Below are 121,896 nucleotides of genomic sequence, written 5' to 3' on the forward strand. Positions count from 1 at the left end.
TCTTCCAGACAAAAAACGGAATAACACATACCGTGGGTTGATGCAACAGGTGTGGTGGGTGGGGTGCCTGACGGCCGTTTCGCGCAGTATGCGCTTCTACGGAGGCTATACGGGGTGGTCTCATCACAGGCTGGCTTATAAGCCCATCCTAGGCCTGTGCGCGGCGATCCGCCGCCGAATATGCCACCTCCCCCAAGTCGTGACGTCACGCCTCCCCATTGGCCGCTCACCAAACAGGGGCGGCTGGAGGCAAGTGACGTCATACACATCCTGACTACGGTGGCTCGACGGGAACACTGTATTAGGTTTCCCAGGCAACCAGTGCAAGTCGAGCCAACAGCGTAAGTCAGGAAGTGCTGCTGCCATCTTGTGGCCAAAATGGAAATTGCAGCCCCATAGCTACAAAGTGCGTAGATAGTGCAGAATCAATGCTTTTTATATGTAATAAGAGGAAAATATAGTAGATGGAATATCACTCATCTTCACAATTTTTAAAAAATTTTTAAAATAGTGTTTTTAGTGTCCCTAGGCTCACTGAGCCGGCTAAAGTGAAAATTATGCAAAACTCATGTGATGCTCAAATTATTAACAGTGGTATTGTTCCATAATAAAAGGGTGGCTGGTTATATAAACCAGAACAAACGTGAGCACCACAAAAACTTGGTGCATCATATTGTGATCTACTGTGAAAAACAAATATGTAGTTGTTCGTGAACAAGCAGGGTCAGTGGTTCCAGGACCATAATTGTTGCAGAAACGCTTAAAACCATTTGTGCTCATAGATGTGGTGGGGGACATATTGGAAACTTAAAAACAATGCGTGAGGGAGGGTATAGATGTTGATTCCTCTCCCTCACTGGAAAGGTATAGTGAGCTGCGAGGCAAAGAGCATTGGTACATTTAATATTAAAACTGCTAAGGAGACATAAATACAGGCCTATGTGTGTGGAATAGATCACACCTGTATGGCAGGAGCCATCCCTACACAATTTAGACACACTAAGGAGAAAGATCAAAACATAAGGCCATAAACCAACCATCACAGCATACATAGGTCTAAGGGGAAGGAAAGGGTAAGACAGGGGACAGGGAAACAGGGGAAGGAATGGGGTGCGGGAAAATAGAGGGCAAGGAGACCGGGAAGGGACTGGGAAGAACACGGTAGGAGGAGTCTTGGGATGGGAAAAGTAGGGAAGGGAAAGGGAACACAGGGGAAAGTCCTCGTGTGCTGAGTCCCAGAGGACCAAGCGTCATGTCCGTTCATCATAGATGGGTAAAGAGGTGTTACTCCTTCATCATGGATCCAAGAAGCAGGAGAGATCAGTGTGGTCATTCATTCCGAGTGGTCCCATGGCATCAGTTCTCAAAATCATACGGGCCTCTTCCCTCTAAGTTCCTTTCTCTGTTACCCCCACGTCTTGGGGGTGGAACCTGCAGTAGTCCTGCAAAGGTTAGTTTTGTGGGGTCTCCTTGGTGGGCCTCCCTCATGTGCATGATTACCCTAGTGGAGCCTCTGCCCGACTCAATCGAGTGAAAGTGCTCACGGAACCTCCTATTCAATGACCTAGTGGTTTCCCCTATGTAAAACCTACCGCAGGGGCACCACAGCGCGTAAACGGAAAAAACTGTTTGACACGTAAAAAAGTCCCGTACGTAACGACGCATCGGGCCCACCTGGTAATAAGAACCAATGGCCATGTTGGTGCACGACACACACCGACCGCACCTGTGGTTCCCCTGCGGCAGATGGTCCCTCAACCAGTTGCCACTACCATTTCTTGACAGAAATTCACTTCTGCTTATTTTTGAGCCAATGGTAGGGGCCCTCTTAAAGGAGAACAAGGGTCCATCTTCTACTAATGGCTTCAAGATAGGGTCCCTTAAAAGGATGTCCCAATTCTTCTTGATCATCTTTTGAATCCTGTCTGCCATAGGAGTATAATCAAAAGTAAACGGGACCTGCCCTCTGCTTGGGGCGTTTTTCTTTTTCCGATTCTGTCTCCCCAAGAGTTGCTTCCTATTTATTCCGCTCGCTTTTTTGAAAGCTTTCTGGATCATCTCTTGCTCATATCCTCTACCAAGAAGTCTCTTCCCCAGGGCCTCTGATTGCGATACGAAACTCGCATCATCTGCATTGTTCCTCCGCAACCTAAGGAACTGGCTATAGGGTATCGATTGGGTCACATGGTTAGGGTGGAAGCTTGATCTATGCAAGAGGGCATTAGAGGCTGTCGGCTTCCGAAAGCCCCTGGGAATTAGGGTATCTCCTTGTACCTCCAGCTCTAGGTCCAGGAAGGCAACCTTGTCGTGACTCATCGTGGCAGTGAAAGCCATATTCATAGTGTTGTTGTTCAAATACATTAAGAACTCATCAAAGGCTGCACAAGTCCCAGACCAAAAGATAAGGACGTCGTCCACGTACCTGGACCACATCCTGAGGTAACCCCGGAATGGATTCTCATGGGCATGTACGTATTGTTCCTCAAACCAAGCGAGAAATATATTGGCATATGTGCAGGAGACCGCCGTTCCCATGGCGGTCCCCGACACCTGCCAATACCACTTACCGTCGAATAGAAAGGCATTATGGGACAGGACAAACATAAGGCACTCGCAAATAAAGTCCTTAAAATCGTTATCACTGTTTGTCCTGTCAAGGAAGAGCCTCACAGCCTGCACCCCCAATTGGTGGGGGATGCGGCTGTAGAGGCTCTCCACATCCACAGTTGCAAGCAGGTCCCCCTGGACCCACGTGAGATCATCAAGGCCCCTAAGGACATAGCAAATTCCTTCTTAGCGAACTGCCATTGTATGTTCAATCTCCTCACGTTTTTATATAGATCTATTCTATACTGGGCGTAATCAAACTCGGTAGTGATGCTAAAATTAAGTCCCTTCTGCAATAACGTCACAGTGCCCTCAGGGAGTTGATACTCCGATAGATTCAACACTTGCAACTGTTCCTGGTGGTCGTCTTGCAACCCCAGTTCCTTCAATTCCTCCTCCGCTTCGGCTGCGCCGGATCCTTCCTGTCCTCCCAGGACCTGCTTGCAACTGTGGATGTGGAGAGCCTCTACAGCCGCATCCCCCACCAATTGGGGGTGCAGGCTGTGAGGCTCTTCCTTGACAGGACAAACAGTGATAACGATTTTAAGGACTTTATTTGCGAGTGCCTTATGTTTGTCCTGTCCCATAATGCCTTTCTATTCGACGGTAAGTGGTATTGGCAGGTGTCGTGGACCGCCATGGGAACGGCGGTCTCCTGCACATATGCCAATATATTTCTCGCTTGGTTTGAGGAACAATACGTACATGCCCATGAGAATCCATTCCGGGGTTACCTCAGGATGTGGTCCAGGTACGTGGACGACGTCCTTATCTTTTGGTCTGGGACTTGTGCAGCCTTTGATGAGTTCTTAATGTATTTGAACAACAACACTATGAATATGGCTTTCACTGCCACGATGAGTCACGACAAGGTTGCCTTCCTGGACCTAGAGCTGGAGGTACAAGGAGATACCCTAATTCCCAGGGGCTTTCGGAAGCCGACAGCCTCTAATGCCCTCTTGCATAGATCAAGCTTCCACCCTAACCATGTGACCCAATCGATACCCTATAGCCAGTTCCTTAGGTTGCGGAGGAACAATGCAGATGATGCGAGTTTCGTATCGCAATCAGAGGCCCTGGGGAAGAGACTTCTTGGTAGAGGATATGAGCAAGAGATGATCCAGAAAGCTTTCAAAAAAGCGAGCGGAATAAATAGGAAGCAACTCTTGGGGAGACAGAATCGGAAAAAGAAAAACGCCCCAAGCAGAGGGCAGGTCCCGTTTACTTTTGATTATACTCCTATGGCAGACAGGATTCAAAAGATGATCAAGAAGAATTGGGACATCCTTTTAAGGGACCCTATCTTGAAGCCATTAGTAGAAGATGGACCCTTGTTCTCCTTTAAGAGGGCCCCTACCATTGGCTCAAAAATAAGCAGAAGTGAATTTCTGTCAAGAAATGGTAGTGGCAACTGGTTGAGGGACCATCTGCCGCAGGGGAACCACAGGTGCGGTCGGTGTGTGTCGTGCACCAACATGGCCATTGGTTCTTATTACCAGGTGGGCCCGATGCGTCGTTACGTACGGGACTTTTTTACGTGTCAAACAGTTTTTTCCGTTTACGCGCTGTGGTGCCCCTGCGGTAGGTTTTACATAGGGGAAACCACTAGGTCATTGAATAGGAGGTTCCGTGAGCACTTTCACTCGATTGAGTCGGGCAGAGGCTCCACTAGGGTAATCATGCACATGAGGGAGGCCCACCAAGGAGACCCCACAAAACTAACCTTTGCAGGACTACTGCAGGTTCCACCCCCAAGACGTGGGGGTAACAGAGAAAGGAACTTAAAGAGGGAAGAGGCCCGTATGATTTTGAGAACTGATGCCATGGGACCACTCGGAATAAATGACCACACTGATCTCTCCTGCTTCTTGGATCCATGATGAAGGAGTAACACCTCTTTACCTCTTTACCCATCTATGATGAACGGACATGACGCTTGGTCCTCTGGGACTCAGCACACGAGGACTTTCCCCTGTGTTCCCTTTCCCTTCCCTACTTTTCCCATCCCAAGACTCCTCCTACCGTGTTCTTCCCAGTCCCTTCCCGGTCTCCTTGCCCTCTATTTTCCCGCACCCCATTCCTTCCCCTGTTTCCCTGTCCCCTGTCTTACCCTTTCCTTCCCCTTAGACCTATGTATGCTGTGATGGTTGGTTTATGGCCTTATGTTTTGATCTTTCTCCTTAGTGTGTCTAAATTGTGTAGGGATGGCTCCTGCCATACAGGTGTGATCTATTCCACACACATAGGCCCGTATTTATGTCTCCTTAGCAGTTTTAATATTAAATGTACCAATGCTCTTTGCCTCGCAGCTCACTATACCTTTCCAGTAAGGGAGAGGAATCAACATCTATACCCTCCCTCACGCATTGTTTTTAAGTTTCCAATATGTCCCCCACCACATCTATGAGCACAAATTGTTTTAAGCGTTTCTGCAACAATTATGGTCCTGGAACCACTGACCCTGCTTGTTCACGAACAACTACATATTTGTTTTTCACAGTAGATCACAATATGATGCACCAAGTTTTTGTGGTGCTCACGTTTGTTCTGGTTTATATAACCAGCCACCCTTTTATTATGGAACAATACCACTGTTAATAATTTGAGCATCACATGAGTTTTGCATAATTTTCACTTTAGCCGGCTCAGTGAGCCTAGGGACACTAAAAACACTATTTTAAAAATGTTTTAAAAATTGTGAAGATGAGTGATATTCCATCTACTATATTTTCCTCTTATTACATATAAAAAGCATTGATTCTGCACTATCTACGCACTTTGTAGCTATGGGGCTGCAATTTCCATTTTGGCCACAAGATGGCAGCAGCACTTCCTGACTTACGCTGTTGGCTCGACTTGCACTGGTTGCCTGGGAAACCTAATACAGTGTTCCCCTGTCGAGCCACCGTAGTCAGGATGTGTATGACGTCACTTGCCTCCAGCCGCCCCTGTTTGGTGAGCGGCCAATGGGGAGGCGTGACGTCACGACTTGGGGGAGGTGGCATATTCGGCGGCGGATCGCCGCGCACAGGCCTAGGATGGGCTTATAAGCCAGCCTGTGATGAGACCACCCCGTATAGCCTCCGTAGAAGCGCATATTGCGCGAAACGGCCGTCAGGCACCCCACCCACCGCACCCACCACACCTGTTGCATCAACCCACGGTATGTGTTATTCCGTTTTTTGTCTGGAAGAATTTCCTGCATGAATTTTATCATTGTCTCAATAAAGTGTGTGACAGCAAGTGCCGGCGCTTTCCTCTCCTCCTTCCAACCATATAATAGTATGCACAACAAGTTGTGATGTGGATTTTTATTTTTTTTTTTTGAAAATTTGAGCACATTACCTATTTACTTACATAGTTGCATAGTGTAGTTGAAAAAAAAATACATAGTCTTCCATCTGAGTTCAACCAGGAAAAAAGAAATGTAAAAAAGTAAATAAAAATTGGTTTATCACTGTGCTGTAGCCACTCAGTTGATCCAGAGAGAGGAGAAAGACCCTGCAAAGCTTTGGCCAATTAGCCTTGAAAGGGAAAAATTGCTTTCTGAATCCAGATGACCGATACAAATAACTGTACCAACACCACTGGGAATTATCGAGTAATTATAGCCGTGGATGTCCTTCAATGCAAGGAAAGCATTCAAGCTTTCTTTAAAAGCAGCTATAGAATTCGCCATAACTACTTCCTGTAGTTCATGTGTAATATTCCACGGTTTAACCACTCTAACAGTATAGAACCCCTTCCTAAATGGCAAAAGCTCTTTTCCTCCATAGGATCATATCCCCTTGTCATTTGCCACGCTTTTGTATCAACCTTATATGTTTTTATACATAATTAGGTCACTTCTCGGTCATCTAATTTTTTTATTTTATTTTTTTCCCAAGCTTAAAGCGGACCCAAACCAAACATTTTTAAAAAATCAAAATATTTAGTTGCACCACTCTGACACATACAACAATAAATAAACACTCCTTCAAGCCTATGAGAATTTCAGTGCATGCTTTTCACCCTTCTCTTTGCATAACTAGGGTTATACAGGTGGCAGCCATTAGCAATTCCTCCTTTGCTGGACACCATCTACTCCACCAGTTTGCCGGATTATTTCCCGGCAATATGAAAGGAAGGGAGGGGTTTCTCTAATAAATGTAACATATTTTATATTTGTCATCATGCAGCTGAAAAAGGCTGCTATTTATCATTATAATTTAGAAAATAGATTTTATTTCTGAAATCTGGTATTTTTAATTTGGGTCCACTTTAATAAGCCCAGTTTGTCCAACCTTTCTTGGTAAGTGAGACCTTCTATCCCCTGATTAATGTAGTTGCCCATCGTTGTACCTGTTCTAGAATGTCAATGTACCGTACTTCCTAAAGTTGCGGTGCCCAGAATTGCATCCCATACTCAAGATCTGGCCTCACAAGTGAATTTTAAAAGCAGTAGAGTATTGTACCGTGTTAGCCATCAGTAAAAGCAAGGAGTTTGAATTAGGATGATACCATTTATTGGCTAACTTAGAGATTAATAAACAGTAATATTTTGGCTAATAATAAGCCTTCGTCTGACTTAATTGTATAAAGGGAAAAGTATATACTAGCATATCATGATTTTTTATTTCCCGTTTTATGCATCTTGGACTTTTATTTACTTTAGCTGCTGCTGCTTGACAGTATCAACCAATATAACCAAGTTCTTCGCCAACTCTGATGTTCCCAGCTGTATGCCAATTTTATATGTCACTCTGCTGTTGGGATGTCCAAGGTACATGACTTTACTTTTATCAACATTAAATTTCATCTGCCATATGCCTCCCCATATGGCCATGTTGTTGATATCCTGTCATAATATGTCACTATCCTGCTTAGAGTTGATAATTGTGTTTAATATTGTATCATACTTTATTTGCTTGAATTTCCCCTCATCTGCAGTATACTTCTATTTGTGGGTGACCTCCTGGTGCACTGCAGGGCGATGGAGACTACTAGTGCCCCATTGTAGACAAACCTGTATGGGAATGGTAAAAATACCTCTTAGTGGATGAAAGTCTTGCTGTGTATACAATATGTTCCACATTTTAAGCTGTTTAGCTTATTCTGGCAGTTTTCCTCAGAAAAGATAAAAAATAAAATATTGTACCAAAATAAAACACAAACCTACTCATAATGGGGAGAAGGCATTATACCTGAAGGTTGTTTCATAAATATCAACATTTTTAAAGAGAAATCTAGCAAGGGTTTTTTGTTAGCATGCCTTTTACATTCCTGAAAAAAAAAAAAAAAACTCTCTTCAGCTATTTAATTTTTAGGTGGCCTAAAAATACCCCACCCTGTAAAAGCCTGGCCGTCAAGGCAGATTGTGACATTAAAAAGAACCTGACTTTCGGAATCCGCTCTGCTGGCCTTGATTCTCTGGACAGTTTGTTGGTTTCCTATGCAGGCTGCATAGTTCAGTCCAAGGAAAAGAGGCCTTTTTGTCAGCTTGCAAGATTCGGGAGGCTTGCTGCTGTGGTGACTGATTCGCATTCACTTATCTTGCAATTTGCATTTCTGCTTCCCTTGAAGGTTTTCAGTATTAATGTCACTTCCTCCCAGAATTCCTTGCTCGTCATAGGTTCTGTTTTGTGAGACTAACCTTAGAGCCTCAGCCTCTTTGTATCTTGTTATTAAAATATCCTAGTGTAGTTAATTCTTGGGGAGTGCATTTTGGCACTCCTATTAGTGCCGTTAGTTTTGTGTATTATTTGTACTGCCTAGTCTTGTCTTGTCCCGTCCTTGCGATTGCACTATCTCCAGCGGTGGCTGATAGTGAATCGTTCAGTTCTGTTCCTTGATCGCATTCGCCCTAGCTCTAGAGGTGGTGGATCTCCCTTGTCTGTGTCTTGGAGTATAACCTTGGTAGTGGTTGCTACTGGTTACTCCATCAGTCTGTTTTGTCTGGAACGAACGCTTGCTGTTGTCTGGTGTTAGGCAACCGATTAGCAAGCGTTCTCGCTATCGGTTTCTCTTTGTTTTCCGTATTCATTTGTTAGTCAGAGTTGGTACGTTTGTCACTGTTGCACTTCTCGTGCGGTGACCGTGCTATTAACGCGCTTGTCACTGTTGCGCATAACGTGCGGTGACCGCGTTTAGTTAATTCATTTGTTATTTTCCTTGGCATTCGGATTGTAGTTATTTTCTGTGTCTTCCTTTACTCAATTCATGCTCTGTCTTTACTCAGTCTTGTGTTTCTGATAGCAATCGCCTCTCTTGTAATTGGCTTTCTCACTCTGGTCTGTCTGGTTGTTATAGGTCTACCGTCGCCGGGTGGTGACTAGATTGGTAGACATTCATATAGTCTGTATCTGTTCTTTCTCTCTATTGAGTTGCTACCTTGTTTATATTGCCCAGTGCTGCATCACGTCGTGCAATTTCAATCTGGCATCTGTGGTTGTACAGAGGTCTTGTTCCTCTGTACTCCACAGCTCCACCTGCTGGTTGGAATTCCCCTCTACAATTGTATTTGTATATACTGGGTACTCTGCTTCTGTGATTTTGGGTATTCCCATCTGCTTCAGCGCACTTGGTGTGCGCTGGCTGTGGAAATCGACCCCAGATCATTACACTGACTCTTACCTGGGGTGAGGGAAGCGTTTGGATCAACCAGGGGCTCCCTGTGTCTCTTTCCAGACCACTACCGCTTCCCTTAAAGTTCACGTCCGCCTTTCTCTTCCTCCACAAGCTAAGCTGTGCTGCACCCACACTCTGCACCAGTAGGGTGGAAGAAGACACAGGAGGCCTCTTGAGGTTCCAGAGGCTTTTATCTTCGTAGGTGAGTATCTGTTTTTTGGGCCCCAGTCTTTTTCGGGTACACCTTAATAGTGTTGGTGTTCAAATTTGAACTCACGAGCAGCACAGATAAGTGAACTTCCCCGTGACCCTGTCCATGTTTTTGGGGGCTGAAGTGTGGTGACGGGTGAATTCTGGTTTCCAAATTTCAATAACCTGAATTCAGGGGGAGTTCCCTTTATTTGCCCTTCACGTGAATTACAAACAAGTGAACGTCCCCATGATCCTGTCCAGATTTCTAGGTGCTGAAGTGTGGTGACAAGTGGGTTTCCAAATTTCGATAGCCCAAATTCAAACACCAAAACTACGCTTTAAAGGGAACCTAAACTGAGAAGGATATGGATTTTTTTTCTTTTAAAATAATACCAGTTGCCTGACTCTCCTGCTGATCCTGTGTCTCTAATACTTTTAGCCACAGCCCCTGAACAAGCATGTAGATCAGGTGCTCTGACTGAAGTCAGACTGGATTAGCTGCATGCTTGTTTCAAGTGTGTGATTCAGCCACTTCTGCAGCCAAAGGGTTCAGCAGGACTGCCAGGCAACTGTTATTGTTTAAAAGGAAACATCCATATCCCTCTCAGTTTAGGTTCCCTTGATGGCTTGTACACACCTACAAAAAATGTTGCCCAATGGGGATTGGTATCTGATCTCTCGGGCGATATTGCAGGGTTAACACTATACAGAAGCATTGCCAGGCTGCAGGCTAGTGACTGGTTCTGATCCTTTTCAGGGGGGCAGAGAGCAGGGTAATTGGGAAGAATAATGCTCTTGATTGCTGGCTAAAGAGGGTTGGAGCCTGCTGTAAACGTGCTGTATTCCCGGGAGAGAAGGCCAAGTTTTATCTAACATGTCTACAGGGCTTTAGTCTGTCGCTGCTGCTATCGTCCTTGCTATTTGTTGCAATTGCTGGAGTTTCATGGACTAAAACGATTGTTTTGTGCCAAAAACCTTCAGGTATATTGTGTAAGTGCGACTGAGTGCACTGCCGCAGCGGAAGTTCTGAAGGTTTTTATGAAGAACTAATACTATTATATAATATAACAATGGTCTCCTCATGAATAAAACACTCACTGTCGTCATCACAACTCTTGAATGTGTGTTTTGTGGTGCGTGGGGGGAAATGGGAATATTTTCATCAATGAAGGGATTTAATCATTAAGCCAGCCTTACTGCATAAGATGTTGGTAAACTTTGTACAGTTCAAGGTGAGCGGGAAATTCTGAGGATAGAGTAACGTTCTCGGGGAGGAGTAGTTCTAAATCACCCTGTGTTTTATCGGTGCCACAGTTTAATGTGCACTATGCTGGTCTTTTGCTAAATGGGCTGCATAATATTCATAGTGGAACAAAACAATTGTTTAGCTTCCCAAGTAGTCTCAATAGTATTTACGGACAAAAAAAAATAAGATCGATTGTTTTAACTGGACATCTTTTTGCATTCTTGAATTTTGTTGCTCTTACAAGCACCTTGACTGATGGCATTTTGACTGATGGCATCCGTTTTGACTGATCCACTCGGCGGATCCGTAAACTGTAGTTCAAGCGACAGTTAGGTCCATACATGTGTACAAACTACTTGTTGCTTTAAAGTCTATTAGTTTGACACTAAAGCCAGGTACACACGTTGGGGCGGATCATTCAGAAAAAGTCTACCGACAGCGAGTACACACGTGCTACTGTCGGCAGAACGTCCGCCCAGTGGGAGGGTCTGGTGGACCAGATTCTTGCGGAAGTATGGCGTGTTTACGCACCTTAAAAGACATTCAAACAACAAGGCGTTTTATCAGTCACTTAATCTAGTCCATTGCGAGGAGAGGGCCAGTGCATACCACAACAGGCTGCAACTGAAATGACCAACAGCTCACATGTGCAGCACCTCTAATAAGCTATCTGCACAAATTGCATTCAAATCAGATGCAAAACTACTATTACTTACCATGCAAACAGGAAACTCAGGAGTACAGGCTGTGAGCAGCTAACCTGGTAGTTACATACTAGCAATATTAGGGGGAAAAAAGGGGGGGGGGGGGTTGCGCATCCCTAAAAACATGCTGCAAATTACTGGTTAATCGCTCAGGCATGCACCACCTTTATTAGGCTGAAAATGCATGCCCTGTGTCGAAAACAAATGCTACATTTATTATGCTATGGAGGAACTTTGGCTTCCACTATAGTTTGCATGCAAAGTTTAATATACTGGACACTTGCACGACGATGAGGTAAACCTCCGGGCAAGTGGCCTAACTTAAGTTAAAAACAACATATGTATAACCCCGGGAGCAGCTAAGCTGCACTGCTACTCATGCGAGTGGCTGCTCGCTTGAGGATACCAGTGAATGAAAAACATTTAGAAAGGTGTGGGTGACGGATTTCAATTGGGACCTGCAGCATTTAGTATGTAATTTTATTTCCCCATTGTATTTCTCTGCAGCACCTGTGATTGAAAGTACGGTACTGTGTGACAGCTTTGCCAGTTTTGAAAGCACAGCCCTGCCAATGCCAGTATATGTATCAAGTGCAGAGGGTGGATACAGGGGTGGGCCAGATGGATGGGGGAGGCATATTTTCTGTGTTTACCAATGTCAGAGAAGGAGGTGTTGGGATGCGGAGAGGCGGGACAGGGAGACCTGCAATGCACTTGGAGACAGGGAGAGCTGACCAATCCGAAAGAGAGAGGGAAAGCAGATTCAATCCAAACAGCCAGTAAGTTACATCACTGTGATTGACTGTATTCAGTTATACCACATTCAGTACACCAGTATCTGTAGCTGTTTATACAGTACAGTATAGAAATGTCCAGCAGTGAACACCCCATCATGGCTCCAGCAAGGAGAAATAAATATGAAGCCAGTTTCAAACTTAAAGTTGTAAACTTTGCCTTGGAACATAACTGCGCTGCTGCAAGACACTATGGAGTAGCAGAAAAGATGCTTCGGGACTGGAAAGGAAAAAGCATTACAAAGTATGCCAAGGGGTAAGTGTGCATTAAGAAGAGGCACCCCACATTGGCCAGAACTTGAAAAACATGTAGCAGACATGGTGAATGAACATCGCCAAAATGGCTATGTAGTGACACAAAATCAAATGCGTTTGTTTGCACTTCAATGTGCAAAACCTAACCCAGATCACAGGTTTTAACCACTTGCCGACCAAGTGATTTCCCATTGCTGGGGGGGTTTGATCGCGCCGCTCTGCTGTGCCTTGCGGGGCTCCACAAAGCTCCCCTCCGCAGCGATATTCCCCCCTCCCTCTCCTTCCCTCCCTATCCCTGGCTCTGTGGGCAGTACAGGACGGCGATACGTCCTGTACCGCCTCTGATAGGCTTCAGCCTATCAGACGGCGGTGATCCCCGGCCAATCAGAGGCCGGGGATCGCCGATCTGCCTTACGGCGCTGCTGCTGTAAACAGCAGGGCTTTCTTCCCCGCGTGTTTACATTTCGCCTGCGAGCCGCGATCGGAGGCTCGCAGGCAGTTCACGGAGACACCCTCCGTGAACTGACATGGAACGGTTTCCATGGAAACCGCAGACAACCAGTTTACGCAGATCGGCGTTAACTGGTCGTCAAGAGGTTAAAGCGGTATTGTCACCATAAAAATCAAATTTCAACAGCAACTGGTCTGAGTGTAATAAGTGATAAAGATGCTAAGCCTACATTCAAAACTAGTCGTGCCAAAGAATTGCATGGTGGGGGTTCTTTTTATCTATAATCTATTCCTCCTCTTCCCTTTATTTCCCTGCCAGCTGCTTATCTGAAACCTAATCCCCTACTCACTTGTGTTTACAAGCAAGGCTGAGGCGACTCAGCGATTGGAGGAGACAAGAAAAAAAGTAAAGGGCAGAAATGACATCACGAGTTAGCCTTAACTGTGGGCAAAAGACATGGCCCCCACCAGGAACAGAATTCTCGTCATTTACTATATAACATTCACTGAAACCAAAACGTGGACAGTGTAATACATGTGTTATGTAAGTAGATCAAGTATTTATCTACTTATATATGTGTTTTTTTCCCTGGCATAGTATGGCTGATCCTACTGCTTTAAGGCCACTGCAGTGGTGTACTAGATTCATGGGAAGGAATAATCTGGTACTAAGGCAAAAGACAAAACTTGCCAAGAAATTACCTGCAGATCTTGATAGCAAAGTATCTCTGGCAATCCTCCTCCAGCCCTTCCTACAGTTCCTCTAGCAAGATGCATACGCATACGTCACCGCGCTCCATTCTCGTCATCGGTCAGGTGATTGCTGATACAGGAAGCTGCCCTGTTCCCCGTTCGGCGCGCGAGCAGCCACTCATATGATTCTAACGGTTGACCGCTCGCATGATTCTAATGCCTGACCACCGGACCTTCCAATCGGAACCTTCCCCCAACACTGCAGCATTCGATAAGGTTCTTTAATGTAATGAAGGTAACACCCGGCGACCTGACACCCGGCGTATTAGACGACCCCCGCCTTTTCACAACATTTTAAAGGAGTCATCAGGGGAAAAAGGCTAAAATAAGTGGTACTCACCGGGTGCTTCTTCCTGCTCCAAGTTCCCAGGACGTCCCTCGCCGCAGCTCTGCCCGCAGCCGTGGCGGTGATTGACAGTGCCGCTCGCGCAGACGCAGTACAGAGCGACCTGGAGGTCGCTCTGACGTCATCGCCGGGGACCGGGATGGACAAACGGCTGCGGGCAGAGCTGCGGCGAGGGACGTCCTGGGAGCTTGGAGCTGGAGGAAACCCCCGGTAAGTACCACTTATTTTAGCCTTTTCCCCCTGATGACTACTTTAAGGGGTCATATACGCCGGAATATACGGTATGTTGTTTTTAACTTCAGTTTGGCCACTTGCCCGGAGGTTTACCTCACCGTGGTGCAAGTGTCCAGTATATTATACTTTGCATGCAAACTATAGTGGAAGCCAAAGTTCCTCCATAGCATAATAAATGTAGCATTTGTTTTGGACGCAGGGCATGCATTTTCAGCCTAATAGAGGTGGTGCATGCCTGAGCGATTAACCAGACAATTGCAGCATGTTTTTAGGGTGCAAAACCCACCCCCGCTCCCTCCTTTTTCCTAATCTAGTCCATTGTTCTATCCAGTCCGTTATCCATTATCAAGTTGGTTAACCAACATGTAAATTAGCATATCAAACGACTTCAGTGTGGACATGATGTCTGAATGACTTGTTTGAACTACAAGTAGTTCAAACGACAAGTCGTTCAGAAATATCAGACGTGTGAACGCACCTTTACTCCTGTCTACCAAAGCCTATTAATGCTAATTAAGCAAATGTTAATTATCTTGGTTTAAGCATCAGAAGCACTTTCTACATCCTATACATTGGTATGCAATTCTTCCCTCCCAGTGATGCTTAGCCTAGGATATGAGGTCACAAAGCATCCTCTTGCCCCAAAGAACTCTGGGAAATGGGGTGTTCCTGCTTACTTGCAGAGGGGCAGGGTTAACATTCCACAGTGATGCACCTTACCAGCTGTAAACATGTTGCCATCTGTCATAAATTGATAAAAATGTAAATCGGAGAGAGGAAAAATTTTACAATGGGAAAACTAACTAAATAATGTGTAGATGCATATTTTTTTTTACTAAATAATTTTTTCCAGTAAAGTGTAAGGGAAAGAAAAGATACTTCTGTAAGAAGAGGGAAGCCTCTAGATACAGCAGAGGTTTCCCATATCCTACTGGCAGCCACCATTGCCACATGTAGACCCCTGGAACATATCGGACAAGAGCTTGTCTGCTATGTTATGTGCCGCTCTTCTGGTCATGTACGGTACAAGCATTGATGCTTCTGCCCAGGAGGCTGGAGCAAGGGGGCTTCTGTATGGGGCCTGGTGAACAGTGTCAAATGGGCCCCAGCTTCAGACTGTGTCAATCCTTCTGGCTGCCCATTAATGTGGTGAGAAGTGCCAGGAGATTCATCCAGGAGTTCCTGTATTCAGTGAATAAAGTAAACCTGAGACAAAGAGGAGAAAAGGATTTTTACTTACCTGGTGCTCCTTCTTGGCCCCTGTAGTCCCTCAGCTCCCTCGATACCCTTCCTGTCCCATCCATTGTTCTCCTATGAAGTCTGCACAATCCTGCTGGGTTCTGGGGCACTGCACATGCCTTGTTAGGAGCCAAATGCCTCCTCCATCGCACTCCCATGGCTGGAAGCTTTCTGTGCAAACGCAGTTACAGTCATAAACTGAGCATACGCAGAATGCTCCCAGCCATAGGAGCGTGTGAAAAGCAGACACACGGATGTTAGTGTGTTCAGGCCTTCAAAGATTGTGATTTGCCATGTGGGGGCAGAGAGGGGGCCCAGTAGGTTTGCTCAGTATGGGGCCCAAAAATTTCTGATGGCAGCCGTGGGCTGGAGATGCTTGTGCACGAGCTTGTGAAGGCGCAGCATGGCTGCAATTTACAAGGGTATCCTGGGCAGCGGTGGTGGTCTTCAGGGGGAAAAGAAACCTCTGAAGGATCCAGAGGCTTCCTTTTCCCTAGGTAAGTATCTGTTGCCCTTTTTCCCCAGCTCAAGTTTGCTTTACGTTATATTCCATGAAGTTTAAAGGATAATTGTACTTGGTCCATGCAAGATGTCCAGATGCAAAGATTTTTCTACTACAGCCTTGTGTTCCTCCAATCCACACTGGCCTCTTATAATTGTGGTCTCTTCGCTACCCAAAAAAATGGTAGACTTCTGTTAGCTGGTGGGAAGGTATAATACTATTTAGCAATGGTATTCCAGCATCAAAAGCATAGGCTTCTATATTTTAATGCACTTTGTAGACTGGTAAATGTATATTTGTGTATAGCTACACATTTCCTGGCTGAAAGTGTGTATGGTTTTTAAAGTGTGAAAAGAGATAAGACAGGATTGCCAGACAGTATTCCTGCTGCAATCTATTTACTGTTGATGTGCTGCGTGTGGTATAAATCAATCACAGACTGATTAGAGAGTGATCAATCACTTTGCCACATCAATGAGTAGTTTTTGAAAGATTGGCCTCCGGGAATAATCTAACCTAAAGCAGGGCTGCCATCAGGGCATCAGAACCCTTACAGGTGTACGGGGCCCGGGCAAAGGTGACCCCCAAGTTGCACAGCGTTGTGGTGCAGTGCGCCCCCTCCATTATGACATTATGTTTGTAAATTTATCAGGGTACTCTCCCTAATTATCTTTTGTGTTCTGTTGTTTTTTTTTAAGGGGGAGGGGGTGACTCTTCCTACTTATGTTTGGTGTTTTGAGATGGGGAACTTTGCAGAAATCCCTACCCATTGATGTGAAATGCTGCCTAAATATGATTGGGCAACATGATTTCTTTAACAGGGAAATGCAACCTTTTTTTTAGGGAGGGGGTAGGTGGGGTGAGAGTTAAAAGGCTTTTTCTTCAGCAGACTGAGGTGTGGGAGCAGAGGAGAATTGAAGGGGCCCAGTAGGTTTGGGACCAGAAATGTATAATGTGGGCCCTGACCGAAAGCAATAAACGTTTGTCACCTGACCATATGATTCATTATTAATTTGCCTAGGAAAATGTAGCGTTTGTACGTAACTCTGGGGAACTGTCACACTTCTGTTATTCTGTATTGAAATAGCACCATTGAAAATACAAAAAAAATAAAAAAAGACTTAATATGTGCCAACATAAGGCCTGTTATAAATAGCATGTGTCAGTCAGGATCCATTTGTCATTCATCCTAATAAGACTCTCAGTGAGCGGAAGCTGGCAGATGGTACGCTATTATTCTTTATTATTTCCATGCTTGCACAATGGCGAGAACGTTCACCCCTCTTCCTCTCATCCGTGTTAGTTGCCAGGCTGGCATTTAGCTTCCGGTGAAGGTTAAATACAACTAATCAGCCTTGTAAAGGAGAAGCAATTTATGATTTTATGCATCTATTATTCCAACTGTGAAATGTACCTGTCTGCATCGACAACAAACGATGATAATCCAATTTTCCATCTTCATAATGCAGGGTCAGTGTAAATCCTTGCAGGCACTTTGTCTGCAAAACTTTCAGCGGCAGGTAAATTTCCTAAAACAGTTTTGTTACACCTGTTGACCCCCCCGCCCCCCAAAAAAAGAAAACCCGTAAAACTGTGTATGTACCATGTTAACCTAGCTCATTTAAAGTGTGACTCCAGTCGTGAAACTTAGACCAAACTATTTTTAACGGGCCAGGGCGATGTTTTAGTAGCCTATCATATTGTTTTGCTGAAAATTATAGCTAACAAAGTGATGTAACTCTGTTTTGTCCTGTGCTGTGTTACCCTCATTACTGTATAAATCCATTTGAAGAGGAATTTCCCATATGCAATTAACTTTTTCTCATAAGTTTTTTTTCATAGGAAATCATTTTTTAACCTCTCAACCCTTTGCAATCGAAAAGGTAGCAAAAAGTAGGGGGAAAAGTACTGTCAAAAACATTGAGATTTTTCGTGGTTGGTGGCGGATTAAAAGGCGTTTTATTGACAAGTTGTTAAAATATAACCTTGGAGATAACGGGGGGGGGGGGGGGGGGTAGTTAATTGCATATGGGCCATATTCTCCCAAATGTGGAACTGAAGAGCATGGGAATTATTTCTGTTTTTACAGTAGCTACGATAAGAGTTAGATGATCAGCCCTAAATGCTTGGCTGACAGAGGATGTGCTCACATAGACAAGCAACATACAGTAGTAGATCGATGACGGAGCACCAATCCTTGCTGTTAGGGTTTATTAGTGGTAAATCAGTACAGGCATACCAGATCAAACAAATTCAATTCACTTTATTGTCATTGTGTAACACAACGAAATTACTTTTCATGACAACCCCACGGTGCATATAGGGAACATAGTGATAGTAACAAGGAAGAGAAGACATTATACACATATGCCAGGTATTACAGATGTTTAAACAAATTGTACACAGTGTTAATTATTTCAGAGAGGATTCAGAGTTCATCAAGTTTATGGCGGATGGGAAAAAGCTGTCTTTCAGTCTGTTTGTGTGTGTGCGGATTGATCTAAAACGTTTACCTGATGGAAGGAGCTCAAACAAGGCATTTCCAGGGTGAGTGTTGTCCTTGATAAAGTTTTTGGCCCTTCTCACGCTGCGAGTATTATACAAAAGTTCCAATGATGGTAGTTCAGTGCCAATAATGGCTTCTGCTGTTTTAACAACTCGCTGCAGGGCTTCTCTAGTAGCCTTCGTGCAGCTGTTGTACCAGGCCGTCATGCAATTGGTCAGAACGCTTTCTATAGTGCATCTATAGAAATTAACCAGCAGCTTCTGTGTGGAGGTTAGCGCTCCTTAGTTTTCTCAGAAAGTAGTGGCGTTGTTGTGCTTTGCCAGTTAGAGCGAAAGCATTGTCAGCCCAGGACAGGTTCTCTGCGATGGTGACTCCCAAAAATTTGAAGCTGGAAACTCTCTCCACAGCCTCTGCATTGATCATTAGCGGTAGGTGAGTGGTCTTTTTGGTGGTCCTAAAGTCCAGAATAATTTATTTGGTCTTCTTTGTATTTAATAACAGGTTATTAAACAAAGGCTAAGATAACTGCCTTACAGCCGTTTTGCAGTGTCACCGCTTCCTCAGAGACCAATAGGGTATCCGATCTGATACCCTATTGGTGTCTGAGAAAGCGGTAATACCGCAAAATGACTGTAAGGCCGTTATCTTAGCCTTTGTCTTGTCTGGTAGGCCTGTACTGATTTACCACTAATAAACCCTAACAACAAGGATTGGTGCTCCGTCTTCTATCTACTGCCGTATGTCTTTACAGTAGAAGGCAATAATATACTTCGTAGTGCCTTTTCAGTAGGGGATGTTGCCTTTTCAATAGGAGATGTTGGCTTTTCAGTAGGGGATGTTTAGGTTCCTTTAGGGCTCTCACATTTGAGCTAGTTTTCTGCGGTTTAATGCAAATTCAATATTTTACGTTAACCAAGGTAAAATGAAAGTCCATAGACTTTCATTTTACCTTTCACATTTTGGTGCGTTGCAATTCAACGCACCCGGGAGCTTTTAATCATCGGGAGCCGGTGTTTTCCTGTCAGGTAAATTAATAACTCAAATAGTGCAATTTGTCATCTTCTGTTTAACCACTTAAGTACCAGCGGTCTCTGCCCACTTAAGGACCAGAGGCCGCTGGTACAGAAACAGCGGAATCCCGACGAATCGACACACATACCCGCCATCGCAGGAAACCTGGGCCACCTACTCTGCAGTCTCTATGACGGCAGAGTTCCTGTGAGCCGGTCAGGAGCCGCTTTCATTGGCTCCTGACCGTGTTTTTCAATGTAAGCCAATGGGAGTTGCTTCCATTGAAAAACAGGGTCAGGAGCCAATGAAATCGGCTTCTGACCCGGTCACAGGACTCTGCCTGTCAGGCTCGGCCATACTCGGTGCAGTTGGTAACTCCCAAATATATGCAGACGTCCAGGGTTTGATGCAAGTGATGTTTATTTACAGTGAAAGGTACATGCAATGTTCAAGGCTTTCCAAAAAATAATGCAGGAACAGGTTGCAACACAAGTTCATATATGCAGGAATATTACCCAGTGACTGGCAAACGGATAAAAGTCCAGGAGCAGATATGAAGGTTGAATCAGGAACAGACATGCAGGTTATCCAGGAACAGGTTTAACCAGGAACATGCATACAGGCAAGGAAATCCAGGTACTCCAGACATGAACAGGTATTCAGGCGTGAAGTCCAGATACTCAGAGCAGGAACAGGCATACAGGCATGAACTCCAAGAGCTCATGACATCAACAGGAACACAGGCTTGGAATCCACATACTCAGAACAGGAATTCAGGACCTGAACACCAAATACAAGAGTCAGCGAACAAGGAGGCTGAAGGTCCAGCCGCACTAAGCTAGGCGAGACAATGCAATGCAACAGCAAAGCCTGCTGGGAACTCAGGATGCTAAATGCTTCCACTAATGGAGCAATTACCCTGCAGGTGATGGAACGCTCTCATGCATATGCAAATTGGATCACATTCACTGCCAGCTCATTACTGCAGTAACAGAGAGTCCTGACGCATGCATATGCAAATTGGATCGCCTCCATTGCTTGCTGATCACTGCAGTGGCAGGGAATCCTGACACTGCCGTCATAGAGACTGGCAGAGCGCGTGAGCTGTGGCAGGAGATGGCAGGGATTCAGCGGCAGAAGCGACGAAAACTGCAGATGCGCGCAGCGGCGGTGAGTTGAAATCTACGCCCTGGCAGCCAGATAGCCAGCAAAGCAGGGCGTAGAGTTCAATTATCATGGTCCTTAAGTAGTTAAAATAACTTCAGCACCCTGCAGTTGAAAAAGTACCAAAAACTAGGTGAAAAGGCACTGTCACAATTCTTCTGAGTATTTTCTTGCATGCTGGGAAATTAAAAAGCATTTTATTTATAATGTGAAAAGATCACCTGGGAGAAAAAGTGAATTGGATCGGGCCCCTTGTGGCTTATACCACTTTCATGTATCTACAAATCGGTTCTTTACATTGGAACAAACTTTGCTGCAATGCCATACTTGTTGGGTCCTGGATTTTATCAGGAACTGCTCTAGAATAACTTTCTGTCAGGGAGTGGTTTTAAGAACCCTCACCAATGTGTTCTTGGCATTTCCAAAGACCTGCACTCTCCCTGCCTGTGTAATGAATAGGTGAGTTGAGAAGGTCTAGCACACTGAGATACTGGAAACTTTCCTTCTGGATATGTGAAAACGTCTGGCTAAACCCAGAGCCAATGGCACTGCTGCTATGGATTCAAGCAACCTTGTACTTGTTTGTTATTAGGGGCAGCACGGTGGCGTAGTGGTTAGCGCGCTAGCCTTGCAGCGCTGTGTCCCTGTTTCGAATCCCAGCCAGGTCAACATCTGCAAGGAGTTAGGCCTCTTGCACACTGCAAGTGATTCCGATTCAGATTCCGCTTTTTAATCAGTTTTTACATCCGATTCAGATTCTGATTTCCAGTTTGCTCCTTGCACAATGCAAATCGGAATCTGAATCGGATGTAAAAACTGATTAAAAAGCGGAATCTGAATCGGAATCACTTGCAGTGTGCAAGAGGCCTTAGTATGTTTTCCCCGTGTCTGTGTGGGTTTCCTCGTGGCACACCGGTTTCCTCCCACATCCCAAAAACATGCCGATAGGTTAATTGGCTCCCCCCTAAATTGGCCCTAGACTGCAACAAATACACTAAACAATACATACATAGAGGGAATTAGATTGTGAGCTCCTCTGAGGGACAGTTAGTGACAAGACAATATACTGTGTACAGCGCTGCGGAAGATATTGGCGCTATATAAATACTAAATAATAATAATATTACTGGGCCAGCCAAGATGTTTCCTGGTACACCCACTTCATGTTGGAGATGCAGACAGGATAGAGGGACTATGCTCCATATATTTTGGGACTGCTCAGGGTTAGCGACCTTTTGGTCTAAAATCAAAAGGTGCATGTTCATTTTGACAGACATCCACCCACAAGATGACCCTTCTTTATTTCTGGTTGTACCACAATAATTGGTCACTATGTAAATACTAAAAATCTCTTACCAGGCTCCTAAACACAATGTTCTCTAATTGCCAGGCATTGGAAGTGCCTTGCTCCTCCAGGTGTCCCAGAATGGCTATCTGAGGTGGACTTTTTCCAGAATATGGAGAAGCTCGCAGCCATTATTCGTAACAGAAAAGAGCAACATTTTTTCTAACAGGAGGCGTTTGCTTGAATTCACCTGCATATAGAAATCTAGCTCCCAATTTTTGTTTTTGCGGAGGTGTAAGGGCGTTATTTCTTACCTTTGACTCGGGCTTCTTCTCCTAACATCTTCTACCATGGTTTCTGATCATCAGGGACGAGCCGTTGGTCTTTATCCTAGTCGCATTATGCACCACAGGTCCTCCCCTTTGCCATTTTCTTTCCTCTTACTTATTTTCTTTCTCTCATTCATTTTAACTCCCTTTTTCTCTCAACACTTGGTTATAATGTACCCAAGGCCATATCCAGTTTGATCTAATTGTATTCTTAATCCGTTGATTGATACCGTTGCCTAGACATTTTGTGCCAAATGTGATATGATCCCAGTAGCTATGACTGCATGTTTATAATACCTATTGGGACGAGACAAACAATTTTGGCGTGCGCTTTTCCCTGCGCTATACCTGACCTGGTACAGCGTAGTTGTAGCTTTTCTGTATGTTTGACGTCAGTAGGGGGGATGGTAGACCAATTGTAAATCCAGGGTTTTCAATTTCGCAGCCATAACATTGTGTGCGCAGTGCAATGTCTGGCAAAAAAAAAAAAAAAAAGAATACCTTTGGTCAACTTTTCACCTTGCTTTGTCTTAATTGCCTCCTTCAGCTGGTCCATGGGGTTAGCGTCATACTGTCCAGCGATGCTAGAGCTCGGAGTTACGTAGTCCACCAACAGAATACCACCTTTGCTCTAGAATACGGATAGCCTGACGTTTTTGGCTGGATAGTGTACTGGTTAAGGGCTACGCCTCTGACACAGGAGAACTGGGTTCGAATCGCGACTCTTCCTGTTCAGTAAGCCAGAAGCTATTCAGTGAGGAGACCTTGGGCAAGACTCCAGAACACTGCTACTGCCTATAGAACGCGTCCTAGTGGCTGCATCTCTGGTGTTTTGAGTCCACCAGGAGAAGAGCACAATATAAATGTTCTGTGTCTTGTCATATCTTGGTGCAGAACTTATTTGACCACGGGGACCAGCTGTGGCGCCTTTCCTTTTGACAGTTCTTTGGTTGTAGGATCATAGATGCAGAGCCAGGTTTTATGCTTAGTCACTAACCTAGCAAACAAAATCCTGTTTAGCTTCAAAATGGGCCAAAACTGCTTTGGATACTTCAACTTGTTGCTTTCTCTGATCAGTTTAAACATTTCGGCACTCACTTTGCTGAAAGCTTGCACAGGTCTAGGATGGAGGAGATAAAAAAAAAAAAATTAACAGTTTTAAGAATAGTATATAACTGTGCAAATATCAGGCATTTGCTAAAATATTAAGTTAGTCATATGCCCCCGCACTTGTTTTTCTGTTTTATCTTTGAAGGGGCAAATCCAGGAACTTACCAGCACCCTCTCGTAATCTATTAATATAAACCTAATGTTGTATCTTACAAAAAGCGGCGTGTTCCTTTAAGCTGCCTGTGCCGAGATTTGTTTGTTGTTGAGTTTCGTTGGCTGAGCATCGCTGGTGCCGCCACAGGCTGGGAGAATTCAGGTGTTTTGGAAATGTACATTGTGTACCTCTCCTCTGCGCCATTGCTGCAGGCTTGTAATTTACATCTCTCGCCAACTGCTGTCAGGTGGAAAATCCCAATTGGCCCGATCAGTCCTCGCCACTATCAAAACAGCAAATCTGGAGTACCAGGAGACGTGTTTTTACAGCTTGTTAATGTGTTACAATATCCAAAGTCACTGGCTTAGCCGCTCATGCTTCTGCTTACGGTCAGTGCATTGAATCACAAATGCATGGAGAAGATTTAAAGGATATGTGTACTTATAAATACATGTTTTTGTGAAAATTGCTCCCTATCAGTTATAAAAAGCATTGTTATTAATTATAAAATGTCAACCTCTTGAAGTGAACCCGAGATGAAAATAAACTGATGAGATAAATAATTGAATTTATCGTCCTACTCCTAAACATGCCTTTTTTTTTTTTTTTGGTATCCCAGGTTTTTATTTTATGTTCAAACATATTTATAAAGTAGAATGAATGTTTTGTCTCTCCTCAGTGGCAGTCTATTAAGTGTTCCGGAGTTAAAATACATGAGGTATTGACCTTTTTCTAGCTCTCCCCTGCCCTCAGAAGTTCTATTTTGCCAAGACAAACTTTATGGGCGTGTTTTTTTGTTTGTTTTTTTTACAAGAAACTAATGTCTGTAATTTGCTTATCAGGTTTATTATATTCAGAACAAGGTACCAACAAGACAGAGGCTTTCATTTGCATGCCTTAAAGTAACCCTTTCAGGCAGCAAAAAAAAAAAAAACAAGAGAAACTGCCTGCTTATTAATATGCTTTGCACTGTACATTCACATGTTTGTCACATGTCGCCTTAAGTACAATTTTTTTAAAGGGTTCTGTACAAATAATTATTTTGAAGTGACATACAGCATGTTGTGATCAACGTGCCTGCACAGCTCCAGTTTCACTAAAGCTATGTACACATGCTGGATTAAACTCTGCCAATAAGGACCACCTTCGTTGAGACTAAACCGTGTGTGCAACAGTCCCCCGATTTTGCCTAAAGAGCTAGCATTCTGGATCTTCAACAGCTTAATGCCAACTGACCCCTGAGTGCATTGTTTTCTTTCTCAATCAGCCTGCCAGAAGCCACTTTGTCGCCCCTCCTTCCTGCTTCATAGTAACACACATCACTAGCTTCTGTGTCCAGCCCCCCACAGGCAACAGTCCTCGTACATGTGTATTAATGGCCCATACTCACGGGCAACTTTTTGGCCTGTCGCCAGCACACGTGAGCGTGTGCGCGACAGGCCGGCGACAGCTCATCGCCAGGTCCCTCCGCATACACACGGCGGAGGGACCTGGCAACAGATGCGGCGGAAGCTGTCGCTGTTGCTCCTCCCCCCGCCGGAAGCCCAATGCATTTCTTATCTTGTTGCTGTCGCTAGTCTGCGTACTCACGCGGACTAGCGACAGTTCCGGCGGAGTTGCGGCGGCGACTGTCGCCAGGCGATTGAGCGGTTCAATCGCTCAGCGACGAGCGACGGTTCGGGGTGCGTGCCCGTGCAACGCTGCATACTCACGGGCGACCTGTTTGTAACCCGTGAGTATGGGCCATTAGGCTTTAGAACTAGGCTGTGCCCCTCCCCCCCCCCCCACACACACTCCCCCCCCCCCCCTCCCTTCTGTAAGGATTAATAATCCAAGCGTATAAATTAGTTTCTCTGCAGTCGGAAGTTGACTGCAATAACTCTCACTGATCATTAGAGTTCATAAGACTCATGTGGCAAAGAAGAACACTTCTGAGTGCTGTGAACAGGTTAAAAGTTTATTAGGTCACAATTTATCTGCATGGGAGTTGAATAAACATAAACTAACCTCATGCACCTGAAGCAGTAAAAACTTAAAATGCGAGCAAAAATAAAATGCTTTATTTTCTCTCTGTTTACTTTGGCTTTGCTTTAAGCGCAGAAAGAGAAACTCCTGGTCTACCCAACCAAATGTTTCATGAATATAATAAATAAATGTTTCATAATATAATATGTATCATAGATGAGTTACGGAGTCTGGTTTGTATATATGTTAAGGCCAGTTCTCAAAGTTGACCACTTTGGGATCTGGACAACCAATACGCAAAATGACTCTCTACTTTCAGACTTTGGCTGGCCAGAACATGACCTGACCAGAGCTGGCCAGCCAAGTCCTGAAGAAAGACGCACAGTTCAGCTACGGCGGTATCTGCAATTTCCAGAGTCCCGATGTCCTCTCTCTAACCTCTCCATATTTCACCCTCCGTCCTTCCACTACCCGTGTGTCTCAGAAAAATAAACTGATCAGTCCTCACAGCAGTGCGCATGTGTTTGGCCTGTCTGACTTGTTAAAGAGGAACTCCAGTTAAAATAATTTAATAAAAGAAGTGCTTCATTTTTACAATAATTATTCAGTCAGTTATTCAGTCAGTCAGTGTTGCCCATTGTAAAATCTTTCCTCTCCCTGATATACATTCTGACATTTATCACATGATGACATTTTTACTGCTGGCAGGTGATGTCAGTGGAAGGAGATGCTGCTTGCTTGTTTGGCAGTTGGAAATAGCTGTTATTTCCCACAATGCAACAAGGTTCCCACAGTGTGATGTCAGAACCATGGTCCGGACATCACACTGTGGGAGGGGTTTCACCACAATATCAGCCATACAGAGCCCGCTGATGATTTGTTTGTGAAAAGGAAAATATTTGTTATGGGAAAGGGGGGGGGGGAGAGGTGTATCCGCTACTGATTAGGATGAAGTTCCATTCTTGTTTGCGGTTTCTCTTTAAAGCAACACAGGGGCTGCTTAAACAAATATTGTGTCATTGGTGGATGTTTGCCCTCTTGGATGGCCTGGAGTACTGTAAACATGGTAGTAGCTGCACCCTGCGTGTTTCATGAAAACGCATCTGTACCTGGGGCTTCAACAGGTTACCGTCACACAATTACTAATGGAGTCTGTGGAGACTATTGTGAGTCTGGAGAGAAGTGGTAAGCTTCCTTCTTATAGGAAAGTCAGGTTTTCAGAGTCTTCTCCTTTTGTATCATTTCCTGCTGAATTGCCTTCTAGAATTCTTCTGTAGTTCCTGACTGGTGTAATATTGCTGGCATTGCCTGTCTCATCCTCAACACAAGTTATATTGTTGTAATAATTCATCTCTCTTAATTTCTTCAGCTGGTGGAGATTCTGATGTATTACTTTTCATATGAAATAAGTGCTTTGTTGTATGCTGGCTCTGGGCTGCTTCTACGGCTAGCGAGTGCATCGTTCAGCCTGCCTCTTTTATGTCTGTTAACTTTGTATTTTCTGAGATATCACACCTTGACATTTTTTACTTGTGGCCTTGTTTTCTTTTTCCTTGCTTTTTAGAACTCTTCAATGCATGCTTTAAAAGCGCACCATAACAAATAAATGTAAATATGTTCTATTTTGAAGTATGCCGGTAACAATTCAGTTCAGTTTTTTCAATATAAGAAATGCATTCATCTGTGTTGCATTGAAACACTGTACTCATCTCCTTTACCACCGAGAGCATTGTGTCTCCCATCGCGGGTATTTTCGTCCTAGCCTCTCCCAGCAGTAACCACAGTGATGTGGTTTACTTAAAAGGTGGTTGGTGTGATTGTGATTCCCCTGCAGTCAGGCTGCTCTCATGGCTGACAGGCGTTGCATAGATTGTGCCGACAGTAACATGCTGTTGGTTTTGTGGTGGGTGAGCGGCCAATCAGGCACTTCCGGCGTGACATGGTAAATGTGCTAGGCCCTATTGCTTTGCATTGTCATTGTGCTAACCTGGGGCAAATCAGGGTAACACAAAGCAGGATTTCATTGTATGTGTAATAGGGGTTTCGGGGTCTATTGCTAAAAGTATTAAAAGGCAGAGGATCAGCAGGACATCCAGGCAACAGCCATTGTTTAGGATAATAAAAATGGTAGCCTCCTTAGCCCTCTCACTTCAGGTGTGCTTTAACATTGTCTGGAGTTGGGAGGCAAAACTCCACAATGCTCACCCGAATCCTACCAGAACACTGTGGTGTTTGCTCAAAAGTTAGTGAACTACCCTGTTTGCCCAAAAGTAAGCCTTAGCATGATTTTTGGGATTTTTGATGTTCCTCAAAATAACCTTTATTAGAAAAATAAGCCTTAGTTACAGTTCACGTAAAGCGGTTTAACACCCAGCATTACAACTTTGTTTTAAAAGATTGCTTACAGCTTAGAAATTATTATGCCAGATTTTTTTTTAAGCAGAAATTCACTGAATGGGTTAAACATGACATTTTAGTGTTGGATTTAACTAGGAATCCGCATCCGTTCTTATCTTTAGTTACAAATGTATCTTTGTTTGGAATGCAATTAGACCTCTGAAAAGCCTGCCGAGGAAGCCCTCTTTGTTCTTTCAGAGCAGTGTTTATTTCTTTGTAAATAGATACATTTGTAACTAAACCTAAGCACGGAGGAGGATTTCTAGCTAAATGCAGCACTAAAATGTCATGTTTAATCCATTCAGTGAATTTCTGCTAAAAAAAAAAATCTGGCATAATCGTTTCTAAGCTGTAAGCAATCTTTTAAAGCAAAGTTGAAATGCTGGGTGTTAGACCACTTTAAACGGTCAATTTAAATTGTTTCCAGGCAGCTACAGTACACCTGTAAATAGTATAATACATTGGCATTAGAATGCAGCAGGACAGATAGACCCTTCACCAAACAAAGCCTAAAAGTAATGCACTCTAAAGACCCCACAAGACCCAAAACAATAAGGGTTAATAAGTGCCTGGCTCTTGGTAAATGTAGATTGGAAAAATAAGATATCCCCTGAAAATAAGCCCAAATGCCTTTTATGGAGCAAAAATGAATGTAAGACCCTGGCTTCAATTCACAAAGGGCTGTTCGTAACCAAAAAAAAAAATGGGTCAGTGCAGACTCTATTTTGAGTAGAATGAGTTTTGTTCTGATTCTTACTGCTACTTCTGTTTGTTAAACGCTTCTAATGCTGCTAGCTAAGCCAGCTTGTGTATACTCTACATTCAATGTACCATGTTTGTTTGTCAAAATTGGCCTGGACTCTATACCACTTTTGGACATGTATGCAATCCCTGCCTGCATTTACCATACATTAATTGTATTGTTAAATGGATTTAAAGGGACCCTGAGCAGAGGTAAAAAAAAAACTTACCTGGAACTTCCTCCAGCCCCCATTGCCCGTAGGTCCCTCTGTGTTTTCTGGGTCCTGCTGGTGGCTCCATAAACCTGGCAACTTTGGCTGTCCAGGCACAGTCTTTCGAGTATTGTGCATGCGCAATACCCTTATGTCAATGGGCGTGATGATGCACTGGGTGCCTGGACGGCACATGCGCGACTTTGGCGTAAGTCTTGCACCTACTGGAGGGGACCCAGAGGACACTGAGGGGTCTTGCGGGCTACGGGAGACTGGAGGAAGCCCCAAGTAAGTCCAGATTTGCTTTTTTCACCTCTGTTCAGGCTCCCTTTAACTACGGTATGTGGTTGTATTTGATCTAGCTCAGTGATCTGCAAACTTGACTTTCCAGCTGTTAACCATCCTAGCGTTACGGATGAGCTCAGCTCCTGGTCGGTCGTTTTTTTATTTTTTTTTTAAAAACACGCAGCTAGCACTTTGCTAGCTGCGTGTTTTATTTGCCGCTACACGCCGCAAAAGAGCCCCCCCCCCCCAGACCCATAGCGCAGTCTGGCCAATCACTGCCAGGCTGCGGCTATGGGGTGGATCGGGACTCCCCCTGACGTCATGACGTGGATGACGTTATTCCGATCGTCGCCATAGCGATGAGGGAAGCCCTAACAGGAAGTCTCATTCAGAGCGGGATCACCTGTTTGTTATGGTCACCAGCGGCAATCGGAGGGGTGGGAGGGATAGCGCAGGGATGGGGGAATCATGTAGCTAGCGCAAGTCTAGCTACATGATAAAAAAAATAAAAATAGGTGAAAAAAGCCCACCCGCGGCTGAGCGCCGCAAAGAATCAAAACGCCAGGGTGGTTAAGGAAATACAAGTCCCACAATGCATTTGCCTTTATGAATCACGACTGTGGCTGTCAGACTCCTGCAATGCATTGTGGGACTTGTAGTTCCTTAACAGCTGGAGAGCCGAGTTTGCAGATCACTGATCTAGCTGTATTTACCCTTCACCAAAAATTAAGTTTGGGGGAAAAATCCCGTCGGTAAAACACCGCATTCAGTATTTTATACTTGTTCTTTCCAAATTCACAAAGATTTATACAGGTGCGGTAGCATTCCAGCTTCCACCCACATTGCAAAAGCTTCCCAGTAAGTTAATTGGCCTTAGATAGTGGTAGGGAGATTGACTATGGCAGGGATTCGATTGTGAGCTCCTCTGAGGCCTAGATTCTTAACGTGTGGTACGCGTACACCAGCGGGTACTTCTGATGGTTCCAGGGGGTACCCGAGCTTGATATACTTAACCAGGAGTAACAAATTTAGAGTTTTAGAAAATGATAAATCTTATGTAAACAAGTTAGTATTTTAGCTAATTAAAAACCGTAGTAGATGCTTGGAAATTGTTTAGAACCAATTATCATGTACTACGATTATATATATTTATCAAGGGGTACTTGTGATAATGTTTACTATGCTAGGGGTACTTGGTGAGTACAGGATTTTAAAAGGAGTACGGTATATACCAATAAAATGTTGAGAAACCCTACTCTAAAGGTGGCCACACATGATACAATAAAATGATCCGATTTTACGGCATTTAGATAAAAACGATCGGATTTTCCAAAAAATCAAAAGCTTTTTTTCATTCTAGCAAGAAATCCTATAGGATTTCCCGTTTGTATTCAATAAAAGTTGATCAGGAATGGTGGCTTTTTCTGATCAATTTTTATGAAAATTGAATGGTGTGTGGTAATTGTCAATTTTACTATATTTTACCATATATATCAGTGGGAACATTAGAGAAAACACCTACCCTGCTTTCTGTTTCATTTTTCACTGCTCAGCCTGCTTGTTATCAGCCCCGATAAAATCCCTGGCTGAGCATTCATTCTGGCTTTGCTCAGGAACAGGGGCGTAACTAGAAATCACTGGGCCCCCCTGCGAATATTTGGATGGGGCCCCCCCCATAGGTGCCAAATAATCGTAATGGGGCAGCGTTTCACTGTAAATTAATTGTAAAGTGGGCAGCATTTTACCAGACAATCGTAATGTGGGCCAGAAAATCGTAATGTGGGCAGAGTTCACCAGAAAATCGTAATGTGGGCCTTTAGAAAATCATAATGTGGGGGCGTGGCCAGCAGCCGAGGAAGATGGCCGCAATCTAACTTTGCTCTGCACCCTCCGGCCGCATCAGCCGTGATCCTTCCCGTCACAGCGCACTAATCCGCACCAGACGAGGTTCCCCGAAGCTCCGATACACCCCTGAACTTACATGGGTGGTCGCCGCACAAAAACCTCCAGCCGATCGCACGCTACACTCCCTTCCTCTGCCCAACGCGGAGGACCTAAGATGGCGCCTGGAGAAAATCAGCGTGAGGCCTCGCCAGGCCCAGCCTCCGATGACAGCAGCGCTTCTTCCCTCCAGCCTGCAGCTAAAGGAAAACGCAGGCAGACATCTTCCAGTAAAGGTAGGGCTGACCCAGACTCCCGAGACCAGGCCCTACTGAGCAAAATAGAGCAGCTCCTTCACCGCAAACTGGACGAGGCCTCCACTAAAATTACCACCCAGCTCAAAAAAGAGATCCGTGAGTTAGGCTCCCGGATAACGGACTTAGAGCAGCGCATGGACTCTGCAGACGTAGCGCTGGAGGCGCATGACAAAGACTCTGAGACAATGCAGCTAAAACTAGAGGACTTTGAGAATAGGGCACGCCGGGGCAACCTCAGGATTAGAGGCATCCCTGAGTCGGTCACCGACCTAACCTCCACGATAACGGCTCTATTTCAGGAGTTAGACCCGGCAATCCCTATTGACAGGCTTGAATTTGATCGCATTCACAGAGCCCTTACTCCAGTCAAAGCGGAAGGCCCTCCTCGGGACATTATCGTGAAATTAACTTTTTACAACACAAAAGAAGCTCTCCTACGTGCAGCAAGGGACAAATCAGATCTCACTTTCCAAAATAATCAATATCAGATTTTCACTGACTTGGCCCCAGCTACTGTGCAACGTCGTCGAGCCATGAAGCCCTTTCTACAGATTCTGGTGGCGCATGGTCTAAAGTATAAGTGGGGCTTCCCCTTCAAGCTGTTGTTTACTTACAACTCAAGGCAGATAGCCATCACTACCCCGGAAGAAGCCCAAAAGAAATTTGAATTGCTGAAACTGGCACTACCAGCAGGTTCCCCAGCAAGCTCCCCTGCTCATAGCCAGCACTCCACACGCTCGGCGCCATTATGGGAAACGGTAAAGCCGCGCCGCACAACATCCAGACGACGCAGAAGCTCACTCTCTCCTTCTAGGATGTCTGACCCTGGATGAACATTGAAACTGCCTTCCTTCCTTTTTGTCCGCCATGGACCCAGGTTATGGGTCTCTATTTTAGACCCTTATACTTAACTGTTGTTGTTCTTCTTCTTGTTTATCACTTTTCTTTTTGTTTACAACGCTGCCGAGATCTAACAGACCACAGTCTAAATCTTTTAACCTCATAAGAGTTGATTGATCTGAGTGTGCTAGTATTGTTGGAGATTCAGTCTCACTAACCCCGCTTGTTCTCACAGGTTGATAGAGGCGAACCCAAAACCTCAGACTTTATCACACTGGTTTCTGCTTTATATTGTATGATAAAGAGTATAAGTTAGACTACTGTATTATATATCTATGCAGCACAGAAACTTGGGCCTAACAGAAGGCGGAAGTCAAACTAAAACTGCCAAAGGGGACATCCTCTCTTTATACGGTAGCTATGAGTGTTCTTTTAAAAAAAAAAAAAAAAAAAAAAAAAAAAACTGTGACGAGAAAACTTAGTGACTTTAAATTTATAGTTGGTAAGCCATGCGGCCGGAGGGGGCCGCGCGACCCCGGCCTTAGTGATGGCCTGGCACCTGACTTTGTCAGATGCGCTTCCGGCAGTTTGTGTTCTACGAACACAGGCTAGACCGAGACCTGATTTAACACTGTCTCCCCCTGTTTGGACTCCGTCCAGGGGGACACAATCCGCACCTCTTCTCCCACTCCTCTGGCCCTTATCTTTCACACTTTTCTTCCTTCTTTCTATTTCTAGTACCCAACCCTTTCTTGGACTGATCTACCCCAGGAAACACTGGTTTAACTTTTTAGCACCTATCTTTAGGCATCTCACCATAAACCACTGTCATGACCCAGCCAACTAATTCAGAAAATCTAACGATTATTTCGCATAATGTCCAAGGTTTTAATTCCCCGCAGAAAAGAGCTAAAGCCTTCAAGTACTACAAATCATGCAAGGCAGACGTGATCTGTCTTCAGGAGACGAGGTTCTCGGCCTCCTCTCATCCCTCCTACCTCAGCTTCCACTACCCCTTGGTATTCAATTCTTGTGCTAGGGAAAAGGTTAGAGGGGTCACGATAGCTTTCCGCAGAGGTCTGCCCTTTAAATGTACACGACAAATAACCGACCCAACTGGAAGATATGTGTTGTTAGTAGGAACGCTGCACGATATTAAGATGACTATAGTTTCTTATTATGCCCCAAACTCTTTCCAAGAGAGGTTCCTTTCCCATCTCTTACAAGTTATAGGTCGCCACCGAGAAGGAATGTTGGTACTATGTGGGGATACCAATGCTGTTTTGAATGAGCTTCTTGATAGGTCTAAACCAAACAAACGTCACATTTCTACACAACAACCGGGGTCCCCTAACCCCTCCACACTCCATACCCTTTTCCGCTCTGAAAATCTCTTTGATGTATGGAGAGAATTAAACCCTACAACACGAGATTATACCTTCTTCTCCAATCCACATAATAGTTTTTGCCGAATAGACCACTTTTTCCTCCAACAACATTATTTACCAAATGCACACAAAGCAAAGATTTTAGCAGTACCCTGGTCTGACCACAACCCAATTTCAATACATCTATCGTCCCTAGTCCCAAAGAGAGCCAGCTATCAGTGGCGTATGAATGACTCCCTCCTCTCCGACAAAGATACATTAGAGAAACTACACACATACATCCAGGAATATATAGACGATAACCAAGACTCAGTAGCGTCTCCCATCTCTTTGTGGGAAGCTCTGAAAGTAACGATCAGAGGAAGGATAATTGGAATAGCCTCACATAAAAAACGACAACGTCAAAAGGACATTTCAGATCTGACTATCAAACTGGAAGCGATTGAATCAGACTGGAAAGCCAACCCATCACCTGCACTAAAATTAGAAAGAGACCAAATCAGAGCCCAACTAGATCTAAAACTAACTGATGCAGCCGAAAAACAATTACGCTGGCAGCGGCACAGATACTACCGCTGGGCCAATAAATCGCACACTTTGCTCGCTAATAAGCTTAAAAATAAAATTTATAAGCCCCCAACAAGGTCAGTTCGCTTACCAAATGGACAGACCACCTCAGACCCCTCCAAAATAGTGTCAGGGTTCCATGATTTTCTGAAAAAATTATATGGCTCTCAAAAAGATTCTAATGCAAGTGAAATAGACACGTTTCTAGATGGAATCCCACTCCCACGTATCTCCTCAGATTTAGCAGAAATTCTAGGAAGAGATATCTCCCTGGAGGAGGTGCAGCTAGCAATACAGTCTATTAAACCCTCTAAGTCGCCAGGCCCAGACGGTTTCTCGGGGCTGTTTTACAAAAAATTCTCGGCTGCTCTAAGCCCTCTATTGGCCTCCCTCTTTAATGCATACAAAAGGGGCCTTATCCCAAATACATACTCCCTCCAAGCAGATATCTCAATGATACCTAAAGCAGACACAGATGAGCTCGAGATTCAACAATTTAGACCAATATCTCTCCTTAATATTGATAACAAGCTCCTTGGAAAAATTTTAGTTACTAGAATAAATATGTTTCTAGGAGATATTATCCATAGTGACCAGGTCGGTTTCGTACCGGGCCGACAAGCTACAGACGCCACACTCAGGGCGGTCGAAGTTATTGAACTGCTACGAAATAGGGAAATTCCAGGCCTGTGTCTGTCCTTGGATATATATAAGGCGTTTGACACAGTGTCCTGGAATTACTTGTTTAAAGTATTAGAAAGATGGGGGCTGGGAGACCCTTTTATAACCTGGATAAAGGTCTTATATTCAGAGCCAAAGGCGAAAGTGCAATATGCAGGATACTCCTCTCCACTTTTTAATATAACAAGGGGTACCCGTCAAGGGTGCCCATTGTCACCTATACTCTTCATTTTGGCGATAGAACCGCTGGCACTAGCTATACGAGAGAACCAGAGCATTCAGGGGGTGGAGATGGCAGGGGTTAAACATAAATTGAACCTTTTTGCTGATGACCTCCTTCTGTTTGTCACGGAACCAACCACCTCCATCCCGGAACTACTTACAATACTGTCCAAATTCTCCCAAGTCTCAGGCCTAAAAGTAAACCCCCAGAAGTCACAACTTCTCAATATTACACTGGGACCTGATATGTGTCAATATATTAAAACTAAGTTCCCGTTTGCATGGTCTAATATATCAATGGAATATTTAGGTATAAACCTGACAGCCAATTATAAAACACTATTCCAATATAATTACTACCCCCTCGCCAAACAGATTTCTCAATACTTAGTGCAGTGGTCCTCCTATAACCTTTCCTGGTTGGGTCGGATAAACGCCATTAAAATGACGCTACTCCCAAAGATCTTGTACTATTTTCGAATGTTACCAGTCCGCGTTCCCCCCCATTTTTTACGCATGCTACAGTCGAAGTTGTTCAAATTTATATGGAACAATTCACGCTCCAGGATCCCCAAATCCACTATGTATACCCACAGAACCAAGGGAGGACTGGGAGTTCCCAGCCTAAACAATTATTATCAAGCTGCTCAATTAACTCACCTGATTGATATGTACAAGGGTCCTAAAATGCCAGCCTGGTTTTTGTTTGAAATCCCAGCTGCATCCCCACAATCAATCCAAACCTCCTTATGGTTACCCAAACAGTTAAGGCCTAAATCCTTAGGAATAGTGTTGCAACATTACCTGTCTGTCTGGGATTCTATCCGCTACTCAAAAGGTTTGATGTCTCCTACCCGGCCCCTAATGTCATTCATAAACAATCCTCTGTTCATTCCTGGTAGTGAGAATTCATATAACTTTAAATGGTGGAGAGAACGTGGACTGGAGCAGGTTAAGTCGCTATTGGGTTACTCTGGGATCCTCTCATGGGAAAACTTGCAAGAAAAATATCAGATCCCCCCCACCGAGAGGTTCCGCTATATACAACTTAGGCACTGGCTGTCCTCCCTACTCCCATCTCAGACTCAATTTCCTATTATACTAACCAGATTTGAAAATTTCTGCATGCATAATCCCTTTGCGAAAGGGACCCTCTCAGATCTCTATATAACTTTAACAAACCCTTCGCCATCCTTTTGTCATGGCTATGTAATGAGATGGGAATCAGATCTGAAGGGAGGAAAGTCAAAGGAGGAATGGGAGGAGACTTGGAACACAATCCCCAAGCTGTCACTTAATCTGGCTATAATTGAATCATCCTACAAAGTTCTTTTAAGGTGGTATTGGGTACCTGCAAGACTAGCCCATATACCTGGGGCAAGTGGGGACCTATGCTTTCGGGGATGTGGGAAAAAAGGAGATATGCTCCACGTGTTTTGGTCCTGCACTATGCTCTCAAGACTATGGTCAAGGGTCTTTAGAATGCTTCAAACTCTGTTCAATAAGGCAATCCCAAGAGACCCTTGGATAGTCTTACTGCACGGCAAAATAGACTCCCTTCATAAACCGCAGAGGGTACTAGCCCACTTTATTTTTACAGCCGTATCTCAGACAATAGCGCGAGCCTGGAAAACCCAGTTTGTGTCATTTGAGGAGGTCAAACAAAGAGTGACAACGTTTATGGTACAAGAGCATTTGGCAGCTGTGCTAGATGACAAGGTAGACAAATACCAAAAGATATGGGATCCCTGGAAAAGATATATGAGTTTAAACTAAGGTGGTGCACTACGCTGTACAGGCTGAGCTCTGGTAGATTCAGTCCTCCCGTCTTCCCCTCTTCTCCCTCTCTCTTTTCCTCTTTTTCCGGCCTTTACTTCCTTCCTTTTGTTCTCACTTGTTGGCTCCTAGGAGCCCGGGATTGGGTTACTCGATAACAGTCTATAATAGGTGTATTCCCCTGAGTTCAGGACCACTAAGAATCTTAATTATCTATATATAGAATGAGAGGCCCTTGGCAAAACTCATGTGTTCCTAAACTCATTATATAACCCTGTTAATTATGCCTACATTGTCGAAGATATTGTTTGACTGTACAATCCCATTTGTATACTTAGTTATATTACTGTCTTTCATTGCAAAAAACAATAAAAAACTTTGAAACAGAAAATCATAATGTGGGCAGAGTTCACCAGAAAATCGTAATGTGGGCACCAGTCACCAGAAAATAGTAACGTGAGCAGCAGTCACCAGAAAATTGTAACGTGGGCAGCATTCACCAGACAATCGTAATGTGGGCAGCGTTCACCAGAATATCGTAATGTGGGACAGAAAATCGTAATGTGGGCAGAGTTTACCAGAAAATTGTAACATGGACAGCATTCACTAGACAATCGTAACTTGGGCAGTGTTCACCAGAAAATCGTAATGTGGGCCAGAAAATCGTAATGTGGGCAGCGTTCACCAGAAAATCGTAACGTGGACAGCATTCACCAGACAATCGTAACGTGGGCAGTGTTCACCAGAAAATCGTAATGTGGGCCAGAAAATCGCAATGTGGGCAGCAGTCACCAGAAAATTGCAATGTGGGCAGCAGTCACCAGAAAATTGCAATGTGGGCATCAGTCACCAGAAAATCCTAATGTGGGCAGCAGTCACCAGAATATCGTAATGTGGGCAGCAGTCACAAGAAAATCCTAATGTGGGCAGCAGTCAGTCACCAGAATGTCGTAATGTGGGCAGCAGACACCAGAAAATCCTAATGTGGGCAGCAGTCACCAGAAAATCCTTATGTGGGCAGCAGTCACCAGAAAATCCTTATGTGGGCAGCAGTCACCAGAAAATCGCAATGTGGGCAGCAGTCACCAGAAAATCGCAATGTGGGCAGCAGTCACCAGAAAATCCTAATGTGGGCAGCATACACCAGAAAATCGCAATGTGGGCAGCAGACACCTGAAAATCGCAATGTGGGCAGCAGACACCTGAAAATCGTAATGTGGGCAGCAGACACCTGAAAATCGTAATGTGGGCAGCAGACACCTGAAAATCGTAATGAGGGCAGCAGACACCTGAAAATCGCAATGTGGGCAGCAGTGACCAGAAAATCGCAATGTGGGCAGCAGTGACCAGAAAATCGTAATGTGGGCAGCAGACACCTGAAAATCGCAATGTGGGCAGCAGACACCTGAAAATCGTAATGTGGGCAGCAGACACCAGAAAATCGCAATGTGGGCAGCAGACACCAGAAAATCATAATGTGGGCAGCAGACACCTGAAAATCGTAATGTGGGCAGCAGACACCTGAAAATCGTAATGTGGGCAGCAGACACCAGAAAATCATAATGTGGGCAGCAGACACCAGAAAATCGCAATGTGGGCAGCAGTGACCAGAAAATCGCAATGTGGGCAGCAGTGACCAGAAAATCGTAATGTGGGCAGCAGACACCAGAAAATCGCAATGTGGGCAGCAGTGACCAGAAAATCGTAATGTGGGCAGCAGACACCAGAAAATCGCAATGTGGGCAGCAGTGACCAGAAAATCGTAATGTGGGCAGCAGACACCAGAAAATCATAATGTGGGCAGCAGACACCTGAAAATCATAATGTGGGCAGCAGACACCTGAAAATCGCAATGTGGGCAGCAGTGACCAGAAAATCGTAATGTGGGCAGCAGACACCTGAAAATCGTAATGTGGGCAGCAGACACCTGAAAATCGTAATGTGGGCAGCAGACACCTGAAAATCGTAATGTGGGCAGCAGACACCAGAATATCGCAATGTGGGCAGCAGGGACCAGAAAATCGCAATGTGGGCAGCAGTGACCAGAAAATCGCAATGTGGGCAGCAGACACCAGAAAATCGCAATGTGGGCAGCAGACACCTGAAAATCGCAATGTGGGCAGCAGACACCTGAAAATCGTAATGTGGGCAGCAGACACCTGAAAATCGTAATGTGGGCAGCAGACACCTGAAAATCGTAATGTGGGCAGCATACACCTGAAAATCGTAATGTGGGCAGCAGACACCTGAAAATCGTAATGTGGGCAGCAGACACCTGAAAATCGTAATGTGGGCAGCAGACACCTGAAAATCGCAATGTGGCAGCAGTGACCAGAAAATCGCAATGTGGGCAGCAGTGACCAGAAAATCGTAATGTGGGCAGCAGACACCTGGAAATCGCAATGTGGGCAGCAGACACCAGAAAATCGTAATGTGGGCAGCAGACACCAGAAAATCGTAATGTGGGCAGCAGACACCAGAAAATCGCAATGTGGGCAGCAGACACCAGAAAATCGCAATGTGGGCAGCAGACACCTGAAAATCGTAATGTGGGCAGCAGACACCTGAAAATCGTAATGTGGGCAGCAGACACCTGAAATTCGTAATGTGGGCAGCAGACACCTGAAAATCGTAATGTGGGCAGCAGACACCTGAAAATCGTAATGTGGGCAGCAGACACCTGAAAATCGTAATGTGGGCAGCAGACACCTGAAAATCGTAATGTGGGCAGCAGACACCAGAATATCGCAATGTGGGCAGCAGGGACCAGAAAATCGCAATGTGGGCAGCAGTGACCAGAAAATCGCAATGTGGGCAGCAGACACCAGAAAATCGCAATGTGGGCAGCAGACACCTGAAAATCGCAATGTGGGCAGCAGACACCTGAAAATCGTAATGTGGGCAGCAGACACCTGAAAATCGTAATGTGGGCAGCAGACACCTGAAAATCGTAATGTGGGCAGCAGACACCAGAAAATCGCAATGTGGGCAGCAGACACCTGAAAATCGTAATGTGGGCAGCAGACACCTGAAAATCGTAATGTGGGCAGCAGACACCTGAAAATCGTAATGTGGGCAGCAGACACCTGAAATTCGTAATGTGGGCAGCAGACACCTGAAAATCGTAATGTGGGCAGCAGACACCTGAAAATCGTAATGTGGGCAGCAGACACCTGAAAATCGTAATGTGGGCAGCAGACACCTGAAAATCGTAATGTGGGCAACAGTGACCAGAAAATCACAATGTGGGCAGCAGACACCAGAAAATCGTAATGTGGGCAGCAGACACCTGAAAATCGTAATGTGTGCAGCAGACACCTGAAAATCGTAATGTGTGCAGCAGACACCTGAAAATCGTAATGTGGGCAGCAGGCACCAGAAAATCGCAATGTGGGCAGCAGACACCAGAAAATCGCAATGTGGGCAGCAGACACCTGAAATTCGTAATGTGGGCAGCAGACACCAGAAAATCACAATGTGGGCAGCAGACACCTGAAAATCGTAATGTGGGCAGCAGACACCTGAAAATCGTAATGTGGGCAGCAGACACCTGAAAATCGTAATGTGGGCAGCAGTGATCAGAAAATCGCAATGTGGGCAGCAGACACCTGAAAATCATAATGTGGGCAGCAGACACCAGAAAATCATAATGTGGGCAGCAGACACCAGAAAATCGCAATGTGGGCAGCAGTGACCAGAAAATCGTAATGTGGGCAGCAGTGACCAGGAAATCGTAATGTGGGCAGCAGACACCTGAAAATCGTAATGTGGGCAGCAGTGACCAGGAAATCGTAATGTGGGCAGCAGACACCTGAAAATCGCAATGTGGGCAGCAGTGACCAGAAAATCACAATGTGGGCAGCAGACACCTGAAATTCGTAATGTGGGCAGCAGACACCTGAAAATCGTAATGTGTGCAGCAGACACCTGAAAATCGTAATGTGGGCAGCAGACACCTGAAAATCGCAATGTGGGCAGCAGTGACCAGAAAATCGCAATGTGGGCAGCAGACACCTGAAATTCGTAATGTGGGCAGCAGACACCAGAAAATCACAATGTGGGCAGCAGACACCAGAAAATCACAATGTGGGCAGCAGACACCTGAAAATCGTAATGTGGGCAGCAGACACCTGAAAATCGTAATGTGGGCAGCAGTGATCAGAAAATCGCAATGTGGGCAGCAGACACCTGCAAATCATAATGTGGGCAGCAGACACCAGAAAATCATAATGTGGGCAGCAGACACCAGAAAATCGCAATGTGGGCAGCAGTGACCAGAAAATCGTAATGTGGGCAGCAGTGACCAGGAAATCGTAATGTGGGCAGCAGACACCTGAAAATCGTAATGTGGGCAGCAGTGACCAGGAAATCGTAATGTGGGCAGCAGACACCAGAAAATCATAATGTGGGCAGCAGACACCTGAAAATCATAATGTGGGCAGCAGACACCTGAAAATCGCAATGTGGGCAGCAGTGACCAGAAAATCGTAATGTGGGCAGCAGACACCTGAAAATCGTAATGTGGGCAGCAGACACCTGAAAATCGTAATGTGGGCAGCAGACACCTGAAAATCGTAATGTGGGCAGCAGACACCAGAATATCGCAATGTGGGCAGCAGGGACCAGAAAATCGCAATGTGGGCAGCAGTGACCAGAAAATCGCAATGTGGGCAGCAGACACCAGAAAATCGCAATGTGGGCAGCAGACACCTGAAAATCGCAATGTGGGCAGCAGACACCTGAAAATCGTAATGTGGGCAGCAGACACCTGAAAATCGTAATGTGGGCAGCAGACACCTGAAAATCGTAATGTGGGCAGCATACACCTGAAAATCGTAATGTGGGCAGCAGACACCTGAAAATCGTAATGTGGGCAGCAGACACCTGAAAATCGTAATGTGGGCAGCAGACACCTGAAAATCGCAATGTGGCAGCAGTGACCAGAAAATCGCAATGTGGGCAGCAGTGACCAGAAAATCGTAATGTGGGCAGCAGACACCTGAAAATCGCAATGTGGGCAGCAGACACCAGAAAATCGTAATGTGGGCAGCAGACACTAGAAAATCGTAATGTGGGCAGCAGACACCAGAAAATCGCAATGTGGGCAGCAGACACCAGAAAATCGCAATGTGGGCAGCAGACACCTGAAAATCGTAATGTGGGCAGCAGACACCTGAAAATCGTAATGTGGGCAGCAGACACCTGAAATTCGTAATGTGGGCAGCAGACACCTGAAAATCGTAATGTGGGCAGCAGACACCTGAAAATCGTAATGTGGGCAGCAGACACCTGAAAATCGTAATGTGGGCAGCAGACACCTGAAAATCGTAATGTGGGCAGCAGGGACCAGAATATCGCAATGTGGGCAGCAGTGACCAGAAAATCGCAATGTGGGCAGCAGACACCAGAAAATCGCAATGTGGGCAGCAGACACCTGAAAATCGCAATGTGGGCAGCAGACACCTGAAAATCGTAATGTGGGCAGCAGACACCTGAAAATCGTAATGTGGGCAGCAGACACCTGAAAATCGTAATGTGGGCAGCAGACACCAGAAAATCGCAATGTGGGCAGCAGACACCTGAAAATCGTAATGTGGGCAGCAGACACCTGAAAATCGTAATGTGGGCAGCAGACACCTGAAAATCGTAATGTGGGCAGCAGACACCTGAAATTCGTAATGTGGGCAGCAGACACCTGAAAATCGTAATGTGGGCAGCAGTGACCAGAAAATCACAATGTGGGCAGCAGACACCTGAAAATCGTAATGTGGGCAGCAGACACCTGAAAATCGTAATGTGTGCAGCAGACACCTGAAAATCGTAATGTGGGCAGCAGACACCTGAAAATCGCAATGTGGGCAGCAGGGACCAGAAAATCGCAATGTGGGCAGCAGACACCTGAAATTCGTAATGTGGGCAGCAGACACCAGAAAATCACAATGTGGGCAGCAGACACCAGAAAATCACAATGTGGGCAGCAGACACCTGAAAATCGTAATGTGGGCAGCAGACACCTGAAAATCGTAATGTGGGCAGCAGTGATCAGAAAATCGCAATGTGGGCAGCAGACACCTGAAAATCATAATGTGGGCAGCAGACACCAGAAAATCATAATGTGGGCAGCAGACACCAGAAAATCGCAATGTGGGCAGCAGTGACCAGAAAATCGTAATGTGGGCAGCAGTGACCAGGAAATCGTAATGTGGGCAGCAGACACCTGAAAATCGTAATGTGGGCAGCAGTGACCAGGAAATCGTAATGTGGGCAGCAGACACCTGAAAATCGCAATGTGGGCAGCAGTGACCAGAAAATCACAATGTGGGCAGCAGACACTAGAAAAAAAAAATGCACATGTGAAAAAAAAAACAATTCACTTACCTGACAGAAGTCTTCTCCTCTCCCGGCATCTGGCTCGCAGCTCCCCGAGTCCTCCTGCAGCACATCTCCTGCGCTGACAGGCAGAGTGCAGGGCTATGGCAAGATGGCTGCCGAAGCCCTGTACTAGAAACACAAATAGTCTCCAGTGTAGGGCTTCTTCGGCGGCCATCTTGCCGTAGCCCTGCTCTGCCTGCCGGAGACTATGCAGGCTGCTGGTGGAGCGGGGCTGCGGGGAATGAACTGGCGCAGCGTCTATTAGACGCTGCGGCCAGTTGAGCACCTTGCTGGGGGGTCCAGAGCAGCGCTCCCCCCACGCACAGTGAGCGGGCCCCAGAGCAGCCCCGGTAGGTACGCCGGTGGTGACAGCCTTTCCTCCTCCGGGCCCCTGACTTGCTAGGGGCCCCCCTGCAACTGCAGGGGCTGCAGGGTCTATTCCTACGCCCCTGCTCAGGAATCATTATAGCCGAGTCTGTCTTCTCTGATTTCTTTTCAAGCCCAAGCATGCCCCCTTGTGGCTCTGCTGTAATGACTCAGCTATAATAATTCCTGAGCAATGCCAGACTGAGTGCTCAGTGGGGGATTTTATCAGGGCTGATAACAAGCAGTCTGAGCAGTGAATAATGAAACAGAGAGCAGGGTAGGTGTTTTCTCTAATGTTCCCACTGATATATATGGTAAAATACATGAGGGTGCTTCATCTCTGGTTCACTTTCAAAATACTTCCAAGCAATTTTCTTACAGTTTTCAATATTTTTTTTCATAATTGGGTAAAAATTGACCACACATGTGTATGTGGTACATTGGTCAGATATTTTAAATGTTACAAACAGTCAGAAAAATTGATTGCAATTCTTGAATTGAAAAGATATTTTAAACATTGTAAGGTATGTGGCCCATACATGGTACAATTTTTCATTTTTTATTTCGATTAGATAATTTAGTTCGATTATTCCGTTAGATCGAATATAACGATTTTTCCAGCATGTCTGATAGGATTTTTATAGAAAAAAAACGTATAATCGTTGATCGAAAAAAATATTATTTTCAACTTTCATTCGATTTGATCGTTTTTGGCCGAAAGAAATGGAAAATCGAATGTTTTTATTCTACCGTATATGGGTACCATTAGGGACAGTGAAATGACTATGTACATCAGGGGTCTCAAACTCAATTTACCTTGGGGCCGCAGGAGGCAAAGTCAGGATGAAGCTGGGCTGCATAAGGGATTTCACGTGTCCCCGCCGCAAAACGAGGGCTGCAGAGCCCCCAAATCGCTCGGGGGGCAATCCGTCAGCATTTCCTGGAAGGGGCAGAGCTTTCAGCTTCAGCTCTGCCCCTCCTGACGTGAATCACGGCGGATCGCCGCCTCTGCCCGCCCCTCTCACTCTTGCTTCACAGAGAGGGGCAGGGAGAGGCGGCGATCCGTGCGGCGATTGACGTCAGGAGGGGCAGAGCTACATCTGGAAGCTCTGCCCCTCAGCGCAGTCGTGGATGTTTGCCCGGGGGATTTGGGGGCTCTGCAGCCCTCGTTTAGCGGCGGGGATGCGGCGGATTACTTGGGAGCACTGAAGCGAACTAGAAGGTAAAATAGGCAAAAATAACAATAACAATAACAATAATATTTATATAGCGCTTTTCTTCCTGGGGACTCAAAGCGCTGTGACCCTGCATTATGCAGTCTCAAAAGCTAGGGAAAAGAGGTGAGTTTTTAGCCTTTTTTTTAAAGCTGTCCAGAGAAGGAGCCCCTCGTACTGATTGTGGAAGTGAGTTCCATAGAGTAGGGGCTGCATAGGAAAAGGCCCGAGCACCAAATGTTAAGTGTATCCTGGGAATAACCAGCTTCATCTTGTTGGCAGAGCGGAGGGTGCGTGGAGGGGCATAAAGTTCCAATAGATCCGCTATGTATTTGGGTCCCATGTGGTGTAGAGCCTTGAATGTCAGCAGGCAGATCTTAAAATTGATTCTCCATTTTACTGGCAACCAGTGAAGAGTTTGCAGTACTGGGGTGATGTGTGAGCTGCGGGGGGCATTGGCTAGGAGTCTGGCTGCAGCATTCTGTACTAGCTGTAAGGGGTGCAGAACCTTATCTGTAGATCCGATTAACAGGGCGTTGCAGTAGTCTAGGCGGGAGGATACAAATGCATGAACCAGGGCAGGTAGGTCTTCAGCTGGGATAAGGTGTTTGATTTTCGCTATATTTCTTAGATGGAAGAAGGAAGACTTGACGACAGCTGATACCTGCTGTCTGAGTTTTAGATTTCCATCCAGGATCACCCCAAGGTTTCGCACAGAGTCTTTATACTGTACAGTATCTCCCCCAATTGCTAGTTTGAGGTGGTGAGCGTTTTGAACTTTATCCATCATGTGTGGACCACCTACCACCAACACCTCTGTTTTGTCAGAGTTCAGCCTCAGCCAGCTGGTGTTCATCCAATTTTGTAAATCCACTAGACACGCATTTATGGATGCTGATGGGTCTTGGGTGCCAGGATTGAAGGACAGATACAGTTGTGTGTCATCTGCATAACAATGGTATCCTAAACCATAGTTCTGGATTATTTTGCCCAGTGGGAGCATGTAGACTGCAAAGAGTAATGGTGATAGTACAGAACCCTGTGGAACTCCATAGGCAAGTGGCACTGGATTAGAGTAGTGTGTGCCCAGACATACTTGCTGTGTCCTGCCAGATAGGAAGGTCTGAAACCAGCTAAGAACAGTACCCCTTAGGCCACAGTAATTCTTCAGTCGCTGGATTAGTATTTCATGATCCACAGTATCAAATGCTGCTGACAAGTCAAAAAGAATCAGAATTGAGCAATCACCCTTGTCCCTTGCAGTAAGTAGATCATTCATTACTCGGACTAATGCTGTTTCAGTGCTGTGCCTTTTCCTGAATCCTGACTGAAAAGTATCAAAGATGTTGTTATCTGTAAGCCTGGCTTCTAGCTGGTTGGCGACTGCTTTCTCAATAACTTTTGATAGGAATGGTAAGTTCGCCACAGGTCTGTAGTTGGTTACAGAATCAGGATCTAGTGATGGTTTCTTCAGGAGGGGTTTTATGATTGCTTTCTTTAGTTCTTCTGGGAAAAGTCCACTTTGCAAGGAGCACTGAGTGATTTTGTGAAGTGCTGGCCTGAACAGCGCTGGGCACTGCATTAAGGATCCAGTTGGGCCAGGATCCAGGTCGCAGGTAGTGGGGCGGAGACTTTGAATGAGAATTCCAAAATCTTCTACATTCAGAGTGTCAAAGACTTGCCATGGTGGTACGGTAGTAGGCATATGCAACGTCCAGTGGTCAATTGATGTTGTTGGTGTAATGCTGGCACGGATGGTAGACACCTTGTTTGTGAATAAGGCAGAGAATTCTTCACACCTTTCCCTGGAGTATGTGGTTGGGGCTTTTAGGCAGGAAGGATTGCAGAGTGATTCCACTGTGTGGAAGAGTTGAGCAGCTCTGTTGTTGGCTGTAGATATTTTGTGCGAGATAAAGTCTGATTTTTTTCTTGGTTATTGCTTGTTGGTATTGTCTGAGGTGTTGAACTAGGCTAGATTTGTGCTCCCCCGTCCCTGATTTACGCCACTGTCTTTCTAGTCTGCGCCCTTTCTTTTTTAGATCCATGATGGTTTTGTCAAACCAATTAGCTTTCTGCTTTTTGGTTGCTGATTTGGTGCGCCATGGGGCAATACTGTCAAGTGTTTCATATATCGTGTTGTTGTACTGGGTTACTAGAGAGTTTGGGTCCATTTGACTGTGGAGCAGATTTGTAAAATCCAGGTTGGCAGTTATCCTCTCCGGTGTTAATTTACTCAGGGGAAGCGAAATAGTTCGCTCCGTGTCTCTTTTGCTTTTGCCAGCGGGGGCCACAAAATATTGTATCGAGGGCCGCAAATGGCCCGCGGGCCGCGAGTTTGAGACCCCTGATGTACATCCTCCTCTCTCTGCAGAAGATGACATAAATACACCATAACCATCTTTTGGAACCTTGGATGTCCTGCGTTTATTGATAATAAACACATTCTTGCTGCGGATGCTATGTAGAACTATAAACACACAGCTAAAACACAAAACTTGCAATGGCTGCACAGGGATAAGAAACGCATAAACACAGCTAACCAGGCAGTCGATAGCCTTACGACGTAAGACTTAATTTTTATTACGCAGTAAAAATCCCTCTTTGTATAGAACCATATGTATATCTGGCTGCTGGTAGATGCAATGTAATAGAGAAAAGGAGCGCTGTTACCTAAGCTTATCATGCAGGTTATATATCCCTATATGTAATCGCACACAGTAAGTATTAGTCCTGAATGAATAGAAATGCAGAATGACTACTTATCTAACGCAATAAATCCCCCACACAGGAGAGGATTGCATACAAAACTATGATATGTTTCCTACACAAATGTGTGTGTTAATCATCAGGTTATGCTAATGTGGGAGTACACTGTGCTTATACAATATACGCCTTCCCTCATATAGTACATAAAACATACATACTGAGGATTAGGGCTTCCTTCACACTATAAAAGGCACCAGTGTTTGCCTAAACACAGGTGCTCTTGAGATTCTTCTTTTCTGCTCATCGATATACATTTGCATTCATGTTTCTGCATGTATTGAATATATTATTTCCCCGTACTATGAAAGAGTTCAGAGAAAAGCACATGCAATTTTTTTTGCACAAAAGGAATATGCTCGAATAAAATAGAAATGTGCAAGAGCCTTTTAAAGGAAGCATCAAGCAAAATTTACTTCCCCATTATATACTTACTCAGGGCTTCCTACAGCGCCTGGCAGCAGACATGTCCTACGCCGCATCTCCATTCGCAGCTGCCGACCCGGGGTCCACACTGTGTGCAGAGGCCGACCTCCTCTACTACGCCTGCGCAAGTACCGCTGTCAATCAAGTCCATGTCCACAGTATACTGTGCATGCGCATTAGGGCTGCGCCTGCGCAGTACGCTGCGGATAATGTGGACTTGATTGACAGCGTCACACAGGCACAGTGAGGTCGACTTCTGCATCGGCGGGGACTCCGGGCCGGCGACTGTGAGCAGAGATGCGGCGTGGGACGTGCCGGCTGTAAGGGGCTGTAGGAAGCCCCTGGTAAGTATATCATGGGTAAGTAATTTTTGCCTGTTTCCTTTAAGCAAAACCTGAAGTGAACATAAACGGACGAGAGAAACTCTTTTATCTATTGTCCTAATTCCAAATATGACTGTCCTGGAATTTTGTATTTAAAGGGGGTTGTAATATCCAAAAATTTAAAAAAAATTGCCAAAACATAGTTGGTGTTCAAAAAATATATGTAAACCCCCTGTTTTTTTAAAAATAGGCCCCTATATGTCCTCCATTTTTTGATAATTTGACTAACTGCAGGAACTGTGCAGTGCCAGCAGGATTGTGAAAAAGGTTTTTGTTTGTGTTTTTTTTTTTTTTTTTTTAAAGTGGACCTGAACGCAGAACGTCCTCTCTGCTCTAAAAGATACGCAACATCATAATAACCTTTAACAAAAAAAAATTTCTTTGTTACAACTGATACAAAGCCTAAAATCTGCACGGTTTCTACTTTCTGATTCGTGGAAGCAGACATGCTTTTAAATGAGCTTATCTGCCATCTCTGCCATGGCAGTCAAATGACAACTTCTGATTAGACATAAATTAGGGGGAATTTATCAGGCTAAAATCTTTGAATACATACAGGGTGCATTTCTCTGTTTACCTCGTGTCCAATAGTTCAGGTTCACTTTAAAGGTGTCCATACGCTGGTCGATTTGCCATCAGGTTCGACCAACAGATAGATCCCTCTCTGATCGAATCTGATCAGAGAGGGATCGTATGGCCACCTCTACTGCAAACAGATTGTGAATCGATTTCAGCCTGAAACCGTTCACAATCTGTGGAGCTTCCGCTGTTCCCGCCCTCCCCCCCCCCCCCCCCCGCATACATTACCTGTTCCGGCCGGCGCGAGTCACCGCTGTCTTCTTATCCGCTCCGGGCTCCAGACCGTTACTGCAGCTACTGAACTTCCTGTCCAAGGGAAGTTTAAACAGCAGAGGGCGCTCTATTGTTTAACCTTCCTGCCGGGACAGGAAGTTCTGTGTAGCTGCAGGAACGGTCCGGAACCCAGCGCGGAAAAAAGACAGCGGGATCTCGCGCCGGCCGGAACAGGTAATGTATACCCGCTGTGTTGCGTCGGTCGTCGGGCATTCGAACGCCGCTATCGACGCACTCCAGACCCGCCGGCGATCGAGAAAAAATCTTCCGCACGGATGGATCGACGGGAGTCGACGGGAACGATCGATTTCGGACGGAAATCGATCGTTCTGTCAGCGGTGTGCGCGTTGATTTCACACCTGAGTCGATCACTGTGATCGAAATGGCCGTATATCGGCGGGAAAATCGTTAGGTGTATGGGCCCCTTAAGATACAGTAACAAGTTTACCTCAGCATGCATAACAGACAGCTTCCTGTTTCGGATAAGATATGACCAGTAGGTAATTGTTTCACTATAGTGAAAAAAGTAGGCAGACAGAACCAACAGGTTTTGGGCCCTGTCCATCTCTTCATGGGGCATTCTCTGGGTTTTCTTTGTGTTCAACAGCATTTCCTGAACAGCAGTAGCAAAGTCTGACAAAATAGTGTGCAAGTGATTAGGGAGGCTGGCTGGTATCTTACTATTTTGGCAGTTAAACTGCTGTTCAGGAAATGCTGTTGAAAACAAAGAAAACCCTGAGAATCCCCCATGAGAAGATTGACTGTCAGATTATAACTGCCTACTTTTTTTTACCATAGTGGTCCTTTAGACTGATGGGATCTGAAAGCTAAAAAAGAAGCCTTCATGTTGAAGGAATATTACGTGGTTTGCAGCCAGGGGAATCTCATCACAGTACAGTGTATCCTGTAGGCTAGAACAAGTGAGCCATCCCTTGTGATGGTGGCGTCTTAATGCACATCGTCGACGGCACAGATATTCAGCTGACAAGTTCCCCTGTTTTATCTGGTGGAACTGCCAGCCAATGTACCTCTCTGCAGTAAGACAACAAAAGCAATTACATTATCTGCTGTCTGCAAACAAGCTTAAAACTGAATACTCCCCTACAGATAATAATAGCAGTATTTGTATATTGCTTTTCTACTGTTGGACTCCAGGCGCTTGCGAGGCAGCCCCTAGTAGGCAGTAGCCGTGTTAAGGTGGTCATACATCAGGTGACTTGGCGGCCGATCGACCATCCGATTCCATTATTATAATCGAATTGGATGTATATCGGTGCTGCTAAGTGCATACTCAACCGACAAAGCGACCAATTTCGGGACGGAAATTGGTTGCATTGTTGATCACGCATTTAGGCCGAAGTTGGTTGTTTGGGTGCACGGCAGGAACGGCGTTGCCATTTCCTGACAATCAACAAAACCATCCGCCACCTCGCCACTGTGTAATGTAATGTCACCCCATGCCCCGTGTTCAGCATTAAATCGATCCGGAATCAGCCCTTTGCGTTGCTCCGCCATTGTACCCCCTAATGTAATGTTCCCCCAGTGCCAAAGTGTATACGGTACATTACCTGTCCGCGGCCTCTACTCTTCTGCATACATGCACGCCCCACGTGGTTTCCTGGTAAAGGCGCACTTGTGACGTCACACATGCTTGCCCTTACTAGGAAACCACGTGTATGCGGAAGAGGAATCCCCGAAGCCTGCGCGGGACAAGCGGAGGCCTCGGAGAGGTAATGTATATACCTTGGCACCAGGGGGACATTACATTAGGGGGGTACAGTGGCCACGCGGCGCACAGGGACGATTCTGGATCGATTTCATGCTGGAATTGATTGGGAATCGGCCTGCAGTGTATGGGCAGCTGACAGATCTCTCTCTTATCAGATTCGATTAGAGAGAGATTTGTCAAATCAGCCCATCATCACTAGATCTATGGGCATCTTTAGGAAGTCTAGCCCAATCCTTACTGAATATGTGCTGGCTTACTGAAATGGGAAGAGCCAATATTTGAACCCTGATCCCCTGTGTCAGAGGCAAAGCCCTTAAAAGATACCAGAGCCCAACTTGCTCTTCTTAAAAAAACATGTTGTGCTGGTGGGAGGGGGTCAGTGTTCACTTACTGCTCCCTCTGTTAGAATCGGCGTGCCTCCGTTCTCCCCTCTTTTGCCCCCGTTGTGGCTCTCGAATGTCCAGTAAGGAAATTATCCCCTGTGAACGCGCTCCTATCTCCTTTCCTAGACGCGCCCACTCTTGCAGGCATCATGGCATACGCGCTTCACAGCCCTCAGCAGTTTGCTGTGGAAACGTGCTCCTGTGCTGCAGCGGTTGAAAAAAAAAAAAAATCCTCCAGCCAGCCTGACTCCACAGCAGGAACTGCTGAGGGCTGTGGAGCGCACTGGTATCCGGGTACCAGGCACTGGTATCCTTTTAATGATGACACTATCTAGCCACTGCTCTGGATCAAGGAACCTCACAGCGACGCCTCCCGACGAATGAGGTTCCCCCGATCCATCTACCTACCCAGGGGAAGGTGTAACATCACACCAAGGGCGCGAACGGGAAGTCAAACGATTGCAGTACTGGATCAAGTAGTGGGTACTGGTCTTTAAGAAAACCTGTTTTTAAACTCAAAGCCCAGACAGCAGTAGTGTAGCACTAGGGAATGCAGAGGTTGCAACCACACCGGGGGCCAGTGTTGCCAACTCATCCCTTTAAATACGGACGCTTATGAATTATACATGTCTTGTGGCTAGTTAAATGCTGTTTAGGCACTGATTATGTGTGAGAAGCCCCAGAACCTGTATTAGTTAGATGTGTCAGTATTTAAAGGGATGAGTTGGCAACCCAGACCGGGGCCCACCCTGGACCGCAGTATTGGCTATCTATTGGTCCTGTGCTCATAATAATCACTTCTATAGATACTTTGAATATTATTAATCATTAAACTGTTCCCCATCACATTCTTGCTCCTCTCATACTGTGGTTGTCCTTGGCAGGTTTTGGTGCGCCATGTCAATTGTTAGGTGCTTGGTGGGACCAATGTAAAACTTGCACTGGGGCCCATGAGCTCCTTAGCTACTCCACAGACAGACAGAAGTATGTTTTAAATATAAAATGCACATCTATTAAGATCAAGTGTCTTTTTTTTTATTTTTAGGTTGTAAATATATTAAAACTATAACCTATGCCAATCTTTTTCTCCTCCTCCCATTTGTCGGTTAAAGGATATCTGAAGTGACATGATATAAGATAAACGTGTATGTACACAATCAGGGTAAAGAAGTGGCCAGGGGTTTATAAAAACGGATTTAAAATCGATAAATGAGGTGGCTTATCTCCATAAGGACATTCTCATAGAAAAGAAGATAATTTTATTTTTGCACAGGCAACGCGTTTCACAGGTCTAAGCCCGCTTCCTCGGGCCAATAAGAGTGCCAGAGTATGTAGAGCCAGTATGCATGGAGCGCATATGAGAATGGCCTCAATTCACTAAGATCATGCTGGAGATAAGGCAAGAGAAAACTTACCTCCACATAGTGAGAGAGTTATCTTATCTCTTCTTTCCTTACGTTACCTCTTCTGTAGTTAATTTATCTCCTCTGTAGTTAATTTACCTCCTCTGTAGTTATTTTCACATGCAGTTAATGAACAGCCTGTCTTTAACTCTGGAGCTATTTTAAGGATTGAAGAGTTAACTTAAAGACAGAAGAGTTAACATTAGGTTTGCCTGAGGTAAAATGTTTCCTGAATACTACATGCCTTATCACCATGGTAACCACTCTAGAAGAGTTATTAAAGACAGGAGATAAGCTTATTGAATTGAGGCCAATGTCCTTATTGAGGTAAGCCACATCATTTATGGTTTTTACTGTTGTTTTTAACTCCGTTTTATAAACTCCTGGGGACTTCTTTACCCTCATTGTGCTTAGTCAACCCCCCACATCTGCAAAAAATGGACCACGATTGAAGTGGTTATTGTCTTCTAAAGAAGAAGCGACCGCCACCAGTCCGAGTCTGGGACACCCTGAGTGGAGACTGGTTCATTAGCTCGACCTGCTTCCTGGGGTCGGTTGCCCACAGCAACCCACCTTTGTGAGTAGCCCTTTTATCATATTGTTTTCAGTGTTACTGACATACTACACCATTTGGGCTCCCGATTTATGTTTTGTCTCTTCTTTCCAAGGTGTCCCGACACCCCATCCACTATGTGTATGTACAGTGCCATGCCTACTTACACTAGGTTGTGTTCCTTTTTCCTTACTTTAAGGGTTAAATAGAATCTGAAGTGAGAGGGATACGGAGGTTGCCATATTTATTTCCTGAATTTAATGGAACATTATTTTAAATTAATTATTTAACCTCTTCCCACTCTTGAAAGTACCTTGGACGACTTCTTTCGATCGGAACGCCATCCCTTAGACAACAGGTCGGGCTGAGTTCTGTACAGGCGCTTCAATGGCCTGTAGGCTAGCAATGCGTTCTGTTGCAATGGAGAGTAGAAAAGGGCAGACAGAGCAGGTAGGGGAGCGGAGAGAACAATAACCATTTCGTTGTAATGGATGGGGAGTAGGGCTGATAGAGCAGACGGGGAGAACAATGCACTCTGACGGGGCTTGGCCAAGTCGATCCGCCATGTGCTGCTTCGCTCTCTGTTGAGTAGCCTGCTCTGCTCATTGGAGAAAGATGAATGAGTGGGAGATCAGATAACTTTGGATCATCCTCTAATGTGAGATCAGAAGTGATTGCATCTGGCAACATGTAGTTTATATACGCAACTCTTCTTTCACTTTACATATTGGTGGGCCTGGCCTTACTAGACTGACGGTAGGTCACTTTAAAAGCCTCTGATGCCTGTGTGCTTCCTGTGGTCTAAATTGTATGATATAAAAATAATTCATTAGGTCTGATTAATATACAAGCCAGGGCAGACAGACAGCTTGCTAATTACGGCTAATGCAACTTGATTGCTATAAGAACAGTTGATGCTTAATTAACTTCGGCTTGCGCAGAGCTACACGCAAGTCCTAGCCAGAGCAGCACTGACAGCTGGGGATGTGGAGACCATAATAACGTATGCCTACCGCTAGAGCTTCACTCTGCTTTAAAAGCTGCGCACTCGCCACCTGACGGGTCCAGCGACGCCTCTTCTTGCGAGATAAGCATGAGGTTGCTCAACGTTACGCGACGGGCGTGAACGAGGCTTCAAGCGATCGTGGTCATTTGCGCGAGAGTAGCCTGGAATCTTAGTGATCCGCCGTGACGGTTGTTGTTGCGATGCGAATCGACATTTGCGTGGTCATGCGCCTGTACCCACGTCGCTATATCGTGGAAACAACTGCTCGGTGCTCAAAAAAAAAATCACTGGTCGTCGGGAAAATCACAATGTGGGTACATAGCTTAACGCAAACATTAACTTAATCTAATTCTGGCTGCACACCAGTAGATTTCAATGCAGTCTTAGGAGTAGGAGTAGGTGTAGGTGTAGGTATAGGAGTAGACTTATACACAAGTCACAGGCAACACTGAGCACACTGAGTAATGTGTGTACTAATAGTGACATTTCCATTTGCAGCAATTTACCCTGTGGTAAGTGATACTTTGAGGGCGTGCATCAAAAAAGGGCGCGTGGAAAAAAGGGCACGGGATATAGCTGAAATTATAAGTTGTAATGTAAAACAATATTTTTCGTTTATAGCTTATAAACGAAAATCTAGTGCTAAATAGGTTGAATAAACGGAAATGAAACGGCAAAATACCGTCTATAACAAAAACGAAATCGGTAATGAAAAGTCAAATTGCGTCTTTAACAAAAAACGATATTTACACTTATATTAAGCATAGTAATACAATGGTAGATTTTACAGGTATTTTACTGCAATTATACCTAACTGTAGGCTCACACAGATCTATCCCTAACCCCTAGACCCCGCCTCCCCCTTTGTGTAAATATACATAATTTAATTGAATATATTACAAATATTGTATTATAACTATACCTAACCCTACTCTCACACATAACCCTCTCTGTATCTATCCCTAACCCCCTAGACCACCCTGGTGGTGCCTAACCCTAACCAACCCTCTGGTGGTGCCTAACCCTAAATCTCCCCTGATAGTGCCTAACCCTAACCACCCACCTGGTGATGCCTAAATGTAACGATTGGTGTCAGCAAGCACAGATATTCTGATTATTGGTGATCTGCAGTATCACCAATAATACAGATGCTATACTTGATTATATGGTGATCTGCAGAATCACTAATAATGCAAGCGTGACACTGAACAATTGGAGGCAAGAAGATGCTTGGTGCAATAGAGTATCTCTATAGGGCACAGAAATACAACCTCCAGTAAGCTAGAACAGCAGACAACAATGATATACAGTATGAATTCACAAGTATTGTGGAAAAGTCCACCACACTGTAATTCCTCAGAGGTGTGGTTACCTCTGAATGGGAACCCCGTGTGTGAGATCCTCCAAAGGACGTAATGGAGGAGTCTCAGCCTCTAGCAGCAAGGATTTGCTAGAGGCGGTCGTCTCAAGAGGCAAGCCTCTGATAGATCCCTACAGTGGGAGACGTTCCACTGAAGGGAGAAAGGTCAGACAAAATGAGGTTCGGCAACAGATCAGGCGGCAACAGTACAGAAACGTGAGACAAGAGAATAGTCGGAAACCAAGCCAATAGTCGATAACGGTACGGGCTGGCGAAGTACAGAATCAGGAAGCAGAAGAATAGTCAAGACAGACACAGAATCATACACGGTAAATCAAGACAGTATAATATGTGTATATATTGGCGATAAACCAATATATAACACAATACCAGAGACAAGGCTGACTAGGTCTGAGTGCTAACACAGGGTATCGCAAACACAGACGAAGTGTGACTGAAAAGCACTTCCTTATATACTGCCTGGGAGAGAAGTCTCCACCCCAGGCAGCAACCAATCAGAGCAGGCTAAAATGTCAGCTGATCTCCAGGTCAGCTGACACGCTTTCTAAGGGTATAAAGGTGTGTCTGGCGTGCTCGCGCACCCCCTAGAGGCAAGATGGCAGAGCCCTGGTGAGCAGCATGCCGGTGAGTTTGGAGCAGAGTGCTCGAACGAGTTTGCGCAGCGGATGCGGACGAATTTCCGCATCCCGCGTTGATAAGTCCGCTTGCCGGACTGGATGCGACCATTTTTCCGCAATCCATCCGGCGTTGCGGATTTTTCGTTACACTAAACCTAACCACCCCCCTGGTGGTGCCTAACTCTAACCATCCCCCTGGTGGTGCCTAACCCTAACCATCCCCACTGCACAAACACCCTTACACACATACAGTACTGGAAGACAAAGACAAACGGGAGCCCAAATAGTGCAGTATGCCACAAGTATTGAGTATCAAAAGTACTCCTGAAAAAAGAGTACTCACAAAGGTGGGTTGCGCTAGGGGCAACCGACCACTTCAGGCACGTGGAGTGTATTACACCTGACTTCACTAAGGTCTGCCAGCGGTCCTGGACTCGGTCGCTCTCTTAGCAAAAAACCTTTGCGCATCCAAAACAGGTGCGCAAGGCCCCCCTCCTGAATAGGTGGGGGGAGTAGGGTACAGCAAAGGAAAAAAGGCGCCCAATATATATAAAACACTTTAAAATCAATAAAATAAAGAAGGTTGAGGTGGCTTACCTTATAGACAAACTCATTTAATTAAGGAAGTTTTAATGGATAATTAAGCAAGCTTACACACACATCGTTCATTATTTTCTGTAATGTACTGATAAACATTAGACTTTCATATATTTTAGATTCAAATACACACAACTGAAGTAGTTCAAGCCTTTTATTGTTTTAATATTGATGATTTTGGCATACAGCTCATGTAAACCCAAATTTCCTATCTCAAAAAATTAGCATATTTCATCCGACCAATAAAAGAAAAGTGTTTTTAAAACAAAAAAAGTCCCCAACTAAGCATCTGAATGCATATACTGATAAGTGGGTCAAATAAGGACATTAACAGTATACATTGAGTGCACCTGGTGTGCATTCATATCTATGTTACATGGGTAATATACATGTACGAGCAATACTTCATTGACTCTACGAATTGAAAATCAGTCACTATGTCAGAGACAATAGATCTACGTCAAGGGGATCACTTGAGTGTATGATCCCTTTAGGGCCTCAGGTCCCTCTTGATGCAGATAAAAAAAAAAACTCTTATAATCTAACTCCGATTATATAGTTAAGCGCACATGAGTGGCAGACATGTGCAACTCTCTTAGCTTAAGAAAAGTTTTCAATATGTCAAAATATTTACTATCTCTTCAATTAATGGTTATAAAGGGATATGTTAGCTTAATTTAATCATTTGGTTATGGACTTTGGAAGTCAACACGGTTGGTTGACCTATTGCATAGGAATATCTGTCAACAAATGTAACCGGGTGTACTATTTACGGTTCCCTTGTATCAATATCATATTTTCTATATGCTATGTGTAAAACTTTAAATAAAGAATTAAAAAAAAAAAAAAAGTCAACCTTCATATATATATATATATATATATATATATATATATATATATATATATATATATATATATATATATATATATATATATATTATTCAGAATAAATAGCCTTACAATCACATAGGCATTAAAAATCTTAAAATAAGGGTAATATCAAAAGCGATATATTAGTAAGATAATAAATCTAATAACTGTTATCAACGCATTATAAGTCATATTGGCCTCAATTCACTGACATCAAGCTGGAGATAATAAGGCAAGAGAAAACGTGCCACCACACAGTGAGAGAGTTATCTTATCTCTTCATTCCTTAAGTTACCTCCTCTGTAGTTAAGTTGCCTCCTGTGTAGTTAAAGGGAACCTTAACTGTGGGCCCCAAAAAAAATTCACTTACCTGGGGCTTTCCCAAGCGCTCCTGCAGCCGCCATGTGCCCGCGCCGGTCCTTCGGTGCCCTCCGGTCTCCCGCCGCGGCTAAGTTTCGTTTTCGGCCGACTGCCAGTCGTCCTCCGGCAAAGCGTCCTCTTCTTCCGCATTCCCCGCGGTAAAGGGCCGTAAAGCGCATCCGCATGACACAAGACACATCATGCGGGACACGCTTTACGGCAGAGAATGCGGAAGAAGAGGACGCTTTGCCGGAGGACGACTGGCAGTCGGCCAAAAACGAAACTTAGCCGCGGAGGGAGACCGGATGGCACCGAAGGATTGGCGCAGGCACAGGACGGCTGCAGGAGGCTTGGGAAAGCCCCAGGTAAGTGAATTTTTTTTTTGGGCACACAGTTAAGGTTCCCTTTAAGTTACCTCCTCTGTTGTTAAGTTACCTCCTCTGTCTCTGTAGTTAAGTTGCCTCCTCTGTAGTTATTTTCACACACAGTTAATTAACAGCCTGTCTTTAATTCTGGAGTTATTTAAAGGATTGAAGAGTTAACTTAAAGACAGAAGAGTTAACCTTAGTTTTACCTGAGGTAAAATGTTTCCTGAATACTACATGCCGCATCCCCATGGTGATAACTCTAGAAACGTTACTAAAGACAGGAGATAACCTTAGTGAATTGAGGCCATTATAAGTCTAAAAAACAAAGTTAATACCAAAAGCGATGTATTTCTAATACAATAAGGTTGAAAACTATATAAGAATTATACGTATGAAAAACTTTTAAAATGATAAAATAAGTGTAAAAATTTACTTGTTACTGTCCTGAAAGTGAAATTTAAAAACGAAAAAATAAGTAAAACACAAAGTCAAAACTAATTTGTAAACGATATTTGTAATAAACCTTATTCTGTAAACGAAAACTTTGGTTAACACGATCCCTGCAACCGCTATTTCTCGGGCGCCCAAATATCCTGTCAGGCGCCCAATAGCTGATATTTTGCATTGCAGTTTATGGCAGCCGACCTTTTTGTCCTTTAGCCATATGCGCCCTTTTTTACTACTTACCTTTGGGGAAAGGAAGTGCCAAGAAAACACAGGTCTGAAAGTCCTGGCCGCAACAATTAACTGGGCTTAAAGAGTAACTGTCAGGCTACAAAAGCTAATTAAACCTCAATTCTCCTGTGTTAAACAGTTTAGAAGGAAGCCAAAAAGGCAATACTGAAGTTAAAAATCTCTCTTACTTTGATGTTTGCTGAACAGTAAGCCTCTATATTCCCAAGCTTCTAAGGAGGCCGGCAGGCCGCATAACAGATACTGCAAAGCATGCTTGGGCTGCTTCTTCTCCCTACTGCACTCCCTTGGTCCTCCCTTTCATTTCCCTATCACGCCCTAAGGCTGCTTTCACAGTGAGAAGTTACAGGCTCATGTTACAGCAGCTTGTATCTTGCAGTCCAGCTCACAACACTGAAAAATCAATGTGCTGTTCACAGGGCACATGTCCCGTTAGAGTATACTGCATGAGTCCGCTATTGTTCCTAGCCACATGGCTAATTAATATTCACTGCACAGTAGTGTTGTCCGGATCATGAATGATTCGGATCTTTGATCCGGATCTTTTTTTGTGAGTCGAATCATCAGGAAGCAGGGTAAGGGAGGATATTACATCACAATTGGCTTCATACAAGACAGACAAACATGGAACATGCCATGAGCTGTCAGGAGCATCAATCTCTGCAAATACTATATAAAAATTCTGTGAAATCCAAACGTGGACAGTGAAATGCATATGTAATGTAAGTACAGCCAATATTTAGCTACTGATGTGGTTTTTTTCTCTGAGACCCTATACCTAACAACTCCTCTTTAAGGAAGGGGAGTGAATAATTGCAGCACTTGGGGGCCTGGATGAGTTATTGGCTGCACTTAAGGGACAGGAGGGGTTAATGGCTGCAATGCTGTATGCGCTGCAGTAATTAAAGGAAACCTAACTGAGAAGGGTATGGATTTTTCCTTTTAAAATAATACCAGTTGCCTGACTCTTCTGCTGATCCTGTGCCTCTAATACTTTTAGCCACAGCCCCTCAACAAGCATGCAGATTAGGTGCTCTGACTCAAGTCAAACTGGATTAGCTGCATGCTTGTTTCAGGGTTGTGATTCAGCCACTACTGCAGCTATAGAGATCAGCAAAACTGAAAAGCAACTGGTATTGTTTAAAAGGAAATATCCATATCCCTCTCAGTTAAGGTTCCCTTTCACCCCTCCTGGTCCCCAAGTGCAGCAAAGTGCAGACTTTGCTGGATAGACTTATACTTGAGTCCATAAAAAATTCCAGCTTAAGAGGGTTGAATATTGGAGTCGACTTATACATGAGGTCCACTTGTATTCGAGTATATATGTGTATTGATTTTTAAAAACGATGCAAAAATAAACAAAATAAAAGAAATGTTGTTTTATTGTAGAACTCAGCCATGGCAGCTGCCACATTTCTCTGCACAAAGAGGGCTGTAGTTTGGCTGAACTTACACTACAGCTATATATTATAAAATCTGTATTATGCAGGAAGAGCTTTGTTAAGTTTTGCCTTGATCCTTCCTAGTCTATTGCTATAAATAGGGAAGGAATTAGCTTTTCAACTTGATTTAGTCTTATTTGCTCCACTACTTTTCTATTCTATGCACAAAGCTGGTTCGCTTTAATTCATTCCTTCACACTTCTTTTAATGCTTAGATGCTCACATTAATAACTTGGTTTGCGGTGTACTTTACATTCAGTTACTGCTGAATTCAGCTTATTGTTGGTCCTGCAGGTTTGATGCGGTAGTATTATAATATCTTTGTTTGGCATGGTGTTTTTGTTTTTGTTTTCTTTTTTGAGGCGTTAAAAAATAAATAAGAACTTCAACCCAGGATTGAACTTCATCCCAATCAGTAGCTGATACCCTCTCTTTAACAAGAAATCTTTATATTTTCTTAAATAGATCATCAGGGATGTCTGTGGGGCTAATATAGTGGTGAAACCCCTCCCACAGTGCAGGCACATGCAGAGGGGGGCTCTGGATGCCCAAGCACCCCCGCCTCTTTAAAGTCCTATAAAAAAGGCCCCTTTGGCTGTAAAAACGAAGGTCTGGCTCCGGCCGTGATCAGATCCGCCCCCTTCCTGCAGGAAGCCTGCCCACACCTACAGGAAGCTCCTCCCCATCTGGGACACTTTGGAGTAAAGAGGTGCTATACAGGAATCCTAGTGTAGCCATCCCCACAGCTATGTGGGAGCAGGTAAGATAGTCTCTCTCTGACAGCAGTGACCTGTCCCTCCCCCAGCATCCACAGTGACCTCTCCTTCAACCTTGCACCCCAGGGACCTCTCCTTCCACCTAGGACCCATACTGACCTCTCCTTTCCCAACATTAGCACTGCAGTGATCCTGCCTCCCCCCAGCACCCACACTGATCCCTCCCTCCCCCAGCACCTACATTGACTCCCTCCCGCAACAGCACCCTTCCTGTCCCCAGCAGCACCCATAGTGACCTCCTCCTAAACTGACCTCTCCCTCCCCCAGCACCCCCAATGACTTCCTGCCACTCCCACACTGGCCTCCACTTCTCCCAACATCCAACCCTTCCCTCCCCCCCATAGCTGGCACCCAGTACTCACGCTCACATGACCTCAAGTACCTGCTCCCAAATCTAACATTGCACCCAAATCTCACACCTGCACACAGCCTCCACATGGCCCCCACTATCTGCACCAAGCACCCACTTAACCCGTACCTGCACCCAAAGTATCTGCATTCAAAACCCATGTGACGCCCAAAGCCCACCCATAGTTAGCACCCAGTACAGGAATAGCGCCAAGTATTCACACCCATGTCATACCCAGTACCTGCACCCAGCACCCACATGACATCCAGTACATTCACCCAGATCTCACATGGCACTAAGTGCTTGCAATCAACACCCACATGACACTCGATACCCACCCATAGCCAGAACCCACATGACACTCTGTACTCAAACCCAGAGCCCACACGGCACCCAGCATCAAACCCAGAACCCACATGACAACCAATACTCCCTAGCCAGAAACTAGTGGGGGTGGGGCGTTGCGAGGCCCCTTTTTTAAGTTTGAGCTCCTTCCACTTAAGGACCCTCTGTACGGCCCTGTTACAGTGTGATGTCATGACCATGGACCTGACTATCAATGCAAGTGAACGGAGGCGCCAGTAGAGTAAAACAATGAGGTAAAAGTTTTAACACATGAAGGTGGCAGTGGTGGATACCTAGCCACTCCAAAGGACACTTAAAACCAAATGTGTTAAAGGGTATAACGCAATTAAAATTTTATTAATACACTCCACAGAAAAAAAGTGAAATTGTGGAGTGTATTAATAAAATTTTAATTGTGTTATACCCTTTAACACATTTGGTTTCGAGTGTCCTTTGCAGTGGCTAGGTATCCACCACTGCCACGTCCATGTTTTAAAACTTTTACCTCTTTGTTTAACTCTACTGGCGCCTCTGTTCACTTGCATTGATTGTCTATCCACCCTGGTGGAAGGGCAGAAAAAAAACGGTATACGTTTCTTCCTATCTACAGAGAGCGACTTCTTATCCCTGAGCGGGGACAGGTTTAAATCTCCCCACCTGCTGTCACAGTGGTTGCCTACGAGGTAACCCTGGTTTGTGAGTATTCTATACTTCTTTCATCACTCCTCCCTTGAATCCATACATGCTACACTATATTGGGCTCTTGGTGTCCTTTTGTTCTTCTCTTTCAAGCCTCATGGACCTGATTGTTTGCGGTCTGTGATCCTCATTGCATTGTGGGAAATAACAGCTTTTCCAACTGCCAATCAAGCAATAACTTCCTCTGTGCATAGACCTCTCAGTAAATCAACATTCTGTACAGATCACCTGGCAGAACTAAAGATGTCACCACCAGTGATAAATATCAGAATGTAAATCGGGGTGAGGAAAGATCTTACAATGGGGCAAACACTGACAAAATAATTTACAAATAAATATTGTAAAAAATAAGCAATTTTATTATTTATGTTGTTTTCGCTACATATCCTCTTTAAAGGATACCCGAAGTGACATGTGACATGATGAGATAGAAATGTGTATGTAAAGTGCCTAGCACACAAATAACTATGCTGTGTTCCTTTTTTTCTTTCTCTGCCTGAAAGAATTAAATATCAGGTATGTAAGTGGCTGACTCAGTCCTGACTCAGACAGGAAGTGACTACAGTGTGACCCTCACTGATAAGAAATTCCAACTATAAAACACTTTCCTAGCAGAAAATGGTTTCTGAGAGCAAGAAAGAGATAAAAAGGGGAATTTCTTATCAGTGAGGGTCACACTGTAGTCGCTTCCTGTCAGGACTGAGTCAGCCACTTACATACCTGATATTTAACTATTTCAGGTAGAGAAAGAAAAAAAGGAACACAGCATAGTTATTTGTGTGCTAGGCACTGTACATACACATGTCTATCTTATCATGTCACATGTCACTTCGGTTATCCTTTAAGAAGTAAGGAAGGTAATAAATAATTCTTGGGAATCTTAGTATTTCCTTTATTTTTTCAAAAGAGGATTCCCTGAAAAGGCTCTTAGGGCTCGTTCCCACTATCGCGAATCCGCATGCGTCCAATGCATGCGGATTCGCACATGTAATGCAAGTGGATGGGCCTGTTTCCACTGTAGCGTTGTTGAGGTGCGTTTTTTTCAGCGGTAAAAAAACGCACAAAAGAGCCAACGAATTCGCCTGCGAGTGGAATGCATGCGAATCGCCACTAATGTATTTAATAGGAAATTCGCATGCGGCTATGGTATGCGAATTTTCATGCGAATTCGCAAGCGAATTCGCATAGGTACCAATGTAAATTCACACAGGCAGTGACATGGTTAAAATCGCATATACCTTCACCTATGCGAATTCGCATGCGAATTCGCGGCAAAAAACGCATGGGAAATCGCATCCGCATGCGATTTCATCAGCGGTGGAATCCAGGCGATTCCGCACCGCAATAGTGGAAACAAGCCCTCAAGAAATATGCCTGCCTACCTACTCACTCGTACTTTACTTAGGCGGTTGGACTTAGGAATCTGCTTTCAGTAAAGCCTGGTACACACTTTCAATTATGATTAGCTAATCCTTGACCAATTTTACTACCTCCTTGTAGTGTGAGAGTTTACCTACACAAATTGTTCGTAGTTCAAAATCTGTTGGCCCTTATACTACATGGACGTAGTGAAATTGGTAAGTGATTGGCTATTCAAAATTGAAGGTGTGTACCAGGCTCCAGTGATTTAATTTTTTTTTTTTTACATTTGTCAGATATTTCTACTTACTTCTACTACTAAGCAGTCGTGAAGTCATTTTTAACCACTTCCAAACCACCGTTTTTCCCCCTATAAAATCAGAGCAATTTTCACATCATGCTCCTACCATTAACTTTCTAATAACTTTATCGCTACTTCTTACACTGAAATGATCTATATATTATTTTTTTTGGGGACAAACTGCTTTCGTTGTGCAGTATATTTTGAATTATTTGAATTATTTTATTTTATATGCATTTTACAGGGAAGAAGGAAAAAAATTGATCATTTCTCAGCTTTCAGCCATTATAGTTCACAAATCAAATGTGCTATTGTAGATAAAACCCACACATTTTATTTGCCCATTTGTCCCGTTATTACAACATTTAAATTGTGTCCCTAGAACAATATATGGCGTTAATATTTAATTTGGAAATAAAGGTGTATTTTTTGTGTTTTTTATACTATATTAATAGTTGCAAGCTTTTTATTTACAAAAATAACATTAATATACCCTCATGTTCAAGTGAGGCGCAATAATTAATTAATATACCCTCATGACATACATATTTTTTTAAAAAATCCCCTACGGTAACTACTTATGTATTTATTTTTAAGTGATATTTTTTTTTTTTTTGCAAGTGTTTTATTTTGGTAACTATGGGTAGGGGTGGAAGTGGTTAAAAAAATGTTTAATTTTGTTATGTAATACTGTATAATAGTGTATTTGGGTGTATTTTTACTTGTTGGCCACAAGATGGCTCCACACTTAGTTTCCAAGTACTGTAAACAGTACACGGGAACTAGTAAATGTAACTGTTTGCTTTCACTTTGTGAATAAAAGCAGATGTCTCGGTGACGCCAGCTTTTATTCATCACAGGGACTGTGATCGTGTTTGGGATCAAATGTTTCCCATTCCCCGATCACGGAAAGGCGGGATTACGATGAAGGTGAACGGGAGCGGCACGGCAATCGCGAAGGGCTGTGATAAGTAAACAATACGTATATCTACTCCCCTCATCCGCAAGTGCAGTATACAGGGGCGTAGATATACATAGCACAAATCCAGAAGTGGTTAATCATCAAAAACCTTTATTTAGGTTTGTGTCTTTAAGGCTCACATTCCATTCTTTTTTAAGTCAGTACCGCCTTTTTTTTTTGTGTGATAGTGAACCTGAACTCAGAACTTCCTCTTTACTTTCAAAGATAAGCAACAAGCTTAATAATCTTTACAGAAGAATTTTTTTTTTTACTGCATTTATTGCAGCCTATAGAATTCCTGCAATAAACCTGCTGTGTGTATACTTCCTGCTTTCACAGAAGCAGACAGAGGGTTAACATCCTGTGTTTATAAATTAGCTGAGGCTGCAGAGATTCCTGTGCTGACACAGCTGAGAGCTCAAATTACAATTGTTATTACTTGCAATTAAGGGGGAATTAGACAGGATTTACACAAAACAGCGTAGATTAATCTGTGTTTTCCTTTTGTCCCATGCATGAGTTCAGGTCCACTTTAACAGTCTAAGCAAACTTCCTCCAGCTAATTAGGAACTGAACAAGCTAAATACTCTGCAGTCAATGCAAGTGGAGGAAATATTAAAGGGACACTGAGCAGGTTTTAAAATCACTATTTGCACTTACCTGTGGCTTCTTCCAGCCCACCGTAGCCCACAAGGTCCCCCGGCATCCTCCTGGCTCCTCTCCCGGTTCCACGGGCAACTCCGTTATTCGGCGACTTCGGCCTAAAGTTGCCAGTACAAGTCCCTGCCGCGCACGCTACACGTCATCACCCCGGCTGGCATGAGAGTTCTGTGCATGCGTGGTTCAGTAAGACTGAACTGCGCATGTGCTGGACTCTCACGCCGGCCAGTGTAATGACACATAGCGGCCAGTGTGATGACGTGGGACTCATACTGGTGACTTCAGGCAGAAGTCGCCAAGTAATGGAGCCACCAGCGGGGCTTGGGGAGGAGCCAGGAGGACGCCGGGGGACCTCACGGGCTACTGTGAGCTGGAGGAAGCCCCAGGTAAGTGCAAATTGTGATTTTTAAAACCTGCTCAGGGTCAAAATAACAATTAATAAAATTGCTTATTTTTTCCACAACATTCATTTTATAAATTATTCAGTCAGTGTTTTGCCCATTGTAAAATCTTTCCTCTCTGATTTACTTTCTGAAACTGATCACAAAGTGGAGCCTCTTTAGTATAGTATTGGCAGGGGATCTCTGCGGAATGTTCGTTTACTGAGAGTTCTAAAATGAGCAGAAATGATCTCCAATATTCCAGAATACTATGATAAGCTTCAGTGGGAGGACAGGGCTACACATCAACATACAAGAATACATATAGCTATAGAAAAAAAAAATTCTGATGCTGAAACCAGGATATTTAACATAAGTGGGTTTTATAAATAATTTACTGCATTCTACCTATTCAGTCCAGGGGCGTAGCAATAGGGGGTGCAGAGGTTGCAACCGCATCGGGGCCCTCCCTCAACTACAGTATTAGCTCTCTATTGGTCCTGTGCTCATAATAATCACTTCTATAGATACTTTGAATAGTGGTAATCATTTTACCAACTGTTCCGCATTCCCTTCTTGCGCCTCTGACCAGTGTCATTGGCAGGTTTTGGTGCGCCGTATCAATTGTTATGTATAGAGTGCTTGGGGGGGCCCCATATAAAATCTGCATCGGGCCCACAACTCCTTCGCTACGCCACTGTATATGTTGTTACAGTTTAATAACTTTAATATTGTATTCACTCTAAATTTAGGTAGAGAGAACATTAGCATGCAGTAACAACTATAGATCTAAAAAGGCCGTTTTCTGTTTTCTCTATCTTTGTACTCCAAGCTGGTTATTTATGTCACCTCTAAAGCAGGGATTTCCTCCCATTACAAGGGATTTCCCACACTGTGGTTTTCGTGACATTGCTAAAGTTTAATCCTCGCTGTTGTGTTTACCGTGCAGATGTGAATCCATCATTATAGATAAGTCTGTAGTCGGGAGATGGTAATCAGAGCAACAGACATGATGAATCCATAATATTATCCCTGTGTCTGCAATGAGCTGCTGAGTGCAATCCATTAACAAAAATGTTATGTAGCTACTTAAAGTGACAATGAAGCGAAAACGTATGTTATAATGAGTTGTATGTGTAGTACGGACAATTAAGAGAACATTAGTAGCAAAGAAAAGAGTCTCGTTTTTATTTTCAGTTATATAGCTTTTTTTTTATAACATTGCATCATTCTCTAATATTTGCAGTTTACCAAATTACACTCTGCATTTTAAATGATGAAACAGAGCAGAGCTAACGACCCTTTGAATTTAATGGCATTAAACAAGAACCATGAGAGACAGGTTGAGATTAGTGCTTCAGAAAACGGCACTGTGGCCATGGGCGTAACAATAGGGCCTGCAGCCTCTGCTCCCACGGGGCCCACTCAGGGCCGTTTTGGGGGGCTCGAGGGGACGCAGCACAAGGGGAAAGCTATGGCCACACTCAGCGAGGAGGGGGGATGCCCCCCCCCCTCACCTCGGGCTCTCCCCTCCAGCTTAAATTAGTGTCTGGGCAGCGAGCAGGTACATACCGTCCTTGCGTTCCACCGGGAATCTTTCTAGCGTCTGACGTCCTTGCGTTCTCTTTCTAGCATCTGACGTCACTTCCTGTATAAACATGAAGTAGCGTCAGACACTAGAGCGAGGCGTATCCGTGGTGGAACGCAAGGAAGGTATGTATCTGCACTCTGCCCGCCGCTGCCCAGACACTATTTTAAGCTGGAGGGGAGCCCAGAGGGGAGAGCCCGAGGTGAGGGAGGGGGGCGGGAGGGAGTGTGGCCCCGCCGAGTGTGGCCATGGCTTTCCCCTCATCCTCCAGCCCCCCCAAAACGGCCCTGAGCGGGCCCCGGGTGGGGGGGGGGGCCTGTCAGAATCTCTGCAGGGGGCCCGGTGGCTCCTAGTTACGCCCCTGACTGTAGCTGACCCAAGTAGGGTCATGGAGCTTAGAGAAGCTCTTTTGCATAGATAACTGAAGTTTCTTACCTCTTCCAGTACTGGAAACAATATGAGACTCCTATCTGTGCCACTAATATTCTATTTCTTAGCTGTACTACACATACAAATCATATCATAAGTTTATTTTCACTTCATACTCCTTTAACCTTCCTGGCGGTAAGCCCGAGCTGAGCTCGGGCTATGCCGCGCAGGAGGATATCTCAGCCCCTGGTGGGGCGATTCGCCCCATTTAAAGTGCTGTGCGCGCAGCTAGCACTATGCTAGCCGCGCGCACAGCTTGATCGCCGCCGCTTTGCGGCGATCGCACGCAGCAGCGGAAGAGGGCTCCTCCCCCCGCGCCAGAGCCCTGCGCTGCCCGGACCAATGAGTTTCAGGCAGCGCTATGGGCTGGATCGGAGGCGGCTGACGTCAGGACGGCGGCTGACGTCCATGACGTCATTCCAATCGTCGCCATGGCGACAGGAGAAGCCAAACAGGCGAACACGTTATATACCCATTCCCCTGTTTGCTATTGATGCCTGCGACGATTGCACTAGAGGGACACATGCGCCCTCTAGTGGTGTTTCATGTAGCTACCACTCTGGTAGCTTTACATGAAACAAAATTTTTTTTTACAAAAAAACGGATTCCTGCCTATTTGGCAGAAAAAATCAACCGCCAGGAGGGTTAAGTCCAGTCACAGTTAGGGTGACCATACGTCGTCTTTTCCCCGGCCAGGTCCTCTTTTTTTCAGACCTGTCCGGGGCTTTCGGCCGTTTTTTTCAAATGTGCGGGACAGAGACGGAGACGGGGTCGCCGCCAGCATACAGGCGAGGCACTTCCCCGCTTGGGGCCTTACACTGCGGGGGGCCTCGCTCTGCTGCTGCTAGCGTCGGGCGGACACCGGGCGGCGGGTGTGCGGGCACCAGGCGGAACGCGGGGAGAGAGAGTTTCCCCTTTTAGCTTCCTCGATCCTGCCAGCTTCTATCTACATCCTGTCCTGGCGTCTGTCGTTATGGTAACAGCGCCCCCCTGTGATGACGTAATCGCATGTCATCACAGGGAGAGTTCTTACCGATGCGAGGCACGCTGGGAGAGGCTGAAGATAGAAGCTCTCTGCAGGATCCAGGCAGGTAAGTGGAAACTTCTCTCTCCCCGCTCCCCCCGCTGCTGCGCACATACAGGAGGCATATGCCTATCTAAGCTATACTGCGGACATATACCTATCTAAGCTATACTGCGGACATATACCGATCTAAGCTATACTGCGGACATATACCTATCTAAGCTATACTGGAGGCATATACCTATCTAAGCTATACTGGGGGCGTATACCTATCTAAGCTATACTGGGGGCGTATACCTATCTAACCTATACTGGGGGTATGTAACTTATACTGGGGGCATATACCTATGTAACCTATACCGGGGGGCATATACCTATGTAACCTATACTGGGGGCATATACCTATGTAACCTATACTGGGGGCATATACCTATGTAACTTATACTGGGGGCATATACCTATGTAACCTATACTGTGGGCATATACCTATGTAACTTATACTGGGGGCATATACCTATGTAACCTATACTGGGGGCATATACCTATGTAACTTATACTGGGAGCATATAACTATGTAACTTACACTGGGAGCATATAACTATGTAAGTTATACTGGGGGCATATACCTATGTAACTTATACTGGGGGCATATACCTATGTAACTTATACTGGGGGCATACACCTATGTAACTTATACTGGGGGCATATACCTATCTAAGCTATACTGGAGGCATATACCTATCTAAGCTATACTGGGGGCGTATACCTATCTAAGCAATACTGGAGGCATATACCTATCTAAGCTATACTGGGGGCGTATACCTATCTAAGCTATACTGAGGGCGTATACCTATCTAAGCTATACTGGGGGCATATACTTATCTAAGCTATACTGGGGGCATATACCTATCTAACCTATACTGTGGACATATACCTATCTAAGCTATACTGGGGCATATACCTATCTAACTTATACTGGGGCATATACCTATCTAAGCTATACTGGAGGCATATACCTATCTAACCTATACTGGGGGTATGTAACTTATACTGGGGGCATATACCTATGTAACCTATACTGGGGGCATATACCTATCTAACCTATACTGGGGGCATATACCTATGTAACTTATACTGGGGGCATATACCTATGTAACTTATACTGGGGGCATATACCTATGCAACTTATACCGGGAGCATATACCTATGTAACTTATACCGGGGGCATATACCTATGTAACTTATACTGGGGGCATATACCTATGCAACTTATACCGGGAGCATATACCTATGTAACTTATACTGGGAGCATATACCTATGTAACTTATACTGGGGGCATATACCTATGTAACTTATACTGGGGGTATATACCTATCTAAGCTATACTGGGGCATATACCTATCTAACCTATACTGGGGGCATATACCTATGTAACTTATACTGGAGGCATATACCTATCTAAGCTATACTGGGGGCATATACCTATCTAACCTATACTGGGGGCATATACCTATGTAACTTATACTGGTGGCATATACCTATCTAAGCTATACTGGGGGCATATACCTATCTAACCTATACTGGGGGCATATACCTATGTAACTTATACTGGGGGCATATACCTATCTAACCTATATTGGGGGAATATACCGATCTAACCTATACTGGGTGCGTATATTTGGCCCCACCCATGACCACGCCCACATGCTGTTGTGATCGTCCTCTTTTTTGGAAATCAAAATATGGGCACCCTAGTCACAGTTCCACTGACTATTTTGGCATTTCTTACAGTGGAGGTGCATTAAATCTTTACTATAGTGCCATCAATTACAGTCCCTCTCATACATTTCCTCTTATTATCATGCCATTTTATAGTGCTAACAATTAGTAAATTCAGAGCTGTTTGTAAAGTGCACCTCCGTGCTCAGATTAAATCAGTGACTGACACCAGTAACAAGTAAATGGGAGGCTTACCTGCCCATAGCAGTCCGAGTCACAAGGCTGCCTATAGGCTTATGTATACAGATCCACGGTCACAGGCTACACAAGCTACAACCAATGACCTGCGTCCATTCTCTCTCCAGGGATCAGATACCGATATGAGATCCGCCGGCTCACTCAGTTTTGGATACATATCAAGTCCACCATCTCACTCAGCAGGGGCGTTGCTAGGATCCTAAGAGATCTGGGGCATTTCTGGGCACTCCAGATGAAAAATGGGTGTGGCCATACACCAGAATGTGGGTCATGGGTGGAGCCAAAATTACATGAACTTAAAGGGGCACTATGGTGAACAACTGTAAAATTTAGAATATGTGCAAACCTTTACAAATGAGCCATAAATTACTTTTCTCCTATGTTGCTGTCACTTACAATAAGTAGTAGAAATTTGACAGAAGCGACAGGTTTTGGACTAGTCCATCTCTTCATGGGGGACTCTCAGAGATGTATTTATTTTCAAAAGCACTTAGTGAATAGCATTTGCTCTCTCCAACTGCCAAAAAACTGTGTAGCAAGCAGGGAAGCTGGCCAGCATCATTGTTTAAATGCTTTTTATGGAATATCTTTATAAAGAATAAAAATCATGACTTCCGGTTCCGGCGCCTGTATGAGCGGACGGAGATAGAGGAGCTCCGTGAGCTTTTGCCCTAAACACCCTCCACAACCCGCGCCCTGAACATAAAAACCAGGGTAGGAAGCCCCCACAAACTGAGGCACTGATCTGTACGCAGGCACGGCGGATGGAAAAATACCTGACGCGCTCGCAGCACAAAGGAGGACCTAAGCGCCTGAAGGAACAGCCTCCCAAGATGGCGCAGAAGAAATCCCAGCGCGGTACAAGCCCGGTAAGGAGCAACCACTCGGGGGACTGGGGAAATGAGAGCGGGGAGGAAGAGGACTCTAGACCCCGATCAGCCAGGGACTCGAGAGAAATAGCAGCTGAGGTGGCCAAGCTGATCAGCCCGGTTCTTCAGCATATAGTGGAAGGAGCAGTAAAGAAATCACTAGGCCCCATAAATAAACGATTAAGGGAGCATGCAGGGCGGCTGGGGGAAGCAGAGAAGCGTATCGAGCAGTTGGAGACTGACCTAGCTGAAGCAAATAAGAAGCTAGAGGGATCCCAGAAACAACAGCAGTTCTTCCATGAAAAATTGGAAGACTTGGAGAACCGCTCACGGAGGAACAATATTAGAGTGGTAGGACTTGCGGAAAAACATACACAAGGGGATATAGATGACTTCTGTGAAAAAACCCTGCCTGAGCTCCTGGGCCTACAAAGCCCCTATAAGGTGGAAAGAGCACACCGGGTAGGCCCAGCCCGTGCACAAGAGGCTAACAAACCTCCGCGAGTAGTGATGGCCAGATATTTGGACTTTAAAGATAAGCAAAGGCTGCTGACGGCATTTAAGGCGCGTAAAGAAGACCTTATGTATGATAACCGCCGCATCTTAATCTTCAATGACTTTTCACTTGAAGTCTCGAAGCGTCGTCAGGAGTTCAATGCTGTTTGCTCAGAGCTAGTGAAAAGGGAAATACGCTTCGCACTGCAATACCCTGCAACTTTACGTATCACCGGTACAGATGAGGAGACTTACATCTTCAAAAATCCGGGGGATGCGGAGAAATTTCTAACAAGACCGGCTGCTAAACGAGCCTCTCCTAGAAACTCTCCCTCGAGGCAGGATGATCATGAGGAGGAAGCCTAGCGCACGGAAACATCAAGAGGGTACATGAAAGACCAGAGAGACCCACCTGGTTTAACTTTGAGTGCATAACAAAAGGGTTGTGGATTGCTATATCTACACGTGAGGACCAAACATTTGAGGGCGAATGCTGGGGAGCAGAAGAAAGGAGTTGACAATGGCAACTAGGCCATACAGGGAAGAAGTGAAGTCTGAAGGGTGTGAAGATGTCTTCCTGAGGTTCCTTATTATCTTCCTAACTTGGGGGGTTTTCCCTCTGGGTTGCATGCGGTTATTTCCTGGACAGGACTCAGGAACGAATGGGGGGGATAGAGGGGGGAGGGTTAGGGAGGGTCTGATTCCACTCTCTCTTCAGGATAGGAAGAGAAAAGGCCACTCTTTTTACCTAATGTTATTGTGGTTTGAGTCAAGTACTAATTATGCTAAACTTCAACATATGATTGACATGATGCCCGAAGTCATCTGCCTAGGAAATATACTAACACTAAGACCCTTGCCCCAAATTATAGATGGGTATTAATATTATAACGTGGAATGTAAAAGGTCTAAGATCCCCAATTAAAAGAGGGCAGGTGCTCCGCCACCTAAAAAAATTAAAAGCAGACGTAGCTCTTTTACAAGAGACCCATCTGGGTACCAATGAGATTAAATTTATGAAAAAATACTGGGTGGCTGATTGCTATGGGGCACCTGCACTAAATAAAAAAGCGGGAGTCATTACACTAATAAGTAAGTCTTTAAAGGCTAAATCAGAGCTCATCCAGAGCGATACTGAAGGCAGATGGCTTGGGGTAAAACTTTATTTGCCAGGTGAGACGATGGAAGTCTATAATGTGTACGGACCAAATGTTAACCAAGGTATTTTTTTGCAAAAGCTACAATGGTTGCTAGCAGATGGCCTGCAGGTTAAACGGATAATAGGGGGTGATTGGAACGAGGTGGTAAACACCCAGGAGGATAGATCCGGGAAAAGAACACAAATTAGTGAGCAGATGGGAGGAAATACAGTTCTCTCGAGATTTGGTGAAGGCCTTCGTCTGGTAGATACATGGAGGTTCCTCCATCCATACGACAGGGAGTTTACATTTTACTCTGCAGTACATAAAACCTTCTCCCGTATTGATAACATTTTTATAAATGAATATCTAACTAATAGGCTACAGAGAGCGGAAATCTTAGATCTGGTCATCTCTGATCATAGCCCAGTTCTGATAGAAATAAGCGAGCAAATTCAGAGAGGATCAGAAGTGATCTGGCGATTCCCAGGGCACCTGTATAAGGACGAGGGCTTTCACCTACTATTAAAGAACTGGTGGATGGAGTATGCACAAGATAACAGGGAGCACAGGGGGGACCCCCATCTCTTTTGGGACACGGCAAAGGCGGTGCTACGCGGTAGGATAATGGCATACACAGCAACAAAGAAAAAACAAGCAACTAAAAAATATGAAGAAGCGGTGGGACGGGTAAGGGAGGCCTATAGAAAATATAGGAGGGGACCAAGCGCCCAGAATAGAACGGAGTGGTTACAGGCTAAAGCTGCCACAGACCAATGGTTTAGGGAAAGAGAAGTACTACAAAAATCATACCGAGACCTAAACTACTATAAGTATGGGAGCAAAGCAGGCCGCCTTCTGGCCTTCATGGCAAGAGGACGATTTTCACCCCTGGTAGTTACAGCCCTTAAAAATCAGAAAGGGAGAGTGGTACATCACCCACAGCAGATTAATGAAATCTTTACCCAATTTTACCAAACACTCTATAGTCAGCAAGGAAGACCCGATAGTGGGGGGATAGAGGATATTTTAAAAGATATAAAACTCCCTAAACTGTCACAGGAAGATCTGGAAGAATTAAATTCAGAGATCTCTGAAGGGGAAATCAAGGACACTATAAAGAATCTATCTAACCACAAAACACCTGGCCCTGACGGATTGCCAGGAGAATTTTATAAAATTCTGAAAGATGACATAGCTTCAGTCTTACGCAAAATATATAATTCAACTCTCAAAGGAGAAAAGATGCTAGACTCAGGGAAAACAGCGTATATTAAGCTGATTCTGAAGCCAGGAAAGGACCCACAAAGCCCGGGATCATACAGGCCAGTGTCCCTAATAAATCAGGACGCCAAATTGTTCACCAAAATAATGGCAGACAGACTGGCGTTCCTGCTTCCCAAATTAATCCATGGGGAACAAGTCGGATTTGTTAAAGGCAGAGCGGCTGTTTCAAATATTAGAAAGGTCCTGTCAGTCCTGGAGCAAGTGAGGGCCTACCCTAAAACGTATAAGAATAGTGCAATAGTTACCTTTGACGCAGAAAAAGCATTTGATGCAGTGAGCTGGCTATGGACAGAGAAGGTTCTGATCAAAATGGGTTTTGGGGGTCCTTTCCTCAACATGTATCGCCTTTTATATAATTCCCCAAGGGCCAGAGTTAATACTCCTGGCTATCTGTCACAACCATTTCAGCTATATAGAGGAACAAGACAGGGGTGCCCTTTATCCCCACTCCTATTTAATATAGCCCTGGAACCGGTAGCAAGGAAGCTGCATTCAGCAGTGGAGGGAATCCAGATGGGAGGGCTGAAAATTGTCCAAACACTTTTTGCAGATGACCTGATGCTTTTCTTGTCTGATCCCCAGGTACAATTACCAAAGGCCCTCCAAATTATCAAAGATCTAGGATCCCACTCAGGGTTCAAAATAAACATAGACAAAAGCGAACTTCTTCCCCTCTCCAAATTTGCAGATCCACAGAATTATAGGAATTTAGGAGTCAGAGTGGTACAGAGCAAAATAAGATACCTGGGAATAGACATTGGAAGGGATCCCACCTCTCTTTATACACTTAATTACCCACCGCTCTTCAAATCAATTCTACAACAAATACAGGGCTGGCAAAACATCCCTCTAGGACTGATAGGAAGAATAGCCCTTGTTAAAATGATTACTTTTGGGCGCCTCCTATATCCAATGCAAGTGTTACCCTTACTGATAAAGCATAAAGATGTTATTGAGTTAAACAGAGCAATAACGAAATTCATATGGAAAGGGAAAAAAGCCCGCATTAAGTTGTCGCGCCTGCAACTCCCGAAGGAGATGGGGGGCCTAAACTTCCCAGATATTAGAAGGTATAATCTCTCTTGCCTATTTAGACATGTAAGAGACTGGATAGCGGGAGCTTCGGAGTTTTCAAATACCCTCCTAGAACGACGTATAGCGGAGCCATGGGATCTATTGGGCCTGTTACATGCTAGTTGGCAGATGGTTCCAGTCCGCCTAAAAAATAATATTGTGTATAGAGACACTATGATCACATGGAGAGAAATAAGGAAGATTTTCAAATTACCGTGGAGGATCTCCAAGTATTTCCCATTAGTAGGGAGCCCAAGCTTTATCCCAGGTAATATGCATGCCAGCTATAATCGGTGGACAGAAGCAGGAATTACCAGGCTAGGAAATCTATTAAATCTACGGGAAGGGAAATGGCTTACACACAGGGACTTGCGGCAGATGTATGGTGTTCCAGGACGGGACTTCCTTACTTTAGCACAGGTTCAGTCGTTTGTAAGAACCCAATTACAAGACATAGCCTCTATAGCGAGCATTACACCGTTTGATATCTTTATAAAACCCACAGGAGGCAGAATGTCCTTATCTGACATTCAACAGGGCCTGAAAAATGTAAACATCCAGGAAAAGATAGTACGAAACATGTCTAGCTGGAACAAACACTTTACAGTACATAATATTGAGAGCAGGATCATAGAAGGGAATAACCAGGTTAGGAGAGTGATGGTAAATGAAAGATGGAGGGAATCACACCTCTTGTTGATATATCAGGCCAAATATGCCTATAACATAATATACCGTAACCCTCGACCAGGGTATGTCAGTCATTGCCCTAAGTGCTTGTTACAAAGAGCCAATATGATTCATTGTGTCTGGTCTTGCCCTTATATCCAAAAGTTTTGGGAGGATGTCATAAAATTTGTTAATAAGTTAGGAAGATGCACACTACCCAAAGACCCAATGCTACTCCTATTTCATTCTTTGGACCCAACCAATCCTCCAAAACAAGTCCCGGATCTGGTCCACATATGCCTGCTCGCAGCCCGAAAAGCAATATACAATAGATGGATATACGCTGCTATACCCACTATCTGGGACCTGAAAGAGGAACTGAAACATATTATGCTACTAGACAAATTGGAGGCCCATACGCATAAGGAAAAGTCGACGAAACAATTTTTCAAGCGATGGAAAGCTTTCCTTATACAAACTATGTCCACCCGTGACTTGCAAGAATTAGTGAGCCCTTTTAAGTATACATCCTGGTACGCAACAGAGCAACTTAAAGGCACCCTAGGCCGGTTGGAGCTAAATATGAATCGACAAACCCAACTAGAACTTGAAAGCAGTCAAGGAACTTTTTAGAAGTGAAAAGGCGACCTAGCATTAACTAAAAGAGAAGAGAGAGTGGAAAAGGGAGGGGGGAGGGGAGCCTGGGAAAGGATTAGGGGGGGGAGGGGAAGAGGGGGGGAAACAAATGTTACTTCAGTTTTCTAGTGCAACATAAAAGTGTATATATGTTTAAAGTGTTTGAAAACCAATAAAAGATTTGAAAAAAAAAAAAAGAATAAAAATCATACTGAGAATCCCCTATGAAGAGATGGACTAGTCCAAAACCTGTTGCTTCTGTGAGATTTCTACTACCTACTGTAAGTGACAGCAACATAGGAGAAAAGTAATTTATGGCTCATTTGTAAAGGTTTGCACATATTCAAAATTTTACAATTGTTCGCCATAGTGCCCCTTTAAGTTCATGTAATTTTGGCTCCACCCATGACCCACATTCTGGTGTATGGCCACACCCATTTTTCCAGAGGTCTAAGTAGGCCTGCTCAGAAAAATGTTGAATGAAGCCCCCAACTCCATTAATAAAAAAAAAATGCAGCATATCACATAAATAGGCAGTGTCACTTAAACATAATTAGGTGGAGTTAACTGGCTTCTGTGCTGGATGGTCTGACTTTCTGCTGGGCAAGCTGCCAGATTGTCTGACAGTCGCCCCATATCATTCCCTGACCTTCTAGTGCACCCTCCCATGCTCCCACAGACCTGTAATTGAGGCACCGCTACTCCTAAGCATGCCCCCACAGCACCTAACATGGCATCACAACACCCAATATGCTCACATAGAGTCACCATAGCACACAGCATACCTCCCATTGCTGTGTGCTGTGGTGTCATGCTGGGTGCTATGGTGTCATGTTGGGTGCTATGGTGCCTCTATGGGGCATTCTGGGTGCTGTGTAGTGCCATGCTGGGTGCTATGGAGCATAGCTGGGTACTATGTGGTGCTATGCTGGGTACTGTGGTGCCTCTACTCTGCCTGGGGGACAGAACAGATAAGGGGCAGGTGCCACTGATCTTTGGGGCTAGCAGTGCCCCTGTCACTCAGTTTAGGTATGCATGAAATAAGGCAAATAAAAACTGCTAGGTGCCGGCTGCCCATGCTCCTTAATCCCTGACGATGCCACAAACTGAAACCCGTTGGTTAGGAGATAGGCGGCGCCTTTACCTCTACCTCATTTGGGAGCTTTGCATAGTGCTGGAAGAAGCCCCAGGTAAGTAAAGCTAGATTTTATTCATTGCTTAGGATATCCTTTAAGAAAGCAATGATCCTTAATGTATGCAGGATTTGTCCAGCACTAGCGGGTCTTATAGGTTCTGGCACAAAACACTGACCCTTCCATTATTGTTAAAATTCATGTTGTTGTTATTATTATTGTGGAAATTATTGTATTACTTTTTATGGATTGATACAACACAATTACAAAGTACAATTAACAATTTGTGTCTGCCTAATATTATCAAAGTCATGTGTGTTATAAAGAGCATAGGAGACTTCATATATTATAATCCCAGCAGCTATTTCCAGGATTAGTATGTATTAAGTTTCTTGCTTTCTCGCTTATGCAGATTTCACCAATCTGCAGGAACAGATGCTGCCTTTTACATATCTGTAGCAGGAGGAATATACTGGAAATTTCATTGTACAGTATTCTCATATGTGTCATGTAGTACAGTGGAAAAATATAGCACAGCTGTATACACTGAGTGGCCAAAAAGTATTCGACACCCTCTAATAACGAGTTTGTCCACCTTTTAGCTCTGATCACAGCCGATATTCTTCTTGGCATAGACTGAACAAGATGCTGATACTGTTGCTGAGCAATGTTGGCCCATGCTAGCATAATGGCAGCTCTAGGTTGGGTCAGATTGGATTGTGGCGTTTCCAAGCTTTGAAGTGATCTTTCGACTTTGCCCCACAAATGTCCAGTAGGATTGAGGTCAGGGGACTGAGCTGGCCAGGGAAGCAGGTTAAACTCTGATTAATGCTATGGCTGCAATGGGGTTTCCTATGCTTGGCAGCAGGGGGTGCTCAGTATTGCTCTAATTAGTTGTTTTCCCTAAAATTATTTTATCTTCCTTGACAAGAGTGTTTTGGGTAAGCCAATTGGCTAAAAGGAAAACAAAACATTAAGCATTTTAGCTGGATTGTAAGCCTGCCCACAGTGGCAAGGTAGATACTATTAGGCAGGTGGGCGACATCAGGTGGTCAAAATGGGTGCCCCGCCCCTGTTTTGTAAAGGGAAACAATCCCCGCCGCTCAACACTGCTCCTGTGGCCTGCAATCTTCCACTTTCGGTTTCATGACCCTCTAGGGTCACAACGCTGAAAGGTGAGCTGTTCTGTGTCTCACACACAGCAGTGTGCAGGGTTGCGGGGGAGTGGCAGGCGGCATGGCCGGGTAGACAGCTGGGGAAGGCCTGCAACAACGCCCTTTGTGGGCGTTTAAGTAGGGAATACCTCCCTTACCGTCCGGAATAGCAACAATCATAGGGGGGGGGGGGGGGGGCAGAGAGTGGATACTCAGTCAGAGGCATATGTCCTGCAGCAGGGAACATGCCTCTGTCCCATCTGCGGCTGCACCACCTCGGGTACACTTTAAGTTCCTACTCAAACAAGTGGTCAGATATACTGTATATTATTGTATATCAATCAAAAAGGGATCAAAAGGTAAACAGTATTTCAATCGATATTTTCCAGCATATCCAATCTGCTTCCAATCAAGAAGAAGATTGATTTTAAGCTGTAATCGGTCTCTGGCAATCGCTAGGTTGTACAGTTGTTTTTTTGCCAGATGCGATCTTTCTCTTAATCAGAACTAGGGAACCTAATATTTCCTCTTAAAATAATACCAGTTTCCTGACTCTCCTGCTGATCCTGTGTCTCTAATACTTTTAGCCACAGCCCCCGAACAACCATGCAGATCAGGTGCTCTGACTGAAGTCAGACTGGATTAGCTACATGCTTGTTTCAGGTGTATGATTCAGCTACTACTGCAGCCTAAGATCAGCAGGACTGACAAGCAACTGGATTTCAGTGGAAATGTATTTATTTATTTAAGTATTTTTATATAGCGCTGACATATTACGCAGCGCTGTGCAGAGTATATTGTCTTGTCACTAACTGTCCCTCAGAGGGGCTCACAATCTAGTCCCTACCATAGTCATATGTCTATGTATGTATGTATGTATGTATCGTGTAGTGCATGTATCATAGCATAGGGCCAATTTTTAGGGGGAAGCCAATTAACTTATCTGTATGTTTTTGGAATGTGGGAGAAAACCGGAGTGCCCGGAGAAAACCCACACAGACACGGGGAGAACATACAAACTCCTTGCAGATGTTGACCTGGCTGGGACTCGAACCGTGAACCCAGCGTTGCAAGAGCACTAACCACTATGCCACCGTGCTGCCCACATTACCGCAAAGCGGTAATTTTTGCTCAATCACAGGTCATACGAACACACAGCCACAATCCGCCCTAACCCACCGCTCTGTGTAACGGCAGCTGACGAGCGGATATGCGGAGGGAAATGTGAGTTTAAATGCAGGCGAGTACAGCTCTGTTGGACTGAAAGTTGTGCCCATGTTAAGTCCAGCAGCAAGAGAGCTGTGAGACCAGAGCAATAACACTGAACTTCTGGATGTGGGTGAGAGCCTCTGGCAAACTACGAACTGTTTGAAACCACTTAAACTGCAAAATATGCTCCTTTGAAGCTATGCTATAGTGACTAGACTGCTAATTGTTGCAAGCCTGCTTACACAACAAGGCAGAGCGTCATTCCAAGGGACTACCCACAGAGCAAGTGTCCATTACCAGTAACTCCCTGGGACAATTAAGCATTTATCATAGTGCCTGCAAACATACAATCAGGATTGCCAAATTACTGGCTGAAGTCATATAGCAAATTAGATGCATGAGAGGGGATCCCATGAGAGTTTCCTGTGAGTGTATGCGCCTACACAGCAAACATTCCAAACATCACTGAATGCACAACATGATTTTAACACCCCCCCCCCCCCCCATGCAACTGCAAGCATGAGCACAGAAAGATGCTCATGCTTGCAGTTGTATGGGGGGGGGGGGGGGGTTAAAATCATGTTGTGCATTCAGTGATGTTTGGAATATCAAATAACTTTTTTGTATTTTTGAATGATGTTGAGCAAGGTACCCATTATATATATATTTTGTATTACAACCACAGGACTCGGAAGCATTGGACCAATCAGAGAATGTTGAATTTTTCAGCGAAAATCTAATTACTGCAGTAATTTTAGACCACAAGACTCGGAGACTGCGGTACTCCGATTTCTGCTGTAACAAAATTACAAAAAAAGACTTTCCTCGAAAATTGGGTTTCGGAAATCTACAGAATCAGTATTTGGCATTTTGGGTAATCCGAATTTTGGAATCGAAAATCAGCATTTCCGACCATCCCTAATCTAAAGTAAAAAGTGCATGATATGTACCCGCCTTTACATCACTAGATGAAACTTGTAATGGAACAGAGCAGGTAGAAGGTGAGACAATGCCTCAATTCACTAAGCTTTATCAAACACTTTATCAAACGTTTGATAATTTACCTCATGGGTAAAAACGAATTTTTAATTCACTAAGGTGTTATATTATGTTATATATTTATTGAACGTTTTATCAATAAAACATTTGATAAATATTTAACACTTTAGTGAATTCAAAATTAGATTTTACACATGAGGTAAATTATCAAACGTTTGATAAAGTGTTTGATAAATCTTAGTGAATTGAGGCCAATGTAACAGCTTTGTCCCCAGTGGTAGTGTTCAAACCTCATTCACAGGCTTTTACATCAGCTGTATAAAGAGAGGTCATACAGGACTGGGCATTGCGTGCTTTACTCATGTTCTCAACATGCATTGCCGGATTTCAGGCAAGGCCATGGCCTAGAGCTCTAGGAAGCAAGGGGCGGTCTGGCACATTTATGCAGTCAAGCTGCCAACATTGAACTGCAGCAGTCGGGCAAGTATCTGGGACTCGGGGATAAAGGGGCACCAAACGTGGACAGCTTATTGTCTGTGACCTGAACTGTCACTGATGATCGCCGTCGCGTCGGCTGCTCTTCTAGTCCAACTCCGCCTTCCGCCCAGCTCCAGCCTATCAGAGCAGAAAGCATAGATTTGGCCCATAAATGGAATACAAATTATAACCATTTTGATAATTTCGAATGTAATCGATCCACTAAACAGTTTGATAAAACGATTAACAAATTGATCATTTGTAGTCGATTGGCTTGGACAGTGTTGATGGTGCCAATCAGTGGGAAGGTTCAGTAAAATTGCATCATTAATAAGAATCTTTAAAGGATACCCGAACTGACATGTGACATGATGAGATAGACATGGGTATGTACCAAGAACACAAATAACTATGCTGTGTTCCTTTTTTTCTCTCTCTGCCTGAAAGAGTTAAATATCAGGTATGTAAGTGGCTGACTCAGTCCTGACTCAGACAGGAAGTGACTACAGTGTGACCCTCACTGATAAGAAATTCCCCCTTTTACCTCTTTCTTGCTCTCAGAAGCCATTTTCTGCTAGGAAATGGTTTTATAGTTGGAATTTCTTATCAGTAAGGGTCACACTGTAGTCACTTCCTGTCTGAGTCAGGACTGAGTCAGCCACTTCCATACCTGATATTTAACTCTTTCAGGCAGAGAGAGAGAAAAAGGAACACAGCATAGTTATTTGTGTGCTAGGCACTGTACTATCTATCTATCTCATCATGTCACATGTCAGTTCGGGTATCCTTTAAATAAATTGGTTACTAGAACCAATGAAAGTTTGTCTGTGGTAGGGGGTTTGCTCTTTGTCAGGAGGCGGCTGGTTATTAGTTGCTTTGGGCGGTAAAAAGTACTAATCCAGCCCTGTGAACACATTCATGGACAAGATCTATGGGCTGGCATCATTTTAGATACAATGTTATACAATTTTAGCAGTGCCACATTGCAGTGGTAACATGCTGGGCTGGCTATTTTCCTTATCACGACTCTAGTTCTGTGTTAACGTAAACCATTGTCCTCACACATGTGACAGTGACAGCTATCTCCATAGGAACCCTCTGTTTTCATACGTAAATATACAATTGATGCAGACGTTGCATGGAAGACATGCAGGACGGGCTTCTTCCTCATGAGAAATAAGGGATCATTAATATAATAACTCCATGACTAACAACTGATGTACCTGCCACCCATAATTTAAAGTAAAACTGTAGCAGGATTAAAAAAATAATAATAATCACATACTTACCTTTCATGGAGAGGGAGGGCTCTGGGTCCTAAAGAGCCTTCTCTCTCCTCTCACAGTCTAGTGCTGTCACCCTAATTAATAGGGTTTTTTCTTTAATGATTCTTGTAAGGGCCAAGAATACCTAGGTGAGAAGTAGGGAGAGACTGGGAGCCCAACGGTGCAGTACCGTCAGGTATACGGAGGATAAACTTATATAAATATGTACTCACAAAGGTGGGTTGCAGTTCCTGCAACCACTGTATAGGCCTGCAGGGAATTAACCATCCCAGGTCCTGCTGAGCATTGGATGGTCGCTTTCCTGTAGTACGATAGACTTTCCTGAAAAACTGCAAAGCTATTACCTCCGAAGGAGATCTGACTGGTAATGGGTAGGATGGATGCACCCAATGTGTGTTCTATTTTAGTATTTTTAAATAAAAAAATTATATAATAAAAAGAGAGGTAATTGCTTAACTCTCCAGAAGATATAGACATAGACACCAGTTCAACTGGAAAAAAGTTTTTATGCAAAAAGCAATCTGACAACGCATTTCACGGGTCATGGCCCGCTTCCTCAGGTCAATACAAAATGCCTTGATAGAGGTATTAGAGACGCCTACACTCTATCCCCTATGCTATCAAGGCATTTTGTATTGAAGCACCGATCCCATTCATTCATTAATTCATTCATGCCACCACTTTGCACTGGTATCCATAACCGGGCATTCCACTGATGTGTCCATACCTATAAAGTACCCCTATTCATTAAAAAAAACTGTTGTCACATAAGTAATTAAAGCCAGGTGATACAATAAGGCAAGCCAAGGCAAAATCATAAACAGCCTCACATAGGCAGTCCAAGGATTTGCAACCAAGTATTAAAAAGTTAAAGTTTGATTTATGATTATTATTCTGTCCCATTACTTTTCCTCCCTTAACAAGTGGAAGGCACATATGCAAACTGTTCACCTGATTTGGATGTAAATACCCTCAAATTAAAGCTGACAGTCTGCAGTTAAAGCACATGATGTGCATGATGCTTGTTTCATTTCAAATCCATTGCGGTTATGCATACAGCCAAAAATGTTACAATTGTGTCGATCTCCCATTTAATTTAATTCAATATTTATAGACCTGTAAGATGTGCCCCCTCCCCCCCCCCTTCCCAGATTTGGACTGATCACACAGCACCCGACAATTTTCTCTGCTTCAATTAATGTTCTTACATGACATGCTGCTGGCTGGCTGTGAGTCTTGTTCTCTTCCTACTCTGACTACATGCTGTTAGTGTAAACACAGTAGAACAATGCTGCCCTTGTAACCTCTGCTGCCTGATGCAAATGTTTCACCTTGCCTCATGAGAGACCCGGCCCTGACTGTAGGTATATATATTCATAGCTTTGGGAGCCCGTCCCTCTTTCCACCTTATTTGTCCCTCTTTCAGGACTTTGACCCTCTTTCTATGTAAATTTATACATTTATCTACTAAAAAATGTGTTTGACTCTAAACTTTATTCCCATCCTTTAAATTGATATATTACTAATTTTAAAATGTTAATATGAAGGAAAATGAACCAGGGTAGAAAGGACCAACATAGTTTGAATTATTAAACAACATATTTTCTGATGAAAACCTTATGGTATGCGTGACTAGGGGTGTGATCAGGCGTGATCAGGGGTGTGGAAGGGGCGTGATCAGGGGTGTGGCAGGGGCATGGCTTAAGTGTCCCTCTTTTGCATCTCAAAAAGTTGGGAGGTATGCATATAATTATATGGTAAGGTACAATAGACTATGTCTCTGGTAGGGATTAGATTTTGAGCTCCTCTGAGGACAGTCAGTGACATGAGAGTGTACATTGTAAGGTGCTGCAGAAAATGTCAGTGCGAAATAAATTATTATTAATAATAATAATATGGTAGGACATTAGACTATAACTATGGCAGGTATTAGATTGTGAGCTCCTCTGAAGACAGTCCGTGACAATGACTGTACTCTGTACAGTGCTGCAGAAGATGCCAGTGCTGTATAAATACATAATAATAATAAGAATAATAATAATATGGTAGGACATTAGACTATGACTGTGGTAGGGATTTGATTGTGAGCGCCTCTGACTAAGGACAGTCAGTGACTCGACTACGTACTGTGTAAAGTGCTTCAGAAGATGTCAGTACTGTGCGTAAATACATAAAAAATAATGTGGTAGAGACACTGGACTATGTCTCTGGTAGGGATTGGATTGTGAGCTCCACTATGTACTTTGTAAAGTGCTGCAGAAGATGTGGCATTCTATAAATACACAATAATAATACTTTTAAAGCTTGTATGTGTCCACCATTGCAGCAAGCTCAGTATGAGGCCTCTTGCACACTACATGCGATTCCGATTTTTTTATATGATCCAATTTTTGATTCCGAATAAAAAACAGCAGCATGCAGTACTTTTTTTTTTTTTATCGGAATCAAGAATCGGATCGTATAAAAAATTTGAATCACATGTAGTGTGCAAGAGGCCCGAATACTCTACTACAGTGTGGATGCTCCTGTAGCAAGATTGCTGCTGTTCAGTTCTCCATCACATCTTGTCAGTGGGAGATGGATAATAGCTGGCATGCTCAAATACATGTATACATTGGTGACAACAATGTCACTGAGTTCTTAAATTATTGCAGTACTTTTATTCCTCGACGCCCTCCAACAATGGCTGCAAAACATGGCACTATGCAAATGGCACGTCACTCAGCGCTCTCATTGGAATACATGAATCTTAATTGAAATGTTTAATCAGTGAGTCACGTTCGCATTAACAAGTTGATCTGTTCACCTTCCGCGGTGTGATCATCACGTCTTGTCGCTCGCCGTCATCCGCCGCAGATAGGGATCATTCAGCTGTCTTGCTTGACTTTATAAAAGCTGTTATAAAGCCTCCTGATGTTCCAATAAAGATGGATTCGGGTGTGGGTGGATATCTACGGGAGGAACCTCTTACTGGCTTCTTATATCTTGGTTAGGTCCTGGCAGTGTTGAAGTGTAGCCTAAGGTAGACCTACACTGATGCAATAAGGCCTGATTTACTAAGGTGCCCTTTACAGGCCAGTTTTCTTGAAGAGGGGAGGGGCACATGTTCGCTGGCCCGTTACTTGCTGACCACCGTGCATATCTGGACACTGGGCTGGTTGGTATTGTTGGCTAGAGGGGAGGGGTAGATCTAAGGATAAAAAGGTTTTGTTAAAGAACAACTGTAGTGAAAATAAAAGGCAGAGTCGCCGGCTTCTGCACATGCCCAGGCGCACCTCTCATGATCACAATCCTGCAGCGCCCTTGCATGTGCAGTAGCCAAGATCTCACCTAGGGGACAGCAGCAGCCTGGAGAACATGGGAACTTTGGTGCTGAAGCGGTTGGACTTCTAGGATCTGGAAGAAGACCCAGGTAAGTAAAGCTGCACTCATTTCTTTCAGCTCATGTATCCTTTAAGTTCAAAAAGATGTGGGCTGAAATAGATTTTGCTATTGTTATAACATTTATTTGGGATTGCGTTGAGGTATTTTTTTTCTTTTACATACGATCTATACAATTATATGGTTAGAATGCAGCTCCCTCTGCTGTTTGCTGCCAATTAGTTTGCTAAAAACCAATGGGAGTTCTCCCTGACCAAAAGGAAGGATTTTCATTGGTCCACTACTCAGTGAACCAATGAGAATCTTTCATGAGGAGCGAAAATTCTCATTGGTCTTTTGCAAACCAATTGTAGCCTTATGCTTCTGATAGGGCTCTGGGATCGGTATACTGGCGTTTCTAGCATCCAGGGACCCGAATGGATGGCGGCAGGTGAGTATTTTGTGAAACATACACGGCGAGGAGCCTGGTGAGAATGGACACTATCCTTTGTCACCAACTAATTTGTCTGGCCAATCCGGGAAAGTTGTATGGGACCCAAACTTGCGTTCCACCCACTGGAACAGACCACACGGATCTGTTCCAAGTGGACTAATGTGAACAGATCTTATTGCTTTGTTTAGGATCTGTTCTGTTTTGTTCTGTTAAACTGCAGATTTTTATTGCCAGTGTGATTGTGGCCTAACTGGTGTCCATCTACACAATTACTAAAATGACCTCCAAAACATCATCCTCCACAGCCACACTGATTAAAGGGAGGAGACATTATAGGAAGGTCAATGTTGTTTTGTTATTAAGATTGCATTGTTAACCTGATGAAGTGGTCGTAGAACCACGAAACATGACTAAGAACTATGATTTTAGCCTGTTGATTCATCTGAACACTTCTACAGTCTCATTCATAAATAGCAAATGACTTAAGAAGTGTCTTTTCCTCTCTTCAGATTGAGATCTCTCTGAGGACAATGACAACAACATGGCCCCATCCAAAAGATTTAAAGCAATAAACTGTATTCACTGGATAGCATTGTTGCCCTGGAAGAAGGCCCGAAGAAAAAAAAACTGCATTGTTCTCCTGTCCAGGATGGGTTCCATAATTGCCGCACAGGTAGGACATGTAGAACTTTGATTGTCATGAATGCCTTCGTTAATGGAGTATTTGGACCTGGCTCTGATTTTAATTTCATGTAACCTCATAAACCATTTTTGTTGCAGGTATCTCATTGTAGAACTATGCCCAGTAAATGCCAGGAACAAGGGCTGCTGTAGGGTAACAAAGCCACCTTTCTTCTTCTTCTCCTGCCACAGTACAATTACTATCGTACACAATGTTAAGCTTGCAAAATACCTGCCTCTAAAAGTAATTAAAAACAAAGATATAATTGCCCTTACATCTGCATATGTACCGTGGATGTCATCCTTCAGCCTGAATAAAGGGCACATATGACCAACCATTAGAAGATGGCGGTTTGGGGGTTAGAGATGGCCATGTGTAAAGCGGTCCCCTGATGTTAGCAGCCCTTCTCACAGCTCCTCCCTGACTTCCAAATTGGATAGGGGGAGGAGCCTGAATACCTTTCTATCCAATAAAATTCCACTGACAAGAGGAAGAGCAGCTACGTGCTGCAGCCAGCCAGGTCCATTTAATATACTCATTATAAAAAGTACAGAGGTGTAATGCAAAAAAAACATTGTGCATTGCTAATTAATGCAAATGTATTGCAATAGTCATAATAATTGGAAGAAATACCATAAATCTTTAAGCTTAAAAAGATGTGAGCTGAAATATTCAGTGTGATGCGAAAGTTTGGGCAACCTTGTTATTAGTCATGATTTTCCTGTATAAATCGTTGGTTGTTACGATAAAAAATGTCAGTTAAATATATCATATAGGAGACACAGACAGTGATATTTGAGAAGTGAGATGAAGTTTATTGGATTTACAGAAAGTGCGCAACAAAATTAGGCAGGTGCATAAATTTGGGCACTGTTGTCATTTTATTTATTCCAAAACCTTTCAAACTAATTATTGGAACTCAAATTGGCTTGGTAAGCTCAGTGACCACTGACCTACATACACAGGTGAATCCAATTATGAGAAAAAGTATTTAAGGGGGTCAATTAATGTTTCCCTTCTCTTTTTTTTTTAATTTTCTCTGAAGAGTAGCAACATGGGGGTCTCAAAACAAAAATGACCTGAAGACAAAGATTGTTCACCATCATGGTTTAGGGGAAGGATACAGAAAGCTGTCTCAGAGATTTCAGCTGTCTGTTTCCACAGTTAGGAACATATTGAGGAAATGGAAGACAAGACAAGACAAATAACATTTATATTGCGCTTTTCTCCTTGCGGACTCAAAGCGCCTTGGCAGTAGCAGTGTAAGGGAGACTTGCCAAAGGTCTCCTACTGAATTAGTGCTGGCTTACTGAAGAGCACAGGCTCAGTTCAAGTTTAGGCTCAAAGTAGCAGACCAAGAAAAATCTCGGATAAACAGAAGCGACGAATGGTGAGAACAGTCAGTCAACCCACAGACCAGCACCAGAGACCTACAACATCATCTTGCTGCAGATGGAGTCACTGTGCATCGTTCAACCATTCTGCGCACTTTACACAAGGAGATGCTGTATGGGAGAGTGATGTAGAGGAAGCCTTTTCTCCGCCCACAGCACAAACAGAGCCATTTGAGGTATGCTAAAGCACATTTGGACAAGCCAGCTTCATTTTGGAATACGGTGTTGTGGACTGATGAAACTAAAATTGAGTTATTTGGGCATGACAGGTGGCGTTATGCATGGAGGAAAAAACACATAATTCCAAGAAAAACACCTGCTACTTACAGTAAAATATGGTGGTGGTTCCATCATGCTGTGGGGCTCTGTGGCCAGAGCAGGCACTGGGAATCTTGTCAAAGTTGAGAGACTCATATATTCCACTCGGTATCAGCAGATTCTGGAGACCAATGTCCAGGAATCAGTGACAAAGCTGAAGCTGCACCAGGGCTGGATCTTTCAACAAGAAAACAACCCTAAACACTGCTCAAAATCCACTAAGGCATTCATGCAGAGGAACAAGTACAACGTTCTGGAATGGCTATCTCAATCCCCAGACCTGAATATCATTGAAAATCTGTGGTGTGAGTTCAAGAGACCTGTCCATGCTTGGAAGCCATCAAACCGGAATGAACTAGAGATGTTTTGTAAAGAGGAATACCTTCAACCAGAATCCAGACTCTCATCGGAACCTACAGGAAGCGTTTAGAGGCTGTAATTTCTGCAAAAGGAGGATCTATTAAATATTGATTTCATTTCTTTTTTGTGGTGCCCAAATTTATGCACCTGTTTAAGTTTATTTAAACAATTATTGCGCACTTTCTGTAAATCCAAAAAACTTCATTTCACTTTTCAAATATCACTGTGTGTCTCCTATATGATATATTTAACTGACCTTTTTTATCGTAACAACCAACGATTTATACAGTAAAATCATGACGATTAACAAGGCTGCCCAAACGTTCGCATCCCACTGTATTTAGCTATTGTCATAATATTATTTGAGTTTGCATTAAAGTCTCTCTTTTTTTTTTTCTTTTACATATCTTTTGTACAAATTAATGGTTAGAATGTAGCGCCCCCTGCTGTTTGCCACCAAGGCTCTGCAGCATTTGCCTGAGGTCATATCAGGACTGTTAGTATCTTGGTGAATTCTCAACACAATTTTATTGGCTTCTGGCCCTGTGATCACCGTGAGCCAATCACATAGCATGTTTTCGTTAGGTGGCAAACATTAATGTGTAAATAGAAGTAAAATCGGACATTATTTAATTCAGGACAACATATTCTGAATGTGTCTTTTCTTGTTGTGCTATAAAAATTGTATTCTATGAATAATATGAAAAGATAAGTGTTCGTTTCCTCATCAGACTACTTCTCTTTGTCTCACTTTATCTGTAAAATGCGTTTTCAACAACTAGGAAGCAAACAAGAAAAAACTAATTTTCCTCATTACCTTTGATATTACTTTTCTTACATTTTTATTTTATTTTTTTGGGTTGCCCTATGTTCCGAATAATTGCAGCACTGAGCAAGAAAAGGTATGAGATTAAGCCTAGTACACAGTTTCAATTTTGATTGGTCAATAACTGACCAATTTTATCGCCTCCATGTAGTATGAGATTTTCCCTACATAATCTGTTCATAGTGTTCAAAATCTGTTGACCCCCATACTACATGGAGGTGGTAAAATTGGCCAATCAAAATTGAAGTTGTATACCAGGCATTAGTCATGAGATTAGTGCTGTGTAACAGAGCCAGTAAAGCCTGGTAAACTGGTACACACGTTAAATTATGATTCACGATCTACGGGTAGATTACAAGGACTTCATGGTAGATCACAACCACATAAAATTTTCCATTCTGTATATACAATTATGCTCCTAAAGTTGTACATAGGTAGATTATTTTGACTTGCTAACTTTTAAAGTGACTCCGAGCTCATAAAAAAAATGAAAGTTGTACTCACCTGGGGCTTTCTCCAGCCCAGTGTTGGTCGGAAGGTCCCACGCCGGCATCCTGGCTCTTCTCCTTCTCCCCGCTCCGGAATGGCTGACAGGCCGCAGCCCGGGCGACACTCGGCAGAGTGTCGGGCTGCTCCTTCCGCGTATGACGCGGATTACGTCACACGCCGGCCGCCTCGCGTCATCACGCCGGCCGGCGTGAAAGTACTGCGCATGCGCGCTTTAAACGCGCATGCGCAGTACTTTCACGCCGGCCGCCGTGATGACGTGAGGCGGCCGGCGTGTGACGTCAGCCGCGTCATACGCGGAAGCTGCAGCCCGACACTGCCGAATGTCGCCCGGGCTGCGGCCTGTCAGCCATTCCGGAGCGGGGAGAAGGAGAGGAGCCAGGACGCCGGTGTGGGACCTCCCGACCAGCACTGGGCTGGAGAAAGCCCCTGGTGAGTACAACTTTCTTTTTTTGGGTGAGCTCATAGTCCCTTTAAAGTAGCTCACAAGCCGAAAAAGTGTGGGCACCTCTGACTTACACAATCTGCTCATAATATTCAATATCTGTTGGCCTTCTTACTTTATGGAGGTGGTAAAATTGTTCGGTGATTGGCCAATCATAATTGAAAGTGTGTACCAGGCTTTACTGGTGCCAATCTACACAATGATTAAAATGACCTTCAAAACCAGAGAAGAATGCATCACAATATTTAAATTACAGACTCATATCATTAATTAACCTGGACCTTTAATTTTATTCCAAAATACCAGCACAAAAGACTGAAACCCATCCATCCAAAATTAATAAGTAATGACCAAACTGGATTTATCATGAAAAGAGGCAAGAGACACTCTAAAAGCGCTGCATAATATGTTGGTGCTATATGAATCCAGTTAATAATAATAATAAGACAGTATCTATTATCCAGAGTGGGCTAAGGGAACCGGGACTCCCCTTTGTATAGTATCTGTGGATGCGGAGAAGGTGTTCAACAACGTTCATTGGGTCTTCCTGGAGGCAACTTTGCGCCTGTTAAACTGCCGTTCAGGAGATAGTGCCTTAATTGGCAGCCATGGCCACAGGATTTTGGCTTTTTTCTTGTTTTTCTTTCCTTTTCCCTACCAATTCACTTCTCTTCTGAAGTTTTGCAGTGTAGCCTGGGATGCGGGTGTGGGTTGTTGGGAGTTTGGGACCTGGAGTTTTTCCACGTTGCTGCTGCCTGAGTCCATTGTCTGAGCAGGTATAGGCGAGTGAAGTCCACTGCTGCTACCCAGGGGGTCGGGGCTCCACTGAGGTAGGAAGACACCGCACTGATCGGGAAACCTTTGGTCTCGCTGGATGCCAGCTCCATTCATCCATCACTGGCTGCTGCTGCTCCACCACAACAGGGACACCTCAGGTTCAGCCACTCCATGAATAAACCATTTTTATTGCAGGTATCTCATTGTAGAACTATGCCCAGTAAATGCCAGGAACAAGGCTGCTGTAGGGTAACAAAGCCACCTTTCTCCTTCTCCTGCCGCAGTACAATTCGTATCGTACACAATGTGAAGACGGCAAAATACCTGCCTCTAAAATCCATTAAAACAAAGCTGTAACTGCACACATGCAGCCTGGGTTCACATACTTTTACGTTATTTACAATTTTGGATCCACCCCTGATCTGTTATGACCACGTCCACTTGCATGGGGACCCCAGCGTTTATTCTGCACAGGGGCCCACTGACGGCTTTGTCCATCACTGCCCTTGCTATTATATGTACCTCTGCAGTTCATAACAGGACAACTCCAGCTGGTCCTCTCTCCTCTCTCCATATAACAGACCAAGAAGTCTTCCGTAGAAGACTTGTGAGTAAACTTTCACCCGAAACTATAATAGAAAAAACTCATTTTTAGGCAACCTATCGATAAAGATCTGACATTACCCAGCAGGCACACAGCCTTAGTGTCATTTTGGATCATGTCCTATTCTTCATTTAACACATCCAAACCATCTTGAGACCCCTGTCACTTCCATCTGGCCTGCAGCTTCAAAGAATACCCCTTCCTATCCCCAAACACCACCAAACTCCCATTACCCATCCTACACCAAACCCTGGATTGCAAGTAACGTGGTTTGCAAGCACTTTGGATTGGCTTTGAATTACAAGCATGTTTCCGGAGCAGATTATGGTAGACAACCAAGGTTCCACTGTAGCCGCCCAAGGCCCAGGTCCTTATGGCCTTTCCAGAAATCGGGCCCTGAACGTGTATTAACCTTCTCAGGACACTGAACGGTTTTAACAGGTATAAATCCTCCCATGAAGAGATGGACTAGTCCAAAACCTGTTTCTTATGTCAGATTTCTACTACCTACTGTAAGTGACAGCAACATAGGAGAAAAGTAATTTATAGGGCTCATTTTACCCTGGAAAAAAATGTACTTCTTATTTATTTATGTTTGCACATATTTTACATTTTTCGCCATAGTGCCCCTTTAATTGTACCAGCAGGGCCGGTTCTCTTATGAAGCAAAGTGAAACATTTGCATCAGGTGCAGAGATTACAGGGACAGCATGCAGTCAGAGTAGGAGAAGCTAGAAGAGAAGCGAGAGGAGGAGAGTGTGCGAGGTGAAGAGATCATCATGAGGAGTCTGACAGTGAGTGAGGAGACGGGAGGCAGGAGCGCAGCAGTGTTTCATTTGACTTGTGCAGCAGAAGGGGGGAGGTGGCACTGCTGTCCTGACTGAGGAGGAATGGAGTGGCAGCCAGCCAGTTTGTTATTGTGTTGAGCTGCAGCATGTCATGTGGGAACATTAAATGAAGCAGAGTAAATTGTTGGGTGCTGTGTGATTATTCCAAATGGGGGGAGGGGTGGGGGGGCGCAAGGTAGCTGGAAGCCGCTTATACATTATGTCTGAGGTTTCCTACAGTGGAAGAAGTATTCTTGAAAATGTCTTCATATGTTCTCTCCTGTGTTTATGCAAAGATAAGTATTACCAGTATTAATCCAAATGCTATACAGTTTTTCCATGCCTATGGAACCCAAGGTGAGCGACATATGGAGGCTGCCATATTTATTTGCATTTAAATAATGCAAGTTGCCTGGCTGTTCTACTGATACAGTATAATCACTTAGTTTAACTGTTGAAAAACAAACTTGCTTTGTAACACACAGCTGGAGCAGTTCTCTCAGCACAAGTCACTCAGCAAGGAGGGAGTTAAAAAATGGCTGCCGTCTAATATAGTGGAGGGGAGGGCACAAGCTCCCATCTTGTCATTGGTTGCTAGGGCTTCTGCTGGGGGCTCTGTGATTGGCCCACAAACGTAATTTCCTTGGTTACGAGTCGATTCAAAAATTACGACTCGTAATCTAAAATGAAGAGTCTTTTCGAGTCCAATTACAAGCGCTTTCGAAATCCCCGTGCGTGATCGTGGCTGGTCACAAATTACTATTTCAACCTCGAAAATGCTGTTTTCGGTCGAATAAATGACCGATTCATCATTACGAGGTCGTGATGAGCACCATTTGTGTGCAGGAACAATTGTTACAAGTCTGTGTGGGAATCCCTCTTTCGATTTTCTGGAGCTGCCATATTTATTTCCTTTTAAGCAATACCAGTTGCCTGGCAGTCCTACTGATCCTCTGTCTCTAATTCTTTTATCCATATACCCCGAAAAAGCTTATGCAGATCAGATGTTTCTGACATTATCGTCAGATTTGAAAAGATTACCTGCATGCTTGTTTCTTATCAGAAGGCTGCCAGGCAACTGGTATTGTTTAACCTCCTTAGTGATAACCCCGAGTCAGGCTCGGGACACAAATCCGCAGCTCAGAGCAGTAATCCCTAGTTGGATCCATTGGAGGTGTGGAATGTGTAGGGCTGCCACAGATCTATCAAGCGGTATGGTTTTTAGGGTCTGAAAGCTTGGGGGAAAAAACAAATCTGGAAATCATCATACTGCCAGGGAGGTTAAAAGGAAATAAATATGTCAGCCTCCTTATCCCTCTTACTTCAGTTGTCCTTTTAGGCTGATGATGGGATCAGAACTAGTCGGAGCTGAGACAATATAGGATATTTTAGAGAGAAATTACTTTAAATGCATTTATCTTGTGCCACACACCTCCATTGCGACTGTACAATTTTCAGCCCCCCATCCCTGCAGGAATCAGTCCTTGTGTTTGTGTACCAGACTTTAGTCTTGTCTTCTTAGATTCTAGAAAACCAACAGTTCAAGGTATGTTACACAAGCATGCTTCTGTTGGTTATGTAAGTTTAAAGTGGTTGTCTGCCACCTGTAGAAAAAATGGGCACATCGCAGGTTTCACCTTTTTAAATTTTGTTTCTACTTTTGCTAGGGCTGTAACTGCGAAAATACAAATGACCTGAGTAGCCCATGCAAAGTCCCACTATCCAGCACTGTATATCAGTTCAGCATTCTAGTTAGGGGATAAGGGAGTTTAACACCTTCGGCTCTATTCACAAAGCATTACTGCATTCGGTAATGCTGAAAACAGCTGATTTTACCGATCACCTTCCCCAGGTACAATTCACTAAACCTGTTACCGCACAGAAAATCAGTTCCTGACTAGTGAGGTAAAATACAGACTTGTGCAGTAATTACCTCAAGAAATGTCAATTCACAAAGATTTCCGCATTTCATTTACCAGACAAAAGTGTTCTTTTTTTCTCCAGCTCAAAGCAGCTGAAAACTGACTCTCCCCATGCTATCTCTGTGCGGTGGATTGACAGCCTCTGGGGAGAGCCAGGCAGCCAATAGGGAGAGCCACACAGCCTGCTTCTCACTCTGATTTGATGTGAAAGGGTATCGGTGGGTTTTTCACTGTATCAAATCAGAGGAAGCTGCCAATTACCGAACTTCTGCCTCACGGGGGGAAAACTTTAGTGAATATGGAAAAAAGGGTAAAATACCGCATGAGGTATTTTACCGTCCAAAATGATTTTACCAAACTGCCTATTGTGAATAGAGCCCCTTGTATTTAGCCCCTTGTATTAATCTACATACCTATACTGAGGGCACCTATGATAGCACCTACATACCTATGCTGAGGGCACCTACATACCTATACTGAGGGCATCTACATACCTATATTAACCACTTCAGCCCTCAGTCGTGTTTCACTTTATGCATCTGAGCAATGTTCTTTTTTTTTTTTTTTTTTTTTTGTTCAACAAGAAAAGTTTTATTGAGGTCATCAACATTTACAGCAGTATATCTCACAGAGAGCAAAATGAAGATTCAACGGAACATACATTTTCACCTCCCATTCATTCGCCTATAACTTTATCACATAATTTATAATAATTTATTTATAACAATGAACTGACCAATTAGGCTTTCTTTGAGTGGTACATTTTGCGAAGAGCTACTTTACTGTAAATGCATTTTAACAGGAAGAATAAGTAAAAAAAAAAAACCGGAAAAAATTCATTACTTAGTTTTCGGCCATTATAGTTTTAAAATAATACATGCCTCCATAATTAAAACCCACGTATTGTATTTGCCTAATAGTCCCAGGTATTACACCATTTAAATTATGTGCCTATCACAATGTATGGAGACAATATTTTATTTGGAAATAAAAGTGCATTTTTTTCCGTTTTGCATCCATCACTATTTACAAGTTTATATTAAAAAAAAAAAATAGAAATATTTCATCTTTACATGGATGTTTAACCACTTTACCCCTACGCGTACGAATTTCTCCGTCCCTTTTTCCATCCTTTCACCCCCAGGGACGGAGAAATCCGTACTTTCCGCGCTCCCGCCGCTGCCCATGCTCCCGCTCGCTCTAGTGCGCACTCCCGCTCGTAAACATGCCGCTGGCCACTCGCCCGGAGATCAATCAATGGGGAAATCCATTCCCTTTCGTTGATCTAAGCCCCGCAATGATCCGCTGTTTCTCCGCTAAGCAGCGCGATCATTGGGAAAAAAAAAAAACTTTCTCAGCCTCCTAGTACTTTTCCGGACGCTTGCAGGCTGCATTAAACAAAAAGTTGCTGTTGCCATCTTGTGGCCAAATAGTAAAACTACACCCTAAAGCATTTTTTACATACAAATAAATTAGTTTTACAGTACAAATTAACTCCTTACCTCCCACACTCCCCAATTTTTTTTTTTGTAATTTAAAAAAAAAAATTACAATTAAAAAAAAAATACATAAATAGTTACCTTAGGGACTGAACTTTTTAAATATTTATGTCAAGAGGGTATAACACTGTTACTTTATAAACTATGGGCTTGTAATTAGGGATGGACGCAAAACTGAAAAAAATGCACCTTTATTTCCAATTAAAATATTGGCGCCAAACATTGTGATAGGGACATAATTTAAACGGTTTTATAACCGGGACAAATGGGCAAATACATTTCATGGGTTTTAATTACAGTAGCATGCATTATTTGAAAACTATAAAGGCCGAAAACTGAAAAATAATAAATTTTTTCCCCACATTTTTTCCTATTTCCCCATTAAAACACATTTAGAATAAAATAATTCTTGGCATAATGGCCCACCTAAAGAAAGCCTAATTGGTGGCGAAAAAAACAAGATATAGTTCATTTCATTGTGATAAGTAATGATAAAGTTATAGACGAATGAATGGAAGGAGCGCTGAAAGGTGAAAATTGCTCCGTTGGTCAAGGGGTAAAACCCCTTAATTGGGAAGTGGTTAAAAAGTTTAGACACTTAGGTAAATATTTGCGTTTTGTTTAAATTATTGTAATGTTTTGGGGTTTTTTTTTTAGGGGGGGGGGGTATTTGGGTATTTTTGGGAGGGTGGGATGTAAATAGTAATTTTTTTATGTAGATATGTTGTTTTTTTGGGGGTTTTTTTAACATGTAGATGTAGTTTTACTATTTGGCCACAAGATGGAGTTTGTTTACATTACCTCACCCTAAGCGTAACATGTACGCGTAGAGGGACGTAGGGGGGATGTAAGAGGCAGAAAGAGCGAGGCTTCCGAGAGAAGCCATCACTTTTTCTGCTGGGGAAATGGATCAATGATCGGGCACCATGTCCTGATTCATTGATCCCTAGGATAACAAACTGCGGGCCGGGAGTGCACATGCGGCCTCTTGGACATATACTATACGTCCAAAAGGCTTAAATAGTTAAGGGCACCTACATCCTACATATGTATACTGAGGGCATCTACATACCTATACTGAGGGCACCTACATACCTATACTGAGGGCTACTACACCTGATTTTATATACTGGGGGCTCCTATGCTCTGCTAACTATATTGAGGGTACCTACACCTCACTTCCTTTACTGGGGGCAACTATACTTGGCTAACTAACTACTTATACTGAGTCTGATGGCTTTTTTTCTGGGGGGAAGGGGCGCGCCGTGGCTAAAACGCGTAGTGCAAATTGTCAGTGCTGTGTGAACAATGCAAAATTGGGGGGGGGGGGAGGTTATGTGTCACGGAGATTCGAGCACTTGGTGTGATGTGTCTTGACTTCAAAAAGGTCGGGAACCACTGCCCTAGTGGCTGCTGCTCTGGCGCTTTGAGTCCACCAGGAAAAAAAAGCAATATAAATGTTCTGTGTCTGCTCAATTTTCACTTGCACATACAGTTGTGTTCAAAATTATTCAACGCCCAATGCTGTAAAGGGTTTTAAGGAATTTAGTGTACATTTGTAATTGTGTTCAGAATTAAATCCTACAAGGACTTTTTAAAGAACCAAATGCAACTAAATGACATCAATTGTTTTTGTAATACAGTATTACATTTTTTTTTTGTGTGATTTCTTCATGGACACAATTATTCAAACCCTTAGAGACTACCACTCTTAAGAAGTTAGAACAGAGGTTCATTCAAGTGTTTTCTATCAGGTATTGAAAACACCTGTGGATGTTAACGAGCAGCAATCAGGCATAATAAGCACCAATTAGGCAGATTTAAAATGACTGTGATACTCAGCTCCTTCTAGACATTTACTGGTGTGTTTACAAACATGGTGAAGTCAAGAGAATGGTCCAGGAAGAAAATAGAAGAGGTGATTTCTCTTCACATGAAGGGCAATGGCTATAAGAAGATTGCAAATATGTTAAACATACCAAGAAACACCATACGAAGCATCATTCGCAAATTTAAGGCAAAGGCCACTGTTGAAACGCTACCTGGTCGTGGCAGAAAGAAGATACTGACTTCGACTGCTGTGCACTACCTGAAGCGCAAAGTGGAGAAAAGTCCCCGTGTGACTGCTGAGGAACTGAAAAAAGATTTGTCAGATGCGGGTACTGAAGTTTCAGCTCAGACAATAAGGCGCACACTGCGTAATGAAGGCCTCCAGAACTCCCAGGCGCATCCCCCTTGCTGTCTCCAAAGAATAAGAAGCGTCGACTGCAGTATGCCAAAAGTCATGTGGACAAACCACAAAAGTTTTGGGATAGTGTTCTGTGGACTGATGAAACTAGAACTGTTTGGGGCCCATGGATCAACACTATGTTTGGAGGAGGAAGAACAAGGGCTATGAAGAAAAGAACACCTTGCCTACTATGAAGCATGGCGGGGGTCAATCCTGCTTTGGGGCTGTTTTGCTTCTGCAGGTACGGGGAAGCTTCAGCGTCTGCAAGGTACCATTAATTCTCTTCAGTACCAGGAGATATTGGATGAAAATGTGATGCAGTCCGTCATAAACCTGAGGCTTGGGAGACGTTGGACCTTTCAACAGGACAATGATCCCAAGCATACCTCCAAGTCCACTACTAGAGCATGGTTGCAGATTAAAGGCTGGAACATTTTGGAGTGGCCATCGCAGTCACCAGACTTAAATCCGATTGAGAACCCTGACCTCTAAAAATAACCGAAATTGGTGCTTACCTGGGGATTTCTGCAGCCCACCGTAGGTCGGGAGGTTCCCCGGCGTGGTCCTGACTCCTCTCCCGGTCCCTCCGCCGCATACCGCACCGCTGACACCCAGGCCGGGTGTCGGGCTCCCACTTCCTGAACCGGGACGCTCTTCGTCATCATGGCGGCCGGCGTGAGAGTACTGCGCATGCGCGGTGCGGTGCTGACGAAGAGCATCCCGGTTCAGGAAGTGGGAGCCCGACACCCGGCCCATGTCGGCGGTGCGGTATGCGGCAGAGGGATCGGGAGAGGAGCCAGGACCACGCCGGGGGACCTCCCGACCTACGGTGAGCTGCAGAAAGCCCCAGGTAAGTACCAATTTCATTTATTTTTAGAGCTCGGAGTCCCTTTAAAGAAAGCAGTTGCAGCAAGCAAGCCTAAGAATGTGACTGAACTGGAGGCTTTTGCCCATGAAGAATGGGCTAAGATACCCGTAGATCGCTGCAAGACACTTGTGTCAAGCTATGCTTCACATTTAAAAGCTGTTATAACTGGAAAAGGATGTTGTACTAAGAATTAATGTCGCTTGGGGTTGAATAAACATGATAATGATGTGAGCACAGAAAAGACATTTGTGGTTACTTCATTATAAATGTTATATAGTTACATAGTTATTTGGGTTGAAAAAAGACATACGTCCATCGAGTTCAACCATGTTATACTTGTCTGACTTACAAGTGCCTCTTTGATTTAATTGTAAACAAGATGACTGAAATGATCAAAATCAATGTCATACTGGCCAAAACACTCAATTTCACGGGGGGTTGAATCATTTTGAACACAACTTTACGTCTCTCTCCCAGCAGCCTTTCAAACCGTATTATGGATAATGAACAAACTGTACTGTAATTGTGATGAGTTTCATAATTAGGAGCATCATACATTTATTCGGAAGAGGCATTGGCTGGTGCTGTGTGTTTACAGAGAGGAGCTGCTGTGTGCGCACAATATCTGATCTCTAGGAACGGAGATAACGTATAAGAATGTTTTAGCTTTCATGTAACGTATGTTCTTGGCAGAAGATTCTGACTTTGCTGAGCTTTCTATAGAAGCGGTGCCTACAGGAATTACATAAGATTTAGATCCTTGGATCAGGTCTAACGTAATAAGGCAAGCAGTGCGAGCTGGGATACGTCTGTGGGGTGCACAGGGGTGACCGTGACAGAGAGAGCCAAGAGGTTCCCAGAGGACATCGAGCCAAGAATCACAGACCTTCTCTGGGTCTTGCTGTTTGTTTCCGCTTGTCACTAAGCACTGCAGTGTGACTGCTTAAGTAACAGGACAATGAAACGCTGGCAGCTTTCCCTCTGTTAACTACACAGCTCCCAATTGTACTTTTTTCAAAGGGACAGCCCCTCTTACGGAACCAAATCCCTCTGTCCCTCTTCCTTCCTCATGTGTCCCTCTTTCAGAACTCATGTAAAGATGTACTGTATGTACCCACTCTCACTTGAACCCGTTGCTATAGATGCCTGACCCTAACTCCTCATCTTATGCCTAACTATTACATCTCCTGTAGATGCCTGTAACCTCCCTTCTGCCCCCCAATGGCTAACCTTAACCATCAGTAAATGCCTCAACCCCCTCCCCATCTAATACCTACCCATAACCCCACTGTAAGTTCCTAACCTTATCCCCCCACATAATGCCTAACCCCCTTGTAGGTGACTAACAACCCCCCTCCCCCCTTTAAGTACCTAACCTGAGCACTACCGCCGCCCACCCAAAAAAAAGAACACAAAAACAAAGACTAAGCTTGAAACCCCAGAGCCAAAACAACGGATATTAGATGGCTGCCGATTGTGGTACCCAATCGACCTGATCCATGAGTACTGGAGTCCTGTAGTATTGGACACGAGTACTAGAGCCCTGTAGTAGTGGACACGCTAAAAGTGAACCTGAACTAAATTTGTGGTGTTTGAATTCAGTGCTGAGGTATTGCTGTGCAGGGTTCTTATCTAGGCACTGATCGCATCGGCGGTCACAGGTTTCTGCGCATGCAGAAGGCAACTGCGCACACTTCACAAAGACTTTACCTTCGCAAGCACAGAACGCTCCCAGCTGCGGGAGTGCGATCACGAGAGGCCCGCAGATGTGCATGCCCAGAAGCTGTGGTCAGTGACCTTAAGCTAAGTACTCACGGGGGGACAATTGTAGCTGTCGCTGCACACGCCAGCGTGTGCGCGACAGTTCGGAGACAGTTCGGCGACAGCTCGTCGCCAAGTCCCTCTGCATACACACGGCAGCAGAGGGATTAGCGATGCGGCGGAAGCTGTCGCCGAGGTTCCTCCCCCCCGCCGGATGCTCCGTGTACTGTGTGTGGGTAGCTGTCGCTAGCCCGCATACACATGCGGGGCTAGCGACAGTTCCGGCGATGTTGCGGCGACGGCTGTAGCCGGCGATTGAACATGTCAATCGCCTGGCGACAGCTCCGACGGGCGACGGTTCGGGGCGCGCGCGTCATACACACGGGCGAACTGTCGCCGCAACATGCGCGTGCCACGTGGTTGCGGCGACGGCCGTACCCCGTGTGTATGAGGCTTTACGGAGGGGCTAGTAGCGGCACACTGGAGGGCAGCAGAACTACAGCAAGGGAACGCATAGACTGCTAGGGGCTGGGAGAAGCCCGTGGTAAGTATGGATTAACTTTTCCTTTTCAGCTCGGTTATCCTTTAAATGATGGGATTTTAAAAGTGTGTTGTTCAGTTGGGGAAACAAACATCAGAGAAAAGCAGATGTGTGTGAGACCTTCTTGTCAGGCTTTGTATATGTGGTTAAATACCACCAGTGTGTTACAGTGTGAGAAAAACAACCTAGGCTGTAGACTGAAAGCTGGTCCAACAACATGATAAATGGAATAACAGAGGTTTGAAATGAATAAAGAAGAAATCAGCAGAACAGAGGATTCAAATCAGGAAGCAGGATCAGGGGTCAGAGATACAGGGGTAGGTCACAGGTCAGGGACGGTCCAAGCCAACAGCCAAGAATCAAACAATGGGTCAGATATGGTTACACACAACAAACACAGACAAGGATAAAGTGTGAAGAAGGGAAATCCCACCTTGGCTATAAAAGTACCACAAACATACATGGGTGCTGCATAAGCCTTTTTGTGATCCAGGTAGTCCCTGACTTACGAACGACCCGCCAATACGAAACTGCCTGAATTCTGTCTGTGGGATAATGTCCCAAAAAATTTCCCCCAAAAGTCCTTGTAGTTTTTGAGAAAATTGATTTAATAAAATTGAAAGATAAAATGTTATTTAAACTTGTACAATATACTATATAGAGAGCACCAGCTCAAACACTGTAGTTCCGCCCCCTTACATGAGCACCAGTGTAATATCATTATTACATGGCATGCTATGCTCCTGGGTAGAATGGAAGTTGATCCCCATAGGAGAACGCCGTGCCAGACCAGATCTGGCAGCGGCGCTCCTACAGTGGAGAAAAATGCAGGCAGATCGGCGGGAAAGATGGCGGGTGCAGCTACGGGGGAAATGGTCGGCGGCAACCATAGTCCAACTCTGATCTGTACTGGATGGTGCTGTGCTTGATTTTATCTGACAACTGCGCCACCTAACAGCAGCAAGTTTTAATGTATCGTACAGGAGCCATACAGGATACTGTATATGGCAATGTCAGACATAGTGGGACACAGAAGTAGAAAGGGTTAAAAATGCACCATGATAATAATAATAATAATAGTGGATTAAATCTGCATTACTGTTCAGAGGGAATTTGGGGCTAATTTAGGCTCTAAGTTATGAAAAGCCCCATGAGGTTGCTTTGTCCACACTGCAATATCCGAGCCACATTATAATATCTCACTTGTCACTCACTGTCACCGTGGTGATATCAGAGGACACTAATAATCAATAAATAGAGACACTCGCTTGTCATAACTTGTCTGTCACAGATTCTCAGCACTGCAGCCGGCCGCTATTACAGGAAACGCAGTAACAATGAGTGCTGGACGTGAGAGAGTTCTTATCTCAGGGCAGATTGTAGACATACTTGTGCTTTCTTCAGCGTGGTGACATGTCTGTGTGGACTGTTACTTGGAGATGCCACAACAAACAGGGAGTCTGCGTGAGGCTAGCAGGGGCCTCCCCGAACAAGCCTGCGGGCCACAACAGCCGCTACACCGTGCTGCTAAATATAGCTGTTTGCTGTTTTATAACACACAGTACATGTGAGGTGATGCTGGTAGAGAATATGGCAGCTGGAGCTAGGCCTGCCTTTGTAGTTACCGGGGAGATTGTTTGCGCTCCTGAACCACTGACTGGCAGCGAGTTCCAAAACTGTATTGACTGAAAACCCAGATAGCTTGTGGTGACCCAGAATCACTAGGAATGTGTAAGGAGCTGAAAGAGACCAAAAAGCCTTACTAAAAAGCAACACAGAGTATAATTTTCCTTCTTAAAAAGGTAATACCTAAAAACAGAGAAGCCTCTGGATCCTGTAGAGGCTTCCCATGATGCCCTCCGGTCCCCCGTTGGCGCTTGTGGACCCTTCCCACCCCCAAAAGGAAAATAAATACCAGTAATTATCTATGGAGAGGGAAGTCTCCGGATCCTATATAGCGGAGTTCCCCAACCCTGTCCTCAAGGCTCACCAACAGTACGTTTTGCAGGAAACCACAAACATGCACAGTTGAGGTAATTAGTGTTTCAGCAGAGCTTATTAAAGGACTACTGTAGGGGGGAAAAAAGAGATGAACTTACTTGGGGCTTCTAATGGTCCCCTACAGACGTCCTGTGTCCGCTCAGCCACTCACAGAGGAGCGTGTTGTTCAGGCGCAGACTGTACTGGGCTTGCGCAATACAATCCTGGTGACGTCAGTGGGAGCAAGGACGCGGCCGTGCAGGCGCAGTGGTTTTCCGACTTCAAAGTCGGAAATTCCAAAAGTGAACAGGAGGTGGGGACAGGAGCATCGGTGAGTGGCTGCGCAGACACAGAACATCTGCGGGGGACCATTAGAAACCCCAGGTAAGTTCAACTCTGTCCTTTAATTAAAGGACAGTGGTCCCTTAACCCCCCTGGCGGTATGAAAAATTCCGCCAGGGGGCAGCGCAGCAGTTTTTTTTTTTTTTTTTTTTTTAAATCATGTAGCGAGCCCAGGGCTCGCTACATGATAGCCGCTGCTCAGCGGCATCCCCCCGCCCGCTTTGATCAGGAAATCCCGTTCAAAGAACGGGATTTCCTGGAGGGCTTCCCCCGTCGCCATGGCGACGGGGCGGGATGACGTCACCGACGTCGGGACGTCATTGGGATTCCCGAACTACCCCTCGGCGCTGCCTGGCACTGATTGGCCAGGCAGCGCACGGGGTCGGGGGGGGGCCCGCGCGCCGCAACAGATAGCGGCGATCGGGCGGGGGCCGGTGGCGATCAGAGTGCTGGCGCAGCTAGCAAAGTGCTAGCTGCGTCCAGCAAAAAAAAAAATTATGAAAATCGGCCCAGCAGGGCCTGAGCGGCAACCTCCGGTGGCTTACCCCGTGTCCAGCACGGGGTTACCACTAAGGAGGTTAATTACCTGTGTGAATTTCCACAAAACATGCACTGTTGGTGGGCCTTAAGGACCGGGTTGGGGAACACTGCAAGAGGCTTCCTAGGCTCTCTTTGCTCCTCTCCAGGACCCTCCAGAAAATCCCGGCCACACTCCTCTTTAAGCACGAGAGCGGCCGTACTGCACGACTAAGGCCCGTAGATGTACAGGTATTTTTGTAAATTTTCTGAGAATTGCGTGGTTTAACCTAGTGGTAAATTAGCTGGTACTGCATTCCTGGGAAGAAAAGACAAGACAGAACATTTATATCGCTCTTTTCTGCTGGCGGACTCAAAGCACCACTAGGATGCGCTCTGTAGGCAGTAGCAGTGTTAGGGAGTCTTGGCCAAGGTCTCCTCACTGAATCGGTGCTGGCTTACTGAACAGGAAGAGCCAAGATTCTAACCATGCACAGAGGCAGAACCCTTAACCAGTACACTATGCAGCAACTGATTTAAATGAAGAGGAGTAACAAAATACCTAAGCAGCTCAGGGGGACCCCAAACCACTAGGTAAGTATAGGGGAGCAAAAGAGACTAAAAAGCCCTCCTACTAAAAAAAACAAAAACAATGCTCAGTGTAATTTGCCTTCTTAAAAGAAAAGGTATTTACAATAATTAAACTTTTCCAAAACGGGCTTGTCTGCATGTTGCACCATGTGTTGTTAATTTCAGGCTGTATCTTCCTAACTTTTAAAGACCGCCTCCGTAGAAGCGCACGGATGTCAAGCAACTGCATCCGGCATCCACCACCATTAATCACGCCACTCCTATCCACAACAGTAGGTCAATATGCATAGCATCTATGTTTGCGTCTCTCATGCTGGGTACACACGGTTCATTCCCGCACTCGATGCCCCGCTCGATTCACGGCCGCTCGATTATATCCGACATGTCCGATTCGCATTTTGATGGTTCGTTAAGTCGATTTGACATACTTTACATGAGAATCGACCTAACAATCATCGAAACATGATCGGAAATAATCGAGCGGTCGGGAATCGAGCGGGGCATTGAGTGCGGGAACGCACTGTGTGTACCCAGCATAATACAGTATGGTGTACTCCGTAAACCAGCGATTTAGCAGTGCCGGCATTCTTTCAAGCCTTTCTAGATTTTAAAGACCTGCTAAGGACCAGATGATATGTTTATGTCCTGATACACAAAGCCCACGGAAAGAGGATGTACTTTTTTTTTTTTTTCTCTTTTCTTATTTCTTTTGCAAAAAAACTGCAACTTTTTTCGTCTGATTTCACGCTTGGCGCTTGGTTATGTGAATACCCACAGCGATAGTGGCTGTAGGGCTGTTCTTTCGATAATACCCGTCATCCACATTTGATAGATAGCATATTTTTGCCTGAAGTGCAGCTGTATGCCATGAATCATTTCCACGGAGTAAAAAAATGTTTTCTGGCCCTTCGGAGATGTAGTTATGGATAGAACAGCTCCTTCGGATTATCCTCAGCTTTTCCCGGTCTCATCATTACCATCCACTCTGCATTCTGCATTGATTTTTACAATATGGATTGTTAATAATGTATTACTGCACACGCTATGTGACTAGATGACAGTTGTCGCCGTTGTCATCATCTTCCTGTCCAGAGAATATTCCACAACCGTTCCGTTTACACTGTGGGGAAGCATCAGTGCCAGGATAAATGTAGATGAAACACTGCGCAAATGAGATAATAGGATGGAGAGAATGAATAAATGGCATTAATGGTGCATTAAGTCAGGTAAGTTCCTCCGTGTTAATGGGGACAATAGGTTTGAGTTTCAAAGGTAGGAGACCAGTAGGCGACACTGATGAAGCTAACTGGAATGAACATTTTAACAATTGTCTGCTATAGGACGCAGAAGTCTGAAGACCTCACTTGAGTCTTAAAGGACAACTGTAGTGAGAGGGATATGGAGGCTGCCATGTATTTTTCCTTTTAAAGGAAACATCCAAGCAATAAAAAAAAAAACAAAATCCACTTACCTGAGGCTTCCTCCAGCCCCTGGCTGCCGTCCAGTGCCCTCGCCGCAGCGCAAGTGGCTCCCGGTATCCTGCACTGCAGAAGCCGACCTCGCCAGGTCGGCTTCCGGGTCGGTTTCATGTGCGCTGCACGGCGCGGGTCACGTGGTCCGGCTGACATCATCAGGTTTGTACTGCGCAGGCGCAGAACTACTGCGCCTGCGCAGTACAGACCTGATGACGTCGGCTGGACCACGTGACCCCCGTGTGGAGCACACAGGAAGCCGACCTGGACAGAACAAGCAGTTTTAACCAGTATCGTATTTAAAGTGAGAAGGGAGGAAAAGCCCCCCCCTAACAATGGACCCTAACAATGAACAGATAATACTTGAGGTTCAAGTACCTTTGACACACCAAAATTAGTACATTTGGATTATTTTTCTCAATAAATAAATGCATCATGTTTTGAAAAGCATTGTTTAATTGGCTTCTCATCTTCTAGATTTAGAATTTGCTGAAAATCAGATCAGAAGTGGACATGTTTATGCAAAAAAAAGGAAAAGGAGTTCACAAACTTTTCAAGCACTCCCTCGGAGTTCTGTATGGTGACTGCCTGAAACTGATGACAGATAATGGTTCAGGTGAGGCCAGGGAAGGTCCCAATTAAAGCAGGAAAATAATATCTAATTATCAGCTGGAATGTCTCTGGGGTTTCTGTGCGGTTGCTTGTTTGGGAACTGCAGGAAAATATTCACAGCCTGAAATCTATCTGGATGTCTCATTCCTGCATATGACACACACAGTCATGAGTAAAACATCTTCATAACATGCAAATCTCCATTGACCTACGAATGGTATGAAAGGGAGGCTCCCTATGCTGTTGGTTCTTGTGCAATTGTGTTGTTGGCCTGAGTTAGGAGTCCTTACGCAAGACTCTGCAGCCCAGGGGGGCACCCGGACATGATGGGCTGCTACATATCAAAGATGGTGTACTGGTTAAGGGCACCGCCTTTGACATGGAAGACCAGGGTTTGAATCCTGGCTAGGGTCAGTACCTATTCAGTTAGGTGTCCTTAGTCAAGACTCTCTAACACTGCAGGGTGAGCGCCTCCCAGTGGCTGCAGCTCTTGAGCACTTTGAGTCTGACAGGAGAAAAGCACTATACAAATGTTCAGATTATTATTATTATTTATTATCCTATGCGCTAGTTCAGATTAGGGCGATCCATCCGCTTTCCGCTCAGAGAAGTGCTGCATGGACAATTTTCGGGGCGATTTTGCTACAATGGAAGGTGTAGGAAAAACGCAAAATGCCTCACAGAACCGCTTTGTGCAGCGATTGCGTTCACGTTTTTAAGAATAAATACATTGTATTTATTCTTTTCCGGATCAAAGAATTCACTTCCTGACTGACGTCAAGAAGTGAAAATACGGAATCGCTCTGCAAAAACGCTTACAAAAACTCTTACCAAAAACGTCCAACGAACAGAAATCGCTGGGAAGGGGAAAAAACTTGCTTCAAAAAAGGTCCAATGCTAACGCGATCAGAACGCAATGTGAAAGAAGCCTTATTGCCTTGTTTTTCCTTGGTCAGTGAAAATTTGAATGTTAGGATAATGTTTTGGTTGTCAATTATCTTCTTTTTTTTTTTTTTTTAATATATATTCATCTTCACTAAAACTTGCAAATGCAGATCACCATTCACCAGTTTGTTTTGAAGTGTCTGTGAAACTTATTTTTCAATTACAGTAACCCCTCACTCTCCCTTTTTGGTGGGCAGTTAGGCCTCTTTTTCATGGACTGTTGATAGGCAGTGTAATGACTCTCAAACTCTCACAACTGATTGCTGCTACCTGGTAACTGCTTGTTGCTGCCTGGTATCTGCTTACTGCTGCCTGGTATCTCCTTACTGCTGCCTGGTATCTGCTTACTGCTGCCTGGTATCTGCTTACTGCTGCCTGGTACCTGCTTGTTGCTGCCTGGTATCTGCTCACTGCTGCCTGGTAACTGCTTGTTGCTGCCTGGTAACTGCTCACTGCTGCCTGGTAACGGCTCACTGCTGCCTGGTAACAGCTCACTGCTGCCTGGTAACTGCTTGCTGAGCACACAGTTCAACTGTCCGTGGAAAAGAGGCCTAATTGCCCCGTGTGTCAGCCGCTGACACGTGTGTGGTTACAAACCCTCCCATTCAGTATGGCTGTGTTCCTACTTGAGCTGAGAATGGAAATTCTTTGTGCATTTTCTGCTCATTACAAAACTGACAGTAAAGGCTCCTATTTTATAAATAGGAGCTGTTAACACTCATCAGCCTGCGTTTCTGCGCAGTCCGCCATAATCCCAGAAGAGCTGATGCGTTCCCCATATAGCCTATGGAGGTAACGCATGTGCCTCAAAGATGGTGTACTGGTTAAGGGCACCGCCTTTGACATGGAAGACCAGGGTTTGAATCCTGGCTAGGATCAGTACCTATTCAGTTAGGAGTCCTGAGGCAAGACTCTCTAACACTGCAGGGTGAGCGCCTCCCAGTGGCTGCAGCTCTTGAGCACTTTGAGTCTGACAGGAGAAAAGCACTATACAAATGTTCAGATTATTATTATTATTATTATTATTATTATTATTATTATTGAAGAGAAGTCTAAAATGGGCAGCAACACCTAAAAAAGGGAAACTCATGCCGAAGGGAGCTGTTAATGAAAAAGAAGAGCTAGTTTACATGGATAATGCACTTGGAAGAGGGGGCTGTACATGGAATGGGAGGGTGTCTGCTCGCACCAGCCTGGTACCCTTTTATATGACATTAAGGGGGGAGTCTGAAATTCTGCAATATTAGGAAAACCATCTTTTAAAATGTTCCAATTACGACGTATAATATCTGCAATTTCTTTGCTACATGTATTGTATTGTGAAACAAACGGTATCCTTTTATTGTGTCCTCTTCTCCAGTTCCCATTATCAGACCTGCCTTCCTCCAGCTTCTGTCTAGCCCTATCCAGCAAATGCTGTGTGTATTCTCACTGAATAAATTTCACTTCCATCTCATCCAATCTTTGTTGTCTTAACTGTGGATTATCCACAATACGCATAACTCGCTGGAATTTACTATCTGGTATAGATAGTATCGTGGCAGGGGGATGGAAGCTACTGTAACACAATGTGGAATTCGCATCCGTGGGCTTAATGTATAAGTCTGTGCTTAGCCCACCATCGGATAGTCTCACTACTGTGTCAAGAAAGCTCACCTCACCACTGTCACAATGGATCGTTAATTTGATGACTGGGCATGTACCTGTGCCACAAACTCCATCAGGTTCGAATGTGGCCCCGCCCACGCGCAAAAAACATCATCTATGTAACGATACCAACAGTGGGCAAAGGTAGTAAACAAACCATTATTATAGATAAAAGACTCCTCATATAAATTCATAAAGATGTTTGCGTAGGACGGGGCCACATTCCAGCCCATCGCCGTGCCCCTCACCTGCAAATAAAATTGGTCGTGCTCCATTTTACATTGTGTATATAAAGCTGAATGTACATTCTTGCCATTAGACACAGACATTGGCTTGATAAAGGAGGGGGGTCCCCCTCCGAAACGTTGCTCCTCATGTCTATGTGTCTTAAATAAAAGAGCATATTTACTAATTGATGGTGCTGGTCCTTACGTTTTTCCATTAAACAAATAACAGCGAGACTCTGTGTATGTATGAATGTGCAGAGGGTTAATGATTTTTCTTGATGCTTGGCCACTGGAGATGGCCTGAACGGTTCGCTGGCGAACAGGAACTGGCGAACTAACGTGGTTCGCGATCGCAGAGAACCGCAAACTTTTTCGGGAGTTTGGTCCGCCCCTATACTACATCATTAGGGTCAACTTTGACCCTCTACATCACAGTCAGCAAGCACATTGTAGCCAATAAGGCTAAACTCCCTCCTGGAGCCCCACCCTCCCTTATAAAAGGCAGGCAGCGTCAGGCTTTTCACTCCCTCGTGTGCCTGCAGTAATTAGAGAAGGGAGAGCAGCTGCAGAGAGAGCTATAGGGAAAGCTTAGTTAGGCTCTTGTAGGCTTGTTAGCTTGCTCCTTGCTGACTCTTATTGCTAAAAAGCACCCCTCAACAGCTCTTTTGAGAGCTACTGTATATACTTACATACAAGCCGAATTTTGACCCAAAAAAGTGGACCAAAAGTGGGGGTCTCGACTTGTATGCGAGTCACCTACTTTGAGTGGCCATTTCTGTGTGGGACAGGAGCTCCTCCACTTTCCATGGTGATGCGGGATGCAGTCCTGGCGTCTTGGATGGCAGGAGAGTGCCTGCAGGGGAATGTGAGGCAGAGCGGGGTGTCCGGTATTAGTTGTAGGCGGGATCCGGGATCGGAGAGCAGTATCGGATGCCAGCGTGCTTTCAGCCACAAGCATGTCCCGCTTTCCCTGCATGGCGGTGGCAAGCCAGAATGTGTTATGGATCCGGGCATCCGATACTGCCAGCGACGTGTCTGGAGTGACAGAGTCCGTGCTGAATTACCAGCACATTGATCGGGGATTCCTTCTTCGTCCTGCACTTGCTGTGTTTCATATAGATGACGTGTTTTATATAGATGACGCCATCTAGTGGCGTCTTTAGACAGCAAGTGGGAATCCCCGATCATTGTGCTTATGATTCAGCGCGGGCTCTGTCACTCCAGACACGTCACTGCCAGCACCGGTGCCCGGATCCATAACACATTCTGGCCACCACCGTGCAGGGAAAGCGGGACACGCAAGTGAAAGTGGAGGAGCACCTGTCTCACTTTGTTGGCATCTGATCCTGCCCTCTGATCCTGCCTTCCATTAATACCGGACACTCAGCTCTGCCCCACATTCTGCTGCAGGCACTCTCCTGCCATCCAGGATGGCAGGTTTCTTCAAATTATCCAGACTTCCCCAAAGCACAGGTACCAAAAACTGATTGTAATTATATGCCTACTGGGTGCACATTTGGCTGTGGGAAGGGGGCTGCCTAACACCTGGGTGCACATTTGACTGTGGGGAGGGGGGCTGCCTAACACCTGGGTGCACATTTGGCTGTGGGAATGGGGCTGCGTAACACCTGGGTGCATATTTGGCTGTGGAAACGAGGACTGCCTAACACCTGGGTGCACATTTGGTTATGGAGAGGGCGGCCACCTTATGCTGGGAGCATATCACAATATTTATATACTGGGGGGGGGCTTATATGAGAGTCAATTACTTTTTCCTGATTTCTAACGTAGAAGTTGGAGGGTTGGCTTATAAACTAGTATGTACGGTAATCTTGTTCTTGTGATCTATTTTTTTTTTTTGTTTTGTGTGGCCCACTTGCATTATATACAGCCCTGTCAGTCAGTCGCAGCTGGCCTTTGGCCCCTTGGTAGTAATTCCTACTGTGCCACTGCCAGGCCCAGCACATTCAGTGACTACCTGTGTGTGTGACAGGCAGCTGCACATTTGTAACCCCAATCACTGCACCTGTTCAGTGCACCTACCTACCTACCTACGTCAGCGCACGCATTGTTAATACTACCAGTCATTGCACCTGTTCACGGTACCTGTGTGTGACAGCTGCACATTTGTAATACCAATCACTGTAGTGCATACCTGTAACCTGTTCAGTGCACCTACGTGACCGCAAGCAGTGTAATATACCACCAGTCACTGCACCTGTTCACGGTACCTGTGTGTGACAGCTGCACATTTGTAATACCAATCATTGCAGTGCATACCTGTAACCTGTTCACTGCAGCTACGTGACCGCAAGCAGTGTAAAATACCACCAGTCACTGCACCTGTTCACGGTACCTGTGTGTGACAGCTGCACATTTGTAATACCAATCACTGCAGTGCATACCTGTAACCTGTTCAGTGCACCTACGTGACCGCAAGCAGTGTAATATACCACCAGTCACTGCACCTGTTCACGGTACCTGTGTGTGACAGCTGCACATTTGTAATACCAATCATTGCAGTGCATACCTGTAACCTGTTCACTGCAGCTACGTGACCGCAAGCAGTGTAAAATACCACCAGTCACTGCACCTGTTCACGGTACCTGTGTGTGACAGCTGCACATTTGTAATACCAATCACTGCAGTGCATACCTGTAACCTGTTCAGTGCACCTACGTGACCGCAAGCAGTATAATATACCACCAGTCACTGCACCTGTTCACGGTACCTGTGTGTGACAGCTGCACATTTGTAATACCAATCACTGCATACCCACCTGTTCAGTGCACCTACCCACCTATGTGAGCGCACGCAGTGTAATATACCACCAGTCACTGCACCTGTTCACGGTACCTGTGTGTGTGACAGCTGCAAATTTGTAATACTAGTCATTGCATAATTGTTCACTGCACCTGTGTGACCGCACGCTGTTTAGTATACCAGTCCGTGCATACCTGTTAACTGCACCTGTGTGACAGCTGCACATTGTATTGTAATACCAGTCACTGCATACCTTTCACTGCACCTGTGTGACTGCACATTGTATTAGTCAAGTCAGTGCATACCTTTCACTTCATCCCCCGCGATATGGACAAAACAACAGGCAGAGACAGACCCAGAGGCAGGCCACCCGGCAGGTCTGTTCAAGGTCGTGCTGACGTGATTTTGTGCAGCCCTAGACCAAAGTACAGTGCTCAGAAGAAGGCATGTCCCATCAACTCCCAAGATTGTCAGGACGTGGGTGACTATTTAACACAGAACGCCTCATCTTCCACAGCCACCATCGCTACTCCAAGTACCACATCCGCTACATTTGACACTTCGCAGGAGTTATTTGGTGGGGAAATCACTGATTCACAGCCATTATTGCTACAACAAGATGAAGTCGCTAAGCAAGTTACACCACCTCATATGTCTGAGTTAGGTGACACTATGGACGTAAGGTGTGAGGAGGATGATGATGAAGTACCTGCTGTTGGTGCAGTTTTGGAGGTGTTTCATACAAGCAAAGCTGGGGAGGATGATTATGATGATATGGATGCCACGTGGGTTCCCAATAGAGGAGATGAACAGGGGGACAGTTCAGAAGGGGAGTCAGAAAGGAGTAGGAGGAGTTCCTGAAAGAAGCAGGGGGAGCTCGTCGTCAGAAACAGCTGGTGGCAGCCATGCGCCACCAGCCACCCAGCGCCATGTATTTCCACCTATAGACAGCCAGCCAACATGCCCTTCAACATCGGCTGCTGACACCACTATAGTGCACATACCCCAAGGTGGCTCAGTGGTGTGGAAAATGATTTAGTGTGTATGCCAAAGATCAGAGCAATGCCATCTGTACTCTCTGCCACCAAAAATTGAGCCGTGGAAAGGCCAACACCCACATAGGGACAACTGCCTTACAAAGACACATGCAGAAAAGGCACAAACTGCAATAGGAAGACCACCTGAGCAAAAGCAGCACACAAAAGCAAAGCCACCCTCCTTCTCCTCTTCCTCCTTCAGGTGCATCATCTTCAGCCGCTTTCTCCCTTGCACCTTCACAATCACAGCCAACCTCCTCCACTCCGCCTCTCACCTTGAGCGGCTCCTGCTCCTCTGCCCACAGCAGCAGCCAGGTGTCCGTGAGGGAAATCTTTGAGCGGAAGAAGCCAATGTCTGCCAGTCACCCCCTTGCCCGGCGTCTGACAGCTGGCTTGGCGGAACTGTTATCCTGCCAGCTGTTACCATACCAGCTGGTGGACTCTGAGGCCTTCCGAAAATGTGTGGCCATTGGGACACCGCAGTGGAAGATACCAGGCCGCAATTATTTCTCAAAAAAGGTGATACCCAAACTATACCGTGAAGTAGAAAGGCAAGTGATGTCATCTCTGGCACACAGCATTGGGTCAAGGGTCCATCTGACCACGGATGCCTGGTCTGCCAAGCATGGTCAGGGCAGGTACATTACTTACACAGCCCATTGGGTCAACCTGGTGACCGCTGGCAAGCAGGGAGTACGTGGCTGTGCAGCGGACCAATTTGTGACACCTCCACAGCTTGCTGGCAGGCCTGCTGCCACCTCCTTTCCTACTCCTCCTGTTACATCCTCTTCACAGTCGTCCTCCTCCTCCTCTTTGACTGGTGCTGCAATCTCCTCTCCAGCTACACAGCCCCAGCTCCTCAGGGCCCATGCTGCATGCCAGGTACAACGGTGTCACGCCATCTTAGACATGTCTTGCCTCAAAGCGGAGAGTCACACTGGAGCAGCTCTCCTGGCTGCTCTGAACAAACGGGTGGATCAGAGATTCGTGTGTAAGTACCCAGGCTTACAGGACGTCCTGAAGCAGGCCTGGAAGTTGTGTGGGCATTTCAGGCGGTCTTACACGGCCATGGCACGCTTGGCCGATATTCAGAGGAGAAACAACTTGCCAGTGAGGCGCTTGATTTGCGATAGCCCAACTTGCTGGAATTCGACCCTCCTGATGTTCGACCGCCTGCTACAACAGGAGAAAGCCGTCACCCAGTATCTCTACAACTACAGTAGAAGGACATGCTCTGGGGAGATGGGGATGTTCTGGCCGAAGAACTGGACACTCATGCGAAATGCGTGCAGGCTCATGCGGACCTTTGAGGAGGTGACAAACATGGTGAGTTGCAGTGAAGGCGCCATCAGCGACTTGATCCCGTATGCCTTCTTCCTGGAGCGTGCCGTGCGTAGAGTGGTGGATCAAGCTGTGGATGTGTGTGAACAGGAACATTTACAGGAGGAAGAGTTGTGGTATCAATTCTCTTCAGAACCAGATGTTTCCTCAACACCTGCAGCAGCACAGAGGGGGGAGGAGGAGGAAGGGGTGTGTGGGGAAGAGGAGTCCGGTGATGAGGAAGGTGTGTTTTTTTTTTTTGTATTTGTTTTTTTTTTGAGGTGGAGGCAGCAGAAGAACAACCGCAGCAGGAGTCGCAGGGGGCTTGTGCTGCGCAACGCTCCCGTGGTATTGTTCGTGGCTGGGGGGAGGAGGAGAACTTAACTGACATCACTGAGGTAGAGCAAGAAAAGTTGGATAGTACGTCTGGATCTAACTTTGTGCAGATGGCGTCTTTCATGCTGTCCAGCCTGTTGAGGGACCCCCGTATTAAAAAAAAAAAAACTCAAGGGGAATGACCTGTACTGGGTGGCCACGCTACTATACCTTCGGTATAGGCACAAAGTGGCGGACATGTTACCAACTCACCTGAAGGCAGAAAGGATGCCTTCAAGCTGGCAACTATGCTTTACAGTGCGTTTAAGGGTGATGTCACAGCACAACGGACTAAAGGTACCACTGCCAGTAAACCTTCTCCCATGCACACGCAGGCAAAGACAGGATGCACTAGCGATCTCATGGTGATGTCTTTTATTATTAAGTCTTGAGATAATTGTTCCCTTTTTTTTAGATTGATATATGCACTCTAGTCTATTTTATAAGCTATATATTTGCGGGCAAGATAAATATCTCCTATACTGTACTATGAATGCTGGATTCTTGTATATGTAATTTGTGCATTATTAGGACTTTGCGCAAAAAAGTGGGATCAGCGCATCACCAGGCTGATCCCACTTTTTTGCGCAATTTTCAATTGTACTTGGTAGCGTGCCCAGGCTATGCATATTAATAGGTAGGATTTAGGTAGCGTTAGGTCCCCTCCCATGGAGGAAAGACTTCTTCGACAGTGGGAGGGACAAGTACTTAACAAGTTGCATGCAAGCTGTTATAGGAAACTAACATCCTCCAAGTGGTAGACAGGTCATGTGTATGCTCAGTGTGTATTTTATCCCATAAGTGGGGCTTGCACTCTTTTGCAGGTAAGCACTCATCTGTTTTTAAGTAGCGCTGTTCATTTCTTTGCTATGCATTATTAGGACTATTTTTTATATATATATATATAATATATATTTTTTTTTTTTCTTTTTATAACTTTAGTTTTTAATTTTTGTTATAAAAACCTCCTCCAGCATATGGAAATTTTGGGCATATGGACTGTTGATCCTTTTTGAACATTATATACACACACCTTCAAATGCAGCTGAACACTGCATTTGCATATTTACCATCTCCCATTTTAGATCAGCAGTCCAGATCCTTAAATTAGGTTATATTTACTTTTTTGAAAAATCGTTTTTCTGATTGATGGATCTATCGAATCATTCGATCGTTTTTCATTTAACCATAATAGTATGTATACTATTAGGATATAAATGTATAATGCATAGGTATTCATTGTATTAACCTATAACGCTGTCGATACAGTTATACTGAGGAGCTCTTTCACTATTGTAGGCACTTTTATTGGCCTGATGAAGCGGGCTTGGACCCACGAAACGCGTTGCCTGTGCTAAATAAAATTTTTTTGTCATATACAAGGATTTCGTTATTGAGGTAAGCCACCTCATATTATTTCCTCGATTTTAAGCTGTTTTTAGATGCTTTTATTTCAACCAGGGCGCCTCTTTACCTCTATATCAAAAAAGGAGGCTTGTAGATTAATTGTACCTTAAGCTCTTCGATACAGAGCGTGACACAGCCCTCAAATATGCACATGAAAAAACAAAGAAAGCTTGGGCTCCAGGTGTCAGCAAGGAATACAAATTTTATTAAATATAAACCTGACGAACTTATCTCAAGGAGCAATACTAAACAATCAACTGTTAACAACAACACGAAAGGTTAAAAACAGAAACGTAGCAGATAGCTCCATAATTCAGCTGTTATAGTAAATTTGTACGCTTCAATTGCAACATGTGTGTGGTAACATAACCGTCATGCATCCAACACTTGCCCGCGCATTTACCCCAAAGTGCACCGTGCCTAATAGCGTGTCCATTTGTTGGGGGGCCCCCTTGCAACCTTTAGACAACAAGGATTGTGATCCATTCACAGCGGTTACTTAGATCGATTGTTTATGACCACTGTAGCACATTTATATTCCTCTATTGCACAATAGGTAAGGCAACATGGAGAGATCTCACCAACTTGGCCGCCTGTATTGTTCCCATCTAGAAACGCCGCCTCACGTGGACCCAGCTGGTCCTGAAAGTCCCATCACCCCTGCTCACTCGCAGCAGGGGGCTTATGGTGATGATTCACCGGCAAATTTGAAAGCGTGCAACAGGCTTGAAGCAGCAGCGGGCACACGTTGCTCTGAAGCAACCAGCTGAGCGAAGCTCCGCCCACCGACGCGTTTCGAACCACCCAGGTTCTTTGTCAAGGTGTGGCTTGTTCCTAGTGCGTCACCCTTTTCATTGCGTGTGTCACGCCCATCCCCATTCCAGCATGCACCAAGAGGAGGAGGAGAGCAGAGAAGGGAAAGGGAGGAGAGAGACACACAAGACCGCGCGTCCTGGCCAATCCCTGGATATCTCTCACCCTGCATCATCAAAACACAGGTAGCCCGGGACATCTCCACATACCGCCGCAGCCTGGAGCAGCAACAGGGTTCAGCTGTAAGAGTCCACAGCAGTACACATATCAGTCATCATGATTCCACTTGTTTTGTTTTTTCTCATCGCATTTGTTTTTAGGATGCTGCCTCTGTATCATCCAATATTTGCATTCCCCACAGAGTCCCAATTCATTCCGCTATATCAACTTTATTTATCTTGGCGTTACACAGCTTCATACCATCCATTCCAGTGGGGATCAAGAAGATTTATATTATGTTCATATACGTCTTCTTTTACATTACATGTAGGCTCCAGAGACATATCCTTATCAACACGGAAGGGTACACTTCTGCACACGGTGCGCCTAAGTCATTCACTGCGGAACCAGGCATACCCATACCATAATGTTAAAGTGGTACAGCTCAAAAAAGGGGGGGGGCAATCTGTCACCAACATTAATGATGATGTCACAGGATCAGCCATACCTTGCCGATTTTAGAAAAGGTGACAGATCCAATCTTGCGTTCAAACCATTGGGGGCCACTGTATCAAGCTTAAATATCCACATTGATTCTTTACAAAGTAATACTTCGTCAAAGTCGCCCCTGCGGCTCGAGATATTGAGCTTGTATATCCCTTTTACAGTTGTTCCCCTTAACTTGTTGCCATGAGCCTCTCTATAGTGTTCTGCAATATTGGTCTGACCCTTCCCCCCAACAATAATAGCTAAGTGCTCCAGTACCCGTTCTTTTAGGGCCCTTTTAGTTTTCCCTATATACTTAAGATGACATGGACACTCTATCATATACACCACCTTTTCACTGTCACAGTTGATGAAAGATTTTATGTCATATGTGGTGTCACCTAGTCTATTCTGAAAGGTCCTAGTTCTATCAATGAACGGGCAAAGCTTGCACTTGCCACACCTAAACATACCATTTGGCACACGCTCCTGTAGCCACGTATTTGGTTTAGCCTGTATCTCACTGTGAACCAAACGGTCTCTGAGGTTGGGGGCCCTCCTCGCTGTCAGCAAGGGGCGGGGGCCCACAACCTCAGAGACCTCTCTTGACGCCATAAGCACCGGCCAGAATTTTGTCAACAGCCCCTGTAGTCGTTCCCGATGAGCCCCATATCTGGTGATAATTCGTACAAATCCATGCTCATCTGCCTGATTCTTGTCTTTTGGGGCCAGCAAACTTTTACGATCCAGGGACCAAGCTCTCTTCAATGCCTTCCTTAAGACTGAATGTGAGTACCCGCGGGTTTGAAATCGCCCATACATTGCTCGTGACTCCCTCCGAAAGTCGTCATCGCATGAGCAGTTCCTCTGTACTCGAAGGAACTGCCCATACGGAATTCCGCGCTTCAAGAATCGAGGGTGATGGCTGTCGGCATGTAAAATAGTGTTGCCAGCTGTACCCTTGCGATAAGAGGAAGATACCACCTCTCCCCCCTCGATTCTTAGCATTAGGTCCAGGAACGAAATCTCCTGTCCGAATGTGTATGTGAGCCGTATATTTTTACCATTGATATTTAGTCTGTCAATGAAACTTTTTAACTCGTCGGACGTTCCACTCCATACCATCAATATGTCGTCTATGTAACGAATCCAGAGGGCGACGTGTGCCCCGTACTCCGGGACAGGGAAGACATCTTCGCGTTCCCACAGTCCCAGGTGCAAGCATGCATACGCCGGGGCACACGCCGCCCCCATAGACGTGCCGCGGATCTGTCGATAGAAACGACCCCGAAAAACGAAACAATTTAAATGCAATATTAGCTCCATAGACTCCACAAGGAAGGCATTATGTAGGTCAGCCCCTGGATAGCGTTCACCCAGAAAGAAAGACATTGCCCGGAGCCCCTCCGCATGTGGGATCGAGGTATACAAGGATTCAACGTCGATCCCCACGAGGAGGGACCCCGGGGGTGCCAAAAAGCCAGCCAGTACACCCAGCACATCGCAAGTGTCCTGCACATATGAGGGGAGTGACTGAACAAGGGATTTTAATTTCTGATCGATCAATTGTCCCAACCTTTGTGTGGGGCTACCGAGATAGCCGAAACTATGGGTCGCCCCGGTGGCTTTGTTATGGATTTATGTAATTTGGGCAAAGTATACAATGTAGGTACATTGTATGTCACCACCTCCAGATAGTCAAACTCCTGTTTGGTAATTACTTCACGAAATAACCCCTCATCTAGGAGTTCATTAACACGTTCAACAATTACTGGAAATGGATTTTTTTCCAATCGTTCATATGTCTCCCGATCATTTAACTGGCGCATGATCTCCTCTATATATGCCTCCTCATCCTGGAGGACCACATTGCCTCCCTTGTCACTCGGTTTGATGACAATCCCTGGAGCTTTCGCCAACTCATCCAGTGCAACAAATTCTTTACCTCTAATTGTTAATGGTGATGTCGGTCATGCAGACATTCTTTAGTCCAACGCCTCGCCTTAGCACTTCTGG

At 44.7% G+C, this 121,896-nt stretch overlaps 1 long non-coding RNA gene across 1 annotated transcript; it reads left to right on the top strand.

The window, feature by feature from the left end:
* Nucleotides 1-26,578: 26,578 nt before the first annotated feature.
* LOC137534183 (uncharacterized) lies at nucleotides 26,579-118,392 on the top strand. Its single transcript, XR_011024324.1, has 3 exons — nucleotides 26,579-26,637; nucleotides 88,137-88,300; nucleotides 118,315-118,392. It is a non-coding gene; the product is annotated as an uncharacterized lncRNA (long non-coding RNA).
* The last annotated feature ends 3,504 nt before the right edge of the window (nucleotides 118,393-121,896 follow it).

This window comes from Hyperolius riggenbachi, chromosome 10 (genome assembly GCF_040937935.1).
Source record: "Hyperolius riggenbachi isolate aHypRig1 chromosome 10, aHypRig1.pri, whole genome shotgun sequence".
NCBI lineage: Eukaryota > Metazoa > Chordata > Amphibia > Anura > Hyperoliidae > Hyperolius > Hyperolius riggenbachi.